The 133,534-nt window shown below is 43.7% G+C and overlaps 1 long non-coding RNA gene across 2 annotated transcripts; it reads left to right on the top strand.

Moving 5' to 3' along the window:
• The first annotated feature begins 29,317 nt into the window (after positions 1–29,317).
• On the top strand, positions 29,318–110,773 carry LOC132519952 (uncharacterized). Of its 2 annotated transcripts, XR_009540391.1 has the most exons (5): positions 29,318–29,688; positions 85,106–85,235; positions 108,709–108,891; positions 110,119–110,285; positions 110,707–110,773. It is a non-coding gene; the product is annotated as an uncharacterized LOC132519952 (long non-coding RNA). The 2 variants fall into 2 exon arrangements; XR_009540392.1 differs by lacking the exon at positions 85,106–85,235.
• The last annotated feature ends 22,761 nt before the right edge of the window (positions 110,774–133,534 follow it).

Raw genomic sequence — 133,534 nt, 5'->3', positions numbered from 1 at the left:
TTCTTGCTGAAGTTTTGCGGGCGCTGAGAGCAGCGGAGCGCTCCGGGGAAGCCTTTTTCCTGCCTGTGTTTGCGTAGCGGGCGTTCCCGAGCCGCCAGCCTTCCGGCCGGGTGGGCGCCTGCTGTTTGCAGAAGCTGTGAGGCGCCAGCTTGGGATTTGTAAACATAGGATAGTGCTTTTTCTTGCTTTCTTTTTAAAGCGAGACTAACTGGGAGTCGCCCATCCTCGAAAAAAGCAGCTGGCAGGAGGAACTTTAGGGATGTACCTTGCAGGGCCGGGCTCTCTCAATACTTCCTTTTAGAAAGCTAGGAAGCCATAGAGCAAAGGGGATGTACGTTCGAAGAAAAAACTAGAGCTCATTTTCTAATGAAGAAAGCAGAAGGGAAAGGGAGCTTCCACTTGTAAGATCGAGGCAGCGGCTCGTTGCGAGGGGAGAAGCAAGGGTTCTGAGGTGTTATTAATACTTTGAACCTCACCTTTCAGCAGGGGCTGGGGGCTGTCTTTCCATCGGAATTGGGGGGGAGGAGGGTAAGTGTGAGAATATGCTAAAGGGCCTGAAGCCCAAACTAGAAAACCTCGGGGTGATCCTTGACTTTATCTAATCCACTGGGAAATCCTGTTCGCTCTATTTTCAAACTGCATCCAGGTTCATTTTTTGCGTCCTGCACTTAATAGGCCTGCAGAGCCCTGAAGTCTTACCTGTGTTAACTCAGGTATTTCCTATCTGGTCTCTTGGCTTTTGCTCCCCGACCTTCACCTTAGTCTGCTCTCCCGACTGCAGCCTGTTGGTTTCAAAATTGAGGATGAAATCTGTTCCTCAGCTTAAAACTTGTAGGTGCTTGGAATCTCAAAATTGAAGCCTAAGGGATTAACATGGCCTGCTGGGCCCTGTGTGGTGCGTTCCATGAGACTCCATCGTACTCTCCTTTGCCTTCAGCTCTGCTCCCCCTTTCTTGCTTTCTGCAGCACCCCAGCTTCCTTGGTACCCCAGGAGTGCCCCAAGCTTGCTCTTGCACCTGCGGGGTCCCCCCCACCTCTGTTCGCTACCTGGAATTACTCTGAAAAGTACTTAAATGCTCTGCTCGCGTCATTTTTTTCAGTGAAAGTCCCCTACCCTGACCACCTTATTTTGAACTGCAACCTTCCAGCCCTTGCAAGCGCATTCCTGATTCTCTGTTCCCTATTCTTGTCGGGAGTGTGTCCCTGGCACAGGGTAGATGGGAAGGTAGCTTTGTGAATTGAAGGACCCTAGAAATGTTGTGTCTTTGTACATAAGGGTGAGATTTCTAAAGCAGAAATGAAAAACAAGTGTTCTCCAGGTGGGAGCTGTAATTAATTATTCTGAGAAACCAGGATTTAATTATTACCCTTATTGGGACTGGGTTAAGAGCAGGTGTGATAACTTAAGTTCATTCCTAGGGCATCTATGTAATGCGAGGACTGACTTGAAAGTAAAACTCAGGCCTCAGCCTCAAGCCCTTATGCATGTAGGTAAAGCCTCATTGGACTTGCTGAAAATGAGACTATAAAGCAAACTTACTTAGAATTAAGTTCCAAACCCCTGGCAGGATACTAGGCTCTATGGCTCTTTTAGCTTACAAGTAAATTAGGTTGGTCTGGGGGCTTGAGAAAAGTTTGGGTGTGGTGGGGATGCTGGCCTTTATAAAACATAAGTCACAGACAGTGTGACTTGTGACTTGGCAGGGAGTTGCGGCAGTTGGAAGGAAGAGGGATGCAGGGTGCTTTTCTCTGGGGTGATCCTGGTCTGGTTGTTTCAGCTGTAAGGGCTCTGATACTTGAGCTGTGGCTAGCTGTGTTTCCAGCTCTCCTCGGTTTCTCCTACTCACCCACGCCTTTAATACAACCACCTAACAATGTGACCTTGGCCTCCAGTGGGGACCCTGAAACGACTGTACTCTGGTGACTCACTGCTGTGTCAGTCCAGCGACTTTTGAGACCCTCACTTCTGAAACTGCCTTCTGGCATGTCGGGAATGTCCCAGAGAAGCCGCCTAGGACCAAACCAAAGCGAATGAGACCACCGGACTCCTTTGGGGGGGTCCCTTCCTGCAGTGACCAGTGACCCCATCTCTCTAGCTGCACTGGTCAGAAACCTTATCCACCCACTCTCACCCGCACGTTCAATCCTTCACCAAATCTGATCTAGCCTGGCTCTCAAGCTGCTCTTTCACCGAGTCTTTCAGCTCTGCCACTGGCACAGCGCCTGCCTTGGGGCTACTGCACCTGTTTCCGGGCCTTCCCTGACACCCCAGTTGAAGGCCAGAGTCCATTCAACTGAATTCTTAAACTGTGTGTAAGCAGCATTTAACATTTGTTGCTGTGCCTGCTGGGTTAATCCAGCTTGCTTACCCCTGCCCCCGCTGTAAACATCATGAGAACGGGGACCATGTTTTTCCAATACTTAGTGAAGGGCCTAGCAGACAAGCTAAAGGAAGCTGCTGATTCTCATCCTGGAGAGAATGAGCCCCAAGAGCATCACATGACTTTGCACTGAATTCCAAAGCACGTAAAATAGTGTCTCTTAAAAACATGCACTTTGGGGCAACTCCTTAAGTCTTTCTCCAGGAAAACTCCTAGGCTGCCTTTGGGGAAACTGGTTGCAGTTACCTGAATTGGGTAACTCGGAGGAAACCCTTAGTCTGGCTCTAGATGTGTATATGAAGAGGCTTTACCTTTGCCCCCTTTGGTTCTGCCAACTGCTTTGTAGTGAAAACGAGGGCTCAGGATGTGCAGCCCTACGGGAATCTGCCTCAGCCCGTGTTGCCTCCTCCATAAATTGGGAGTCTATACAGGGAGTCTATACAGAGCTTTGGGGAGAAACAAAGGAGCAGCTGGACAGCCGTTCTGAACTTCTGCTTGCTCACTTTCAACACGCGTGTTCTCACGTCAGTCTCTGAGGAAAGGGATCTCCTTCCTGTTCGAGTGCGCTGGGCCCCTGCAAAAGGGCTCCATGGCAAGTGCTGCAATGAGGAACAGGGAGCAGGGTGGGCACTGCTCCCTCCAGGAGCTCAGGGTTGGACTGGCCCACCTCTTGGAAGGGGATGTCGGGATGTGCTGTGCACTAGGGTAACCTCCCTATTACTAGCCCTGCTCCTCTAGGAATCTTACTTTTTCCTGGGTCCTTCTCTGTAACGTGTAAACAAGCTCAGGTAAGCCACACTCAGGAAGCATCTCTATAAAGTGTCCCTGGAAGCGATCGCCTCTGTCTCTCCTACCTTAAGCCAGTCTTACTGCCATCACCTTCAATCTGCTTCACAAGCAGACCCTCACTTCCAGATTCCCCGATAATTGAGCCCAGGTTGGATCAAGGGTCCCTCTGTTGCTGAACCAGTTTCATTCGCCTGATGAGTACAGCAAGCCAAATGCTGAGACGCTGAGATTTGTAGCTGAGAAATGGCTTATTCAGGAGGCCCCCAAGTGAGAGAAGACTGGAGAACGAACCTCAAATCTGGCTCCCTGAAGGTGAGGGGCTTGGCATACTTATGGGTGAAGAGTATAGGGTGGTTGGAGACGCAGGGGAAGGTGATTGGAGGCAGGAAAAGAAGTAATCGCTGCTCTGCACGTGTATCTGAGTTGCATGGTTCATGGGACTCGTGTTCAGAAAATGGAAACATTAACATGATCTGAGGGTGTTTTTGGCCCTGTGACGGCAAAAGGTCATCCATCAGATACTCGCGCAGGCCCAGTTGAATGGTCAGTGGTCTCGACTGGTTTGAGCTGGGCCAGAACTAGCTCCAAGTTCCTGAAAAACACTTAGGCAACTCTTCACTATTACTGACCCATGTGTCAGCTGTTATCTATATGGGGCAGTTAAAGGAATCTCTTGATAAGTCTAGGCTCCGTGAAACTTGGAGGGGATGCAATTTGCAAGAACAATTACAGCAAGCTTGATGAGTAAAGGCAAGTTACAACTTATTCAAGCAAGTTACAGTACAGTTTAATGGATCTAGTCCTCAGTTTCACAACCATAGTCCAATTAGCTATGAACCGGGGTTGTGAAGGCGCATGGGGCAAACTTAGCTACATGGTACCCACCTTGTGTCCTGGAAACCTGGGGTGGGGCATGGGGCTGCCCTCCTAGAAGGGAGAACTATTGAGGGCCATGACAGCAAAAGCTCTGCTTTTGTCCTCCACACCTTTGTCAGAGGATAAATAATGCAAAACCCTGACCCGCCTATATAAACCTATGAGTGTTAACCTCTGTAAGTTCTTCCAAGGCAAGAGCAAGAAGTGAATTCTTACCTCCAACCCTGTGTGTGAGCTTGTTACTGGGTCCCTCCTTGGGCTGCTCAATTGAAGACAAGAAACAGTATTTCACAGGCTGGCAGGGCTCTGGGCTTTGCAAACAGGTGAGTGTCTAACACCCCTAACTAGTTCTGTAAGAGTTTGCAATTCCTTGCAAGCTATGAAACCTTGCATACAAAACTTTCCCCTTTGAGGTTATGTCCAGTGGATGTACTTCTGAGAACTTAGTAGCACTGCATAGCTTCGGCCTAGATTTAATAAACATAGCTCAGGGGATATATTCTCCTTACTCAAGTTACTGGCCTATCCTCATTTCTTTAAGCCATCACCTCATAGACAACAACCTCCATTATCTGATCCTTCTAAGATCCAGGAGAGGAGCCCCGCACACCTGGTTTCAGAGACTTGGGCCTAAGTACTTCACTCACTCCTCCCCGCAGGGCAGCAGTCACTCCATTCCCCTGTTCCCCTTTGCTTTTTGCACAAAGAACTCCCATGAGCCATACAACTAACACAGCCCCACTTGCCTTTCCGCTGCTGCCTGAGACTCAGCATGGTGGCTGAAGTGCCCTGAGGACAGGTGACAGAGTCCTGTCCTCACCCCAGCCTCCCTGGTTCCCTTTCTGGAACAACAGACTTCTGCCCTTGCACTCACTTTCTGTGAGTCAGGTACTGGTTTTTTTTGCATGCTCTTGGGTAGGGTTATGACTTGGCCCAAGTTCAAAAGCAAGGGTCACAACCAGGATTCAAACTTGGGTCTGCCTTCTCCAGAGCCCAAGCTGTTCTAAGCACATGAGAAAGGGCTAAACTGGACAGACCAACACTTGTCAGCCTCAGTTGTGTTCTTGAATAGGCAACTTACTCGATCATGTTCCAGGAAATGGTAGAAACCAGTAGCTCTTTCAGGCAAGTTCAAGGATGACGTCAATTATACTTCATTTGAAAAGGTTTGCCCTTTTTGGGCAAATATTCAGAATCAAAGTGCTTCTGCCTCTCAATCCTGATGCCAGATGACCCAACAGTCTCTGGCTGGATGTGTGGTCGGTTGTGATTCTGGGCTCTGGGCACTGTTCTGTCCGGGTGGCACCCAGGAAGCAGGCACTTGGCTGCAGGATCTCTTGGCATCCTGTGTTACTGTGGAGTGTCTGGTCTGAGAGTCATGCTGGTGCCCTTGGTGATGACATGGAGCCTTGGGTCAAGGGGGCTTCGCTTTCTGCAGAAAGCTTCCCAGGTGTGTCCTTGCATTCTAGTCTGGTCAGCACTTGGGTCATTCTCCCTGGCCACTGCAGGCGTGGAAAAATTCTGAGTCTCCATAACTGAGTGCAGGGTGTCTTCAAGTCCCAATTCTGCAGGAGTGGCTCCAACCCCTGCCCCAGATAACTGAGGATCTCGGACTGCCCAAACATTCTAGAAATTCATCCTGGCTTCTGCCAACACCTACTCCAGGCCAGTGCCTCTGACTCCTTGGGGCATCACTGCTGGCCATCTCCAAACCTGCTTCACATATATTGGTTGTTTCTCTAGTCTGCCTCTAAGATGTGAGGAGGCCGAACTCCTCAGCCTGGCTGGCGTGGCCATGAAGTACTTCCGCTTCCAAGGGCAGAGGGAGGGTGGTGTCTGCCGCCCAAGACAGCTCTGCCTCGATGCCCCCAGCTTGAGTCTGGGCTTGGAGAAGGCCCACGTTTCTTGTCCCTGGTTGTGTGGGCTCCAGTCTCTACTGATGGCATTGTTGGGACTGGATAGTAAGGGCCTCTGTATGCAGACAACATGAACTTTGAAGTTTAAGTTGGTAGTTCCAAAGGGAGATTGCAGAGGGTGAGGCTGGTGTCAGAGCCTCAGCTTATTTATCTCCAAAGTTAGTGCATTAGGCAGCACCACTAGTGTACGTCTGGGAGTGGTTGGCATCTGGTTTTAATTTCAAGAGGCTTGCAGTCTCCTCTGGCATGTCCATACCATTTAAGTCCTATGAATCTTTGGGCTGTAGTTGTCGTTTCTCAGGAGGTTGGCGCATCTGTGTCCCTTTGAAATTCCCAAGACTGGAGGATGCTGCGGTGTTGGCCACAGTTGGAGGCTTTAGACATGCTGGGGAGGATGACTGTGGGTCCTTGGGAGGCTTGCTCCTGCAGGATCGAGACTATGTAGGTCAGGCAGCATGACTTCTGCAAGTCAGCCATGCACCCGGTGTCTGCCTGGTGTGCTATGGGTGTTGAAGTGATTCTCAGTTACTGCACCACTAGAAACCAACGGGAAGAGGTCGTTTAATTCCAGGAGTGGTAGAATCAAGAGAAATGGTCCCAGGAACACCACTGTGAACGTCTAAAACTTGGAAATTGTAAGTGCTTAATCCCAGGCAGAGTAAGTGTGGAGTCAGCCATTGAATGGATGTCAGTTTACTTTGTCATGATAGTTCAGGATTGGTTCAGAGGAAGTTTATTTCAACCCTCCCTTGGGTTCCCCACCCCCAACCACTCCACTATCTAGTGTCAAAATATTGAGTATCACCCTTGATCGTGGGTGGAATTAAGAAAACATACTTAAAGGATGTTTCCAAAAAATTTTGGCCTGTGTCAACTCATGGGATCATGTTTGTTAGTTGAAATAGCCATTGCATTAATCATGGGCGTTGAAAAGTTAGACACAAATAGAAAACCTAGTGTGCACTAGGCCCTGGAATACTTTCTATCCCTTTGTAAAACTTGAGCTCCTCATGGGGAAGAAGCATAACCTTGCTCAGATACAGTTGTTGGAAGTACATAACTTGGAAGAATAGCATCTTGGGTGTCATCTCTGTAGCTGGAGGTGCTACAGAGACATGGGGCATGAGGTTCCCCACTTTCCTAAGGTGTTGGAATATCTTCTGAGAGAAGTGACCTTAATTGAAACTTACAGTGTGTGGGGTGTATGATGGGGACAGGAAGTAGATAAAGACGTGTAGGCAATGGAATTTCAGGGTGAGGAAAGGAGTCCAGTGATGGCCGATTTCTGGCTTGGGCAATTGGGTGGTAGGTGATCTAGTCACTTAAAAGCTAGGCCACCAAGCAGATGATCTGACAACATGCTTTGCAGTTGTAAGCTTGGGCTTCCAGGGGCCCTGCCATGTGAGGAGTAGAACAGCTTGCGGGTAGTCTGGTATCTTTTGGTAGTGCTTAAAACTAACTTCTAAAACACACTGCGTGTTAAACATATAGTGACATTCTTAGAGTTGCAGTTGGACCATAATTTTCATGGAGTAGATGACATCATGCAGCTAAATCTCCCATGACTGTTGAAAGATTTAGTTCCTCAGGTCCATGGAAGAGTCCCAGCTATGGATGTGGGGGAGATGTACATATGGGTCCATGGGCATTAACACTAATAGATGAAGAGTTTTCAGGGTAAGAGCATTGTTGGGCGCACTGTGCTGGGCAGTGGTCTTTGGCTGTGTCATGATAACTACCGGCAGCTAGAAGAACCAGTTCTCCTTGAGTGCCCTGAGGTGGGCCCTGGGACATGGTCCTGAGAAAAAATGAGTACCTTCTGTCTTGCATTGTCCCCACTTGATACAAACATCTAAATTTAGAAGGCACAGCTGTCTAACATCTCAACCTGGACAGAAAGAACTGTCTTTAACTCTAGAGGATGTAGAGTCCCAAAATTATTTCCCATAAAGCTACATCTGATTAGGTAGCAAATCAACTAGTTCCTTCTACGGCTGACTCGTTAATGATGATGAGCTAAGTTATGCTCAGTGTAAAGGGAATTGGCTGAGTTAATAGTGCTGGGGGCTTCCCTGGTGGCGCAGTAGTTGGGAGTCCGCCTGCCGATGCAGGGGACACGGGTTCGTGCCCCGGTCCGGGAAGATCCCACATGCTGCGGAGCGGCTGGGCCCACGAGCCATGGCCACTGAGCCTGCGCGTCCGGAGCCTGTGCTCCGCAACGGCAGAGGCCACAACAGTGAGAGGCCCGCGTGCAAAAAAAAAAAAAAAAAAAATAGTGCTGGGATAGCACATAAGACTTTCAGTGTCGATAAGTGAGCTCCAGACTAAGGGGGTGGGTACCTTGGCCATAAAAATACTTTCATTCCCATGGCAAATTAGATCACTAACATGACAGCAAGTAAGACATTTAAATGAAACAGCAATTCTTGATAATCAGCAGCTGTGCACACAACTCAGTTTAGGTAGGTTTGGTTTTGTTTATGTTCAATTCCAGGTTAGCTCAAAAGAATCAGGGTACCCAAGCTTGAATCTGGCCCTGTGGACAGGAATCTAGACTGTTTCAGATGATCCTTTATTGGATGGAACGTACAAACGAGTCTCGGCCTCACGGATGTACTGTGACACAGGATACTTCTAGCTTCTTGCCTGTCTTGCTTTGCCAACTGTCTATCCAACTTCTATAAATGGTAGAATAGTATTTTGAGACTTCGAGCAGATCGTAGATAACGGTGCATTGTAAACTGTAGAATTACTCTCCAGGCGTGTGGCAAAATCCACACTGACTACACATCTATTAAGTTTTTACTATGTTCCAGACGCTGTGCTGTGGGCCCCAGATAAATCAGCTAAATGGCTGATTCTGCTAGGCTGTGTAAGGACTGCTAAGGTCGGTCTGGTGTTGGGGACAAACTGCACTGGCGAGGGTTTTATCCTGCAAATGAGATTGGATTACTCGTGGGGAGATAACAGGAAGGTAGTCTGTAACCAATGGAAGAGTCTGAATTCAGATGAGCAGGGCAGCTCCCTACCTCTTATGACCTGTGAGGATCTCTTAGGGGAAATGGCTTTGGAGCACAGCATCACTTTAGGGGTTACAGTATGCAAATTGAGGCAAACCTTTTGAGGCTTTTTGGCAGGGAAACCTCACCAGACTCCTGCCTGAGTGCCTGTCACGGTCTTCCAGGCCCTGGCTTCTGGCTTTCTCGGTGCTGGATCCGTGACTGCACTGAGTCCTGCAGTATACTTCTCCTCCTGTAAACTCACCCAATCCAGGCCTCCTGTATGTGGGGTGGAGCTTTGGTGCCCAAATCCAACGTTCAATTCCTTGCCCTTGAGGTTTCTAGAAGGCAATGCCCTGCAGGAACTAAGGACACAAAGATGAGCCCCTTTTGTAATGGTGAAGCCCTGTGGGGAGAACTTGTCTCAGACTCTGGGCTGGTATGGCATTAACTTCTCACCAAGGGCCTTGTTTTCATGATCCAGGTGGAGCTGGAGGCCAGCCTGTAAGAACGAGTGTCTGGGGCTTCCCTGGTGGCGCAGTGGTTGGGGGTCCGCCTGCCGATGCAGGGGACACGGGTTCGTGCCCCAGTCCAGGAAGATCCCACATGCCGCGGAGCGGCTGGGCCCGTGAGCCATGGCCGCTGAGCCTGCGCATCCGGAGCCTGTGCTCTGCAACGGGAGAGGACACGGTGGTGAGAGGCCCGCGTACCGCAAAAAAAAAAAAAAAAAAAAAAAAAGAATGAGCTTCCTGGTGTGGCTTTGAGGGGCTGCTGGCGTTCGCTGCTCTGGATGCTCCTTGGCGTAGACGGGGGCTGCGTATGCCGGAGTACGGCTCTGTGTCCGTGCTGGCTGAAGTTTAGCAGCTCTTATGGCTATGACTGGCTTTAACCTGCATGGGTGTGTGGACTCAGAACAGCTGGAGTATCAAACGTGGCCTTGACTAGTGTCCTGAGGTGCTAGGCTCCATCTGGGTTTAAAACAGAAAAGGAGTTTAATCTGACTCACTTGAGGCACACTTGTCTGCAACCTCAGTCTAAGCAGAGCTCAGGATTGGAGCAGATTTTCCTTGTCGGGGTCTAAAGAGGCTTGAAAGCAGGTAGTGACAGGAGGACACAGCACCAGAGCTTGTGACCCAGAAAGGAGCCCAGCTGGCTGTCGTGTACTGAATGAGTCTCCGTGATGCCTTTGGTTGGCCCCCTCTTGCTGGGGCCGTGCTCAGTAGGAAAACTCAGACTTATTAAGATGGTGTGGGATGGAAGGAGTGTGGCATAGTGAGCTCTACAGAGCCCTCCAGATGGTGATCCTAGTGAAATAGACCCCTGAGCTTAGAATTCATCCAGAAAAACCTGCTCAGGGATGCATCGCTGGCTGACTTTCAGAGCCTGCTCTCTGCGAGCCAGAACAGATGAGCAGATCAGGAGCATAGAGGCTCCACCCTTAAGTCTTGGCCTCCCCGGCCCAGGATTTGACTGTCCCCTGTCCTGAGTAGCTGGGGAGCTGACTCAGTTGTCTCAGGACCCCATTGAAGCAAACTATCAATCTCAGAGTAGCAGATGTTTATACCCTACGTGTGCTAAGCTTCTTCAGACCCTGCCTGCCATGCAGGGGTTGCTAGGCTTGGTGATAAGAACCAATAGGCTATGGGGGCCTGGCTGTGGAATTCAAAGAAAACAGAGCCCTGCTGGATCTTTTGTTAGCATACAGATGCCTGAGCTGGGGGATGGAGTCTTGGTCTGGATATATGATTCCCGCTCCAGTTTCAATCCTATTTGGACGAAGACCCTACGAATTCATGCAATAACTCGGATTCAGTGGTTCCTTATCCCATAGGAGATGGAGTAACTGTCATTGGAGAAAGTCATCCATGTGAACAGCCTTAAGTGAGCACGCGTCCCAAAACACACCCCAGAAAACACAAGGACTATAGGGAATGTGGGGCTAGTGGTCCTGTGGGAGTGACTCTCCAAACGCAGTAAATGTGGGGGCACCTTGGATGCTCATCCTTTAGGATACATGTGATTATCCACTTGGAGAATAATCCTGTCGGTTCCCATCTCGCTACATCCTTTGGGGAAAAATTGGCTCACACTGGAGAAAAACCTCATCCACTCACTAAGCATAATGAGTCCTGTCCTTTCATATGTGTCCAAAGCCTCACTGGAGGGCAAAGGGGATCCACGTGGAGGTACCTTCAGCCTTTCAGTTAACGTGAATCCTGCTGCACAAACCTCACTGGGGTTTAACGTTTCGCTCTTGTTTGCTGTAGATAAGTTGGTCTGATTCGGCATGGAGATTTTTTTGCGAGACAGTGATGAAAATCCTATTAAATTTTAATGGTCCGAAATGTCGATCCTCCACAACCCCAGGCATGGCCCATTTAGGTGGGCCACGAATCCTAACATTCAGGTCACAGCATCTATTCTTCAGTGGGTTATATTGAAGACATTGAGTTTAAGATAGAAAATAAAGAGGGGTCCTATGTGAATTGTTCTGAAGTCTTCGTGGCCAGGAATCTGACTTTTGTGGGGACAGCACCCCGTGCTGCTAGCACCTCGATGGGACGGCCTCACCCTGGTCTTTGCTGAAGTTGCTCTTCTGTGCCTTGGTCAGTTCTCTGCTGGCCATCTGTCATGCTATTGCTCTCGTGTTGCTGATGAAGAAACCTCCCTTCTGGGTGGAGATGGCCTGGGAGGGCTATAGAGACAGACACAAGGCTGGCCAACTTTCCTGTTGAATCATGAGATGTCTTGTTAGCTGGTCTGTTGGTGTCCTCTTTCCAAATATGACTTGGTGTTGGCTACTGAATTGCATGAGCAATAAATTACAGGTAGGTGAGATAGTGAGAAATGAGGCTGGCTGTGGGGAGCTGGATGCTACCAGGTTGTGATGGGCTCAGATGAAGTTAAATCCAAGAGAACTATAAGAACAAACGCCTCCTTTTAAAACTCCTCCGTTGTGAGGGTAAAGCTGCAGAGGCTGGCTTTACCTCTTGTGGTCCCGCATCGTGAGACCTCCCCCAGATGAGGTGGGCCCCCCAGTCCCTCCCACTGGCAGTGCCTGAATGTGGACTGTAGTGTGATGGGGGGATCAGAGACCCAATCCTGGGAGAGTTGGGTCAACTGGCTGAGATGGGCAGAAGGGTGCCAACTGCCCCTCCCAGTAAATCCCTTTGCAAGTGGCTCCCTCCCGATCCTGGAGCCTGGAATCTCAGGGTCCAGGTGGGCCCTGGGCCACGTCCTCCCTATGGGAATGACAACCCTGAGCTAAAACCAAGCTACGCTTCACAGGCCCCACCCAGAAAACACGTCTGGAACTGCCAAGCAACAAAATCTGATTTTAAAACCTTGACCACCTTGCAGAAGCAGAGAATGTCCTGACTTTTGAGGCGGGTGGGCACAGGGGCCCTGGAGGTGGTGCTCACAGCTGGGAAAGGACACCACAGGGAGGGAGCTGTGAGCCTGTGCTGGGGTTTGCGTGGTGGGTGGGTGTAGTTGAAGATTCGATAAACGGATACTGAGTTTCCTTGGCTGTTAATGGGATTGCCGTGTTTCCCCTTAAACAGAAGGAAGGGGATGTAGGTGAACATTGTAGGATGCTGCTGACTTCATGGTAACTGGCTGAAATGGGGGAGAAGACCTAGGAATGGCCTCTCCAGCCCTTCATTTTCTCAGGTGCTTACGTTTGGGAACCTTATCCCAGGACAAAATGTCCAAGGTTCAGACTCCTGGAAATAGGACGAGCTGTGTCCTCTGCTGGGCCCTCAGCACCCCCAATGGCACACAGCTCAGCCTCTGAACACGCCAAGCAGGGTGTCCACACCTGCCGCCTGCAAAGTTCTGATGGCTGCACCCTGGGGCCCAGGACAGGCTACAGTCCGAATGGGCTTCCTGGACCACCTAGAAAAAAAGATCGGGGACAAGAAATTCAAGAGTTTTTGGTCAAGTCTGATGCCCTGGCGCATGGCAGTCCAGACTTACGGGGGACTTTGGCCATCTGCTTAGGGTGGTGGTGCTGGGGATGATTATGGCAGGTGGTTTGGGGGGCAGTCGCTCCAGTGGACGTGGAGTTCTTCCCACACGTGTCTTTACAAGTGAGAGGCACCTTGGAGCTTGAGGTCAGAGCAAGACAAAGGACTTCCTAAACTGAAGAATCTCTTTTTAAACCTAGGAATTTTGCCCTGGGTGGATGTTGGGGGCCTCAAAATGGACATTCCTCGTGGTCCAGGATGGGTCAGCCTCTTCCCACGAGATGTGTGAGAAGCATTTCGCTGTGCTGGGAGAGCTTCTGGGGCAGATGCGTGTGGGAGGTTTGGCTTTTCCTACCCACCGTAAAAGGCTACAAACACCAGGAGGCAGAGAATGCCTGCCTTGGGAGAGGGAACTTGGTGACAGGAGTCAAGGCCATAATCTGGAAGTCTGATAACATCACTGAATGCCTCTGCCTCTTAGTTGCCCTTTGCATGGTACTTAATGATATACCTTAGTTTTAGTCTTTCAGAATGATTTCTGCTTTCTTTTGCCAGGTTTGTGTACTAAGCAAATCTGGAGAAGCACTGAGGGTGGTGTCTTGGAGCCGTGATGGGGAGAGAGGCTGGCAGACAGTGTGGACTGCAGCCAGGATCCAGGGGAGTGCTTCTGTAGGGGTCCCAGTGGAAGTGGGACCCTCCCTCCCTGGAGTCGGTGCCCCACAGTGCTCGGATGCCATGATGCTGCACAGGACTGTTCCATGCACATGATGGCTGTTGCAGGACTTGCTGCTACTTGTCACCTGATGTCAAAGTTGTACCTTCTCAGCTATAGTCTCTGCCAGACTTCAAGCTCCCTGAAGGCAGGGACGATGTGCTGATAACAGCGGTGTTTCTGGTGCTCAGCATGAAGTTTCCTTGGAGCCTCCCAGGGGTGTTGAGTGCTTGGATGTTGCCTCTTATGTGATCCGGCTCAGTTGTTCCATAGGTTCTGTTGCTTCAGGATCACACTGGGCCTTATCTGCTGTCTCTCTTGTGAGCTCACTAAGGACAGGAAAGCAGGCTTTCCTTAGCTCCTTCCTTCCCCACCAAAAGTTTGGTGTAGCCTAACCCGAGGTGTTGAGGCAGGACTGAGCCCGTGCTGCTGCATGAGGAGGTGGGGTGTGGTTTCACTAAGTCCCTGGTTGGACAGGACTCACTGGCCCCATGGGGGCTGTCTTGTGACCCCTGGGTGCCAGAAACACCTGCCTCCTGTCTGTAAGGGGCATGTTTCTCAAGGGTCCTGTTCCCTCAGCTTTCACATGTCCAGGTGCTTTTTGTGGCAAATGTTGCCCCTTTAAGTGGAGGTGGAAGGAAGGATGTCTGGGTTACTGAGAATAAGGGGAAGAGTCTTCAAATGTGGACTCAGGCCTGATGCATGGGTGTTACCGAACTGGGATCCTTAGCCCGAAGCCCCGCAAGCCAAACGCTGAGATGCAGAGACTTATAGCAGAGGAAGGGTTTGTCCCTGAGGAAGCCAAGCAAGGAGACAGGATGAATCTCTAATCCACCTCCCCAATGGGGAGGGGCTCAGGGTATTTATGGGACAAAGAAGCAGGTGGCCTGGGGAGCATGGGGAATGGTGACTGGAAATAAGGAAAATGTGAGGTAGTCACTGTCCTGCGCAGGTGCAGCTAAGCTACAGGCTTCTTCGTGGGATGCATGTTTGGAAAATGGCAGTAGGATCTGAGGGAGTTTTTGGTCCTTTGATGTCAAAAGGCCATCCTTCAGACACTCGCACATGCCCATTTGGAGGGTCGATGTTCTTAACCAGTCTGAACTGCTGGGGCTGGAACTAGACAACAGCTGACTCCAAGTTCTTGGAAAACAACTTGTACACTAACATCTTGAATCCTACGTCAGATACTATCTATAGGGGTGGTGAAAGGGTCTTCTAACTTTAGACTACGTGATGCTGGGAGGATATGCACGTTTTGGTAAACAAAGCGAGTTGACCCGTGAGGGCATCTTACAGATGATGAAGCAAGTTACAGTTCAATGGCTCTAGCTGATGGCTACCCTTGGTTTTACAGGGAGATGCCTTCTAAATTGTCACCAGATGGTACTTTCTAGGTGTCTGGGTCCTGGCTGCTTCCTCATGGGCTCCTGGGTTTATGTCCTCATGGTGAGATGTGTGGCTTCAAGGCACGTGAAAGAGCCACACAGCTGGGGAAACTCCTCAGGGCGCTCTGGTACAAGTGGAATAAGGCCACATCGTGTCCTTGTGTCTGCTTCACTTAGAATCTTCGAGGTTTATCCACATTTGTTACATGCGTCAACATTACTCCTTTCTAATGTCTGAAAGAGACCTGGCATACATGTATCATCCTTCGTTTCTATTCATCTGTTAAGGACACTTGGAGTTTCCTTTTGATTCTTTGATTCTTCACTCTGGTCTCTTCCTAGCAGCCCCATCATGGGGCTCTACCTTTGTGATCCCATCTAAGCCTAATACTCTCAGAGCCCCACACCTCCAAATACCATCACACTGAGGGTTAGGAGTTCAACATATGAACTTTAGGGGGGCATCACACTGAGGGTTAGGAGTTCAACATATGAACTTTAGGGGGCATAGAAACATTGTCTATAACAGCTGAGCTTTTAGCTATCTCATCCTGAAGTAGGTGAGCTGTTTTTTTCCCCAAAACATCTTTTGTGATAAAATACCTACAACATAAAATTTGCCACTTGAACTATCTTAAGCGTACAGTATACAAGCATTACAATCAGTATGCAATCGGTGGCAATCATTACTGATGGCTGTACAATATTGTTAGGGTAATTTGAAAACTTGTTCAGCACTCTACAAAAACTCTGCAACTATTAAGCAATGACTCACATTCCCCCCCATCTCCAGCCCTTGGCAACCTCTAATCTATTAATTAACTTGCTTATTCTCTATTTCATGTCATTTGATCACAAAGCATTTGTCCTTTTGTCTGGCTTATTTATTCTAAATAACTTCAAATTTCATCCACGTTGTGCAATGTGTCAGAAATCCAATCCTTCCCTGGGTCTGAATAACAATCCATTGCCTGGATATACCAAGTTTTATTTCTCTTCACTTGTTGATGGATAATGGAGTTTCCACATCTTGGCTCTTGTGAATATTGCAGTCAATACTGGTGTACAGGTAACTGCTGAAATCCATGTTTTCAGTTCTTTTGAGTGTTTAACAGGAATGACTAGGTCAAATGGTAATTCTGTGCTTAGCACTTTGAAGAACTGTCAAACAATGAACTGGTTCTTGAGGCGCTTCTATGTAGAAGACATAAGGTCCTAAGGTCCTTTTGGAATAAGACCCCCCACAGGTGACAAAATCAACTCCTTGTAGTTTCATACTTGAAGCTGAACATCTAGGAAGGTCATATCTGCTACATTAACCTCTGGAAGAGGAAGCCCAGCCATCCATTCAGGGGGTCAAGATTCTTTCTTCAAGGACACTTGTGGATCATTGGTTGTTAAGAGTCAACAGACCTGAAAGCTCAGTCCTTTTCTCAATGAATTCTTGTATGAAGATCTTCCCTGTTAAGTAGTTTCAGATTTTGAAGCCAGTGACTCCTTATCCAATGGCAGAAAATAGAAACCACGTTGCAGCTCTTCCGTAGCATCTTGTTTCTGCCTCACGAGATTTCCTGCTGTACTCTGCAGCGCTTAGGAACATGCCTGACTTCCCTGAGGCAGCCAGTCTTGAGCCTCGAGTGGTTCACCATGATGCTTATCCTTTGATTTTGGGGGTATCTTTCCAGGCCTTGTCCTCGATACCTGGGGGTAGAGGGTCTATCTAGTGATGAGTAAAAATAGAAATATTAGTTTTAATCCCATCTTTCAGAATCAAGACTGGAGAGTTTTTATCATGCTTTTAGAAGTTCTTGGGACTGACTGGCCATTAAAAGTTTACATCCTTACAGGGATCCTGGAAGGGGGCCAGTTCTATGCATTATAGGCATACCTGGAGATACTGCAGGTTCAGTTCCAGACCACCACAAAAAAGCGAAGATCAGTGTCACACGTTTTTTGGTTTCCCAATGTGGATAAAAGTTGTTTAGACCACCCTGTAGTCTATTAAGTGTGTAATAGCATGTACATTAAATTCCTTATTGCTAAAAATTGCTAACCACCACCTGAACCTTCAGTGAGTAATAACCTTATTGCTGGTGGGGAGTCTCACCTTGATGTTGATGGCTGTCGACTTATCAGGGTGGTGATTGCTGAAAGTTGGGGGGTAGCTGTGGCGATATCTTAATAAGACGACAATGAAGCCTGCCATGTTGACTCTCTTTCACGATTTCTCTGTAGCATGAAATGCTGTTTGGCATTTTACCCATAGAACTTTCAAAACTTGAGTCAATCCTCTGAAACTCTGCTGCTGCTGCTTTCATTGACTAAGTTGCTGTAACATTCTAAGTCACTTGTCATTTCAGTAGTCTTCATGGCATCTTCACAGGGTAGATCCTTTCTCTTCTCTAAGAAGCAACTCTTCATTCGTTAAAGTGTTATAGAGCGCAGCAATTTGGTCATATCTTCAGGCTCCACCTCACTCTAGTTCTCCTGCTAGTTCTATCACCTCCATAGTTACTTCCTCTGCTGAAGTCTTGAACCCCTCAGTCATCCATGAGTGTTGGAATCGACTTCTTCCAAATTCCTTTGAATGTTTATTTGACCTCTTCCCATGAATGACAAATGTTCTTCATGGCATCTAGAATGGCGAATCCTTTCCAGAAAGTTCATGTACTTTGCCCAGATTCAGAGGAATCACTCCTCATGGCAGCTATAGCCTTATGAAATGTTTTTAAAATAATGAGACTTGAAAGTCAAAATGACTTCTTGATCCATGGCTGCAGAATGGATGTTGTTAGCAGGCATGAAAACGACATAAATCTCTTACATCTCCATCAGAGCTCTTGGGTGACCAGGTGTATTTTCAATGGGCAATAATATTTTGAAAGGAATCTTTTTCTGAGCAGTAGGTATCAACAGTTAAAATATTCAGGAAACCATGTTAACAAAATATGCTGTCATTCAGGCTTTGTGCCATTTACAGAGCACAGGCAGAGTCCATTTAGCATAATTAAGGGCCTAGGATTTTTTTTTTTTTTTTTTTGCGGTACGGGCCTCTCACTGTTGTGGCCTCTCCCATTGTGGAGCACAGGCTCCAGACGCGCAGGCTCAGTGGCCATGGCTCACGGGCCTAGCCGCTCCGCGGCATGTGGGATCTTCCCGGACCGGGGCACGAACCCGTGTCCCCTGCATCGGCAGGCGGACTCTCAACCACTGCGCCACCAGGGAAGCCCCGGGGCCTAGGATTTTTGAAATCATAAATGAACATTGGCTTCAACTTATTCCCCAGCTGCATGAGTGCCGAACAAGAGTCAGCCTGTCTTAAAGCTTTGAAGGCAGGCGTTGACTTCTCTTCAGCTATGAGATTCTCTAATATGAGGCTGTGTTTTCTGCATTAAAAAAATCTGTTTAGTGTAGCCACCTTCATTAGTGATCTTAGCTAGATCTTTTGGATAACTTGTTGCAGCTTCTCCATCATCAGTTTTTACTTCCTCTTGCACTTCTAAGTTAGGGAAGATGGCTTCTTTCCTTAAACCTCCTGAACCAACCTCTGCCTGTTGGTTCAAACTTATGCAGCTTCCTCACCTCCCTGACTTCATATTGAAGAGAGTTAGGGCCTTGCTCTGGATTAGGCTCTGGCTTAAGGGAATGTTGTGGCTGGTTTGCTCTTCTATCCAGAGCAGTAAAACTTTCTCCATGTCAGCAATAAGGCTGTTGAACTTTCTTTGTGCGTTCGCGTTCACTGGAGAAGCACTTTCAATTTCCTTCAAAAACTTTTCCTTTGCATTCACAACTTGGCTAACTGTTTGGCACGAGAGACCTGGTAGCTTTCGGCCTCTCTCAGCTTTTGACATGCCTTCCTCACTCAGCTTAATCATTCTAGCTTTCGATTTAAGGTGAGACATGCGACTCTTCCTTTCATTTAACCCTACAATGGCCTCTAAGAGTTCATTCATTGGCCTAATTTCAATGCTGTTGTATCTCAGGAAATTGAGAGGCACAAGGAGAGGGGGAGATACGGTGGAGTGGCCAGTTGGTAGAGCCGTCAGAACAGTTATATGGGTGCAGTTCATGGTGTCCCCAAACAATTATAATAACAACATCAAAGATCACTGATCAGAGATCACCGTACCAAATACAATAATGAAGTTCGAAATATTGTGAGAATCACATTGTAACAGACATGCAGTGAACACATGTTTTTGGAAAAATGGTACTGATACTTGCTCGATGCAGAGTTGCCACAAACCTGCAATTTGTTTAAAAACAAAAAAGGGAAATGCAATGAAGTGGAGCACACAGATCAGGTGTACCTGTGAAGCTATCCTGGTGTGTGGTCTCCTGCCTTCCACCACCTACCTGCCCTGGAGTGACTGAGTCTGGGGGTCCTGGATAGTCTTCTGTGGCTGGACCTGTCTTTCCTGGTGAGAGAAGTACCCAGAAAGGGCTGTGGGGGCCATGGAGGCATTTTTGATAACTTGGTACAACCATCTGGGGCACCTGCTGGTAAAGAGAGGTTGGATTCCCAAGCCCTTTCTTTGAAGGTCAGCCTCAAGTACAAGCTGTGTGTTCACCTGATGGGGGCCAGTGTGCCCACCCGAGTGGCCGTGCAGAGTGGAGAGGATGTGCACTGCCCAACGGCTTGCCCTCTCTACCCCAGCACTAAACATGGGGCATCCTTATAACCCCTGGGCTTGTGCCCCTCAGAGCCCAGAGAATCTCCAAGGAGTTACCATCCCTGTTGAGTCTGAGTTCCCTCTCCTAGAATAATTCCTGCTTCTGAAACATAGTCTGTGGGCCTGCAGAGGAGGGGGTGCCGGTCCTTGTGCTGAGGGGCTCTGGCCAGAGGGAGCTATTGGCCAAGAGACTGAGGAGAGGATTGAGCCCCTTGCTCTCACAGAGGGGAGGAGGCTGTCAGAGTGGCCAAACTTGTCACATGTGTCCCCTACTGGTCTCCATTTGGTAGTCAGGTGCTGGCACTGCTGGGGGCTGGGCCATGATGCAGCTTTGGGGAGGTGTAGGTGGGTAGGGCTATAAAGCAATCTGCAGGTTAACCAAGTTCTTCAGGGTCATCTGTGATATGTGGCCTGACTTTCTGAGCGTCCAATAGTGTAAATTGGTTTTTTTAAGTGAAAATGTTTATATAGAGAGACACACTCCATAGACAGAGTGTGGGCCATTTCAGAAGGCGAGAGCGACCCCAATAGTGTAAATTGTGATTGAAGAGTAAACATTTACATGAAGCCCTTTGACTTACCTGTATATAACAAGGGCTTTATATTAAGGATCATGGTTTTTGTCTGTGAAACTTTGAAATGTATCACTTCTGCCAGATGGCAGTGAGTGGATTTGACAAAATCACCACCTTAACTGGCTCGTTAGGCAATTCACTTTTGCTGTTCTTGTCCTGTGGGTATATTGTAGTTTCAAAATGTACACTGAAGCCATCCTTGGAAAATACCTGTCAGCTTTGCCAACTTGGGCAGGGTTATGGGCTTTCAAACTAGACTGTCCTCGTCCATGACTGGGAATGGAAAGTATAAATGCTGCTCTGCCCCCATATTTCTGACCCTTTATTCTTCACACATTACTGCTAAGGAAAGGAATGAACTATATAAATTACTTAATTCCCTCTGGTTATTGCATGACAAAGTGAATTTTTAAAATAAATTTATTTATTTGGTTTATTTTTGGCTGCATTGGGTCTTCGTTGCTGCACGTGGGCTTTCCCTAGTTGCGAGCGGGGGCTATTCTTCGTTGCGATAAGCGGGCTTCTCATTGCAGTGGCTTCTCTTGTTGAGAAGCACAGGCTCTAGGCGTGCGGGCTTCAGTAGTTGTGGCATGGGGCTTCAGTAGTTGCGACTCGTGGGCTCTAGAGCGCAGGCTCAGTAGTTGTGGTACATGGGCTTAGTTGCTCCGCGGCACGTGGGATCTTCCCGGACCAGGGCTCGAACCCGTGTCCCCTGCATTGGCAGGCGGGTTCTTAACCACTGCACCACCAGGGAAGCCCGACAAAGTGAATTTTAAGATCTCTTATTAGGAACATACTTAGACATAAACATACATAGTGAGCATAGCGTAATACGTACGCAGAACCATCTCCTTGACTCCGTGCAATTTGTTCTTGATTAAATGCTCTCCAAGCCTCACCTGAGGCAGTTAAGATAGTCAGGTGTATTAGAGGTGGTCACGGGATGCTGACTGTGACAAGCAGGTGACGCATGTCACTCATAGGTCTGATAAACAGTGAGCATAGAAACTATCTAAGCAGGGACGATAATGTCAGGCCCTGGTCACCAGGACCACTCCACCTGCAGGTTGGATCTGGGAGCGGACTTCTCCCAAGCCCTGCTTAGCTTGACGTGACTGGGTGCCTTCATGTTAAAGAGAACGCATTTCCAGCTTCTCCAGAGATGGGCTTGTCTCATCTTAGCACGTCTTGCTGCCTGTGAACAGCATCTCTGGCTCATCCAGCTGCTTCAAGTTGGACGTGGTTGGGAGCTCCTTAGGGGTCTGTGCTCTGGTGCTCTCTGGCCAGGAGGTCATGTGGTGAGCCTAGCCAGGGCTAGCCCAGCCCTGAGGCTGATGCAGGGCCAGCAGAGAAGATGCAGCTAGAGAAAAGACGTGCCCAGGCCTACCCTAGTGCTGAGTAGGTTTTAGGGGTGTTCCAGGATTTCGGTTGTCTAGGTCAAGGTCTGATATTCGTAGGGAGCATAGCATCTCTCAGGGTGGGCTTGGGAGACCAGAATGTCAAGCTTCCATGGGCTTCTGCTCTCCATGTCTGCTGTTGTGATGCCCTCGGGCCACCAGGTGGTGCCAAAGGGCTCCCCTCAGCCAGGAGCCAGGCAGGAAACTCTGGGGACTCAAGAATGGGTTTTGGGGCTTCCCTGGTGACACAGTGGTTGAGAATCTGCCTGCCAATGCAGGGCACACGGGTTCGAGTCCTGGTCTGGGAGGATCCCACATGCCGTGGAGCAACTGGGCCCGTGAGCCACAACTACTGAGCCTGTGCGCCTGGAGCCTGTGCTCCGCAACAAGAGAGGCCGCGACGGTGAGAGGCCCGCGCACTGCGATGAAGAGTGGCCCCAGCTCGGAGCTTCTGGGAAGATGGCGGAAGAGTAAGACGTGGAGATCACCTTCCTCCCCACAGATACACCAGAAATATACCTACACGTGGAACAACTCCTACAGAACACCTACTGAACGCTGGCAGAGGACCTCAGACCTCCCAAAAGGCAAGAAACCCCTCACGTACCTGGGTAGGGCAAGAATAAACAGAGACAAAAGGATAGGGACGGGACCAGCACCAGTGGGAGGGAGCTGTGAAGGAGGAAAGGTTTCCACACACTAGGAAGCCCCTTCGCGGGCGGAGACTGCGGGTGGCGGAGGGGGAAGCTTCGGAGCGGAAACTCCGGAAGAGAGCACAGCAACAGGGGTGCGGAGGGCAAAGCGGGGAGATTCCCGCACAGAGGATCAGGGCCGACCGGCACTCACCAGCCCGAGAGGCTTGTCTGCTCACCCACCGGGGCAGGTGGGGCTGGGAGCTGAGGCTCGGGCTTCGGTCGGAGCGCAGGGAGAGGACTGGGGTTGGCAACGTGAACACAGCCTGCAGGGGGTTAGTGCGCCACGGCTAGCCGGGAGGGAGTCCGGGGAAAAGTCTGGACCTGCCGAAGAGGCAAGAGACTTTTCTTCCCTCTTTGTTTCCTGGTGCGCGAGGAGAGGGGATTAAGAGCCCTGCTTAAAGGAGCTCCAGAGACGGGCGCGAACCGCGGCTAACAGCGCGGACCCCAGAGATGGGCATGAGACACTAAGGCTGCTGCTGCCGCCACCAAGAAGCCTGTGTGCGAGCACAGGTCACTCTCCACACCCCGCTTCCGGGGAGCCTGTGCAGCCCGCCACTGCCAGGGTCCCGGGATCCAGGGACAACTTCCCCGGGAGAACACACAGCGCGCCTCAGGCTGGTGCAACGTCATGCTGGCCTCTGCAGCCGCAGGCTCGCCCCGCACTCCGTGCCCCTCCCTCTCCCCGGCCTGAGTGAGCCAGAGCCCCCGAATCAGCGGCTCCTTTAACCCCGTCCTGCCTGAGCGAAGAACAGACGCCCTCCGGCGACCTACACGCAGAGGTGGGTGCAAATCCAAAGCTGAGCCCCTGGAGCTCTGCAAACAAAGAAGAGAAAGGGAAATCTCTCCCAGCAGCCTTAGAAGCAGTGGATTAAATCTCCACAATCAACTTGATGTACCCTGCATCTGTGGAATACCTGAATAGACAACGAATCATCCCAAATTGAGGAGGTGGACTTTGAGAGCAAGGTTTATGACTTTTCCCCTTTTCCTCTTTTTGTGAGTGTATGTGTCAGTGTGAGATTTTATCTGTATAGCTTTGCTTCCACCATTTGTCCTAGGGTTCTATACGTCCTTTTTTTAAAAAAATTTTTTTCTTAATAATTATTTTTTATTTTAATAACTTTATTATATTTTATCTTTATTTTACTTTATCTTCTTTCTTTCTTTTTTTCTTCCTTCCCTCCTTCCCTCCTTCCTTCCTCCCTCCCTCCCTTCTTCCTTCCTTCCTTCCTTCCTTCCTTCTTTCCTTCCTTCCTTCCTTCCTTCCTTCCTTCCTTCCTTCCTTTCTTTCTTTCTTTCTTTCTTTCTTTCTTTCTTTCTTTCTTTCTTTCTTTCTTTCTTTCTTTCTTTCTTTCTTTCTACTAATTCTTTCTTTCTACTTTTTCTCCCTTTTATTCTGAGCCGTGTGGATGAAAGGCTCTTGGTGCTGCAGCCAGGAGTCAGTGCTGTGCCTCTGAGGTGGGAGAGCCAACTTCAGGACACTGGTCCACAAGAGACCTCCCAGCTCCACATAATATCAAATGGCGAAAATCTCCCAGAGATCTCCATCTCAACACCAGCACCCAGCTTCACTCAACGACCAGCAAGCTACAGTGCTGGACATCCTATGCCAAACAACTAGCAACACAGGAACACAACCCCACCCATTAGCAGAGAGGCTGCCTAAAATCATAATACAGCCCCACACACCCCAAAACACACCACCAGATGTGGACCTGCCCACCAGAAAGACAAGAGCCAGCCTCATCCACCAGAACACAGGCACTAGTCCCCTCCACCAGGAAGCCTACACAACCCACTGAACCAACCTTAGCCACTGGGGACAGACACCAAAAAGAACGGGAACTATGAACCTGCAGCCTGCAAAAAAGAGACCCCAAACACAGTACGACAAGCAAAATGAGAAGACAGAAAAACACACAGCAGATGAAGAGCAAGATAAAAACCCACCAGACCTAACAAATGAAGAGGAAATAGGCAGTCTACCTGAAAAAGAATTCAGAATATTGATAGTAACGATGATCCAAAATCTTAGAAATAGAATGGACAAAATGCAAGAAATATTTAACAAGGACCTAGAAGAACTAAAGTTGAAACAAACAACGATGAACAACACAATAAATGGAATTAAAAATACTCTAGATGGGATCAATAGCAGAATAACTGAGGCAGAAAAACGGATAAGTGACCTGGAAGATAAAATAGTGGAAATAACTACTGCAGAGCGGAATAAAGAAAAAAGAATGAAAGAAGTGAGGACAGTCTCAGAGACCTCTGGGACAACATTAAACAAACCAACATTTGAATTATAGGGGTTCCAGAAGAAGAAAAGAAAAAGAAAGGGACTGAGAAAATATTTGAAGAGATTATAGTTGAAAACTTCCCTAATATGGGAGAGGAAATAGTTAATCAAGTCCAGGAAGCACAGAGAATCCCATACAGGATAAATCCAAGGAGAAATACACCAAGACACATATTAATCAAACTGTCAAAAATTAAATACAAAGAAAACATATTAAAAGCAGCAAGGGAAAAACAACAAATAACACACAGGGGAATCCCCGTAAGGTTAACAGCTGATCTTTTAGCAGAAACTCTGCAAGCCAGAAGGGACTGGCAGGACATGTTTAAAGTGATGAAGGAGAAAAACCTGCAACCAAGATTACTCTACCCAGCAAGGATCTCATTCAGATTTGATGGAGAAATTAAAACCTTTACAGACAAGCAAAAGCTGAGAGAGTTCAGCACCACCAAACCATCTTTACAACAACTGCTAAAGGAACTTCTCTAGGCAAGAAACACAAGAGAAGGAAAAGACCTATAATAACAAACCCAAAACAATTAAGAAAATGGGAATAGGAACATACATATCGAGGAGTACCTTAAATGTACATGGACTAAATGCTCCCACCAAAAGACACAGATTAGCTGAATGGATACAAAAACAAGACCCATATATTTGCTGTCTACAAGAGACCCACTTCACCTAGAGACACATACAGGCTGAAAGTAAGGAAATGGAAAAAGATATTTCATGCAAATGGAAACCAAAAGAAAGCTGGAGTAGCAATTCTCATATCAGACAAAATAGACTTTAAAATAAAGAATATTAGAAGAGACAAAGAAGGACACTACAAAATGATCAAGGGATCGATTGAAGAAGAAGATATAACAATTGTAAATATTTATGCACCCAACATAAGATCACCTCAATACATAAGGCAAATACTAACAGCCATAAAAGGGGAAATCAACAGTAGCACAATCATAGTAGGGGACTTTAACACCCCACTTTCACCAATGGATAGATCATCCAAAATGAAAATAAATAAGGAAACACAAACTTTAAATGATACATTAAACAAGATGGACTTAATTGATATTTATAGGACATTCCATCCAAAAACAACAGAATACACATTTTTCTCAAGCGCTCATGGAACATTCTCCAGGATAGATCATATCTTGGGTCACAAATCAAGCCTTGGTAAATTTAAGAAAATTGAAATTGTATCAAGTATCTTTTCTGACCACAATGCTATGAGACTAGATATCGATTACAGGAAAAGATCTGTAAAAAATACAAACACATGGAGGCTAAACAATACACTACTTAATAATGAAGTGATCACTGAAGAAATCAAAGGAAATAAAAAAATACCTAGAAACAAATGACAATGGAGACACGACGACCCAAAATCTATGGGATGCAGCAAAAGCAGTTCTAAGAGGGAAGTTTATAGCAATACAATCCTACCTTAAGAAACAGGAAACATCTCAAATAAACAACCTAACCTTGCACCTAAAGCAATTAGAGAAAGAAGAACAAAACAACCCCAAAGTTAGCAGAAGGAAAGAAATCATAAAAATCAGATCAGAAATAAATGAAAAAGCAATGAAGGAAATGATAGCAAAGATCAATAAAACTAAAAGCGGGTTCTTTGAGAAGATAAACAAGATTGTTAAACCATTAGCCAGACTCATCAAGAAAAAAAGGGAGAAGACTCAAATCAATCGAATTAGAAATGAAAAAGGAGAAGTAACAACTGACACTGCAGAAATACAAAAGATCATGAGAGATTACTACAAGCAACTCTATGTCAATAAAATGGACAACCTGGAAGAAATGGACAAATTCTTAGAAATGTACAACCTGCCAAGACTGAATCAGGAAGAAATAGAAAATATGAACAGACCAATCACAAGAACTGAAATTGAAACTGTGATTAAAAGTCTTCCAACAAACAAAAGTCCAGGACCAGATGGCTTCACAGGAGAGTTCTATCACACATTTAGAGAAGGGCTAACACCTATCCTTCTCAAACTCTTCCAAAATATAGCAGAGGGAGGAAGACTCCCAAACTCATTCTACGAGGCCACCATCACCTTGATACCAAAACCAGACAAGGATGTCACAAAGAAGGAAAACTACAGGCCAATGTCACTGATGAACATAGATGCAAAAATCCTCAACAAAATACTAGCAAACAGAATCCAACAGCACATTAAGAGGATCATATACCATGATCAAGTGGGGTTTATTCCAGGAATGCAAGGATTCTTTAATATATGCAAATCAATCAATGTGATACACCATATTAACAAATTGAAGGAGAAAGACCATATGATCATCTCAATAGATGCAGAGAAAGCTTTCGACAAAATTCAACACCGATTTATGATAAAAACTCTGCAGAAAGTAGGCCTAGAGGGAACTTTCCTCAACATAATAAAGGCCACAAATGACAAACCCACAGCCAACATCATCCTCAATGGTGAAAAACTGAAAGCATTTCCACTAAGATCAGGAAAAAGACAAGGTTGCCCACGTTCACCACTGTTATTCAACATAGTTTTGGAAGTTTTAGCCACAGCAATCAGAGAAGAAAAGAAAATAAAAGGAATCCAAATTGGAAAAGAAGAAGTAAAGCTGTCACTGTTTGCAGATGACATGATACTATACATAGAGAATCCTAAAGATACTACCAGAAAACTACTAGAGCTAATCAATGAATTTGGTAAAGTAGCAGGATACAAAATTAATGCACAGAAATCTCTGGCATTCCTATACACGAATGATGAAAAATCTGAAAGTGAAATCAAGAAAACACTCCCATTTACCATTACAACAAAAAGAATAAAATATCTAGGAATAAACCTACCTAAGGAGATAAAAGACCTGTATGCAGAAAATAAGACACTGATGAAAGAAATTAAAGATGATACAAAGAGATGGAGAGATATAGCATATTCTTGGATTGGAAGAATCAACATTGTGAAAATGACTCTACTACCCAAAGCAATCTACAGATTCAATGCAATCCCTATCAAACTACCACTGGTATTTTTCACAGAACTAGAACAAAAAGTTTCACAATTTGTATGGAAACATGAAAGACCCCGAATAGCCAAAGCAATCTTGAGAACGAAAAATGGAGCTGGAGGCATCAGGCTCCCTGACTTCAGATTATACTACAAAGCTACAGTAATCAAGACAGTATGGTACTGGCACAAAAACAGACAGATAGATCAATGGAACAGGATAGAAAGCCCAGAGATAAACCCACGCACATATGATCACCTTATCTTTGATAAAGGAGGCAAGAATATACAATGGAGAAAAGACAGCCTCTTCCATAAGTGTTGCTGGGAAAACTGGACAGGTACATGTAAAAGTATGAGATTAGATCACTCCCTAACACCATACACAAAAATAAAGTCAAAATGGATTAAAGACCTAAATGTAAGGACAGACACTATAAAACTCTTAGAGGAAAACATAGGCAGAACACTCTATGACATAAATCACAGCAAGATCCTTTTTGACCCACCTCCTAGAGAAATGAAATAAAAACAAAAATGAACAAATGGGACCTAATGAAACTTCAAACCTTTTTCACAGCAAAGGAAACCATAAACAAGACCAAAAGACAACCCTCAGAATGGGAGAAAATATTTGCAAATGAAGCAACTGTCAAAGGATTAATCTCCAAAATTTATAAGCAGCTCATGCAGCTCAATAACCAAAAAACAAACAACCCAATCCAGAAATGGGCAGAAGACCTAAATAAACATTTGTCCAAAGAAGATATACAGACTGCCAACAAACACATGAAAGAATGCTCAACATCATTAATCATTAGAGAAATGCAAATCAAAACTACAATGAGATATCATCTCACACCGGTCAGAATGGCCATCATCAAAAAATCTAGAAACAATAAATGCTGGAGAGGGTGTGGAGAAAAGTGAACCCTCTTGCACTGTTGGTGGGAATGTAAATTGATACAGCCACTGTGGAGAACAGTATGGAGGTTCCTTAAGAAACTACAAATAGAACTACCATATGACCCAGCAATCCCACTACTAGACATATACCCTGAGAAAACCATAATTCAAAAAGAGTCATGTACCAAAATGTTCATTGCAGCTCTGTTTACAATAGCCTGGAGATGGAAACAACCTAAGTGTCCATCATCATATGAATGGATAAAGAAGATGTGGCACATATATACAGCCATAAAAAGAAATGAAATTGAGCTATTTGTAATGAGGTGTATAGACCTAGATTCTGTCATACAGAGTGAAGTAAGTCAGAAAGAGAAAGACAAATACCATATGCTAACACATATATATGGAATTTAAGAAAAAAAAATGTCATGAAGAACCTGGGGTAAGACAGGAATAAAGACCCAGACCTACTAGAGAATGGACTTGAGGATATGGGGAGGGGGAAGGGTAAGCTGTGATAAAGCAAGAGAGAGGCATGGACATATATACACTACCAAACATAAGGTAGATAGCTAGTGGGAAGCAGCCGCATAGCACAGGGAGATCAGCTCGGTGCTTTGTGATCGCCTGGAGGGGTGGGATAGGGAGGGTGAGAGGGAGGGAGACGCAGAGGGAAGAGATATGGGAACACATGTATATGTATAACTGATTCACTTTGTTAGAAAGCAGAAACTAACACACCATTGTAAAGCAATTATACTCCAATAAAGATGTAAAAAAAAAAAAGAGTGGCCCCAGCTCTCCGCAACTAGAGAAAGCCCTCGCACAGAAACAAAGACCCAGCACAGCCAAAAATAAATAAATAAGTAAATTAATTAAAAAAAAAAGAATGGGTTTTGAGGACATCAATGGGGAGTCTTTCCTCTGCCTAACCATCTTTGCTCTTGCCCCATTTTCCTTCGAGGAATCTTGATCCTGTGTGACTTGCCTCCCCCTATACCAAGCTCACCTACCTTTTGAAGCGTAATTGATTCCACTCCTGCCAGACAGCCTGGGATCTGGCTCGCCCAGGGTCCTGCACTGAGCAGGTAAGCTCATTTCTTCAGAATCCTGTAGATTGTGAACACCTTGTGATGTTACTCATGTGGCCTCAGGTATAAATTTTCATCTGTAATGAGAAATTCTTATCTAAAATACTAATATAAAGCCTGAAACTTCCCTTTGAACCATGATTTTAAAATTGAACTTGACGAAGGCACCAGAAATTGTTAAAGGATATAAGAAGCAGTTAGGCTTTTTCTACAAATTCAGAAAGCCTAACATGACAAATCACAGTAATCTGAGGTAGCAGTTACCGTGTTTTACTTTGAGTCTAAATCTTTGATTTTTGAGTATTCAGGGTACAGGGGTAAACCATAAAATTCTAACTTCATGACTCAAAGATAGATATCCAGCAACTATTTGTAGTGATTCTAGCAAAGTCTAAAGCATTTATTGAAACATACTTTACATATATCGCACATTGGTAACATACCCAGTGGTCCATAACTACATTTCAATCTCTAGGCTTTCAGGAAAATCTAAATCTATCCAGACTTCCTCTACTGTTGAGAGAAATTTCTTAAGCTTATGGTTTAACTTGCCAGTAAACTGCTTCCTCTAGAAAGAGGATTTCTGTTGACACTAGAACCAGGAGTGAGAGCCCAGCCCCAGGCTCCCAGGTCGAGATTCCATAGGCCAGGCCTGGCTAAATATCAGAAGGACAAAGATCCTTCAGGACTATTCCAGGAATCTGGCAAACAACTTCGATGTCTGTGTTTCATTAACAGCCTAAGGGCACTCGAAGTATATTACCAGCAGAGGTAAGGACAGAATAAGTTGTCTTGACCTCCTAAAGGGACATACAAGGGCAAGCAGAAAAAAGACTTCAAACAGGATCTTTACAAAATGTTAAACTCTTCCTGTGGTCAATGCTCCTTAGCTCTAAAAATGTTAGCTTTCACGCTTGGCTTAGCTGCTGCTCTGATCTGCAAACAGAATTTTTTCTTTTGAACATTAATTGTCTTTTTTTCTTGCACTGATTAGGAGATTGTCTGAGATATCAACTTTGAGAGGGGAGCCTCCCGGATCAGACTCAGGGAGGAACAGGAAAGGCTTGGGGACAGGCAAACACACACCTCTGCTCAGTGCCAGGGAGGGTGAGGCTGCATTCTCCATCAGTGCAATCTCCACCCTTGTTCAGTGGCAACCTTCACTGAGAGCCAGACTTCTTCCAGAGAAGCAGAGATGTGAATCTGGAAACACTACTGTGGAGAGTGTAGCTGAAGCACTGCAGCATTTTGGGATCAGGTGGAGGCAAGGGAAGTTTGAAAAGCTAGAGACCTGCTGGGTCTAAAGGGATGAAAATGCTGGGAAGCCCAAGATTAAAGTGCTAGGAGATTGGCTTCCTGGTGAGAGCTCTCCCCCTGGCTTGCAGATGACTCTCGTGTTTCATAAGGTAGACCGCAAAGGACCTCTAGTCTCCTCCCTCTTAGAAGGACACTAATCCCATCATGGGGGCCCCACCTATATGACCTCATCTAAACCTAATTACCTCCCAAGGCCCCACCTCCTAATGCCTTCACACTGGAATTAGTGCTTCAATATGTGAATTGGGGTGGGAGGGGGGGCACAAACCTGCATTCCTAACAGAGTGTCACTGAATTTGCGGCTCAATCTGACTGTAATCTCACAAAATTCAGACTTTTTAGTTTGCCTTTCTCAGAGAGCAGATGCTGAGACAAGGATACGGGTGGTAGGTGATCCCAGGAAGCATAAGTGAAAGTGAGGAAAGCGGGACTGGGGAAAGAGAATGTCAAAGGTTGTGTTAAAGTGGGTTTACTACTATGGGCATCTGGGGTTCAGTCCCACTGGGGAGCCTCTGATATATGGTACTGTGTAATGCTCATCTGGTAACACCCCTATGTGATGGGGTGGTTTCTCTCCTTCATTAGCTGGGGAGTGAGCACCCTCAAGAACATTAACTCCCTTGTAGTTTCCACTTTGTGGCAGAGTGAGCTCCCGTAGTACCAAAGAAAGTAGTCAGGCAAACACATGCGGGCATTGAGGTGGGGAAGCCATGGATGTGCTGGAGAGGTCTCCCGAAACTGCTGGTGAACTTGGGTGGACTGGGGGAAAGCATCACATTCCTGATTCTTCCTACATTTTGGACCATGTTGAGTAGACTGCTGCTGATGCTTTACAGTGGTTGTACTGTTATCCTCTGGGAAGTATATGCCAAGAGAATTAGGACTGCCAGAGATTTACTGGGGGATAACACCTGTGAAAAAGGGGAAGAGACAGGATTATGCAGAGGGAGCTGTCAGACCATAATGTGTCCCTGACATTTTCTGCCAGTCCCACAGGGAGCTCTGGAGCAGAGGACCAGTTTGAGGAATCCCACACTGGATGGAAATGGCTAGGCTCCCTCCATCGTTGGCTTGGAGCCACTCTAAGAATGTGGGCTAACAGCTGGAGGCTATTGGGTAGCCATGCTCCTCACAGATGGACAGCAAGCTCTTTCGAGAAGAGAGCTGTGTGGTATACCTCTATGTCTACCTGTGATGGGCAGCTATGAGCACCCAGATCTTCAGTCACTGCTGCAGGTTGTCTATAAGGACCATCATTATAAGATGTAATATTTATCTCCTTCTACTCTCAATCCTAGATGCCAACACTTCCATTGGTTTAAGTTGCTTATTTTGGTGAGTGCCCAAGACCTTCACTTCTAAGAGGTCTGAACCCCTGGTGACCTTATCATTCCATGTTTGCTGTAATTGCTTATTTATGCTTAACATTGGGTGTGGAAGAACCAAGCAACATTCCAATGAATAATTTTTCCCTTTCCTCTCATGTAGCAGAAAATCTTGATAGTCTACTGGCAAAAGAGCACTGTTTGTGTCCCTTGGTATAAGCATCTAGATCTAGAACCTCTAGACCTGCTGAACTTAACTTGTAGGGATGGAAAGCACAAATTTCCCAATTGGGTCACTGGGTGTTAAGACAAGGGAGAAACTTAATTCCACTCCTTGGTTCCCAGACCTATATTCTAGCTCTTGGAGACACAGCATCATTTAATGGCCACTAGTTTGCTAGCAAAGTACACCAACACCATTGTGATGAGCATGATGCTTTCAAGTTGCAGTTCCTGTCTTGAACTGTTAGCAAACTCAGGTGGACTATGAAAGCAGGAATCACTAGTATGATTCCTTACACCCATTGGACCACGTTGAATCTACTGCTACTGATATTTCATGGTGGTTGTGCAGTTGAGTTTCCTGGGAAGGATACTCTGAGATGCTGACTTAGGAATGCAAGGGTTTGGAGTATATAGTGTTGATCAGAGGGGCAAAGGAAGGTCTAGGCAGAAGTCAGACTGGGATGGAAGATGGACCAAGAACGAGTTGGAGAGTGCCATGGCAGGCATCTTCTGTTAGTCATCCCACACCAGACTGATATGGCTGGGACTTCTACTCCTGGCTCACTTGGCCCCTGGATGTGGGCTGCCCTTGGGGGACTGACAGCTAGCTGGAAGCTCTTGCTGGCTGTGCTCCCTACCAAGCAGCACATCCTTCCCTAAATGGAGATCTGTGCAGTGGGTTTCTTACAGAACACCCCATCTCTGCAGTTCATCGTCAGACTGATTCTTTACCTGGACATGTAAGAGGGCATTTCAATGACATGCTGGTCTGGCAGCTTCTTGTTAATATATGATAAAATCAAGGTTTCTGTAATCATGTGTCTCTGTAAGATGGATCGCTTGTTCCAGGTGACTTAATATGGGCTTTTCTGCAGTAAGTTAGGTATTCTGGAAGCCCCTAATGGTGCTAACACAGGCACTGTGCACGGAAGTGCCAGGGCATGGAAGGTAAATTCAAATCCAGAATAATTATCACAGAAGGATGGATGCTTCTCTCAGGAGGGGAGAGGTCAGATGAAATCACCTTGCCAGCAAGAGGCTGGGTGGCACCATATGGATGTTTAACATCTGTTTCTGTTGCTGACAGGCCAGCTTTAAAACAATGGCAGTAGCTAGAATGGCTTTGAGAGGGAGCCATGATATTGGACCCATGAAATGGGTAGACTTTTTTGCAAGCAACTAGGGGGCTGAGCACAGAAACCGGCTGACTTCTGGACAAGTCATCCTGTCCACTTACTGAGCACATCTTCTGTGATGAATGATCTGGTAGGCACTGCCATTTATTGATTGACTGATTGATTGATTGATTGAGGTACACGGGCCTCTCACTGTTGTGACCTCTCCCGTTGCAGAGCACAGGCTCCGGACGCGCAGGCTCAGCGGCCATGGCTCACGGGCCCAGCCGCTCCGCGGTATGTGGTATCTTCCCGGACCGCAGCACGAACCCGTGTCCCCTGCATTGGCAGGCAGACTCTCAACCACTGCGCCACCAGGGAAGCCCGGCACTGCCTTTTGATTTAAAAAAGAAACAAACAAACAACTTAGGCCTTGTGCCTATTCCCGTAGGTCCTTCTACATGCCTCTTCCCCAGACCTCCTTGTCTCTAATCTTCTAATATTGCTGCTTCCAGGACACTGAGCAGCCAGCCAACCCATTTGCTAATGCATGGAATTCTGAACACCCATCTTAGACCCCCTCGTTTCATAAGAAATGATCAAGTGTACTGATTGAACTCATGCCCACTGGGAGAATTCTCCCTCAATGTTCCTTAGGGTATCCTCTAAGGAGTCATGAGATTGCAGCCATCCATTAACAATTCATTGTTACATACTGAATGAATCTGTCTATGAACCAGGGCTTTACTTTTCTCTCCTTGTCACAGGGATTTCTTCATGGGGCCGCAGGTGTGAGCTGAGAGGTATAAGTGCAACAGAGATAGGGGATGATGGGGGTGTGGAGTCATTTGTTCTTGTAACTTAAATGTGACATTAGATTTGCTTTCCACAAATACACTATTACCTGTGTAACACTGGTGCCCATCGGGCCTTATGCTTTTAAGTCTTACAGCGTCCAGCTCATCATGGGAAGTTCTAAACCCATACTTGATGTTTCATGGCTAGGAATTCAGTCTCTATTAAGTCTCAGTATTATACTAGGAGCCAATTTCCAAGTTAAGTTTTCTATGGGCAAATGTATGAACTTATTCTGCAATCTTAGGAGTCTGCTGTTACCTCTCACATTCTGGCCATAGGTGTGTTCCAGAGTACTTGATACTTCTGATTTCCAGGTCTAACAGTATAACACCAGTGATAAGGTGGACCAGAAAGACCTTTTGTGGAAAGTCAATATAATCAAGATTCCTGTTGAGTTCTGCAGGAACTTGCATCTATTCCTACCATGGGTGTGGCTAACACTGAGATCTGTCAGTTTGTATTTTGAATGGCCAGACCACAGGTACTCAAAACTGGCAGGCTTTGGAGCCCACTGAAAAATGGTTAGGGGCAGTATTCCCAAGTGTGACATATGCTGTATTTACAATCCAAAGAGGCCTACCAATTTTGAAGTTACCCTTCCTTCATGGTAGGAGATAAAAGGTGCAGTAAATTGTCCTTTAATTTGGAAGTAGGAAGTGATGTCCTGCATGCCCTGGACACTTAAAAGCATCAGTGTTGTGGCAGGCCCTGAATCTTTGTAGGTTTACCTACCACATTCTGGCACATAGGTCTTCAGTTCTAACAAAGCAATGTCAGTAATAAACTAGACCAGCAGGATCTTCTGTGGAACGCTAATATAGGTTCCAGTCTTTTTCATTGATGGTCTTCTTGCACATGTCATTTTGGTGTGCTCGTGAGAAGAGGTGAGCTCAGCGTCTTCCTACTCGCCCATCTTGGCCGCTCTCGCCAACATAATCTGGAATGTCAATATAATCAAGATTTCTGTAGATTTTATTGTATAGAGTAGGAATGTTGACATAACTCTAGGATGAGGCTATGAATGTATACTGCTGACTTTCCCATGAGAAAGCAAATTGATACTCTCTTCATTGGGGATTGAATAATGTATTCACTAGATCAGGAGATGCATGCTAAATGCCAGAAGTAGTGCTTTTTACTAATAAAGATCATACCTCCATGACAGCTGTGATAGTTCACTGCCATCTGTCTTGGGACTCCGAATGTCATATTGAAACAAGGAATCACAAAGACCTCTGATCAAATGCAGGGTGACTTCTGTTTTTACCGGCCAAGGGAGTAAGCACACAAAAGAAGTCCTCTGGTTGGTCATCTTGAACCAGTGGTCAAAGTTCTTCTGTGTTGGGAAGCCTTTCTTGTCTCATTACTGAAGTTCTCCAAAGCACCGCTCTGTTCCATATTCCAGAACCTTTCTGATTGTCTTCCAAACATGAGTCCTGGAGGACCAGTTCCAGTTCTTTTGAGGCAGCACACTAATTGTCACGGACGTGTTCTTAATCTAGAAATCCAGGTTTCTTTAGGAGAACTGGGGTTCCAGCCCAAGACGCGGGATGGATAGAAATGCAAAACAGTGACCTGCTCACTGGGCCTTAACAATTGCCCCAGGTATGGGAGATCATAGTAAAAGGGATGCCCTAGGGACCACCATAGGGTGGGGTTGTCAGCAAGAGCTGCCTGACTCCTGTGGCATCTTTAGGTGGTAATCAGCCCTACATCCAACCCCCTCTCAAGTTGTGAGAAAATTGACTTCAGAGAAGCAGATCCTTCTGCCAGTGGGTACTCTAGGTGCAAACTGCCTTACTGTCAAGCCAGTGTGGGGTTGGGTGGAGCAGGGCCTGGGCAGGAAAAGGTCCTAAGGCCTAGGTTCAGTGAGCTGCCCACTATGTATCAAGGTGTAATCACCTACTTTTCCAAGCCAAGAAGCTGTGCCTGACTCGAGGTCTTTACTCCTTGCTTAAATTTTTCTTTCTTTTTCTTTAACCATAAATGAAGTAGTTGCCAATGAAACCATTGACTATAGCTCTATTCACACATTTGTCCTCAGACTGTAGCAGATAGAATAAAGGTCACGTTCACAAAGATCTATCCTCTGTCTGGGGAGGTTTAGAATACAAGACACATTTTCTTTACATCAAAAGAACATCAGCCTTCACACTTTTTAGAGACCTGATGTGGTGGCGAGGTTATTTGAAGAGTGACAATCAGTTTGCCATGAGGAGGTACCTGGAGTTGACTCGATCCCTGGGTGTCTTGAATGGTTCCAGGCTGTGCTCTTCTGGATCTGCCTCTGGTTAGATTCTTGTGTTTTAATTCTCACTGACTATTTCTAATCCATGTGGAAACATGGAAGCCTGGATGGTATCAGTATATGGTCCACAAGTCAGATGTGGTGGCGCCATCTTCATAAGCTGCTGGGTATCTCTTCAGTTTACCTGAGCATTAGTGTTGCCTGCCCTTTGGGTGAAGAGGGCTATGACGCCAGTAGAAAGACTCCTTTAGAGGAAAGGAGGGAAGGAAGGATTCTTTCATGGAACGTTTGTGGACTTATCTCTTCAGGAAGAGAGGGAATTTCTCTGCCTGCTTCATCTTTAACCATGAAGTACAGGTCCTGGCTGGGATGGATGAGGAAAAGGGCTTGTGTTTGGGACAGCTGGTCATCAGCAATTCCTATACTTGGAGACATGGTATTACCTTTGAGTTGAACAAATGTCCTGGAATTTCCTAAACCAAGCCCAGGGGCCAGCGTGAGGTGGGTGTGTCTGGGCAAAGGATTGTAACCCTGAGTGCTGGCAGATCTGGGGTGCTGGGAGCTGGGCTTGAAAAGTCTGCTCAATGGAGTTGAAACTTCAGACTCTCTGCAGATCTGGGGGTGGAGGGGAGGAGATACCTTGGCTGGCCTCTATTTTGACAGCAGGCCAGGCTATGCGTAAACAGATGTATCATTGGATAAAATGGCCCATGACCAAAATGAATGTTGGCAAATACGTGATAATAATTGTTCTAATGAAGTTTGAGTATTAAGTACAGCCCAGTGGGCTTTTTGGGGGGGTCTTAGAATGGCTTAAAGGGAGTGACAACCATTTTTGTTCTGTTCTCTAAATTTTAGTTGTAGAGAATTGAAGATTAGAGGTTGTCACCTCTTGGGTGTCTTTGGCTATGGCTTCAAACTTAGAGAATCCTCGTGTTCAGTGTCTTTTTCCTTGAAAAGGCTAGGCCTCCTGTTTATGGGATGGCATCCAGGTAGCTCATCTCCAAGGAATGAGAATCTAGATAAGGAGTCTACACTGGGAAACACGTGGCTCTGTAAACCTTGCCTGAGTGATTGTGGTCATGAAGCACAAGGACAAGGCCTGTCACTCCTATAGGCAGTTAGCCTGTTACTGACAACCAGGGGCTACTTCTGAGCCTGTGTGACACTTGCAGGGAGCTAGGACACTTCAGGTGTCTTTGGTTTTCCTTATACTTTCATGATCTGTCCCTTGATACAGGAAAATGTTGTACAAATTTCTCCATTAAAAACTGGCACCATAACATCTTGCCACATTTGACGTTCTTCAGAGACTAAAATTCTCAATTTGGTTCCTGCTCAGTGACTGAGCTGCATCTAGAATCCAGCCCCTCTGAGCTGCAGAGCAATTAATATGGTAGCAGTGCCCCTGGAGATGACACCCCATTACCAGGCAGCTGGGTACTGAAATCTGTTTGAAGTGTCTCTAAATGAAGCCTATGGGCTTCTGGAATTTTCTTGCTGGGGCAAGCATTGAAGCAGCTGTGAAGATAGTACCTGAGTTTCCCCATCTTCCTCTGTGCCTAAGTGGCCTAAAGATGACTTCATTCCATGTCAACGTCTTACCTTCCTAGACCATCACCTTGAATAATACAGTCTGTTATTTGTCAACTAAAAATTCTACTCCTTCCCTTTGGTTCAAGAAGCTTTTCAAATCATCTGTGAGGTTGCCTGCTATCATGAGGCTTAAAGACAATCATGTAGCCTCCAATAAGTTTTTAAGGGATAATGACATGCATAAATGTAAATAGCCTAGGGTGGAGCCTTTGAATGCTTGGAACTTGGATAGCTGGGACCATTTTGTAGCCAGAGGTACATCTCATTCCAAACTGAATTCAAACATACATCCTTTACATAAAGCACTGCAACAGAGTCACGTGTCAGACTGTGTTTTCAGGATGGGATTTGCATTGTGAAAGCTGACATACGCCTTGGCAAATGTGAGGGAGATGGCTGGACTCAGCCTCTGTGCTCACATCAAGCAGACCTTTGACGGCTGACCCTTTGTCTGATGAAATGACATCATTTCCTTCACTTGGGTGGATTCACACTGCCAGAAAACTTCTGGGTTGCTATTTGGTTCCTAATTGACTTGTGTTCAGTGCAGACTTGAGGTGGAGGAAGGCATCCCTGTCCATGACTGAGATGAAGTACATCCCTTGGGCAGGTATCTGGACTGCCCTATGGAAGTGAAACATTCCTCACCCCAGTCCTATTGCTGAAAACCTTGTTTCCTGCCCACGTTGAAGAGCCTGAGAGGATCTCTCTGGGTTATAGGAAGAAGGCCTATTTGTGCATCTGTTAGGTGCCTATGTTAATGAGTTATCCTCTAGTATTGATGTGTTTATCATTATGTAATGCCCTTCTTTGTCTTTTGTTATATACTTTAAAAGTCTATTTTGTCTGAGTATTGCTACCTCTGCTTTCTTGTCATTTCCATTTGCAGGAAATTTTTTCCATCCCCTCACTTTCAATCTGTCTTTAGCTCTGAAGTGAGTCTCCTGTAAGCAGCATGTAGACGGGTCTTGTTTTTTATCCAAGCGTCCACCCTCTGCCTTTTGATTGGAGCGTTTAGTCCATCGACATTTAAAGTGATTATTGATAGGTCTATACTTATTGCCATTCATACACAAAATATAATGGAGTGGCACATGCCATAATGACTGGAGTTTGTACAAGGAGCACTTGTGAGGTCTTGGATCACAGGATTTTGAACTTTTCCCCTGGGATTTCTGAGCAAGGAGGTGCTTCAGAACTCCATGGCTGCTCTCTCCTTTAAGTGCTCTAGGAAGTAACTTGGTGAAGGACCATAGCAAATTTATGGCTTTATCCACTTCCAGTTGGTAATGCACATACACTGGAGCTTTTATCATTCTAAAGAGCTTACTAGAGAACAAGAGAAGGATACTTCAGTCCTATAAGCTTTAGTGGTGGTTGCCAGCTGCCTTATTGTCTTCCTCAAAGGACCAAAGAAAGTTCTGGACCATCCTCTCTCCATCACCAGTATGATCCAGTAAATGATGGCTCTCTGCCTCCCTCCTTCATTTCTCCTCTACCTACCAGAGTTGGAGAAGGAGAATGTCATGTCTACAGAGAACTTTCTCCCCAATTCCCCAAGCCTTCCTGGGTCCTCAGGAAAAACTACTTATCAACTTAGGCTAACAATGAAGATCAAAGAACTGTCAAGTTTTGGAACATGCTTTAGACTTAGTGGACAGATTAAAAGAGCACCAATCCTGCAATATGAAAAGAGGCACACAGTGAGATTGCACGTCTGCTAAGGAGGCTATGGGTGGCCCTCAATTTGGTTTGTATATTATAAGCCAAGCAGAACCTTTAGTTCCAAATAACGGTATCATCACTGTGCAATAGTAAACCCAGGGGGCTGATGATGGTTTACTCGTTAAGCAGCAAAAGTTTCATTTCCTATGTGACCTAAAAATTTAAATATTAAAAAATGGACATGTGAAAAGTCAAGTGTCTGGGTTTGGCTTCCCTAGAAAAGACTCCTTGATGATGACTCCCATGCGTTAGGTTTATAGGGACTGCACTTGGGAACAGCACTGGAAAGGAAGTAAAGACAGCAAGATAGGGCAGAAGGAGAAGTTCAACTGTGTATCCTCAACAGAAGTTTCAACCAGCCCCATGAGGAGTTCTGGAGCAAGAATGGCCCTCCAGAGTTGCCCTGAACTGAGCAACATGGCTGGACCTCTGGATACCTCAGAGCAGCCAGGGAATGTGACTTCCCTCAGGGAAGGGGCAGAGTCTTGGTTGAGGCAGTTCTCATTGGAGTAAGGGCCATTCCCAGAGGGGGATGAGCATCTTGGCACTTCCAGTGCAGGAATTATCAGTGGTGCAGCACTGCAGACATCTCAGGAAGGATGTGTATCGTGTGCCCATCTGGAAATAAGCAGATCTTGGCAGATCTTTTTGTCCTGGGGTTATCCTCATCTAGTGAAATTTCCTTTTACACCCTGTTAGGTCTGTGAGTCTCACTTCCAGGGCCACGGGTCCTTCAAGGAAAGTTCAGGGGATGAACTGCCGTGTTGGAAGCAAATCTGGATGAATCCCTTCTGATTGGCATAAGAAGCAGCCAAAATCAATAGAGGTGGTTGTACTGAAACAGTGATATCAAGGGCCTTTGCGTGGTTTTGGGTCCTTTATCCCATTTCTAGAGACAGCCCCCAATCTTCTTGCTAGACTCCAAGTCTTTATCTGGGGACTCTCTGTAGCTCTGTGCGACACCTCACCCATTGCCACACACAAATTGATTATATCAGATGAACAGGGTGGATCAACTAAATCCCAGGAACACACCACCGCTCACCGGGAATGTCACTTCCTCCCTGGGGACTATCCGATACTAGCTAGTGACCAACTTTTGGTGAAAAGTTTACTCTGCCTACAACATCTCTTCCAGAAGAATCACCCAGAACTCCTGTCTTAACCATAAGTAGTTTGAAAAGAAACATAGTTTGTTTCTTGGATACTTAACTACCTTCACTTAATGAGGAAAGTCTGGGTAATTTGGGAGACTGCTAACATAGCTGGAAAGTCGGATCATGCCCTCACCCAAAACCATCAGTGCTGAAGACCTGTCCATGCCCTTAACAGAGCTTAGTGACCTTCAGTTGTGAATCTAGATATGAGAATGTACCTGCTTCTGATTAAGTGGTCTCTCTGTATAGACAGATGACTACAACTTGGTTCTCATTGTCCTTGTTAATGTCAGGGGTTTCTGTGCTTGGTGTCAAGAAGTATCTTAACAAGCCTCCTGGAGATGGCCCAGAGGTATACATCCATTCTGTACTCTGGGTAGAAGCAGTAGGCCAGAGTGGCTGATGGGAGAGGGTAGAGTGGTGACTGGGCTTTATCAGTAGATGGTACTGGAAAAGCAGGTGATGGATCTGCTGGCATCCAGGCTATTTTACTAGGATGCATCTTCTCAGTGATAAAACTTGGAGATGTCTTGGGATTGCTAGGAGGACTTTGCCAGGGTGAAGGGTGCCTTTAGATAATGTTATGGTTCCTTTTACATTTCTTGCTCAGATATTTGACTGAAAGTCATCTCTGCATATGGCTCTGTTCTAGGTGTTTGTGGTACTCAAGGTAGAAGAAAGTTTTTCCTTGTTCTCCATGAGGGGGTTCTTGAAATCAGACCATAGGGTCTATTCAGGTTTTTCCTTAGAGCACCCTCCTGCAGAGCTCAGAGGTTGTGTCTCCTCAGGATGGACTTTCTTCTTCCACACTAGCCTGTGCTGCATCGTGCACGTCTTCTCCTGCTCTCCATTGGCTCCAAACTGAACATTGTTGGATGCTCTCATAAGTCTGTTCCCTGAAGCTTCATGGCCAAGACTATTCTAGGGAACCTCAGAAGACTGGGTGGTGGGCTGATTCAGTATTCAGCAGTTGAAATCCAGGAGTATGATACATGATAAAAGAACTGGGTGACCATCAAGGGATCTAGAACACATCTCTAGAGACACATCTGGAACTAGCATCAAGGGTAGATTGCCCTGGGCTGAGGGGTCTAAGCAAAGACCGATATATGGTTCATCATATACTGGGGCCCAGCCTGCCCCCAGATGGCCTGAGTGTGAAAAGTTGAGCAGATCCTTCATAGACAGACATGATAGCATTCATGGTGATGGGGTCCCAGTGTCCAGAACCATGGAACATAGAGCTGGGTGGCTCTTTATGGAAAAAAGGGGAAGATGCCTTTATCCTTGAAAGATTGAGTGTTTCACAGTCCCTCCCATGAATTGCTGTAAGGTTGCTGTCTCTACCCTCCATCTTCTGAGGATCTCTGTTACCCTGATATTTCATAATACACCTATTTATCTTCCCCTTTCATGTTGAACCCAAAAATAAAGTCACATGGGCAGACAAAGAACGATGGCTCACTTCACCCTGGGCCTCTTGTTGTTCTAGAGGGAACGTCACCTAGTCAGGTTGAACTTTGACCTCCAATCATCTTTACTTGAAGTACGTACTTTTCTTAACTTTATGGTAAGGGACTTGGCTGTTTTCAGCTTTGAGATCATGTTCTTTAAGCTTCAGAAGAGTTAGAAGTATCTGAACCTTATTAGACATGGAAGGGATATTTTAGCTTGATTCTATGTATGTGGCTCATCTGTGCCAAGGGTCTGGTGACCTCTATGTTGATCAATGAAGTTCCATTAGGGTCACCTCCAGCTGTTGAATGCAGCTCTCTGCAGCATTAAGACGACATCAATTGTGTAGGCCCCAGGGGCTTCTCCCACCAAAGTGTCAGGACCCAGTGTTTTCTTAACATTATCCTGTACAAAGAAATAGAACTATCTTAGTTGTCAATTGCCATTGAAGTTAAGATATCTGTATTTCATGGATGCCTTGGTCTATTGAAGCTTATTCTGAGTTCACACTTGTGGGGCTCTTGTCTGTGTTGGTCTGCTGTTTTGTGGAAAGAATGCAGAAAGTGAAGACAAAGCTTTGCAAAGGGCACCTGGGCAGGACCACACCTTCTTGTGGAGGATGATGGAGAATGAGGACTGTTAAGCTCTGATCTTTTACAAAATAATCACAAGCATTTCTAAGCATGTGGGGATCTTCCCTGAATGTATAGCACTTGCAGGGAATAACACCCTTCTGTTTCTTTTTCTTATTCCTTTACTGGTCTTTGGCACAGGTGATTTGAGCATCATTCTCTTCATATCAAGGACTTGCATTATGGTGGAGTGTTGTAGTGTAAAGACGTTATATTTGAAATTTGCTCAATGGCTGACCTGGAACCAGAATTTAGAAACTCCAAGCAGGTGAGCATGGCTGGCCCCATCACCCCCAACAAAATAATTGGGACCCATCCTTTGTCAGCGCTTTCCAATATTAAATGTGTTTTCTGAGTGAAGTCTGTGTTCTCTAGTATTTTCTTGCTTGAGTAAACAATAGAGCAGCCATAAAACTCATCTGGGTCTTGCCTTGAATGCTTCCTCTACTATTGAGAGCTTTGTAGAAACTTCCTTGACTCTCATTTCTTGGTAGGCAAGAAGGGTCTTTGAGTAAAGCATTTCATCCAGCAGGAGCTGAATACCAGGAAACTGAGGCTGTTTCTCCTTCAACTGGCAAGTTGATCCAACTGCATTCCAGTGGCTACCTACCCCAGGAGTTCAATTCTTTTGGGAAAAGCATGTCACGGAGGTCTAGGCAGTAGTTAAGGTCAACTGCTGTGAATGAAGAATGGTAAATGAGTGTGGGGGTGTGTCCCTGAAATCCCACTGTGCATCTGAGGGGAAGGAAGGGTCATGACCTGAGAACAAGGTGTGGAGGCATGTTGAGTGCCAGTTGGGGATTTCAGAGCAAGCGGAGAGGGGACAGGAACGTCTGTCTAGAGGTTTGGAAGACTCTCAAACATGGGCCCTCCCAGGCCTCAGAGCTCAGGGTGCAGCAAGCTGGGAGTATCTGGACTTAGATCATCAGTTGCCAGTTCTGTCATACAGGTTTGGTGACTTCTCAGTGTGATTCAGGGAGTGTTGACTTCAAGGATGAAAAATAAATGCTACTCTGCAGGGGTTTCAAAATGGATTCTGAAAGAACTTGGACTCTTGAACCTACAGTGGGTCTTCCCTCTGAAGTGGCTTTGCCAATGGTGACAAGGGCCCTGACCCCAAATATTGCTTCAGAGTTGGAGATGGTTGCAGAATGAAGCCATTGTCAGGACTTCATGTAGAAACAATGACATATAAACAATGACATTCAGAAAAGCTCCATTGTGAGGGCTGTAGTCTTTAACAAGAATTCATCAAAGCCTGATCCTCAGGGTTCTTTGGCTGAGTTACTGTCATTTTGCAGAGTTTAATTTCTAGACGTAGACTTCTTCAAAGCTTTAGTCCATCTTTGTGCGGTTGGCAATTGGTGCAAATTGCCTTACCATACTTGTTATATTGACAAGTCCTCATTGGTGTAGTGATGCACAACCAGAATTAAGGATCAGTGTCATCTTGTTTTTTTTGTTGTTGTTTTTTTTTTTGTGGTACACAGGCCTCTCACTGTTGTGGCCTCTCCCGTTTCGGAGCACAGGCTCCGGACGCGCAGGCTCAGTGGCCGTGGCTTACGGGCCCAGCCGCTCCACAGCATGTGGGATCTTCCCGGACCGGGGCACGAACCTGTGTCCCCTGCATCGGCAGGCGGACTCTCAACCACTGTGCCACCAGGGAAGCCCCCAGTGTCATCTTTTGACTTTTCTTTGGCAAACCAATCTCAGTTCCCAAAATCCAGAAGTTAAGTAATTGGGTTGTCAAGGAGTTTTTCAACTTTTTATTACATAGACAGCCCCCAAGTTAGGGGTGTAGGGCAAGAATTATTGAGGACATTCACAACCTGTTAATTAACTCACTAATTACAGACATGAGTTCTAAGCCCTTAATGACCTCTTTTCTCATTCAAGATTTCTGCACTTCTACTGAGATTGCATGAGATATTAGTCTCAAGACATTAAGCAGTAACACTTACTTTTTCTAACTCTCCTGAATTGAATCTGCAGTTGGACTAGGTCATTCTACCTCCCACTAACCTTTCACTGGTTTTATTTGCCCCATCTAAAAGTATGAGGACATGTCAGGTGAAATTAACACCCAGTGCTAGTTCTTGCTGTGCTTTGTTTTGACAAATGCCTGGATTCTCCTGGCCAAGCCTATTTCAGGTCCTGTTCATTGACCAGGTCAGTGCCATTGACTGACCAATAGTCACTCTCTATATAGAGTTTTCTCTCAGGATTCATATGCTAGACCCCAAGGCTGGACTTGAGGTTTGAGCAACTCTGTCTCCGTCAAGGTCAAGTGAGCCGAGAGGTGGGTTACCACCTGCAGAGTTACAGATCATGGACATCTGAGGATTTGCAGGGGACCATGTGCCTGGGGAGGAGATTTTGTTCTGAAGGCGGTAAGGTCAGCACTGAGACTGGAGAAACAATATCCCCATGTAGGGGAGCAAAATTTGCCACCATAAAACATCTCTTTGGCATGAGGATTAATTTAGGCTGATTACTTTTTTTTTTGTTTGTTTGTTTTGTTTTTTTGCGGTACGCGGGCCTCTCACTGTTGTGGCCTCTCCCGTTGCGGAGCAGAGGCTCCGGACGTGCAGGCTCAGCGGCCATGGCTCACGGGCCCAGCCGCTCCGCGGCATGTGGGATCTTCCCGGACTGGGGCACGAACCCGCGTCCCCTGCATCGGCAGGCGGACTCTCAACCACTGCGCTACCAGGGAAGCCCTAGGCTGATTACTTTTAAGAAACAGAAGGTTCAGGAAGTTTTTCTGGTTACCTCCCCCTTAGCTTCCTTAAAGAATTAGATAAAGGGCCTGTTCCTGGAAGAACACCATCACCAGAGTTACCTACAAAGAATATGGGCTAGGTGTGGTGGGAGAACCTGGCAGGGTCTAGAGATCAAAGTCAACCCTGTGCCCCATTGTTTCTTCAGGGCCCAGCAAACATTTGTTTTTATCAGACACTTGCTTTTCTATCTTCATGTGAATTGCCTTCCTCCCATTTCAAGTCCCAAGCTACTACCTCCATCCTCTTGTCTTTAGCTGAAGATGTTATTTAAAGTGAAGGCTTCAGCATTTTGGTGAGTTTCTCAGTTTTCCTGGGTCTTGTCCACGTATACATGTTATTAAACTTGATTTTTTCTTATTAACTTTATGTCACTTAATCTTTAGACCCATCAGAAAAACTTACAAGTGTAGAAGATTTCTTCCTCCCCACAACCACTAATTGGAGGACAAGTGAGAGCCTAGAATGGTAACTGATATTCCATAGAAGCAGGCAGAAGAACGAGAACTAAATACACGTCCAGAGTCATTAGAGTGGGTTGATCTTACTACAGTTGTACAGTTTTTGTACATACATCTGACAACAACATAAAAAGCAGAATGCTGTGAATAAGAGTTCATTTGGGGCCTTAAGAATTACAGTTTGGGGGTACAGATTTGGATAAAACCAAAAGAATGTTCCAGGGAAAAGAGTCAGAGGCTTATAAAGACAAAAGTGGTGAGTTGTTAAAGTTGCCTGCAGAGAGCTGGGATTGACTTTGCAAGTCAGGAAATATTTGTCCTTAAGGAATCATGAGTTATTTTATGGTAAAGGTCTGAAAAGCATCTTGCTTTTCTGGCTGATACTCTGTATGACTTCATTAGGACAATAAGTGGTCAAGAGGTCACATTCTATACAAGCTGAGATGTGCATAAGTCACACTTCCTTAATGGCCTCCCTGCTCCATTTTGGAGAGCTCTCTTAGTGATACCAACTCCATTTGGGTTTTCCTTTTCACAGTTCCTCCTTTTGATCAAGATATTTCTGTGGAAAGCACTGATCAACCATTTGGTTATTTGGCATAGGCATCAACTTCCTTGGCACCAGGAAGGCTCATTTCCAGAGTCATGTCCCATGACTGGGGAAAGAGGTGGTTGTGTGAGTGGTATGTAATGAGGAGCCATCTGGGATGTGAGTCTTAGATGGCCTTCAAAATATGAGATTCCTCCTAATGAAGATCCATGAACTCCTAGGAGTGGTTAATCTCCAGACATCAAGCTATCATAATTCCTGTGGAAGGGATCATAGTACAGCAGCAAGAGACACAAAGCTGTAACAACTTAAAGAATACACACAGTAATTAATATTGCAAGAATCAATAGTAATGTCATAAGCAAAGATTTTGGCCTATTTTCACCTGAGCCAAACGAACTTTTTAGTATTTCTCCAAGTCTAGGTATTTGATCATTCATTGCATTTATTTGCTTTTTCATATGACTTAAGTGGGTAATGCTAGATGATTCATCTGGTATAAAAACACAACGTTCAGTTTGTATTATAGCACAAGTACTATCTTGAAAGGCTGTAAGGCTGTAATGTCAAGAGCCACCTCGTTTTGTAAGACTGCCTTATTAAAGATACTTCAGAATTTAAAAGATTTAGAACTTGTTGGCTATCATTTAGGGCTTCTTGGGTAAATCTGGTTAAAGCTTCTAGATGACTAATGACATCCTCAAGTCCCAGTGAGGATCCCACTAGTGAAAGACTGGCCTAGCCCATCTTTTAAGTTATGTTCAATAGAGGCCATGTTGAAGGTTATGCAGATATGCCCTTGATCTCAAGGAAATTGTAAGGTACAACCTTCTATCCACCTGGGAGGGAGCCAAGGCCAGAGGTTAGTTCTACACATCCATTGGATTCCATTTGGGGCCTCCCAATAAATACTGAGTCATCTATCCCAATCAGTTCCAAATCAATCACTAGCTTTTAAAGTGATGTGGTATAAGAATCATGTAATCATCGAAGATGTTGGGTGGTCTTAGGTAAGTTCATCTTTATATGGTTGAGCTGTTCCCAACATAGTGGGGCTTTGGAACTTGGTTGTCCATAGCCCAGTGTCAACCATATAAATCCATCCCATAATTGGGGAATGGTGCCCTCCAGAAGACAAGAGGTGACATTCTTCAGTTTTAGTCTAGTTCTTAGATTGGGACTTGGTAGCATTAAGAGAAAGCAAATACTGGAGTACAGAGTCATTTAAAGTTTGGTTAATTGACCATTTGTATGAGCTCCAGTTAGTGAATCTGTGGTTGCTAGGTACTACTGGCCTTTCTTCTAAAATGAAATTTCCTAAAGCAAGCTAGTTGAATACTTGTTGTAGTGATATCTACCCGGGTTACCCAGAAGTGCTGGCTAATGGTAGTTACCCACAAATCCAATTTCACTTTTAAAACTAGCGTACTATTGTGCCCATAGGAGAAAAACGTTTGAATCAAAAGCATTGATAGGTGGAAAAAGGCAAAAAATTACACAAGTCTGGTCCCAAATCTTGGAAAAGCTGTTGACAGACAGTGCCTGCTTCCATTATCCTGGCCTTTGTCTGGTTAACTTTAGTTTCAGCCTTCTAGGTGGTTGTGAAATCCAGGCAGGAGGTGATGCCTTATTTAAATGAGAAACATGAATCTGTGAGTCAATGACCTTAAGTTTAGTGGCACAAGGGTTAGTTCACAATACCTGGTAAGTTTACCACCAAGGAGGTTGGAGGGCATCTTTGCAAAGGTGTCATTTCCAAGGCATAGTTGCCAGGTTAGAGGTCATGATGTTATAGGTCTTCATCTCCCAGAAGTGTACTATGGAAAGTTGCTCTACAAGCTTTGTATTAATTTCAGGGCTTTAGTTAATCCTTGGCAGTAGGTGAGATCTCCTTTAATCATAGTAGCTTCATATATTCCTTCCTTCATCTATTCACATGGATCCTGCTAGTAACAATTTCAAAGCAAAACAGTCTATTTTCTTCTGAGGGAGTAGATCTTAGATTAAGCAAAACCAAAGGTAGTACTTTGGGCAAAGGCAGCCTAAATGAGTCAACTAATTTTGCCAGCTGAGGTTTAATTATTTCATCGATGTGTTCTACCAATCCAGAGTACTGGGGAAGGTAAGCTCAGTGAAAGCGTCGCATAATTGGCCAAATGTTACAGACTAAAATTTGTCCTGTAAAGTGGGAGCCTGTCTCTACATAGTTCAGAGGGAATTCCCCAAGTTGGGATCATTTTTTCTAATGGCACTTTACTAACTGCCATGGCTGTAACTCTGCAACATGGAAATGCTTCCACACAGCGAGAGAACATACTAAAATCACTACCGAATATATTTAAACCCTTGAGAGGGAGACAACTGAAGTCCACTTGCCATATCTCCAAGGGTCCCCAGGGGAGAGAAAAATGTCCCATAGATGTATGAATAGACTCTTCTAGGTTATATTTAGAATAAATTTGACATCTCTGATACTCAGGAAGCCATCTTTGGGGATAGCTTCCAGTCGTATTGTTTTTCCTCAAGATACCTGTTATCAGTGTTCCAATGAGTTAGTTTCTGTGTGTGATTCAAGATTTGTTCTTCTAGGCCATCAGTGAGAACAGATTGGCCATTAGGACTGAATCCATAGCCTCCTGTTAGAATCAAACCTGCAACTTTCTTCTACCCATTTTTCTTTGTCATGTTGGGTAGCCAACTGTTGAGCCACCATATATTTATCTTTTATGACTCCAAAAGGCTTCAGAGGCAATGGAGTTAGGGCTAATTCTACCAGGAATCTGGAGGGCGGCAGACTTAGCAGCAGTAGCCAAGGGATCTCCTTTGCTTTCCTCTATGTTTGCCAGAGAATGCCCAGAAGTTTTTGAAATAGGCAAAGATTTAGGCCTCAGGATGGAATCCATAAGGTTTTTTTTTTTGTTGTTTTTTTAAGGTTTCTGATGACTTATTTTTTATTTTTTTTTTAACATCTTTATTGGAGTATAATTGCTTTACAATGGTGTGTTAGTTTCTGCTTTATAACAAAGTGAATCAGTTATACATATACATATGTTCCCATATCTCTTTAAAACATGTTTTAAATCTTCTGCCCAGAAGAGGTCAAGAAACCTTTGTTTCCAGAGCACACCAAAATCATGAACTACACCAAAGGCATATATACTATCCGTATGTATGTTAGTTTTTTTGTCTTTGGCTAAAAAGCAAACTCAAGCTAGAGCAAAAAGCTCTGCTTCCTGGACAGAAGTGGCCTCCAATAAGGGTTTAGCTTCTATAGTTTCAGTTAAAGATACTGTAGCATATCCAGCTGTATGTCCAGCTCTTTTCTTTAGATATGACCCATCAGTAAACCAGATTGTTTCTGTATTATCCAGGGGTGTCTTCTGTAAATCTATGAGGAGTTAGCAACTGACTGGTCAATGTCAAGCAGTTATAAAGAGTTCCCTTGTATGGAAGAGGGAGAAAAGTAGCAGGACTCAAGGTATTGCAGTGAGCAGTAGTTACATTTGGAGAGGACAGCAAAAGGATTTTGTAAGAAGTTGGTCTGCTGGTAGACTCTGAGTGTGAGATTAAGTAGGCCATTGGCTGAATGGAGAATGCATACTGTCAGTGGGGAGCCCATGACAATTTTCTCAACAGCCTGTGATATGTTTGCTGTGGCAGCAGTTGCTTGCATACAGGGAGGCAGCTCTTTGGCCGCTGGATCTGTCTGTTGACTGTAATATCCAACAGGTCTCTGTCCATGTCATTGGGCTAAGACTCCCAGTGTTTCCTTCTTTCACGTACAAAGAAGAAAGGCGATTTATAATTGGGATGCCCTAAAGCAGGGGGGTCATGGAGGCTATCCTTGATCCTTTCAAATGCAGTTTCAGATTCCTCGGTCCAGTCTAAAGGCTCTGCTTGTTCAGCCTTAAAGACGCTGTATAAAGACTGAGTCATAATAAAGAAATTTGGAATCTAAATTCTACAGTATCCTGCTAATCCTAAAAGTCCTTTTAATTATATCTTGGTTTCAGGGAGAGAAAGACAGGATACCTCCAATGCAGTTAGGGTCTAATAGTAGCACCCTGTTTGAATATCACATGTCTAAATACTTCACCTGCATTTTAAAAAACTGAAGCTTTTGATATTTTCTGTCCTTTATGTGCTAATTCTTTTTTTTTTAACATCTTTATTGGAATATAATTGCTTTACAATGTTGTGTTAGTTTCTGCTGTATAACAAAGTGAATCAGCTATATACACATATATCCCCTCCCTTCCTCCTGCGTCTCCATCCCACCCCTCTGGTGGTCACAGAACACCGAGCTGATCTCCCTGTGGGATGCAGCTGCTTCCCACTAGCTATCTATTTTACATTTGGTAGTGTATATATGTCCATGCCACTCTCTCACTTCGTCCCAGCTTACCCTTCCCCTTGCCCGTGTCCTCAGTCCATTCCCTACATCTGTGTCTTTATTCCTGTCCTGCTGCTAGGTTCTTCAGAAACTTTTTTTTTTTAATTTTTAGAGTCCATATACATGTGTTAGCATACGGTATTTGTTTTTCTTTCTGACTCACTTCACTCTGTATGACAGACTCTAGGTCCATCCACCTCACTACAAATAACTCAATTTCATTTCTTTTTATGTCTGAGTAATATTCCATTGAATATATGTGCCACATCTTCTTTATCCATTCACCTGTCACAGGACACTTAGGTTGCTTCCATGTCCTGGCTATTGTAAATAGAACTGTAATGAACTTTGTGGTACCTGACTCTTTTTGAAGTATGTTTTTTTCAGGGTATATGCCCAGTAGTGGAATTGCTGGGTCGTATGGTAGTTCCATTTTTAGTTTTTTAAGGAAGCTCAATATTGTTCTCCATAGTGACTGCATCAGTTTACATTCCCACCAACAGTGCAAGAAGGTTCCCTGTTCTCCACACCCTCTCCAGCATTTATTGTTTATAGATTTTTCAATAATGGCCATTCTGACTGGTGTGAGGTGGTACCTCATTGTAGTTTTGACTTGCATTTCTCTAATTATTAGTGATGTTGAGCATCCTTTCATGTGTTTGTTGGCAATCTTTATATCTTCTTTGGAGAAACGTCTATTTAGGTCTTCTGCCCATTTTTGTATTGGGTTTTTTGTTTTTTTTGATATTGAGCTGCATGAAATGCTTGTATATTTTGGAGATTAATCCTTTGTGAGTTGCTTCATTTGCAAATATTTTCTCCCATTCTGAGGGTTGTCTTTTTGTCTTGATTGTGGTTTCCTTTGCTGTGCAAAAGCTTTGAAGTTTCCTTAGGTCCCATTTGTATATTTTTGTTTTTATTTCCATTTCTCTAGGAGGTGGGTCAAAAAGGATCTTGCTGTGATTTATGCCAAAGGCTCTTTTTTCTATGTTTTCCTCTAAGAGTTTTTATAGTGTTTGCCCTTACATTAAGGTCCTTAATCCATTTTGACTTTATTTTTGTGTATGGTGTTAGGAAGTGTTCTAATTTCATTCTTTTACATGTAGCTGTCCAGTTTTCCCAGCACCACTTATGGAAGAGGCTGTCTTTTCTCCATTGTATATTCTTGCCTCCTTTATCAAAGATAAGGTGATCATATGTGTGTGGGTTTATCTCTGGACTTTCTATCCTGTTCCATTGATCTATATTTCTGTTTTTGTGCCAGTACCATACTGTCTTGATTACTGTAGCTTTGCAGTATAGTCTGAAGTCTGGGAGCCTGATTCCTCCAGCTGTGTTTTCCTTTCACAAGATAGATTTGGCTATTCGAGATCTTTTGTGTTTCCATACAAATTGTGAACTTTTTTGTTCTACCTCTGTGAAAAATGCCATTGGTAGTTTGATAGGGATTGCATTGAATCTGTAGATTGCTTTGGGTAGTATAGTCATTTTCACAATGTTGATTCTTCCATCCAAGAACATGGTATATCTCTCCATCTGTTTGTATCATTTTTAATTTCTTTCATCAGTTTCTTATAGTTTTCTGCATACAGGTCTTTTGTCTTCTTAGGAAGGTTTATTCCTACGTATTTTATTCTTTCTGTTGCAGTGGTAAATGGGAGTGTTTCCTTAATTTTACTTTCAGATTTTTCATCATTAATGTATAGGAATGCAAGAGATTTCTGTGCATTAATTTTGTATCCTGCTACTTTACCAAATTCATTGATTAGCTCTAGTAGTTTTCTGGTAGCATCTTTAGAATTCTCTATGTATAGTATCATGTCATCTGCGAACAGTGACAGCTTTACTTCTTTTCCAATTTGGATTCCTTTTGTTTTTTTTATTCTGATTGCTGTGGCTAAAACTTCCAAAACTATGTTGAATAATAGTGGTGAGAGTGGGCATCCTTGACTTGTTCCTGATTTTAGAGAAAATGGTTTCAGTTTTTCACCATTGAGAATGATGTTGGCTGTGGGTTTGTCATATATGGTCTTTATTATGTTGAGGTAATTTCCCTCTATGCCTACTTTCTGGAGAGTTTTTATCATAAATCGGTGTTCAATTTTGTCGAAAGCTTTTTTTGCATCTATTGAGATGATCATATGATTTTTATCCTTCAGTTTGTTAATAAGGTGTATCACATTGATTTGCATATATTGAAGAATCCTTGCATTCCTCGGGTAAACCCCACTTGATCATGGTGTATGATCCATTTAATGTGCTGTTGGATTCCGTTTGCTAGTATTTTGTTGAGGATTTTTGCATCTATGTTCATCAGTGATATTGGTCTGTAGTTTTCTTTTTCTGTGACACCTTTGTCTGGTTTTGGTATTAGGGTGATGGTGGCCTCATAGAATGAGTTTGGGAGTGTTCCTCCCTCTGCTATATTTTGGAAGAGTTTGAGAAGGATAGGTGTTAGCTCTTCTCTAAATGTTTGATAGAATTCACCTGTGAAGACATCTGGTCCTGGGCTTTTGTTGGAAGATTTTTAATCACAGTTTCAATTTCAGTGCTTGTGATTTGTCTGTTTGAATCAGGAAGAAATAGAAAACAGCCTTGGAAGGTTGTACTTTTCTAAGAATTTGTCCATATCTTCCAGGTTGTCCATTTTATTGGCATATAGTTGTTTGTAGTAATTTCTCATGAGTCTTTGTATTTCTGCACTGTCAGTTGTTACTTCTCCTTTTTCATCTCTAATTCTGTTGACCTGAGTGTTCTCCCATTTTTTCTTGATGAGTCTGGCTAATGGTTTATCAATTTTGTTTATCTTCTCAAAGAAGCCGCTTTTAGTTTTACTGATCTTTGTGATCATTTCCTTCATTTCTTTTTCATTTATTTCTGATCTGATCTTTATGATTTCTTTCCTTCTGCTAACCTGGGTTTTTTTTTTGTTTTTCTGTCTTTAATTGCTTTAGGTATAAGGTTAGGTTGTTTATTTTAGATGTTTCTTGTTTCTTGAGGTAGGATTGCATTGCTGTTAGAACTGCTTTTGCTGCATCCCATGGGTTTTGGGTCATTGTGTTTTCATTGTCATTTGTTTCTAGGTATTTTTTGATTTTGATTTCTTCAGTGTTTTCTTGGTTATTTAGTAGCATATTGTTTAGCCTCCATATGTTTGTAGTTTTTACAGTTTTTTTTCCTGTAATTGATATCTAGTGTCATGGTGTTGTGTTTGGAAAAGATACTTGATATGATTTCAATTTTCTTAAATTTACCAAAGCTTGATTTGTGAACCAAGATATGATCTATCCTGGAGAATGTTCCATGAGCACTTGAGAAGAAAGTGTATTCTGTTGTTTTTGGATGGAATGTCCTATACATATCAATTAAGTCCATCTTATTTAATGTGTCATTTAATGCTTGTGTTTCCTTATTTTCATTTTGGATGATCTGTCCATTGGTGAAAGTGGGGTGTTAAAGTCCCCTACTATGATTGTGTTACTGTAGATTTCCCCTTTTATGGCTGTTACCATTTGCCTTATGTATTGAGGTGCTCCTATGTTGAGTGCATAAATATTTACAATTGTTATATCTTCTTGGATTTATCCCTTGATCATTATGTAGTGTCCTTCTGTGTCTCTTGTAATAGTCTTTATTTTAAAGTCTATTTTGTCTGTTATGAGAATTGCTACTCCAGCTTTCTTTTGATTTCCATTTGCATGGAATATCTTTTTCCATCCTCTCACTTTCAGTCTGTATATGTCCCTAGGTCTGAAGTGGGTCTCTTATAGACAGCATATATATAGGTCTTGTTTTTGTATCCATTCAGCCAGTTTATGTCTTTTGGTTGGAGCATTTAATCCATTTACATTTAAGGTAATTATTGATATGTATTTCCTATTACCATTTTAATTGTTTTGGGTTTGCCTTTGTAGGTCTTTTCCTTCTCTTGTGTTTCCTGCCTAGAGAGGTTCCTTTAGCATTTGTTGTAAAGCTGGTTTGGTGGTGCTGAATTCTCTTAACTTTTGCTTGTCTGTAAAGGTTTTAATTTCTCCATCGAGTCTGAATGAGATCCTTGCTGGTAGAGTAATCTTGGTTTTAGGTTTCCCCCTTTCATCCCTTTAAATATGTCCTGCCCCTCCCTTCTGGCTTGCAAAGTTTCTGCTGAAAGATCAGCTGTTAACCTTATGGGGATTCCCCTGTATATTTTTTGTTGCTTTTCCCTTGCTGCTTTTAATATTTTTTCTTTGTATTTAATTTTTGATAGTTTGATTAATATATGTCTTGGCATGCTTCTCCTTGGATTTATCCTTTATGGAACTCTCTGTGCTTCCTGGACTTGATTGGCTATTTCTTTTTTCATGTTAGGGAAGTTTTCAACTATAATTTCTTCAAATATTTTCTCAGACCCTTTTTTTTTTCTCTTCTTCTTCTGGGACCCCTATAATTCAAATGTTGGTGCATTTAATGTTGTCCCAGAGGTCTCTGAGACTGTCCTTCATTCTTTTCATTCTTTTTTCTTTATTCTGCTCTAAGGTAGTTATTTCCACTATTTTCTCTTCCAGGTCACTTATCCGTTCTTCTGCCTCAGTTATTCTGCTCTTGATTCCTTGTAGAGAATTTTTAATTTCATTTATTATGTTGTTCATTGTTGTTTGCTCTTTAGTTTTTCTAGGTCCTTGTTAAATGTTTCTTGTATTTTCTCCATTCTATTTCCAAGATTTTGGATCATCTTTACTATCATTACTCTGAATTTTTTTTCAGGTAGACTGCCTATTTCCTCTTCTTTTGTTTGATCTTGTGGGTTTTTACCTTGCTCCTTCATCTGCTGTATATTTCTCTCTTCTCATTTTGCTTAACTTACTGTGTTTGGGATCTCATTTTCACAGGCTTCAGGTTTGTAGTCCCCGTTGTTTTTGGTGTCTGCCCCCATTGGGTAAGGTTGGTTCAGTGGGTTCTGGAGGGTACTGGTGTCTGTGTTCTGGTGGGTGGGGCTGGATCTTGTCTTTCTGGTGGGCAGGGCCACGTCCAGTGGTGTGTTTTGGGGTGTCTGTGAACTGAGTATGATTTTAGGCAGCCTCTCTGCTAGTGGGTGGGGTTGTGTTCCTGTCTTGCTAGTTGTTTGGCATGGGGCTTCTAGCACTGGAGCTTGCTGGCTGTTGGGTGGAGCTGGGTCTTAGTGTTGAGACGGAGATCTCTTGGAGAGCTCTCACTGATTGGTATTGCATGGGCCTGGGAGGTCTCTGGTGGTCCAGTGTCCTGAACTCAGCTCTCCCACCTCAGAGGCTCAGGCCTGACACCAGGCCGGAGTGCCAAGACCCTGTCAGCCACATGGCTCAGAAGAAAAGGGAGAAAAAAAGAAAGAAATAAAAATAAAAATAAAAAAACAGATAAATATAAAGAAAAGAAAAAAAGAATTAAAATAAAAAATAAAAAAATAATTAAAATAAAAAAATTAAAAAGTAGTAAAAAAATAAAAGAGCTCCCAAACCAATTAACAAATCCACCAATGATAACAAATGCCAAAAACTATACTAATATAAACAAAAATTAGAAACAAATCAGCCACAGACAGCAAGCCCCAAGTCTACAGTTGGTGCCAAAGTCCACCGCCTCAATTTTTGGTTCATTCGCTGTCTATTCAGGTATTCCACAGATTCAGGGTACATTAAGTTCATTGCGTGGATTTAATCTGCTGCTCCTGGGGCTGCACAGAGAAACTTCCCTTTCTCTTCTTTGTTCACACAGCTCCTGGGGTTCAGCTTTGGTTTTGGCCCGACCTCTGCATGTAGGTTGCCCTCAGGCTTCTGTTCCCACCCAGACAGAATGGGTTTAAAGCAGTAGTTGATTTGGGAGCTCAGGCTCACTCATGCTGTGGGGAGGGAGGGTTATGGTAGTTATAACTGGAATGCAGGGCAAGCCTGTGGCAGCAGAGGCTGGCGTAACGTTGCAAGAGCCTGAGGTGTGCTGTGTGTTTTCCTGGGGAAGTTGTCCCTGGATCACGGGACCCTGGCAGTGGCAGGCTGCACAGGCTCCCAGGGTGGGTATGGGTAGTGACCTGTGTTTGCACACAGGATTCTTGGGGGCTGCAGCAGCAGCATTAGGGTTTCATGTCCATCTCTGGTGTCTGAGCTGATAGCCATGGCTCATGCCCATCTCTGGAGCTCATTTAGGCGGTGTTCTGCCCTCTGTGGGTAGACAGGGAAGGAATCCCCTCTCCTTTTGCACCCTGAAACAATGGTCTCTTGCCCATTAGGTAGGTCCAAAGCTTTTTCTGGACTCCCTTCCAGCTAGCTGTTGTGTACTAGCCCCCTTCAGGCTGTGTTCATGCAGCCAACCCCAGTCCTCTCCCTGGGATCTGACCTCCGAAGCCCAAGCCTCAGCTCCCAGCCCCCACCCATCCCAGCGGGTGAGCAGACAAGCCTCTCGGGCTTGTGAGTGCTGGTCGGCACTGATCCCCTGTGCGGGAATCTCTCCGCTTTGCCCTCTGCACCCCTGTTGCTGTGCTCTCCTCCGTGGCTCTGAAGCTTCCTCCCCACCAACCCCCATCTCTGCCAGTGAAGGGGCTTTCTAGTGTGTGGAAGCTTTTCCTCCTTCACAGCTCCCTCCCAGAGGTGTAAGTCCGTTCCCTATTCTTTTGTCTCTGTTTTTTCTTTTTTCTTTTGCCTTACCCAGGTACGTGGGGATTTTCTTGCCTTTTGGGACATCTGAGGTCTTCTGCCAGCGTTCAGTAGGTGTTCTGTAGGAGTTGTTCAACATGTAGGTGTAATTTTGATGTATTTGTGGGGAGGAAGGTGATCTCCATGTCTTATTCCTCCCCTGTCTTGAAGTTCCCCCCCCCATGCTAATTCTTCTATCAGATGAAGGCTGTCTTAAAGTGTCCTGGTTTCTTGCAATAATGGCATACATCCTTAGGAGTACCAAAAAAGCCTTCAAATTTTGGTTTGGTGGACAATTATTTCAGCTGAAAGTTTGAGTTGAGCCCCTTGGATCTGAGAATCTATGGCTCTGGTAGCTTTCTCTTTAGATTTTTGGGCAAGAGCCTGAGAAAGCTGTGCAACTAGAGTAGCACATTCACAAGGTGTCAGAATAATCCATGTTAAGGAATGTTGTTTAAGGTACTTAAAGTATCTTTTAACCCTGCTGTAAAGGTAGAGTTAAATAGACTGACATTAAGGACCTGACAGATGAAACCGCCAGAGTTTTGAATTTTTCAAAATGGCCGTAACCAGACACTTTCATCAGGCTCATGCATTGTTGAATAACACACCAGTCAACAGACTTAGGAAATAGTTGAGAATTTGTGGAGATCTTTAGCCAACTTTTAAACATCTGCTTGTGCCCTTGTGCCCACTCTAAAAAAATCATCAGTAGGATCTTTCCAGTCAATAGCTTCCATCCCTACTTTAGACATAAGCTCTCCCACAAGCAGATGTATTAGTTGATATAAATCCGAGTAGGCAGGCTGATATGTTTCAGTGAGGAGATCAGATTGTCTTGGACAGTCAATGGAATCCTCTTAATATTGGGAAGTCCTTAGCTATGCAAGTAGTTCTGCCTTAGTCCGAGGGGTATATGATTGTTTTGGTGCCGTCCTCACTGGACCTGGCTTTAAATGGGGCAGTCATTACTGGAGGGCAATGTGGCTAGCCTTCTGTGTGGGATCAATTTCGGTGTTATCAAAGGAAGTTCAGGAAGAGGGATAACAAGGAGAGCCTTGTGGTGGAGACTCAGAGGAACAGGCAGGAGCAGAGGGAGGCAGGGAGGGAGGGCTCCCAGAAGCCTTAGAGGATTTTTCTAATTTGCAAATCCTTTGAGATAATTGAGTTAGTTTCTCTGAGGGAAGCAATTCACTATTTTGTTTGGAGGCCTCAAAATTCCTACTGAAATATACCTTGCATTCTTCTTGTGGTGTCCTGTAGCATTTTTTCCAAATGAGCGTGCAAATAAACTCTCTTAGGAATCCCAAATGAGCAGCAAGTGGGCCAACAGTTTCGAGTTGTCATGGGTGATCTTAGTCCAAAGCAACAAATCGAGAAGAGGAGGGCCTGTAAGTTGTAAACATAAGATGAGCCAGAGTCCTGGGCGACAGCTGCCCATAAGCTGTGCCCTTAGAAACCAAACTCCCTGTAACTGAGTACTCTCCAAGATGAAGGATTCCCTTTCCAGATAAACTCAGCAACAGAGGTCACCCAAATAAAGGCTTAGAACCTTAACCAAAATGGGAGGCTTGGACCAAGATGACCTATGCCCATGACCCAAAGCCACCAGGGAAATGATGGGGCACAAGGGACTGTTGTAGGCACCTCACTTGTGTCTGGGGAAGCCCTTGGAGGTAGAGGTGAGTCACTTAGACTTGGTGGTGTCAGAAGTGGGAGCCAAACAGTCAGAATCGAGGCACTCATCAAATGTGCTTTGATAAGCAGGACAAAGTCTTCAAAGAACAAAGACTTTTTGGAGCCTTAGGAACTACAGGAGACACAAATACACAAACTAGTACTTGAGGAGGAACCACAACTCCATGAGACAGTGCTGGATGACAAGATACTCTCTTGGACAGCTTCTGAGCCACTTAGCAAATGATACCCAAACCTCAGGGCTCTACAACAGACTGTTCGTTCTCATCCTCACAGGTCTGGGGGTCGGTGGGAGCAGCTCTGTGCGTGTGCGCTCCTCTGAGACCCAAGTATGTTTAATGGTCAAGTTCCACTGAGGATTTCCAAACAGGGAGGTGCTTTGTTGGGTTTGCCCTGTTATTTCTTCATCTGCTCTATGGGAGTGAGCAGTCCAACTACACGAAGCAGTCAGACTTTGAGCAAGGAGGAACTTGATGGTCCCATACAAGAGAGGAGCCACATCCAAAAGAACTATGTAGTTATGAACCTTTTCTAGAAATAACCCTCGATCTTGCTCACTGTGATGCTGTTTTTGCAATTTGCCTGGACAGGAAAACATTCCCTCTTTTCCACTTCCGGTTGCATCAGGACCAGGTCAGGTACTCTATTTAGAGTGAACTGAAATCCAATCTCTTCTTGTGTATTAACCCAGGGACAGATGCCTGGCAACTTAAAGCAAGTGCCAATGTGTTTAAGTGGTTCCCTCTTACTGAAGGGATCATTAAGGAAGGGCCTTGCCAGTGACACAGTTTCCACACCCCGTCATCTACCACAAGTTGCTCCTACTTTGGGAGAGTAACTATGCCTCCCCTCCTGCAGGAATGGTCAGCTGAGCCGTTCCAGCCTGCTCGAGTTCATGTTTATTCCTTTCAGTTTCTCTGACATTCCTTTCTGTGAAGGAATAAACTAGAGATTGATTGAAGGGACCATCAATTCAAGGGCCAAGTTATCCCAGGCTGTGAGTCTGAAAAGAAGCCATTATAGGGAAAATGTGGGTTCTGTCCGGTTTTGTACCACAACTGGTCTAGTCAAGGATGGGAAAGTGGGATAAGAGAAGGGATTGTCACCTCAGTTATCTGTTTTTGGTTATCTGGAAGTGGTAATCCATTTCTGAAGGATAGTGTCATTGTGTAAAGAATTTTTGTTTGAAAGTCTTTTTCAGCATTTTGGATATGTGGTTCTAGTGCCCTCTTGTATCTATGATCTCTGAGAAATAGGTTGTTAATCTTATAGAGGCTCCCTTGTAGGAGAAGCACTGCTCTTCTCTTGCTCTTTTCAAGGTTCTGTCTTTAAACATTTGGACTATGATGAGTCTACCTGTAGATCGAGTTTATCCAGTTTTGGAGGCGATTGAACTTCTTGGCTGTGTCAAATGTTTGGTCACCTTGGGAAGTTTACAGCCATTTCTTCAAATATTCTTCTCTCCTTCTTGGACTACCATTATGTATATGCTGGAATACTCGATGCTTATATTCATAGGTGTCTGAGGCTCTGTTAATTTCTTATTTTCCCAGACTATAACCTCGATCAACCTATCTTCAAGTTTGCTGATTCATTCTTCTACCAGCTCATGCCTGCTATTGAGTCCCTCAAGTGAATTTGTTATACTTTTCAACACCAGAATTTATGTAGTTCGTTAAAAATCATTTCTATTGACTTTCTCTAATTGATATGACATTTGTTCTCATGTTCCTTTACACATGATTTCTTTTACCTCTTTGAAGGTATTTAAAATAACTCACTTAAGTTTTTTTTATGGTAAGTACAAACCTGGATTTCCTCAGGACAGTGTCTACTGACTAAATTTTCCCCTGTGTATGAGAATATTTATTTGTATGCCTCAATTTTGTTAAATTGGATATTTTGAATGATGGACAGGTCTGGAGATCAGATTCCTTTACCCCCAGGGTTTGTTTTCCTGGCTTTTCTGACTAATTATCTTAATTCTGCATGTTCAGCCATTTAACTGTTATCTTAATCACCTAACGATTAGACAGCTGTTTCCTTAAATGCTTTGGACCAACAAGTCTTCCAGTCGTGGATGGAGTGCTGTGTATGTGGGGCACAATTTAATTATCTGGCACTTGTAACTCTGCCTCAGCCTTTACTCTCCACTGTGAGAGCCTCAAGGTCAGCAAGAAGTAAGAGATTAGGGCTTTCTTGGATCTTTTTTTGGTCTGTGCACAGCTGTGCACCTATATGTGGCTTTCTGAAGTCCCAGAAATAATGCTGGAGCTTTTTTCAAAGCTCATATGAACATCTCCTTCCTTTCTTTCCAAGTTTTTTTTTTTTTCTTTTTTTCCCCCATCATCCTCTTGTCTCTTAACACAGATGTAGCATTACCAGATGGGTCAAAAAAAATTTTTTTTTTATAAGAACATTGGGAATAGTACTGTTTTCAGTGATCCACCTCTAAGTAAGGTCAACTAAAGCCAGTCCCAGAATAGGGCTTTTACTGGGTAGTGCTAGACAGGTCAAATTGTCCTAATTTCAGGGGCAAGGGATTCTTATGAAGATCCAGGCTTAATTTGCCCCTACAAAGGCTGATAGGCTGACATGTTTTGCAGCTACAATGGTTGTGAGGCTGTTGGTTTTCAAGTCTACTGTGGAATTGGGGAGAAGACTGGAAAGAGACAAGTTAGAATGCCAAAAAGCTCACTGTTCTTAGTAATTATTAGGTACATTTTTTTCTGAAATAAACACTTTGGATTGTTGCAAGCATCTGGTTAACTTCCAGAGTACTGGAAAAATTAACTGACAGTTTTGTCATTTTGCTCACTGCTTTTATGTAGGAAGACCTTTAGAGATCCTTCCTCTATCATTCTGGAAGTGCTTATTCCACTCTGCTCACATTATTGGGGAAAATTCTTACAAAACTATTTTGCTTTGACTTCTGATCGCAGGTCTCTGTGTGTAGGGGGTGTGTGATGCACATCTTGAGACCATACTGGATAGAGCCTTGTGGATGTTTTGCTCTTGTCTACTTGACATCCCTATTCCTTTGTCTCAATAAGGGGTTCTTTTCCATCCTAGAGTACTTGGGATGGTCAAGGAGATGTTTCTCATTATACAGTTGCCACCTGGATGAGGTTAGCTCTTCAACTTACCCCAGACAGTTATCACTGGAACTAGATTACATGGGGAATATTGACTGTTGCCTCGGGGCACTATCTTCTCCTCAGGGTTCTGAAACACTTGGCTCTCTGCTCTGGGGAGGCTGTGATGTCTCAAGGGGTAGCATTGTACATTCACATGGAGGAAGCAAAGGACTGAATGCAGAAAGTTTGTAACTAGGTATCCTCTGCAATTCTTTAAATGGATGCTTTTGGCAGAAATAGGGTTGTTCCAGACAGGCTGGGGACAGTGCCTCAGATAGTCGACATCAACACCTTCTCTGAGAAGGCGGGGGACCAATCCAAGATTTACGGAGCAGACGGCTCTGAAACTATTCCTGCCACCATAGTACCATGTGCTGGGCTTAAATGAGGCACAATTATGAGCCAGAAATGCTTCCATTGAGAATGTAACCAGTGGACATAGTACTTGCTCTTGGTCCTCAGTGATAAGATCGCTGTGCTTCTGAGGTGCTCTGTGCCCTGGCTAACCCACAGAGGGAGGCAGATCAGAGCTTGGACTGTCGGCATCACAAGGGGTTGAGGTTGCTCTTCAGCACCATGAGATGAGATGTCTGAGGTTGAAAGTGGCTCCTCATTTTGATTCTGAATTCCGTTCTTCCTCAGAAATCAGAGCTGCAAAATCAGTCTTACTCAGTTGGGAGCTGTCTCAATGATGACTTTTTGCAGTCCTATCAATGCAGCTCCCATCAGGGCTGCTTGAAATGGGGATTGTGCAGTATGCCTGACGCTGAGCATCCCTCCGAGACTTTGAAATCCCAAGGGCTGAAAAACAGATTGAATCAGGAGCTCGCAGCGGGATGCAGGCGGCAGGCATGTTGCTGTCCTCCAGGCTGTGCCCAAAACAAGTGGGCACAAAGAATGTGGCATGGATCATGCCTAGCCCCTGCCGCTCATTCATCCCAGAAGAATGACAAACCTCCTAGGCTCTCCTTTCAGAGAAAGAGGGATGGGTTCAGTACCTATGGAATAAGGCTATGATGATTCCATAGCTGAAGTCCCAACATCCGTCTTCTTATGATGGTGGCTTTTCCTCTCCTACAAATAGATTCTTCAGATTAAGTACTGCCTCCATTTCTACTTCCCAGTAGTACCTGACAAAAAATGTCTCAGAACTCTGATAATGGGATAATATTTTACTTTCACTGGATTCTAAGGATTGTTTTACTTAAGTCTCATGTGTTTTAAATCTGCTATGAGATGCATGTGCATTGTTTAATGATCTCTAATTAGATCTGCCTTAGATGATGAGATTTTGTAAGTCATATGTTGGAAGAAGTCTACAACTCATTTTTTTTTCATTGGGATAAAATGGCTGCTCATGTATTAGGTTTCTAGACCTGCATGATTAGTTTAATGTCAACTGGTGGTACACACCTCACTTTCTTAGTTCATGGGGAGAAATATAATCTGAGAATTTAACATTTTTCCATTCATTATTTGAACAATATCCTTCTCTCTGGGTTCTAGAACAGTATTTATTTGATTTGAGCATTTTGTGCTTTTTTTGGTGGGAAGAGTGTAATTCTTCTAACATTCTTCCAACTCTTTCAGCTCTCATCCTCTGTAGTGAGACCTGGTTTCTTGTGTGCTTTCTTCCCACTGAAAACAGGGTTGAATCAGTGAGAAATGAACACCGCGTTCTTAAAACCCTCTTCTGCTTGCAGTCCTTGGCAGAATCTAATCCGGGAGTGTGGTTGAACCTGATTCTCTCCTGACTCTCTAATGGTAATGTTTCAAAAGTGATTTTAATTGGACTTTTGCCTACAGGGATGTATGCATATGGGTGAGGGAGGGGCAGGTTGGGACCCTCCTCATCCAAGCCCCTACTGGGTAAGCCTAGGTCCTCCTTTCATTCTTATCTTCCTGACAATCCTGATCCTTTGATCTCGAAGTTCCTCCTCATCCCAGAGTACTTGAGATCATCCAGGTGAGGTTTTTGACCTTCTTGCTTCTATGGAAGAGTGTTTTTGTATCTCTTACCCCAAGCAAGACCCAATGGAAGTTGATTACATGCACAATATTTATTTTGGCCTGGGTCATCAGGGTCACCTCCCACACCTCTGGCTCTCAGACTCAGGGTGTTTGGTTTTCTTCCCTTTGGTGTGGTGAAGGGCTGAAGTCAGGAACACATTGATGTGAGTCTGAGTTTTCTCCCAATGGGTCAGGCTGTTCTCCAGACTCTCAGCTGATCTCAGGTGGAGCTGCAACCCAGGTTGCGTGGAGAACTTGTCACGTCTTGTCCTCTTTATGGAACCCGGGCTCTGACATTCCTTAGTGTGGTCAGTGGCTGGAGGGAAAACTGAGTGGAAATCAAGATAGGAATTCACCTTATAATCCTGCTGTAATGTTAGAGTTAAATAAACTGACAGTGTTAAATAAACTGGCAGCATTATCTGTCAGGTCCTTGATGGCAGAAATTTGAAAATTTTTTCAAAATCGCCATAATGATCATAGACACTTTCATCAGGCTGTTGATGCATTTTTGAATAACATGCTAGTCTTTGTGACTAAGAAATAGAATGGGAATTTGTGGAGATTATTAGCCAACGTTTGAACATCTGCTTGTCCCCTTGTGCCTACTCTAGAAATATCACCAGTAAGATCTTTCCAATCAACATCTTCCATCCATTCTTTAATATATCTGCTTGTGTGTGAGGTTCTATCTAAATCTGAATAGCCAGGCTGATATGTTTCAGGGAGGAGGCCAAATTGTCTGGCAAACTCAATGGAACCCTCTTCAACATTGGGAAGTCCTTAGCATGTAATTCTGCCTTAGTCCAGGGGGTGTATGTGATTGTTTTGGGGCCATCCTCACTGGACCTGGCTTTAAAAGGGGCTGTCATTACAGGAGGGCAATATGACTAGCCTTCTGTAGGGGGGTCAATCTCAGTGTTATAAAAAGTTCAGAGACAGATGGACAGCAAGGAGGAGAGCCTTGTGATGGACACTGAGAGGAAAAGGAAGGAGCAGAGGAAGCCAAGGAGAGAGAGCTCTCAGAAGCCTCAGAGGATTTTTCCAATTTGGAAATCCTTTGAGATCACTGCGAGTTGGTTTCTCTGAGGGAAGCAATAGTGGATTCACTATTATGTTTGGAGACCTGAAAATACCAGTTGAAATATGATTTGCATTCTTTTTGTCCTGTTCTAAACCTTTTCTCCAATTGAGCATGCAAATAAACTCATTTAAAAGTCGCAAATAAACTCATTTAAAAGTCTCAAATGAGCCGAAAGTGGGCAAACAGTTTCAAGTTGTCATAGGTGATTTAAATCCAAAGCAACAAATTTACAAGAGGAGGGCCTGTAGGTTTTAAACCTAAGATGAGTGAGTTCTGTACAGCAGCTGCCCTTTGGCAGTGCCCTTAGAAACCAAACTCCCCATAAGGGAGTACTTACCACAATGAAGGATTCCCTTTCCAGATAAAGCCTCCAACAGAGTAAAGAAAGGCATTTAGTACCTCTGCCAAAATGGGAGTCTGGGACCATGAGTAAGTCATGACCCAAATCACAAGGAAATGACAGAGTCCAAGGGGCTATGATAGGGGAATTATTCCCATTTTGGGCTGCGCTGGAGGTAGAAGTGAGTCACTTTGGTTCCTGCTTCTAACAATCAGATTCAAGTCTGCAAAAAACAAAGAGCTTTATTTGGATCCCTGGGAACTATAATTTGGGCAACAAAAATACCATATGTTCTCACTTATATCTGAAATCTTGAAAAAACAGATGGGTGTTTTGCTAAAGGCGAGGTATGGTATAGGCAAAATGGCTGAAGAAAGACAAAAGGTACAAACTTCCAGTTATAAAATAAGATGTGAGGATGTAATGTACAGCATGGCAACTATACTTCATACTTTATTACATATTTGAAAGTTACGAAGAGTAAACTGTAAAGTTATCACAAGAAAAAAATTCTGTAACTATATATAGTGACTGGTGTTAACTAGACTTACTGTGATCATTTCACAATACGTACGAATATTGAATCATTATGCTGTATATCTGAAACTAATATTGCATGTTAATTATACCAAATACTTGGGAGGAAAGGAGGGAAAATCTTGATAACAGGGTGGGGCCCTTCAAGGGTAGGGTGACCCGTAATACACACAGGAATCTTCTAGGAACAATAGGGAAAGACATTTACCAGAAGGAGGGTTTTCTCTTGAAGCCAGATATGGTCAACTCCACCTTTCTCAATCATTTGGCTGACACTGGAGGGTGGCCTAGTTACTGTGTCCCAGGGTGTTCTTTGTTCTACTCTGGAACGTGTCTTACTCTCTTGTCTTGACCAAAGGTAAAAACTAAGTTCACAACCAAATGTTGTGTGGTATTAACAAAATTAACAGAATCAGTTGCACTGCACTATTTACTATGGAAATTTTATTACCTTATGCTGAGGGTTTTGCTATCTCCTCCTGCCTCTCATGGGAAGTTGCAGCTGGTCATAATCTTCTGGTAGAATCTCAAAACTTGAGGGTACATCTACAGACACTTCTTAGCCTACCACTGCTCCAGGTTGTGTATGTTGGTGGGGAGGGAAGAGTTATCTCATCTGCCTTTGTATTCCAGGACCGTGCTCATGACTTCAACCCTGGCTGTAGAGTCCCTGAGGAGGGTCAAGTTAGACAGCTCACTTGTTTTCAAGTGTAATCCTTTGTTTCTACAAAGTGATGCATTTTTCAGCAAGTTTCTTTCTTTCTTTCTCTCATAGAAAGAAAACCAGCAAAAATGCCTGGTAGAACCTATCACTTATCCAACAGTAGATCCTCAGAGTAGCATTTTCAAGTGAAAGGCTCCTACTTTATTGAGGAAAAACCTTACCAGCCTGGATGTCATCTTGGGAAATCCACCAGTCCTCTAAGTAACTAAAACAACAGGGAACTATTTACATGAAAAACAAAGCTTGATAGTCAGTGTTATATGACCAATAATCCTCGTTTATTCCCAGAATCAATACTTTAAATGAATGTATAAAATGAAGAACTAAAATGGTCATGTTTTTCAGAAGAATCTATTTCTGTATAAAACTTGTCTGTTTAGCTGCCAATTCCATCCTGGATACATAGGTGAAAGAATGCTGTAGGCTCCCACCTGGTTTCTAGAGAATATGAAGTTTGGTAGTAAAGTCCAGAGGGCTTTTGTGCCAGGCTATCTTGTCCAGGAGTTGTTTGTACTGGGTGCCCACCTGACTTCCTTTAAACCCATCCTTCCAGGGAGAAACTAGTACTTGAGGATGAACCACAACTCCATGCAGCAGTGCTGAATGACTCAAAAGCTGTCTGTGAGAGAATCTTGTCAGCCAGCACCCAAACCTCAGGGGTCTACAACGGGAACTGTTTGTTCTCGTCCTCACAGGTCTGGGGGTCGGTGGGAGCAGCTCTGTGCGTGTGTGCTCCTCTGAGACCCAAGTATGTTTAATGGTCAAGTTCCACTGAGGATTTCCAAACAGGGAGGTGCTTTGTTGGGTTTGCCCTGTTATTTCTTCAGCCTGCTCTGTGGGAGTGAGCAGTCCAACTACACGAAGCAGTCAGACTTTGAGCAAGGAGGAACTTGATGGTCCCATACAAGAGAGGAGCCACATCCAAAAGAACTTTTCAATTATAAATCTTTTCTACAAATGACGCTCAGTCTTGCTCACTGTAATCCTGTTTTTGCAATTTGCCTGGTCAGAAACACATCCCTTCTTTTTTTCACTTCGATTGCATCAGGACCAAGTGCAGGCACTCTAAATATCCAAACTCTAAAATCCAATCTCTTCTTGTGTATTGACTCAGATGTCTGACTACTTAGAGCAAGTGCCAAAGTGCTTAAGTGTCTCCCTCTTACTTGAAAGGATCATAAGGGAGGGGCGTGCAAATGAAACAGTTTTCCACACCACGTTGTCTACCACAACTAGCACCTCTCTTGAGAGGACAATAACTGTGCCTCCTCTCCTGCAGGAATGGTCAGCAGAGACAGTCCAGCCTACTTGAGTTCATGTTCATTCCTCTCAGTTTCTCTGGCATTCCTTTCTGTGAAAGAATAAACTAGAGATTGACTGAGGGGATCATCAATTTGAGAGCCGAGTTATCCCATGCTGTGAGTCTGAAAAGAAGCCATTATTGGGAAAACGTGGGCTCTAGAATTACCGTGTTTTGTAACACAACTGGTCTAGTCAAGGATGGGAAAGTGGGACAAGAGAGGGGATTGTCACCTCAGCTTTTGTTCATCTGGAAGTGTATTAATTTATGTTTGAAGGATAGTGTCATTGGGTAAGGAATTCATGAAAGTCACTTTCCTTCAACATTTTCAATGAGCTTCTAATGCCTTCTGGTCTCCATGGTGTCTGAGAAATCAGCCATTAATCTTATTGAGGCTCCTTTGTATGTGATGAGCTGCTTTCCTCTTGATGCTTTCAATGCTCTTTCAGCAGTTGGACTGTGATGTGTCTAGTTTTGAGTTTATCCTACTTTGGAGTTCATTGAGCTTCCTGGATGTGTCAAGGTTTGATCAGTTTGGGAGGTTTACAGCCATTTCTTCCAATATTTTTTCTGCTCTTTTCTCTCTGTCCTCTCCTTCTTGGACTGCCATTATGTACATGTTGGTATGCTTAATGCTGATATTCACGGATGTCTGAGGCTCTGTTCACTTCTTTCTGTTCAGACTAATCTCAATCAACTCATCTCCAAGTTAGTAGATATGGGCTGGTGTAAGAATGCATCTGCAATTGAGCTTTTCAAGTGAACTTGTTTTTGCATCTTTCAACTCCAAAATTTCCATATGATTCTTTAAAAACTTCTATTGATATTTTCTACTTGATGAGACATTGTTCTCATACTTCAGTTTTACACATGATTTCCTTTACCTTTTGAATGTATTTAAAATAGCGGATTTAAGTTTCTTTTACAGTAAGTAGAACATCTAGGTTTCCTCAGGGACAGTGTCTACTGATTGGAATTTTTCCCGGGTGTATGGGCCTGTTTGTTTTGTTTTTTGGCATGCCTCAATTTGTTTTTAAATTGGATATTTAAAATGGGCAACTATGGACATTACTGGCAACTCTGGAGATTAGATTCCTCTAATCCAAGCTTTGTTGTTGCTGATTGTTTAGTGACTTTTCTGAGTAATTCTGCAAGGTCATAATTCAGTGGCTTAATTGGTAAGCCACTGAACTCTCTGCTCAGTTACCTTAATCACCTAACAATTAAAACAGCTATTTCCTTAAACGTTTTGGACCAATAAGTCTTCCAGTTGTGGATGAAGTGCTGTGTATGTGAACCACACCTTTAATTATCTGGCAGTTGTAACTCTACCTTAACCTTTACTCTCCACGTGAGAGTCTCAAGATTGGCAAGAAGTAAGAGATTAGGGCTTTCTTAGGTCTTTCCTGGGTATGTGCACAGCCATGTACCTGTGTGTGGCCTTCTGAAGTCCCAGAAATATGCTGGAGCTTTCCAAAGTACCCTATGAATATCTCCTTCCAGTCTTTCAAGTTTGTGATTAGCCTCTGAAAACACTCATGGCTGAATCAGGGAAGAGAAAAACATGTTCTTAAGCCCCTTCTCTTGCTTGCAATCCTTGGCAGAACCTAACCTGGGTGTGTAGTTCGGGACAGCGACAACCCAAGGGATTATTAAAATGCTGTTTCCCTCAAATCCAGACTCAAGTCTTTCCTCTCTTGATGCTCAGAAATGTGTGAGACTTTCGGGCCTGACTGATGGGTCCTCTGGGGTAATTGCCTCCCAGCCCTTATCTGTACAATGTAGTTGAGCTCATTGAGCTTGGTCCTCTGGACTCTCCTGACCCAGAGCACGAGTGCAACCCCTGTGTGTGGCTCTCGGAATTGCATACCTTGGTGCACTGAGGATGACCTTCTTATGGGCATGGCACATGGGGCTCTGATTCCTGGGCTGAGTGCTAAATCTGACCTGATATTCCCAACTCAGTGTCCAGTCTTGGTATCTTTCCTGATGGGGCTCAAATGCTGCTTTTATGGCCACAAGACTTGCCAATCTCATCCAATGTATAAGAAGTTTATACAGAACTAGGCTTTGCCAAAGTATGGGGCCTTGAACATCTTTCACTGTGCACTTCATCTTAAGTCCAGTCAAATGCCCTTCTCTTGCATATAGTGAAGAGAAATATTGAGTTTCCGCCTGACTTGCATGGAGGATGCTGAGTTGTATATTCGGGGTTCTATTTGCAGACGGTCCTGCAGTGTGGGCTCTATGCAGGGAAATGATGGGTCAGCAGCAGGTGGTCAGCACCACCAAGAGCACCCCAGCTCCCTCAACAGTAGCCCTCAGAGAACCCAGCTCCAGAGCATAAGCTGCTACCCAGGGAAGAATTGCATGGTAAGCAGATGCTATCAAAGAAGATTCCTGAGTCCTGCTTTATCTGGTGAAAGAGGCAGCAACGCCAGGTGAGAGGCGTAAATCTGTCCCATCATCATCTAAGAACATTCTCCTCTGAGGGTTTTTCTAGCTTGGACATTAATCATTTCCAGACAGTCCTTTGGAGGCCCCAGTGGTCAGCAGTCTCTTAAAATGCTTAAAAGCAAGCATCTCCCTTCAGAAGAGTTGAGATATTACAGCTCCAATACCATGCTACATATAAGTCACGACAGTCCTGTGGATCTGAAGAACGCCCTCATTCACTAAGCCACGGCAACACATGCTAGAACCTCCCGAAGGGTGGGTGGATGCTTGGAGCCACGTGACGGGAGCATCCTTTGGAATCCTGAAAGTCACTGCCCAGCCCAGTGAGCAGCTCTGCAGTGAGAGGCACTTCAAGTTTCACTTTAGTATTTTCATCAAGGTGCTACACTTGTGCAGGATCATTGCTTAACCTGGACCTTGCAAACTACTCGGCAGCCTAGTTCCAGAGACTGAAATGTGACGTCCACTTGTCACAGGCTGCCTGCACTGTCATCCTGCCCCCAACCCACCTCTGACCTTTGTTCTTTCTGGTCTGGGGAAGCAACTGCATGTGGACGTTCCTGGAGCCAGACTCTTCTGTGTTTGGACAAGGAACAGCTGTCTTGTCGGTTTTAGCAGGGTGGTCCCTGACCCCCATCCTTATGTGACCCCTGGATTGCGGAACAGATCATGGACTCTCCTAGGCACAGCTCACCTTGTGAGGAGCAGAGGTCATTCTTGGAGGTGACAGACTAAAATCAGCTCTGGCATTTTCTGAGAGTGGTCACTAGGGGGTGCTGCATTTGGGGAATTCACCCAGAGGACTTGAAGGTCTGAATACAGGAAGCACAGAGTGGAAACTTCTGCCTTTCTTTGATGCCTTTGGTACCAACTGAAATGTGTCCCAAAAAGTCTGGAACAGTACTGGTCTTGGTTAACACTAGCACCTTCTCTGGGCAGGGAGGCTTCAGTGTTCCAAGGAGCAGGTTTCAGAGTCGATCCTATCACCCGTGTTTGCCCCACAGCCTGACAGCCTAGGATTCTAAGTGTTAGCTGGTGGTACCTTCCATGATGGGCAAACAGCTGCCGGTCTTGCTTTCCGGGGCTTCCACTTTTTGTTGTTGTTGTTTTTTGTTGTTGTTTTTTCGCGGTATGCGGGCCTGTCATTGTTGTGGCCTCTCCCGTTGTGGAGCACAGGCTCCGGACGCGCAGGCTCAGCGGCCATGGCTCACAGGCCCAGCCGCTCCGCGGCCTGTGGGATCTTCCCGGACCAGGGCATGAACCCGTGTCCTCTGCATGGGCAGGTGGACTCTCAACCACTGTGCCACCAGGGAAGCCCCGGGGCTTCCACTTTTTGGTTGTGATTTCAAGGTGTCTTTGGGGAGGTAGTCAGGGAGCCTGGACCACGGCTGCCCTAGGAGAGGACAGTGAAGACTCAGGGCTGTTTGTCAGGGCACAGTAAGAAACTTATCACCACTTCTGGAAGCTCTGATGACTCATAGTTCCTGTGAAGCAGGTACCTTGCGGTTCACCCTGAAAGGCAAGGCCTCTCATAGCATCTCGTTCTCTTTGGCGGGGAAGTAGAGAAATAGACCAGAAGTATTAGACAATCCACTTAGTTTTAGGAAAGAGAGCCCTTTAGAGAAATTTGTCTTTTTCTATTCTTGTGAATAATTTGGTACATGAGTGGTGTGTTTCTAGATGAACTGGTAGTAGAATCCTACAAGGAAGTTATCTGGGCCCACATACTACTTTTGGGGAGGGTTTCAATTGTGTATTTAGTCCCTTTCATAGAAGCACTGAATATTCAATATTTATTGTATATAAGTTTTAATAATTTAAATTTCAAATGCATAGGTATAAATGCCTTGAAAGACTCGAACACTCTTCATACCTTCATTTGTAGGTTGAGATGCTAGGAAGGTATGTTGCTATGAGGCTTTCAAATATTTGAAATAAACTTTAGTGAGCTAGTATGGATTCCTTTGAATGTAGAACCTGAAATAGCAATTTTGGGCAGGCACTGTATTAACTTCCTATTGCTTGTGTAACTAAATGACCACTGGGTTAGGGGCCTGAGTGAAGACAAATTTTATCTTAGAATTCTGGAGATCAAGAGTTTGACATGGGCCTCTCTTGGGTAAAATCAAGGTGTTGGCAGGTTTGCATCTTTTTTGGTGGTGGCAGGGGACAGTTTGTTTCCCTGCCTTATCCACCTTCTAGAGGCCCCCAGAAGTTGCTGGCTTGTGGCCTCTTCTTTCATCTTCAGATTCTTGACCCTCTTTCAACTTCAGAGTTGGCAGTGAATATTGAAATCTGCCTCTCACTCACCTTATTTCACTCTTGTGAATACATTGGGCCCATGTTGCATAATCCAGGATAATTTCCTTGGTTTAAGGTCGGCTGATTAGCAAACTTAATTTCCTCTTCTGATTAACTCCCCCTTGCCATGTAACGTAATGTGTTTCCAGGTTCCCAGGATTAGGATGTTAACAATGTTGGGGCGTGCTGTTATCAACTTTATGGTAGTTTATTTGGAAGTGATCCCCAGGAATCCCAGAGGAAGGGGAAACCTGAGACCAGCTGAAGGGAGTAGGCTCTGAAGGGGTTGTTATTAGGTTGGTCACCTATACAGGTGACTGGTACTCAACCCCACTTGGGAGGGACCTGTGAGGTGCCATGTGGAATGCATCTCATAATTGTGCCTCCTGGGGTCAAGAGTCTGGCCATTTACCCACTATCTGCTGTGTTCTTTGCAGTTACTCCCTCCCCCGAGCCATCTGTTCCCCTGCACTTCTGAGATGTGATTCTGTATGAAAACAAGGGGACAGAGAGGGTCAGGGTGTGGCACTGGGCAGCCCAGTCCTTTCAGTGGATGCCAACCTCCTGGATTTCCCTTTTAGAAGAGAGGGACTAGTTCAGGGCTGCTTACAGCAAGATGCTCCCTGTTCTATCTTCCTGCGATGGAGACTTTTCCCTCTTCTGGGAAATCTTTTTTATACCTCCTTAGATCCCAGTTAGCCTTGTTCCCATCTCAACCTCCCACAATGTCTGCCTGTATTTAATATCTTAGGATGCCCCAAATTAACAAAATTTCATTGTATTCAAGGGTGGCCCATTCTCTTCCACAAACAGATGAGAGTATACTAAGGATGTGCAACTAAATCTACCTCATTGCAGATCTCCCTTACAAGTCATAAATCATTCTAAGATACATATTGTAAAAATTCGAGAACTGATTTCCTTGTTGGCATGTGATGGAGATCAGCAGGTTTAGGTTTTCACATTCATGTAAATACTATCATACGTCAACTCTTGCATTTCATTGCTATATACCTCTACCATTTGGGGGGAATGTGATCTAAAATCTTTATTTCGTTAATATTTAGTTTTCTTAAGTATTTTCAGTTTTGAGATTCTAAGAAATGTCTACATCTCATTCGAATTGGAACAATTGATGCTTTTTTAATGAGAAGAATTTCTTCTCTCCTGAGAGTCTACCTTCCTCAGCTCCCATTAATTCTTGTGAACCTAGTCTGGTCACGTTGCCTTCCCCCACTCCCCCACTTAAAACTCCTAAGATTGCATGAGAAGGAAAAAGGGGATGTGTTGAACTCCTTCTCCTGCTGGCAGTCCCTGGCAGGCCTAGGCCTGGATGGACCAGACCCTGTGTTTCTTCTAGAGGAAGCTTCGGCCAAGTGCGCTGGGCTCTGGCTTCTCCCTCAGCTGTGTGGTGTTTGCCCAGCAGGGGCTGGGATGATGGGGGTCAAAGCCTAGGTCCTTCATTGACCCATGTCTTCCAGAAACTCCTAGTCTTTGGTGCCTATACGAGAGTCATCTCCAAGCCAGAGTATTTAGGTGGTTCAGATGGTCCAGGTGGGGTTTCTTACTACCTGTCTGTTCTGGGGGAGCGAGCACTCCATTTTGCCCCCAGGGATGCTGATGACCAGGGCAGGATTTACTGTGAGCCTGGGTCACTCAGGTGACCTCCCTCTACCACATGTGTGAGTCCAGATCTCGGTCTTACTCTGTGCCATGGGCTCTCTGCAGGGTGGTGAAGGGCTGAGGCTCAGGGGTCGGCAATGTCCACACTGTGTGCAAGGCTGAGCCCCTGGTAGATCATATCTCTGGAAAGATAGCATTTCCCCCTCTGCCCTTAGGTTACCAGGCAGTTGTGACACACCTGTGTCCTCTTAATGGAACCAGCCCTGACATTTCTTATAAGGGTGAATTGACTGAAGATGAATTGAAGGATTTATCCAATTATGGAAAATGCTTGCCTGACCCTTTCCTGTGAGGCAGGAACAATGCAGCCTCATGGCCCCCACACAAGTCATGTGGCAGGTGCCTGCCTTCCCCAGGGCCCACAGAACACTGCTCATTTTTCTTGATGGGGCAATTTCCCCTTGTACTGCCTTCTCAAGAATGGGTGTTTTCCATCAGAAATTGTTCCATCATTAAGCCCAGTCCTGTGGTTCTTCTTGATTAATGTTTTAGAAGAGAAAATAGTTTTCAGGTTTTTGTGATTCTGAGTGGTCCAGTGTGAATCAAGATTGACTAGATGAGGAATCCAACACTGGATATTTTCCTTTTCAGCTCTCACAACAGCTAATTATTAATGTGCTATAGTTCTTCTAAATGGAGTCAGGATCGAAATCTGCATTCCCATTATTCAGATTATATTTTATACTGATAGAGGTGATGACTTTGTAAACATGACACAGAGAACTTGTCTGTTACCTCCTGCTACTCCTGATACATCTTCTATAACTCAGCCAGATGAGCTGCCTGAGCATAGCAGGCACCATGGGTGAATTACATGTCCAGCACGGATGGGACTGTGAACGTATGTACTATCCTCTACTGTGCACCCTGGCGGCCCCTAAGAGAGGGGAGTTTGAGTGATTGCAGTGAAACTATACTGTCTTCCACACTTTTGCCTTTCCTTTTCCTCCTGCTTCTGGGAGGTTTCTTAAACTGAATCTTCGGCCACATTTATTGTATCATTTATCCCATATTTTTACAGAGTATTTTGATGATAATAACTCTATATCTCAATTTCTTGATCTTACCTTAATCTCTTCTTCAGGGAGGAGTATAATTTGTCTCTTTAAATCTCATGCTCTTTCTACTGCAAAAAATAGATGAGACTGTGGTGTTTAAGGATCTAAAATTAGATCTACCTCATATGTCAGATCTCTTACCTGTTACAAGTTGCTGTAGATAAATATTTTCAAAGAAATCGACAACTCTTTCCTCATTGGAATGTGGTGGAGGTTAGGGGGGTTTAGATTTCCACACTAGTTTATTATGTCAATTATTGCATTTAATTGCTACATACCTGTATATATTGTTTAGGGGCAAGTATGATCTAAAATCTTAACATTTAGTGCTTGTTAAAGTATCCTTTTCTCCATTCTTTGAGCTCCTAGAACTGCCTACATGTCACACAAATTTCAGTGATTGATGTGCTTTTTGTGTGCGTGTGTGAAAACTTATTCTCTCCTCCAAAGTTTCCCTTCCTTTAGCTTCCACGAGTTTTAAGGAGCCAAGCAATTCACCTGTCTAGCCATTTAAAACTCTTATTAGAATGAATGAGGAAGAAGGATTTGTTTGAAACCCTTCTGCTTGCAGTTGCTGACAGGCTAACCCAGGATCGAGCAGACCCTGTATTGACCTCAAATGGAAGCTGCTGCCAAGGCGTGTTTGGCTTTGACATTGTCTTCAGCTGTGCCAGAAGCTGATGCCCCCTGCCCCATCATCCTACCCATGTTCCACATGATCCTATCATCCTCTGATCACTGTATGCTGACCATTCCTGTACCTTAGGCATCCATATGGGGGTCATTCCCAAGCCAGAGTATCTGGAATGGTCCTGGTGAGGTTTCACACCACCTAACTTCAATTCCTTATACCCTCATCGAAGTTCCACTGAATGTTGGTGTACTTATTGTGTGCCCGGATCACTCTGGTCTTCTCCTCTACACTCCAACATCTGTAGTTCTCAAAGACATGTGTTCAGCCTTCTGTGCCTTGAGCTCCTTGTAGGTGTGAGGAAGACTGAAGCTCAGGACCCAGGATGTCTGGGCTATGTGCAGGGCTGAGCCTCTTATAGTTCCCTTCTGTGACAGACAAGGAAAGCACTTTCCCCTCTGCCCTGATCTTATGTTGAGATCCTAAGATCTTCAAATGTGGTTGCCTGGAGGTCTTGACAGAGGTGTGCCTTTATGGAACCAGCCCTGAGTTTCCTCATTGGGGTGAGTTGGTTGAAGGTGAATTGAGGGATTTGTCCAACTACGAGAACTCCTGGCTTGATGCTCTCCTGTGAACCCAAATCAAGGTTTCTAGCCTCATGGCATCCAGACCAATCAACTGGTAGGTGCTCATGACAGATGTCACTCTTCATTATCTTTCCTGACTGGGTGCTTTTCCGTTGTTGTGCCTCCTGTCAAAGTTGATGGGTTCCATGTTAAAAATGGTTCCATCTGAAAGGCTTAATCCCACAATCCTTCCAGATTAAGGGTTTTCCAGGAAGAGAGAATAAGCTAGATTTTAGTGATTGCCCATCCTGTGAGTGGTCCAGCATGCTTTAGGAGTGAATAGATCAGGAATTCAACAGTGGATCTTCCAGGTCTCTTTTCAGTCCTCACAAATGCCAATTATTTTGATGTCCTGAGTTCTCCATTAAATCTGGATCAAAACCTGCCTTCCAGTTAACATGGATCTTATATTGAAGGAAATAAATTTTCTAAATATATAGTGTAGAAAAGAAGTGTTGTCTTACCTACTACCATTTCTTCACATGTTTTCATTCACCCAGACAGTTGGATGAGCTGTCCAAGCACAGCAGGGTCCATAGGTATTCGAACCACACGTTCAGGGCCATGGAGGGGACCCTGAATCCAAATGCCTGAAAGTCTTATACTTCCCTCTATAGTGCACTGGGAGGGGCCCCTGAGATGTAGGATGTCTGAGTGATTGAAATGAATAAATTCTGGCCCTTTGTCTTCTACATTCTAGACTTTGTAGTTTCTTGATGCCTCTGGAAAAGTTTCATCTGATCTACAGCCATGTTGATTGTCTTTATCCCATATACTTTTGCACCAGTACTATATTTCATGCTAAATATTTCCATGTTTTATGACTTCCTATTCACACTTTATTTGACTAATCAGCTTCTATATCTTTGAAGAAATGAACTTGTTGTTAAGTCTCTTGATATTTGTTTAATTCTCTTCATTGACAATAATAGGTTCAGATTTCTTAAAGACAGCATCTTTTAGGTGACTTTTTTTGTCCTGTGAATTCTTGTGGTGACTCTCCTGCCTGAACATATATATTGGCTAAGAGGCTTGAGATATACTTGTCAGAGGTCCACCTGGGTTGAATGTCAAACTGTATGGTATCTGGATGTCCTCAGAAGATGTGATGTCTTAGGAGCTGCTCCTTCAATTTTCCCCACAGGATACAGAGACCTAAATGCCAGAAGCTTGGCCCCGGATGCCCTCTGTAGTTTTTCTGAGTGCCTCTGGCATTTCCAGTAGTAACATGAATGTCCCAGGCAGGTGGGGGACAGTGCTCATCATAGGCAACATTATGCCTTCTCCTCTGGGAAGCCAGGTCCTGTCTCTGAGACAGGGAACAGTTCTGAAGCTGTCATAGTTTCATGGTGTCAAACTGCTGGGAATATCTGACTCTTTGCCCCAAACTGATCAGATAGTTTCTGCTTGGGAGACACAGCTGTTGGTCATGCTTTCTGAGCGTTAGCTCATTTCTGGCTTATTCCTGGTGATGTTTTCTGTGGTGATTGAATCAGAGCTCATGGGGGATACTATACCTAATAAGAGGAAAATAATGCTAAAGCTTTTCCCCAGTTTTGCTGCTGTCAATGTACAGGGTGAAGGGTTTTGTTTGTCCTGGCAGCTCTGCTGACCGACAAGTGCCTGTGAAGCCGGGACCTCACTGGGCAGCTTGTGAAGGCTGAGGAGTTCCGTATCTTATTCTAGTAGTAAAGCAGGTGAGAATTCAACCACTGGACTTAGTGAGTCTACTTGGTCCTCAGGGATGAACCCATTGTGAGTCTGGGATGCTCTGTGTCATGACTACCCTGAAAGATCAATTCAGCCTTGACAATTTTGTAAGGGGGAATGAAGTTGCTCATCATTATTGTTGGAACAGACTTCTGAGTGTGTAATTGCATTCTGTGTGTATTCCAAACTTTTCCTCCTTCCTTAGCAGAGTTCTGTGTCTGTCTTCAATGGTTGGGTTGTTGTGATGAATGGAGTCCACATTGGCTCAAAATAAGATGCTCCAGTTTTGTTTGTCATATTGACTTTGCTGGCAGCTCACCATTGCCCATCCAAGGATGGGAGCACATTCAGACTACTTTTATTCTGGCTCTTTTATCTTCATCATCACTTGTCTATTGTTCCTTGGTCCTCCTGCTTGTGACTGGTCACCTTGATATTGTATCACATTGAGAATAGAAAGTTAGTCTTGTATAGGTAGAAGAAAATCTTAAAGTCATAACTAACTGGAAGGTTGTAACCACACCCATCTTGTTCTCTGAAATTTATCAGAAGGAAGAGTTCCTGTGTCTCTGTCCAAAGCGGAGATGGGTATGAAAGACCATGGGTCTTTCAGGAAGATGTGGGAGCAGAGAGTTCATTCACAGTCACCTACCCCAAACATTATCACTAACCCACAGCCCCAGGAGGGTTTCTGAAATGCTCATATTCCTGTGACTGTTAAGTACCTGACTAAAAGGGGGTCTGTAAGTTATTTTGGGGAAAACCTAGGCTTAGAGGACATCCAACAGATTGTGTGTCACCCAAAGATGGAAAATGTTAGACAGGAATTTTCAGGATTGTTCTTCTCAAATGGTCTCATCTCAATCAGGGAGGAATTCATTGTGGGAAAATCCCTGCTGGCTTCTGAGAGAACTGAGCTTTTCTTCATTGCATCCTCTAGTCACCAAGCATCTGGAGACTGCTTGGTAGACATGGGTCTGTTCTGAGCAGTAAGATGATGCCATTCGGTTTTGTTTAATACCATGGCCCATAGGTAGGGTGATAATTTAAGCTCTGTGCATTTGCTGCATGTGCCACTGGCTGTTGAGCACCAGTTAATTAAGTAGACAACCCAGAAGGGTGTTATATTCTGCTCTAGACTTTCTTAATGTATAACCTCTCCTGAGACTTAAGAGCTTTCTTTTTCTCTACCAACTTAGATTGTTGGACAGGTCATCGGGACCTCAACCACCTATACAATGGCAAGTTAGCACGACTGATAAATCATCTTTTTCTTTGTCATTTTAATGTAGCTCCTCTTAACTGTTTTCTCCCTACCTGCTCTTTGTTGTTGGAGGTTCCTTGGAGACATCACCATTGTCTCATTAGGGTCCTCCATGAAACAGCATATGAAGATATTTACACTTTTAGATTCTGGTTGGTAGTTTGTTCTTGTAATTCTTCCTTGGCCAGAGATAGTTCATGATGACATTCCTTCTCTCACCGTTTTGCAAAAATATAATGTAGATGAGGAGAGGATAAATTCTTTTTGTAGAAGAGCGTGTTTGTGAAGAGACCAATTTCGTCCTCTCCATAAGAGCAACAATCCTCCACTGAAGTAGAAATGAGGGATGTGTGCCTCCACCTTAAATCTAATGACAGATCTGTGGTGTCTTGTTTCCCAGTTGGATTTCTGCTTTGGCCCCCTTTAGTTAATATGCCCTGTGATGCCTGATCCAGGAGAAGACTGTGGAGGCATCTGGACTGATGAAAGGTCAACAGAGAGGAGCCTGTATTCCCAAACTTCCCTTACAGGGGCCTATGTATCCCTGGGGTCACTTGATATAAAGCTGATTTATTCAACTTGGTTACATAAGTAAGTTCTGCCTACTCTGGGGTTCTCGTATGTAAACAATAGTGACATCTGACTTTCAGAATCTTGTTCCTTGATTCTACTGAGACTAGTCACCTTTATTTTGAAACACTCAGGATGGAAAGTTAATTCTCCCTTGGCTTAGGAAAGCAAGATGATAGCAGCTGGTCCTGGATAATCTCATGGGTCCACAGGTGGGTTCCCAGTACTTAATTGTGTATTACCTGATATGGGTCATCAGGTAGAGGTGACCCTCTATTTTGAGAAATTACACATGTGGTTAGTTTCCATTGCAAATATTTTCAGAGAATTACACTCCAATGTGATTTCAAAGTTTTCTTATCCTCTCCTTCTCATCATAGATGGTTGAAGACTGCACGTTGACCTGAGCACTTGTACAGCAAGACATTAGAACTAGGGATACATCATATGTTTTACTGTCCACTTTGACATTGCTGTTCCCTCACACCTGGTTACACCTTACCTGTGCTGTTATTGGTATGACCTTGGCATTGTTACTGCCATCTCATGAGGATCTCCCCCACAAATAGGATATGGGAATTTTTATGTGTGTAGTCTAAATTGATGCCCATGAATTGCTGTATGTTCCTGAGATTATTCTTTGGAGGACCATTTATGATTGTGGACCACCACTTCCACCACCCAATTTGAATGAAGCTAATGTAGAGTAGGAGAGAGGAAGTTATCTCTTTGCAGAGAGCAGAGTTTGGGGGGAGACCTATTTCCCTCTTCTACTTTCGTTTCTGCTTCAGTGGGTGATTGTTGTGAGAAAGAGACATACTCCTTAACTGAAATCGCAGCACACTAGCCTAGAGTGACACCTTTTAAAAAAAAAAAAAATGACATGTCTGCAAGAAAGAATGAGCGGGCTGTGTTGGCTTATTCCCCAGTGGCTTTCTGTGTGGGCCACCTTTTCTCTAAGCTTCCCTGTGATGCCTGATCCAGATTCAGATCTAAAGAGAGGGTCATGGTCAGGGAGGAGTATTACTATACCTTGGTTTGTCCTGTTCTATTTCCTGTGATTCTCGACTTTTAGTCACAGTGCCTCCTTTTCACTAAAATAGCATCTCACTGCTGTGCTGTGCTAAAAAAAAAAAAAAAAAAAAAAAATGAAGTCTAGAGGATGTGTCATATGGGAATCCAATCTCTGCTAGAAATGCCCACCAATTCCAAAAGAATGCCATGCTCCTGGGTTTTCCTTTAGAGAGGAAGGGTACAGATCAGCCCTACTGCTGCAAGGCTATTCTGATTCCATAGCTGAGGTTTGACATCCATTTTCTTGTGATGGTGTCTTTTTCCCTCTCCTGAAAAGATAGTCCTTATAGACCTCTAATCCCCTTAGCCTCAATCCTATTTCTACCTCTGTAATCTGCCAGAGTCAAGTTAGGATTCCAATAACTGGGGATTAATCTGCTTTCTTTCCAAATATTTTTTCCCATTCAGGAATAGGACACTGATGTATTACCTAAAATTCAATCTGACTTAGCTATTGTAGATTTCTCCCACAATAGTTTTATTGAGAAATTCATTACATTTGTTTCTTATATCAGAGTGAAATGGATGCTGAGGTTTTGGGTTTCCATTCCTGTGTGAATGCCTTAACATGTCAATTACTGAATTTCTAATAGTTCACACTTTACTATATTCTTGTCGTTTAGAGGAGAATATGATCTAAAATTACCTTTTAAGTTTTGGAAATGGTTCCTCTTCCTTGAGCTTCTAAGAACTATCTACTTCTCTCAAACATGATCCACTTATGTTTTTTAGAGACAAGAACCTAAATTCCATTAAATTCTCAATGTCTATTACACAGGAAGTATTTATTATGGGCCTGAGTCATCTAGATCTTCTCCCCCAGAAACCCACACTCATGGTTCTTAGGTCACAGGTGTTCAGCCGTCTGTGCCATGGGCTCCCTTTTGAAGGGTGGTGGTGAAGGGCTGGGCTTCAGGGCCCAGGATGCCCATGTTGTGTGTAGGGCTGGCCCACTGGTAGATCCCACCTCTGACAAAGCATCTTCCCTTTTACCCTGATGGTCTTAAGTTGAGCTGCTATTGATTGCCTGGAGGTATTATCATATGTGTGTCCTCTTAATGGAATGAGCCTTGGTTTTTCCTTGTTGGTATGAAGGCATAAATGAGAAATGAGAGGGTAAAGCAGGAATATTCTCTACAGATGTTCTTCTTGTGATACGTAGACAGTTCTGTAGGCTCCTAGCCTCCAGGAAGAACTCAGGGTAGATACTACTCGCCACTTCTCATCTTTCCTGATTGGGCAGTGTCCCACTGAGCTGATTTTTTTCTAGAAGTGAATGGGCTGCATCATGAAGTTACTCTACCCAAAAGCCTTATCCTGGGCTTCTCTTTGAGTAATGGCTTTCCTTAGGTGAGAGACTGAGATGTTTCAGGTTTCCTGATCCTCTCAGGGTGAGCCATGTCTTGGGAGTGATTAGGTCAGGAACTCAACACTGCATATTTTATTTTTTAGTTCTTAAAATAGTCTAGCCATTGATCCTGAAGTATACCTTTCCTTCTATATTTGATAAATTGGCCCTGATTTCTCCTTTATATTGTCTGAATATATAAGATACTAACATTCTCAATTAGCTTGGAGATGCTTATCCACATACATATTTCCTACAGCATAATTTACATGGGTCTCCTCACTTGCACCTTGCTCCTCCTCATGAAGTCTTCTGTCATAACCTCAGAATGTACAGATGAGCTGCCAAGAATAGCAAGGTCCATAGGTGCTTGTCACCTGCCTAGTGTCCTGGAGGGGACACTGGGCAGAAATGCCAGAGGGTCCTGAACCACCCTCTAAGGGCCTCTTTGGAGAACAGGGGGATGAGTGAAAATGGAAACATTCTGTCTCTAGAGAGAATTACCTCTGTTTCTTCAGTCATTCAGGGCAGTGACAACCTAAAATGTTACAGAAGTGCTGCTCTCCACACATTCCGTTCAAGGCTTCCCTCTCTTGAGGGAAGAGCTTCAGACCTGTCTCAGGAAACCTTGGTGGAGAAAGGCATTTCAAAAGTCCATTTTCCTTGTTACTGCTTTGGGTAAAGAATCATTTACCATTGCCAGCATCTCAGTGGATATGTTCTTACATGCTCAACAATGTTCTTTAGAGGGTAAAAATCTCAGGGGGTTATTTTATAGGAGGCTATTTTATCCTCCTATGTTATAGGAGGATATAGCCTTAGAGTCTTTTTGGCATGGTCCTAGCCATCTTTCTATGCCATTGTCTGAAGATTGAAAGTATGTTTCATGTAGTCTTTTCCCTTATTTTGGCATTAACTTTTCTCTTATTCTTGGTATTCTAAAATTTCACAGCAACACAAATTTGAAGTATTTTTTTTCCCTTGGTGTTGAATACTCATGCCCTTTATTTTTCAGAGTATTCTTGAAATATTTCTTTTAATTTTCTCTGTTTCTTTCTTAAGATCTGAATTTTCTTCATCTAATTGTTGACCTCCATTATGAAGATTTTATTCCTTTAATGGTCTCACCTCTCTCGTCCAATGTCCTCCTTACTGACCAGGCAATATGTGTGATCCCTTATAGCAATGGTGGAGCAAAAGTAGAGGAGTGTGTCTTGAACATTTCTGCTGGTGGGTTTTCTAAGAGATGTCCATTTGACTAAGACATCCCAGCAAAGATCTACTCTCCCATAAACTACATTCGAAGGGAGAAGACGGTTGTAGAGGTAGAAGATTGTCCTTAATAGCAGATCAGGGACCTGTCATTGAATGTATCTATCTGTTCCTACAGAAAACTCATTCTCATAGGACCCAGGATGGATCGTCGTCAGCCACTGGCCACAGGGTGGAGTGGATAGTGGCTCTGAGTTAGCCTGAGAATAGCCACATCAGGAGAGAAGGCTCTAGGTGTGCCGAGAAAGGTAGGGAGATTTGCCTTGCTTGTTTCCTGTAAATCTTAAATTTTAGACGTAATGTCTCCTTTAAAGTAAAATATCTCACTGCTGTATTGTGTTAAACAAAAATTCTATAGGATGTCACAGTACCCCAGCCTCTGCTGACATCTCCACCTATTCCAGAAGAATGACAATGTTCCTAGGTTTTCCACTAAGCAGGAAAAGTACAGACTAGTCCTAGTACAGTAAGTCTATTCCAATTCCATTGCTTATATCTGACATTCATCTTTTTGTGATGGTGTCTTTTTCCTCTCCTGAGAAGAGACTCCTTGTAGATTCCTCTTCTTATTCAGAATTGTCCCCATCTTGCCTCTCAGTTGTCTGCCAGAATCAAATACCTTAGAATTCTGATTACTGGTGATTCATTTGCTCTCATTCTACTTCTTTGGGTAATTTTGTTTTCTTTCCAAATATATTTCATTTCCCTCCAAGAATGTAACACTGTTATCTAAAATTTAGTCTGACTTGAATGTAATGTTTTCCAAAAATTGATACTGTAGATTTCTTCCATAGATTTCCTTTCTACATTGCAGTGGATTGATTGCTGAAATTTAAGGTTTCCATTCATGTGTGAATATTTTAATGTCAGTTACTACTTTTCTAATTGTATAAAATTCATTTCATTCTTTTTTGTTTTTTAGGGAACAAAAGAATTTTTAAAGTTTTTTATGAAGTATAGTTGATTTACAATGTTGTGTTAATTTCTGCTGTACAGCAAAGTGATTCAGTTATACATATGTATATACATTCTTTTTTTTAAACATCTTTATTGGAGTATAATTGCTTTAATATTGTGTGTTAGTTTCTGCTTTATAAGAAAGTGAATCAGCTCTACGTATACATATATCCCCATATCTCCTCCCTCTTGCGTCTCCCTCCCACCCTCCTTATCCCAGCTCTCTAGGTGGTAACAAAGCAGGGAGCTGGTCTCCCTGTGCTATGTGGCTCCTTCCCATTAGCTATCTGTTTTACATTCAGTAGTGTATATATGTCCATACCACTCTCTCACTTTGTCCCAGCTTACCCTTCCCCCTCCCTGTGTCCTCAAGTGCATTCTCTACGTCTGCGTCTTTATTCCTGTCCTGCCCCTAGGTTCTTCAGAACCATTTTTTTTTAAGATTCTATAGATATGTTAGCATACGGTATTTGTTTTTCTCTTTCTGACTTACTTCACTCTGTATGACAGACTCTATGTCCATCCACCTCACTACAAATATCTCAATTTTGTTTCCTTTTATGGCTGAGTAATATTCCACTGTATCTATGTGCCACATCTTCTTTATCCATTCATCTGTCGACGGACACTTAGGTTGCTTCCATGTCCTGGCTATTGTAGATAGAGCTGCAATGAACATTGTGGTACATGACTCTTTTTGAATTATGGTTTTCTCAGGGTATATGCCCAGTAGTGGTTTGCTAGGTCGTATGGTAGTTCTATTTTTAGTTTTTTAAGGAACCTCCATACTGTTCTCCATAGTGGCTGTATCAATTTACATTCCCACCAACAGTGCAAGAGGGTTCCCTTTTCTCCACACCCTCTCCAGCATTTTTGTTCGTAGAGTTTTTCATGATGGCCATTCTGACTGGTGTGAGATGATATCTTATTGTAGTTTTGATTTGCATTTCTCTAATGATTAGTGATGTTGAGCATCCTTTCATGTGTTGGTTGGCAGTCTGTATATCTTCTTTGGAGAAATGTCTATTTAGGTCTTCTGCCCATGTTTGGATCAGGTTGTTTGTTTTTTTGATATTGAGCTGCATGAACTGCTTGTAAATTTTGGACATTAATCCTATGTCAGTTGCTTCATTTGCAAATATTTTCTCCCATTCTGAAGGTTGCCTTTTTGTCTTGTTTATGGTTTCCTTCGCTGTGCAAAAGCTTTTAAGTTTCATTAGGTCCCATTTGTTTATTTTTGTTTTCATTTCCATTTCTCTAGGAGGTGGGTCAAAAAGGATCTTGCTGTGATTTATGTCATAGACTGTTCTGCCTATATTTTCCTCTAAGGGTTTTATAGTGTCTGACCTTACATTTAGGTCTTTAATCCATTTTGACTTTATTTTTGTGTATGGTATTAGGGAATGTTCTAATTTCATTCTTTTACATGTAGCTGTCCAGTTTTCCCAGCACCATGGACTTGACCAGTTAGGAAAACTCCTTCCCTGATGCTTTCATCTGATGCAGGGACAGTGTCTGTGGCTTGCTGGCCTTAAGACACATCATTTGGCAGGTACCTTCCTACATCAGGGCACACTTTGACTTTGCTGATGTGATTCCTTTGGGAGTGCAATAGTTAATTCAGCTGGGTCACTTCTAAGTTTCTGTCTGCCTCAATTTTCTGTCCTGTGGACTGAGTCACAACATTCTTACATCACATATCCTGTGCCTTTTTTTTTTTCCCTTGGGTAGCAGAAAATGTGATTTTCACCACTGTCACTGGCTAACTAAAGATCTTCTTAGCAGGGAAAATGACCATAATTAGATTATCTTGTATGGCATGGTTGATGGAATTTTGTGAATGTAACTGGGGTCTAAAATCAGTAGTATTGTATTTGCTGTCAAAAGGGAGATTATACTTAGTGGGCCTGACCGAATTAAGTTCTTTAAAGAGATCCTAAGTCTTCCCTGAGGGAAGAGGTTCCAGTATGAGCAGACTGTCCCCGTTGTGGCTTTGATCAATGTGACAGTCACAAGGAAATGATTCTACCAATAACTGAGGGATCTGGAAGTGGACTCTTGCCTAATCAAGCTTCCATATGGGAATGCAGTCCAGCTATGACCTTTGCTTGACTCTTGTGAGACCCTGAGGAAATCCCAGTTAAGCTGTGCCCAGATGTCTGAGCTCCAGAAACAGTGATATAATGAATGAGTGTTGGTTTTAGCCACTAAGTAGGTGGTACTTTGCTATAGAGCAACAGAACCTAGCACCCTTCCCTAAAACCTTGCTCTGTCTAACCTACCCCAGGAGCCCAGAGCTGTTGATGTGCGGAGTGAGCTGGGTGACACTGCCCTCGTGTTTGTGATTATAACTGCACAGGGAGCCCTTCACTGGGACTCAACCCCTCATATAATGACAAGTTAGTGCTAGTGATTTTTCCTTCTCATGTGGATATAGCTTCTCCTCCTCATCTGCCTTCACTCTTTAATGTTGAATGTATTTTGGCAACATCAACATTGTTTCATTAGGGTCCTCCATGAATTATATGGAGAATTTTGTTGCTTTTAGTTCCTGGTTGGTTGGTTGGTTGGTCTTAGAATTCCTTTGTCAAAGAGCTTATGATGACCACTCTACCTCCTATCTTTTTTTTTTTTAACATCTTTATTGGAGTATAATTGCTTTACAATGGTGTGTTAGTTTCTGCTTTATAACAAAGTGAATCAGCTATACGTAAACATATATCCCCATATCCCCTCCCTCTTGCATCTCCCTCCCACCCTCCCTATCCCACCCCTCTAGGTGGTCACAAAGCACCAAGCTGATCTCCCTGTGCTATGCGGCTGCTTCCCACTAGCTATCTATTTCACATTTGGTAGTGTATGTATGTCCATGCCACTCTCTCACTTCATCCCACCTCCTATCTTGCATGAATATAGGTAGATGAAGAGAAAGGTAAATCTCTCTCTGGTCTCCTTACAAATACCATCTTCTGCAATTCCTGCTCTAGATGAGTGTAATAACCACACAGTGAAAAACGGGGCTATATCCTTCCCCGTACATCTGATGGCCACTATGTGGGTTTTTTGTTCCCTGGGTGGACTTCTGCTCAGGCGTCCTTTTAAACTAACCTGCCCTGTACTGCCTGATCCAGATGAAGGATATGTAGGTAGTTGATGTGAGGAGGGGTTTGCAGAGAGGATCCTGTGTTCCCATGACTTGTCTTGAAGGGGCCCATGAGTTCCCAGAGTCAACCTGAATAAATCTAATTTTCCTGCTGTCTCTCAGGCAGCTGAGTCCATAACTACATTCTGTTTACTCTGATGTAATATAATGACTTCTGGCCTTTAAGACCTTGGTCCTTATTTCTACTGGTTGAGACAGAAGACTGATCAACTTTATATTTTGAAACACTATAGAGGGTTAATTTCCCCTTGGCTTAGATAAACAAGATGACATCAACTCATGCTGGATAATCTCACGGGCTCACATGTGGAATTCCAGAACTTAGACCCTGTTCTTTTTTGGGGATATGTCATCAGTTAGAGGAGATCCACTATTTTGAAAAATTACTCATGATGTGGTTAATTTCCATTACAACTATTTCAGAACATTAATCTCCAATGGGACTTGAGTTTTTTCCATTTCTTCCCATCATCTAGAATAAGGAGGACGTCATGCTGACTTCAACCATTCATAAAGCAAGAGTTTAGCACCAATGCTAAACCATACATTTTCCCTTCCATTTTGATGTGGCTGTTCTATTATAGGTATGACCTTGACATTGTTCCCTCTGTCCCACAAGGATCCCCATAAATAAAATATGGAGAATTTTATGTGTGTAGTCTAGGTTGTTTACCATGAAGAGCTGAATTCTTTCTAGGATTCTTTCCTGAATAAGATACCTTATGATGATCACCGCCCACTCCCACCACGTCCATATTTGAGGGAAAGTAATGTTGAGTTGGAGAGTAAATTGTATCTTTAGAAGACAGTATCGAAGAGAAGTACTTCCTATTTTATGTTTCCAGAGCAATCTTCCACCAAACTGGAAGATAAAGATATATTCCTTACCCCCAAATCCTAGCAGACTAGCTTAGAGTGAAACTTTTTATTTTTTATTTATTTTTTAAAATTGTCTTCACATAGTACATATTTTTTTTTATAAATTTATTTATTTTATTTTTGGCTGCATTGGGTCTTTGATGCTGGGCGCAGGCTTTCTCTAGTTGCAGCGAGCTGGGGCTACTCTTCATTGCAGTGAGCAGGCTCCTCACTGCGGTGGCTTCTCCTGCTGTGGAGCGCGGGCTTTAGGTGTGCGGGCCTCAGTAGTTGTGACATGCAGGCTCAGTAGTTGTGGCTCGTGGGGTCTAGAGCGCAGGCTCAGTAGTTGTGGTGCATGGGCTTAGTTGTTCCACAGCATGTGGGATCTTCCTGGACGAGGGATTGAACCCGTGTCCCCTGCATTGGCAGGCGGATTCTTAACCACTGCACCACCAAGGAAGTCCCAGAATGAAACTTTTTAAAAAGGTATGTTTCAGTGGAAAGATGACAGTGGAGTGGTGGTTTATCCTCAGCGGGTTTGTGTTGAGCCTCTTTTTTCTAAACTTCCCTATGCTACCTAATTGAGAAGACAGCTGTACATCAAGCTGTCCTAGATAGAGGGTCACAGTAAAGCAGGACTACTTCTATAACTTAGAGGGTCATCATGTACATTCCTCATGAGTCACCTTGTATGAAGTTTAAGTTCCTGTTGTCCTCAGTTAGCTGGGGTCATTTAAAGAGTGTCTGGGCATGGGATTGAGCAAACTTCTCTGATCTTCAAGATTCTTTTAAAAGAATGTTGTATTTTCTCCTCCTTCTGGTGTCCTCCTTACTGACTAGGCTAGAAGTGACTCTGTCTAAGAATGGCAGAAGCATAGGAATGTGCTGTGACCATTCTCGCTGATGGGTTTTCTAAGAGATGTCCATTTGACTAAGACATCCCAGCAAAGATCTGTTCTCCCATTCATAACCCTGAGCTACATTTGAAGGGAGAAGAGGATGCCAGAGGTTGAAGATGATGTCCTTAACACCCAGATCAGGGACCTATCATTGTGTGTATGGTCCCCACAGAGCACTTTTTCTCATGTGACCCAGGATATATTGTCTTTCAGCCACTGGTCACACACGTGGAATAAATGGTGTCTCAAAGGTGGTCTAAGAAGAGCCACATTCAGGAGAAAGAGCTCCCAGCTTGCCAGGAAAGGTGGGAGAGATTTTTGTTTGTGTATCTCCAAAATATAATGTCTCCTTGCATCTAAAATATCATCTCACTGCTGTGTTGTGCTCAAAGAAGGGGTGTAGAGGATGTCACCAGTCTCTGCCACGCTTACCACTCAAGAAGAATGTCAAACCTCAGACCACATGAAGCAAGGCTATTCTGATTCCATAGCTCATGTCTCTGACATTCATACTCTTATTATGGTGTCTTTTTCCCTCTCCTGAGAAGAGGTTCTTTATAGACCTCTAATCTCATTTATGTCTTGTCCCATCATTGCCTCTCAGTGATGTCTGCCAGAATCAAATACCTCAGAATTCTGATTACTGGAGATTCATTTACTTTCATTGGATCCTGTAAGTGGTTTTGTTTGTCTTTATAAATATTCTTTTCCATCCATGACATAACACTGTGTTCTTGTTTTATCTAAAATTCAATCTGGCTTGGATATAATGAATTTTCTAAGAAACATTCCATGACAAACATCTACAATATCTCTTTCCTGTATCACAATGAAGTGGATACTGAGATTTTAGGTTTCCATTCCTGTATGAATATTTTAATATATCAATTACTGCATTTCTAATGGTACACAATTTGTTATATTCCTATCACTTAGGGTACAGTACTATCTAACTGTTCTATTACCCTTAAGTTTGGTAAATGACCCTTTTCAGAACTTGAGTTTCTAAGAAATGTCTACTTCTCTTTTAAATATGATCCATCTGGGTTTTTTTTTTAATTGTATAAATTTTATTGGTAGAATTTCTTTTTTTTTATTTTTTTTTGGTGGAGGGAAGTACTTAAACTCCAACTCTGGGAATTATATTTAGTACCATGAATTCTAATCAAGCCTGGCCTGAGAAACGCTACCTTTTCTTTTGAAACTCCAGGATTGAATCGGAAACAGGGGTGAGGTGTGTTTGAAACTCTTGTCCTGCCGCCTTCTCTACAGTGTCTAACCCAGTGTCACAGTGGTTTAGACACTGTGCTGATGGACCAAGGTGAAGGCTGCTAAGGCTTTGACATTCCCACAGGTGTCTATGAAGGTTTTGTTTGACCCTCATCCTGCCAATCCTTCCATGTCACAGCCTAGGACATCTTCAACTTTTCTGCCTGATTCTCTTCTTCTGTATGTCTCAGAAATAGGGTTCTTCCCTTCCAGAGTACTTGAGATTGACCAGGCAAGGGTCTCACTTTCTGGATGCTGAAAAAGAGAGTTTAGTTTTAATTTCTTCCTGGACAAGTCCATGCTAATTACATTGGCAGTGTGTACTGGAAGCCTGGGCTTATCCAGTCTTGCCCCCAAGGCTGACGTACCTGGACTGTTAGTAACAAGATGATAAACGTTGGAAGGAGGACCCCACGGCAGTGTGATGAAGACTGATGCTCTAAGTTCAGCATCTTAAAGTGGTGGAACCGTCAGACGATAGACTCTTTCATCTGTGCATTTCTTTCCCATTGGTTGTAGTGACTCTGACAGAGAATGTAGGTTCATAAGTTTTCAAATCGCATGTCAAGACCATGGAGGAAATCCTGAACCCAAAAGCCTGAAAATATGTACTTCCACCCTGCATGTGGAGGCCCCTGTGAAGGGAGAGGTTTTTTTTTTCTTCATTTCAGTCCACATAGGTTTTACTTGGTGGTGTTTCTTTGAGATAACCAGAGGGTCTTAGGATGACTCTCCAAAGGGAAGGTAGAGAAGGTGCAAAGCTGGTTTTCAGAAACAACTTGCTAGAGAAGTTGAGAATGGGACCAGCATATTCATCAACCCACTTGCTTGTCAGGGAAGAGAGCTATTTGGAGAAATTGACTTTTTTCTTTTACCTGGTGTAATTTTCACGTGATTGGTATATTTCTGTCTGATCTCATGGAGAATACAGGAAGTGAGTTATCTGGGCCCAGAGAATACTTCGTGGGAAGGTTTTAAATGTATACTTGATTTTTTTCATGGGAGATCTGGATATTCCATATTTACTTTTTCTTGGATAAGCTTTAATAATCGAAGTCTTCAAAGGCATTTCTGCTTCTACATTAGGAGTTTAAATTAAATGAACATTGTTCATAATCTTTTCAGTACCAAAGGAAGGATAAATTGCTATTTTTATAGCTATTGTCGGTTGATCAGTGCTGCCAAGGAAAGAATAGTTATAAGTCCTATTATTTGAAATATAAAGTAAATCCCAGTGAGTTAGCACTGCATTTCCTTGAATACAAAAACTGAAGTAAGAATTTCGAACAGTACTATATTAATTCCTAATTGCTCCTGTAACAAATGACCAAGTTTTGGCTTAAATCAAAACCAGTTCTATTTAACAGTTTTGGAGATCAGAAGTCTGAAATTGATGTTACCTGGATAAAATCGGGTGTTTGTAGGGTTGCCTTTTTTGGTTGTGTGCAGGGACCGTGGTGATATTTCTTCTGTCTTCTTAGGAGCTTCCACGGTATAGAAGTTGAGGAATGGTGTGCTGTTCAGATACTTGCTGAAAGTTGTTCCTGCAATTCTCCCTTGTCCATAGCTATCTTGCCCGCCCCCAAACTAACTTGCATGAAAATGTCATAGTTTAGAAGAAGGAAACTGGCTTTTGGGGAGAAGTAGGACTGGTGAGGACACCTGTTCTCTTCTTCCCTCAAACACTCCTCTCCCCCATTGAGGAGTGTGTGGGGCTTACACCCCTCCCCCTAAATCTTAGAGTATCTTTTGAATGAAACCTTTAAAAATTGGGCATGACTGGAAGATGGGACGGCCATTGTGTGCTTTGTTGACAGTTGGATTTGTACTTGGGAGGTAACCTGACCTGTGCTGCCTGATCCAAGAGCAGACCTTACAGGTCACTGTCCTGAGGAGGGGCCATAGAGAAGGAGCTTGTATTCTTCCTATAGCTTATCTGACAGGCCCACCTGAGTTCCTCGTGACTCAGTCTGAACAAAGATGATTTCCATGTCTCATTTCAGTTAGCTGTTGTCACTTAGCCATGTACTGGACCTTGGATGTAAGTGGAAGTGATGACTGACCTTCAGGTCATGCTCTTTAATGGATGTGGAATCACCTTGTCCTCCATTATCCTTGTTATTGACTGAGGCTAAGATTGAACCCTTCTAGGGCTGGCAGAGCTAAAGCAGAAGAGTGTCCCTTGCGCATTCTTGCTGGAGCATTTTCTAAAAGGTGTCCATTGGGCTAGTCCATCCCAGCAAAGAGCTGCTTCCTATACATGACCCTGAGCCACGTTTGACGGGAGAAGATGGTCCTAGAGGTGGAGTTAGGGTGTTATCACCTCCAATTCAGGGGAACATACTATAGTCTGTGCTCGTGCCTCCACAGCACCCACTCATTACCCTGTACCCCAAGATGTTGGTTTTCAGACATCATTTGCAAGCTGGAATTGAATGCATCACAGTGTTAGGAAGAGAAACAGCCCCATCTAGGAGGGGCTTCCTGCTGCCCAGGCAGTGAGTGGAGGTTCATTGCCTTGTTTTCTTGCTGGAATTAAATGGCATTGCAACCATGTGTGCTATTTGGAAAGGAAAGATTGGAATCTGTCCTCTAAACTTCCACCTTCTCCTTCACCTCCCATTATTTTTTTTTCTTTTTTCTTTTAACACCTTTATTGGGGTATAATTGCTTTACAATGGTGTGTTAGTTTCTGCTTTATAACAAAGTGAATCAGTTATACATATACATATGTTCCCATATCTCTTCCCTCTTTACCACCTCTTATTGACAGAATCTAACCCAGGGTGTGTGCTCTGATGCTCTAAAGAGTCTTTTGCAAACTATGTTGTTTTGACTTCTGTATACAGGTCTTTTGGGGTGGGTGGGGTAATGCCCACCATCTGAGCCCTTGATAGACACAAACTTGGTCTTTAACTTTATCTGCCTGATATTCTTGTTCCTACATTTCTAAAAAGGGTCCTAACTTTTTGCATATTTGGAGTGGTCCTGGTTAGTTGTCTTATTATACATCTGCCCTAGAGGAGATGACTGCTCCAATTTATATGTATTCAGTTCTCAGTGAATGTCGATTACATGGGCAGTGTTTATCATGGGCCCAGGTCAACTAGATCTTCTCCCCTAGACACCCACACCCATGGCTCTTAAGTGGCAGGAGTTCAGCTATCTGTGGCATGGGGTTCCTTGGGCGGGGGAGGGGGTGAAGGACTGAGGTTCAGTCCCAGAATGCCCATGCTGTGTGCAGGACTGGCCTACTGATAGACCTTACCTCTGAGAAAGCACTTTCTATCCACCCTGATGGTCTTAGGTTGAGCTCCTAAAATAATTTCCTGGAGGTATTGTTACAGGTGTGTATTCTTAATGGAACCAGCCCTGATTATCTTGTTGGGGTGTGAGGGTAAAGGAGGAATAAGAGTATAAAGCAGGAAAATTCTGTGGTTACAAAAGTGTTGCTCCCTACAAATTCTGTTCAAGGCTTCCCTCTCCTCTTGATGCTCAGACACCTGCAGAACTTTAGATCTGACTCAGGAATCTTTGGCGGGGAAAGGCATTTCAAATGTCCATTTTCCATCTTCTTGCTTTGAGTAAACTATTATTCACCATTGCTGGCTACTCCATGGATATATTTTTTAAATGCTCAACATTATTTAGATGTTCAAAATCTCAAGTGGTTACAATTTTAGGAGGTTATGGCCTTAGTCTTCCTTGTGGGGCCCTAGCCCTCTTTCTCCATATACCATTCTGAGTGAAGATAGGAAGATTGTTTCATGTGGCCTCTTTTTCGCATCTTAGGATTAACTGTTCTCTTCCTGGTGTTCTGAAATTTTACAGCAGTTCAAATTTGAAGTATTTTTTTCCCTTGGTGTTGAATACTCATGCCTGTCATTTTTCACACCTCGTTCTCAGACTCTCTTGACACAAGTGTGTCCTTTTAATGGAAGCAGCCCTGAATTTCCCTCTAGGGGTGAGTTGATTGAAGGTGAATTGAAGGACTTGAACAGTTTGCCTGATGCTTTCTTCTGATGCAGAGACAGAGACTGTAGCTTGCTGGCCTCCAGACAAGTCATGTTGCAGGTTCTTGCCTTCATCAGGGGCCACAGAACCTTACTTCTCTTCCATGACTGGTTATTTTCTCCTTGGTCCAATTTCTCTAAATAGGTGATTTTTCATCTGAAATTGTTCCCTCTGTAAACCCAGTCCCATGGTTCTTCTGGATTAATGCATTTAGAAGAGGAACAAAGGGGCTAATTCCAGGGTTTTTGATCCTTTGTATGATCCACAATGTTCCAGGATTGACTACATGAGGAATTCAACCCTGGATGTTCCAGGTTTCTTTAGTTTTTAGAAAAGCCAATTTGTCTAATTTAGTACCACACTCAGTCCTGACTTCTCCATAGAATCTAGATCTAAATGTATGCCCCCATTAAGAAGGATGACATTTTATAATGATAGAATATATTTTGTAAACATATAAAGAACAACTGTCCATTACTTCCAGCTGTTCCTAAGGAAGTTTGCTGTAACTCAGTTAGATGAGCTGTCTGAGCACAACAGGAGCTCTAGGTGCACTAACAACAATTTATGGCCATGGATGGGATCCTGAACACAAATGCATGAATGTCCTGTCCCATTCTTTACCCGATACTCTAGCGGCCCCTGGAGTGAGGACGTTTGAGTGAGTGACATGAAAACATTTTGTGCCCTTGTCTTCCATACTTTAGCGTTCGTCTTTTCCTGATGCCTTTTCAGAGTTCCTTCATTTGATCATCAATCACATTCATTCTACTCTTGATCTCATGTATTTTTACACAGTACTATATTTATGCTGAATATTTCTATCTGTATTATGTGCATGAATTCTTTGGGAAATATCCACCCTTGTGTCTTTGACGATGTTCATTCTGTGTTAATTTCTTGATCTATTAATCTCTTGATAGAGTATAGTGTTCTTTAGAATATGGTGCCATTTAAGTACTTTCTTGGATCTTTGAGTTCCTATGGTGACTCTTCTTCCTGAACATATATATTCACCAGGATGCTAGATTTAAAATATTTCAATTTTCTGACTATGGTGACGTCCACCTGGATTGAATACATTTTGTTCTCTACCTGGAAGTCCTCCAAAGCTGTGGTGTCTCAGCTCTCAAAGCTGTTCCTTGAAATTTTCCCAGAGGAAATAAAGACATAAGTGCTAGAAGGTTGACACCCGATGCCCACTAACCTTTTTTCTTGAAAGCCTTTGGCACCAAGAGTAGTAAGAATGTTCCAGAGAGATGGGAGACAGTGCTCATCATGGACAAGACTGGACCTTCTTTTGTGTGCAGCTAAGGCTTGTCTGGGAGACATGGGCAGAATTCTGAAACCATCAGTCCCACACTGTTGGAAATAACTGTCCTTTGTCACAAAAATAAGACAGACATTTTTGGGTGGGAGAAGCAGCTGTTGGTCATACCTTCTGAACATTAGCCTATTTGGTTTATTCTTGCTGATGCTTTCCTTGGGAAAATATCTGAGGTCCTCAGTTCCAGTTGTTAATGAGTCCTTGGGAACAGATTTCTGAATTTGTAATGGCCTCTTGGTGTGTATTCCAAAATTTTACTCATGACATAGAGAGCAGAGTTATAAGCCTGTTTTGAGTCTTCTACAATGTTGGGCTTTGTGACATGGTCTGGGCATGGTCTGGTCCAATCAATGCATTTCACCTTGACTCCTAGTACTATGCATCCGTTTTCTGTTGTCTACTGACCTTTGCTGGCAGCTCATCATTAATTGATTCAGGTGGGGCTGTTCAGACTACCTTCACTTCAGCTACTCATCTTTGTCATCATTTGTCTCTTGTTCCTACTGCTGGTGACTGGTCACTTTCATGTGTGCCACTTTCAGGATGGAAAGTGAGTCCTCCATTATGTAGGATGAAGAAAGCCTTAGAAACAAAATGAACTGGAAGGTTGTAACCACCCACACTTGCTGTAAAAAATCTTGGTCAGTAGAAGATAAGAGCTCCTGTGTCTGTCCAAAACTGAGATGACCATGACAGGCTGTTGGTCCTTCAGCAGGAAGATGAGGGAGAAGGAAGTTCATTTTCAATTTCTATCTTTCATCTCTAACCCACATCTCTACGAGCATCTCCTGAAACTATCTTGCTTGTGTGTCTGATTCTCTTTGGCTGAACAAAGATAGTCTTAACTATAGTGGCAAAACTTAAAGATGGCAAATATCAGATAGGAGCCTGTGAGCGTCTTCCACAAAACACACAGCCCTCACCTTTATAGTTGAAGAAGCATTTTATGTGGAGGTTTTTCCCTATTAACTGCTGAGAGAACTGGTCTGGTCCTTCCTGGGTTCTCCAGCCACTGAGCATCTGGGGATTCATGGTCTCAGTAGCCATGGGTCTGTTTGGAGCAGTGAGATAATAGCTGCTTGGCTGAATAGTCCTGTGGGGCCATAGGTGGGACCTAGGATGTAAACTTCTGCTGCCTGGTCATTGGCACAAGTCATTGGCTGTGGTCACCAAGTGGTTAGTGAATCACCCGAAGTGTGGTTATTTCCCACTACAGCCCTTTTCAGAGCTTTTTAAATCTCTCATGTGACTTAAAACTTCGACAATGTAAGATGCCAGTGAGATAAAGAGGACCTCATTGAGATCTCTACAACTCCTTCAAAACAGTTAACACCAGTGATAATGTACATTTTGTCGTTTTGATGTAGCTACTTTTCCTTATCTTACATAATAAATAGGAGGTATCTTGGTGACTTTACTCCTGTCCTATGGGGGTCCCTCACTTCTAGGTGTGAATTTAGGTTTGATAATGTCCATAAGGTGTTTTTTTGCGTTTAGATCTGGTGGTGGCCGTGAAGATATGTTTCTTAGCATTCTTCTGGTCAGAGATGGCTTTTCAACAGCACTGCTCTCTAACTAGTGCCAATAAAATGTAGATGAGCAGAGAGTGAATTGTCTCCTTGTGAAAAAACAGTTTTTATGAAGAGACAAAATTCCTCTTTCATGAAGCACAGCAATTCTCCTGTGAAGTAGAAATGAAGGTATGTCCCTTCCTTCTAAATCTGGGGACAGGTTTATGGTGTCTTTTATAAATTGGATTTCTGCTTTGACCACCTTTAGTAATTAATCTACCCTGTGTTGCCCAAACTAGGGGAAGACTGTGGAGGTAGCTGACCTGAGGAGGAGACCTCAGAGGAGCCTTTATCCCCATAAGTTGTCTTGCTGGATCACATTAGCTCCTCTGGGGTCAACTAGGATAAAGATAGTTCCCTGATCCCAGCTAAAGAATCACAGCAGGGAAATCAAGTTCTGGTCATGTGGTATGAGTTATATCTGACCTTCAAGATCCTGCCTGTAAAAGCTAGTGGTTTCCTTTGCCTCTTTCAATGTCCTCAGGACTGAGGCCATGAGTGGCTACTTTAAGAATGACAGAGAAAAATGGGAGAGGCGTGCTCGGAGCATTTTTGCTGTTGTATTTTCTAAGAGGTATCCAGTGGGCTAGACATTCTCGCTAAGAGATATTTTGGCATTATGGTCCTGATCTGCATCTGAGGGGATAAGTGTGTCCTGGAGAGTTGAAAAGGAAGTCTGAGATGTCCAAATCAGGTACCTATCATCAGTAGGTATATCTGTTGGTTCCTGCAGAGTGCACATTCCGATGTGCCCCAAGTTCTATAGGTCAACACAGATGGAATGGGAAGACCAGAGTTCAATTAATAACAGCCAGGCCTGAGAGAGGATGGTAGCATGGCCCAGACAGTAGGGGAGATTAAAATTAGTCATCTTCTTTCCTGCGATTCCAAGTTCTTGTCATGTCTTCCTTATTTTCCTCAAACTCTCCATCATTTTGCCCCCCTCTTCGCATCACTCTGTCCTCATCATTCATTTCAACAAAACAAAAGAGTGTTCGTTTTAGAAATAAGAAGTGGAATCTTAATGTCTTAGTTCAATTCCTTGAGTTCAGAAGCTGACACCTGCACTTGGGCCAGATGTCTTATTTGGAAGTGATCCCAGGTTGCACACAAGTTAGTGAGGTGAATGTGGGACTGGATGGGGAGAAGTACCAGTAACAAACATAGCATTGAGCTGTCACTTCTCCCTGTGTCTCACTCCTAATGGGACCCCGTGAAGAACCATGTAGAATGTATCACAGGATGTCCTCGCTGGAAGGACTGGAATCCAAGGATTCACCACCAATTCCATCCACCCCACCGTATGAGGTAATTTCCTTCCTGCACATCTACCAAGGACCTTGTGCCTGCACTGAGCTCTCTTGGAAAACTTTGGGGAAAGCTTTAGGACAGAACCTGACCCATCACAGCAAGGTCATCTGGTGAAATGTAGGCAACAGGCGTGGTGCTGTCCTCCACAGATGTGCTGAAAACAAGGTCTGGATGATGTATCATGGAGCACCCTGTCCTCTGACACAAACCCCAACCACCCTTTCCAGAAGAATGACAGACCTCCTGGGTTCTCCTTTCAGTAGAAAAGGGACATGTTAGTCTACTCTAGCAAGGCTATTAATACACCACAGCTGAAGTCTCCATCATCCATCTTCTTGTGAGGGCATCTATTTTCCTCTCCTGAGATGAGATTCTTTCTAGACCTCGAATCCCATTCCCTTGTTATCTCTGTCTCTCAACAATGTCAGCCAGGATCAAGTACCTTAGACCACTGATAAATGAGATTTGTTTTCTTACCCTGATTCCTAAGGGTGCTTTTGCTTTCTTTTCAGACATTATTTTCCATCCAGGAATATAAAATCATGTTGGTATATTATCTAAAATTTGATATGAGTTTGCAAAGAAAAAATATTGTGAAAGAAATCTACAATATCTCATTCCTGTATTGCAGCAGAATGGATATTGAGGTGTTATACTGAAATATTCTCACAGGGATGGAATCTATCAGTGACTCATTTCTAATGGTATACACTTTACTACATAGACATCCTCTTCTAGGAATACACTTTGCCATATTCCTATTCGTTTAGGATTAGTTTATTATAAAAAATCGTATTACCTTCAGTCTTTGTAAGGGAGTTTCATCCACAATCCTTGAGCTTCTCAAAACTGTGCCTCACTTGAATATGAGCAAATGATGCTCGTCTGTGGAGAGGAGTTTGTTTATTCCACACTATGACATTTGCATCTTCTTCTGCAGCCCCATGGATTCTGGTGAAGGCTGGACTGGGAGGTGCTGCCTTCCCATTGAACCTCCTAGGACTGAATCAGGAGGACGTGTGAGATGGGTTTGAAACCCTTTTGCAGCTGCACTGCCTGCAGGGCCTACTTTTGTTAATCAGCGCTGTCACTAGTCCAACCCTTTCCTCAGGTTAAAGACTTCCACAGCTGCCTGAGGAATCTCATTTTGGAGTGTGATTCTCGTCCTGTCAGCCCTGCTGGACGCATCCTGGGTCGTACTCTAACATTTGTGTGACTGACGTTCTTGTTCTTTATGTATCAGAAGGATTCTGTGCATTCCTGAGTATTTGTGGAGCTCTGGGTGAAGTCATTAACCTTTTGGATGTCCTGTAAGGGAGTTCAGCTCCAATTTACTCCCAGGCATGTTCACTGGTTGTTGATTACATGGCAGCATTTGTGACAGGCCTGGGCCACTTAGGTCTTTCCCCATAGCTCATACCCCTCAGCTGGCTCTTCAATCTTGTGAACTTGACCCCATGGCAGTGCACTGTCTTAATCAGTATAGGTTCCATATGTTAATGTGGTGGGGCCTTCATCTGCCATCTTCCTTGATCTGTGTTTCCATTTTGCATTGGTTTTGGTTTCTGTGTCTGAAAATGTATTTGAGGGGAAGAGCTCAATCATGAACATGGATCAGATCCCCATCTTGTTGAAGGATTGTCCACCTGGGTTAATGGAAATCTATTTGTAAGCTGATGGAATGCTGTTAGACCTTGAGGTGTCAGACATGCTTTCTGGAAAGTGCACATAGGAAGTAAAGGCTTGAATACAGGAAGGTTGCACCCAGATGCCCCTGGGCACCACCAGAACATTGTCCCAGCCAAAATGAGGATATTGATTATGATGGTCAGCAGCAACACTTTCTGCTCTGGGTAGCTGGGCTCTGTCTGAAGACATGGAACAGAATTCTGAAACTCTTTCAGTCACCATAGTGTTACCCTCTTTGGACTTCAGTGTATCCTCTGAGATAGAAATGAGTCCACCATATTTTCTGGGCAGGGATATATGTTATGTTTGTGCCTTCCCAGACATATCCCTTTACTGGTTGTGCGTGGTGACATTTTTTTCTGGGGAATATGTTTCCGAGGTCCTGAAGGATGGATGCTATGAGAGAAAATAACTTTCAGAATGTGTGTCAGATTTGCTGTTTGTGGATGCATGGTGGCAGGGGTTCCACTTCTCTGGGCTACTTGCTGACCATTGGCAGATGTGAAGGGAAGACCTCACAGGCCAGCTCTGAGAACTACTCCCACCACATCTTAGATTCTCTGGCAGTAAAATCCTAGGAGCCCTGAGTGGAGCTCAGGGTCCACTTAGTCTCCAGTAGTGAAGCCAGTGTGAACCCAGTGCGCTCTGTGTTCAGACTACACCTGGAAATGGAGTGTAATCCTTTTAGCCCGGGCTGAGTTCCTCTGGGAAATAGTGATTCCCATCACGAAAATGTCCTCAAATGTTTCAAAAATGTTTGAAATTGGGTCCTCATGTCTCTTCTGAGTGTTCTTCCTGAGAACTTTTTTCTTTTTTTTACATCCTTTGCTTTACTGGATCCTCCTACCAGCCCCAAGAATTTAAAACATTACACCAATGACAAAAAAAATCTTAATAGTGTTTCAGTCTTTTTCATTGTGGGCTGCTATAATAATGTCCCATCGAGTTACAACTTGTATCAGTGCTGTCAGCTGAATCTGTGTGTTTTTTCCCCTTTATTTTCCTGGCCTTTCCTTTACCAGCTCAAAATTAAATGTCCAAGGATGGATGTTAAAAGTCTCGATTTGCTCAGGTTATTTCATCATCGTCACTACTGGTCTCTGGTTTTGATTTCTATGGCTGGTGACTGGTCATTATGATATTTAGACCAGTGCACTGTAAGAATGGAAATTGAATTTTTCCTTAGCATAGCCTGAATGACGTCTGTGAGTCAAAATTCACTGTGAGGTATGACCACACCGATCTTTCTGAAATCTCTGGCAGTAGAAGACAGAAGCCCTGTTCCTCTGTGCAGAGCTGGCAGTGGTATGGGGGCTGCAGGTGTGTTCAAAGGAAGGTAAGAGAGCAGGGGGCTCATTTCCAGCCCCTCAAGTCATCATGAGCCCACATCCCTAGGAGTGGTCTCCTGAAATGCTTGTGCTGAGGATCTCTTAGCTGACACAGAGAAGTCTGTTCCTTATCATAGGAAACACCAGAAAAAAATGGAAAAGTTACTTTATCATTTAAAGATGAAAAATCTCAGGGAATCCCCTGGCGGTCTGGTGGTTAGGACTCAGCACTTTCACTGCCGGGGCCCAGGTTTGATCCCTGGTCAGGGAACGAAGATCTGGCAAGCTGCACAGCCAAAAAAAAAAACCAAAATTCTAAAATAATAATAATTAAAAATCTCTAATTGATTAGTTTTGAGACATCTCTCCAAAATACACAATCCTGATCATCACAACGAAGGAGGAATTCAGCATGGGGGAGCCTTTTCCTGTTAGCTGTTGGGATGATAGCACTGTTCTTACTGTTTTTCCAACACTGAGAATCTGGGGACCACGTGGCCAGAAGGAGTAGGTCTGTTGGAGCAGTAAGATGATATCATGTGTGCTGGACAAACCCCTGGGTCCAACCATTAGCGCTCCGGGTTTTAACCCTTTACATTTACTGGGATGGGCCATCAGATAGAGGTCTCCCTCTAGTATTGAATGTGACATCCTGTCACTATTTCCCAAACAACCAACTCTAAGCCGTATCTTTCAGGAGGTAAGTTTTCTCTCTCCCACTCATTGGATGGTTGCAGGAAGACCATCTCCACCTGAATTACTCATACAAGGAGCAGCTTGCACCAGTGCTCAGCCATATTATCCTTGTCTTCATCTAGCAGCCCTTCCTCATACCTGCCTACTCTTTATTTGTACATCCTTCCTGCCGTTGATTATGGAAGGGACCTTGATAATGTTACGCCTGTCTTTTTTTTTTTTTTTTTTTTTTTTGTGTTACGCGGGCCTCTCACTGTTGTGGCCTCTCCCGTTGCGGAGCACAGGCTCCGGACGCGCAGGCTCAGCGGCCATGGCTCACGGGCCCAGCCGCTCCGCGGCATGTGGGATCTTCCCGGACTGGGGCACGAACCCATGTCCCCTGCATCGGCAGGCGGACCCCAACCACTGCGCCACCAGGGAAGCCCGGCTCCCATTATTTTTAATGAGGCCATCCTGTCCTCCCATTGGACACTCAGTGGTTGAGTCAGAAGGTAGACGAGACTTTTCTTGTATGGGAATCTCGGCAGAGCCTAGCCCAGGGGCATGGCCTGACTTGACCCTGTGCTGATGCTCTAAAGGGAGTCTTCCCAAAGCACTGTTGCTTTGACTTCTGTCCAGAGGTCTGTGTATGGAAGAAGGGATGAGGTGGGAATTTTTTTTCTTAAACTGAAATAATTTCTTGAGCTCTGTTTTGTTTAGACTCAGAAGTACACATTAAAGGTTTTGGAAATTTCGTTCTGTTGATCAGTCCTTTGTCAGAATTTGCATAGCTGGATCACAAGCCATACTGAAGATGGGTGGCACCTCCTATCAGGTGGGACAATGCAAAGAGATATTATCTAGGATGCTGGGATCATCTTCCCTGAGAGGGTAGGGTTGCGCAAGTTGATCTGTCTCATAAGATGGAGATCCATCAGGGTCCTGTGAGCCCCAGATGTGTCCGCTGGTCATCCTGAGGTAGAGAATCCCATGATGAATTCCAAATAGAGGCGTCAGCCCATCCAGGTGCCAGAAGTGTGGACATATCAGGGTCATAAGCATCAAAAATTCTAGGACTCACAGGGCAAATATTTGCAGTTGTGTAAGGAAACCTCTTCTTTCTGCTCTGAAACTGTCTGGTTGGTGCGTTCGATGATCATCGCTCAATTTTGTGCTACTCTTTTCTCCATTTGATGCAGCCATGCTTGAATTAGCAGCCTATCAGGGTTGAGAGTTGGTAGCCAGTCTGGGTGAAGACATCCTTCAATTCTCTGTCAGTAAAGCCACAGTGAGCCCATTGGGGCTGCATGGTCTTTACAGCTGGGAAGACTTCTTGGGGTATACAGTAGTTCAATCAGCGGGTTCACTTCTAAGTTTCTCTGTCTGCCTCAATTTCCTTTGTCATGTGGGCTCTGAAGTCACTACCTTCCTACACTTCACATCTTGCCTCAATTGGTGTCCCTTGGAGAGCAGAAAGTGTGGTTTTCACTGCTGTCAGTGGCTTAAGTAAAATGGTACTAGCAGGGAACTTGCTGTTGTGGGCAGAATTCTCAGATGGCCCCAGGCTCTCTGCCCCCTGGTGTTAGGACCATAATTAGATTACCTTGCATGGCAAGCATGATGGAGTTTTCACATGTAATTGGGGTCCCAAATCAGTTGACTTTAAGCTGTCAAAAGGGCGATTATTCTGGGTGGTCCTGATTCAGTTAGAAGTCCTTTTTAAAAAATTAATTTGTATTGGGGTATAGTTGCTTTACAATGTTATGTTAGTTTCTGCTGTACAGCAAAGTGAATCAGTTATGCATGTGCCCCCTCTGTTTTTAGATTTCCTTCCCATTTAGGTCACCACAGAGCACTGAGTAGCGTTCTCTGTGCTATACAGTAGGTTCTCATTAGTTGTCTATTTTATACATAGTAGTGTATATATGTCAATCCCAATTTCCCAATTCATCCCACAGTTAGAAGTCCTTTAAAGAGATCTTAGGTCTTCCTGAGGGTGGAGACTCCAGTATCTACCAAGACTCTTCTCCTTTCTGGCAGCCTCTTTGGTATATGGATTCCTTTTTCCATTAGCAGTGATGAATTTGAGAATGTGGGTTCATTAAGTGTTTGAATACTAGTCAAGACCGTGGAGGAAACCCTGAGTCTAAAAGTCTGAAAGTCTGTACCTCCTCCACCCTATACTGTGGGTGCCCCTGAGGTGGGGTGTTTGAGTGATTGAAATGAAAACCTTCTGTTCCTTTGCCTTACCACTCTCTAATTTTTCCACCAGTAATTACAGAGTGGACACATAAGAAGGTATGAAAACAGTGTTCTTAATAATCTGGAGTATAGGCATTCTTCTCTTCCGATGCTCAAGGGGTAATGTCCTCATTTCAGACTCAGAGTTCCTCCCAGATTGACTCACAGTCAAGTCCCTCCTGGAGCCTGGCACACTGGGGCCTCCCCCACCCCAGAGGATTCGTGTAGCCAGATCTACATTTCTCCCACACATGCTACATTCAGGGCATAAGGTGAGGTCCCAGAGAGGGGCACTTCCAGCTGCAATTCTGGTTCCTATGGTGATTCATCTGCTTAAGGTGAGCACTGAGACTGAACGGACAATAGCCCTCTGGTAATGTCTGTAGTTCGTAACTGTCTAGTTGGGCTGAGGGCTTTATTGTCCAGGCCATGAAAACTGTAAAATTGGATCCAATATACTAAGAGTTTCCTAACAGAATCAGATACATCTTTGTATAAATCAGATACAGCTTCAGTAATAGGGGCCAAAATACACTGTTTTGGCAACTGCTGGTAACACAGGCTCAATTTCACGGGGCCAGGTGAATGCTTGCCACTGAGAGGTGGATGGAGCATCCTGTGTGGTCCTGATACAATCACTGCCTGGCCTCCACGGAGCATCTCTGTCCTGAGAGGTGTCTTCAAGTTTCACCTTCTTTGCTTCAGGTTGTTCCAACATGCAGGGTCATTCCACAGCCTAGAGCCAGGAGAGTTCTCAGTCCAGTGGCAGAGACTGAGCCCCTGTAAACTGAAGTCCACTTACTACAGTCAGGGTCATCCTGTCCCACATCCCACCCTCTGGCCTTCCCTTCCGTTAGGACTTGGAAGTGGCTGCCTATGGAGACCTGAAACCCAACCTTTTTTTTTTTATCATTAGACAAGGAACAGCTGCCTTGCCAGTGGTAACAGGTCTGGTGCACAACCCCCAACCCCCATGTGACCCCTGCTCACTGGGCATCCAAGACTAAGGGAGCACTAAGAAGTGTGTTTCCTATTTCTAGCCTGTAGACTCCAGACAGGAGGAGACACTGTTCCCTGATGCCTGGGAGCTGATGTGTCATCAGCGTCAGTTAGACCACCTACAAAGGTACTGGGGCTCTGTCTCTGCTGTCTAATTCCCTCCAGACTGTTGAGCAGAATAGACTCCCCCGAGTCACAGCACCCCCTCGTGAGCAGCAGGTGTTCCTCGATGTGCCAGACTTAAATCTGTTCTCGTCGTTTCTCGGAACAGTCACTGGTAAGTGCTGCATCTCGGAAATATGCCCAAAGGAAACAAAGGCTTGAATGCAAGGAGCTCACAGCGGAAGCCTTGCCTTTCTTTCTCAATGCCTTCGGTACCAACTGAAACACGTCCCAGAAAGTCTAAGGACAGTGCTGATCACTCAACACCAGCACCTTCTCCCGGGGGCAGGGAGGCTCATGTTCTCCAAGCCAGTGGGCAGGATTCTGAGTCAATCCCATCACCTCGGTGTTGAGATCCTGAGCCTGCCAGGCCAGTGGACCAGATTGTGAGCCAGCTCTGCCTTGTGTGATGAGCAAACAGCAGGTGGTCTTGCTTTCCAAGAGCTCAGCACCTTCAGGTGTGTGTTTGGTGATGTTTCTTTGGCCAGGTGATCCAGAGGGCCTTTAGGGTGGCTGTCCTAGGGGAGGATAGAGATGGTGCAGAGCCATGTGTCAGAAAGAACTTGCAGGAAAACTTGAGGATGACCAACGTCTTAGTCCCCTTGGTCATCAGGGAAAAGCGCCCTTTTGAAAACTCTTCAGGCTTTTCCTCTTCAAAAGAATAATTTGCATATGATTAGTATATTTCTTCAACCTATGGCAGAATCCAAGAAGGCAGTTAAGTAGACCCAGAGAACACTTTGTGTGAAGGTTTCTAATATTTAGTGCCTTTCCTAGAAAACCTGGATAATATCTATTTTTTCATGGGTAAACTTTAGTAATTTAAGTCTTTGAATTTAAACTTCAAGTGCTGTAGAAGCATAAAGGCCTTCAATGAACAATGTTAATACCCTTTCCATACTGTAGGTTGGGCTGCTAAGAAGGTGTGTTGCACTTTCTATGACTGTATTCTTCTTGATCAGTGCTGCCAGGGAAACAATATTTATGAATCCTATTTTTTGAAATGTAAAACAAACCTCAGGGAGTTAGTATGGATTCCACTGAATGTAGAATCTGAAATAAGATACGTGGATAGGTACTGTATTTTCTATTGCTTCTGTAACAACCAAGTTTCCACTGAAATCAAAATCTATTTTATCTTTCAGTCTTGGAGATCAGAGTCTGAAATGGGTGTGACTCAGATAAAATCAGGTTTGCTGGGGTTGTGCTCCTTTCTGGTTTTCTAGAAGATGTTTTGTTTCCTTTTCCACCTTCTAAGGCTTTCCTGCTTTTCATACCTTGGACCCCATCTTTGAAGAAAAAGAAGTCCTGACTCTGAAGATCAAAGTTCACCTTGCATCTTGAAACAGATCTCAGTTCTACTCCCAAATCCTGCTTCTACTTTATCCTCTTCATCACCCTTGTGATTACATGGTGCCCAGGATAATCTCCTTAATTTGAGGTCAGCAGCCTTAATTCCATCTGTGCCTTAATTCTCCCTTGTCATATAACATGTTCAAGAGTCTGAGGATTTGGGGGTGAACTTCTTCAGCAGTCTACTTCACTGTCTGTTTTGTTTGGTACTTGAAGTGATCCCAGGAAGCCCAGGGAAGGGAGGAGTGAGCCGGAGATGGGGGACGGTAGGAGCAGCCACTGGATTGGGTACTATTGAGCTGGTCACCATAGAAGTGACTGGGCTCAATCCAGGGGACTTTCTGAGGAACCATTATAATACCTCTCAATACCATTATATACCTCTCATTATAATACCGTTGTAATACTCACCTGAGGGACAAGCATCCAGTCATTTACACACCCTCTGTCTGCCGCCTTGTTTGTGGTTACCTCCTATTTATCCCCTGTGCAGCCGAGATCTGACTGTATGAAAACGACGGCCTGAGAAGGCAAGGTGTTGGGAGAGGCAGCCCATCTCTCCAGGAGCCCCTGGGTTTCCCTTTGAGCAGGAAGGACAGGTGCGTTGGCTACAGAAGCCAGGCTTTCCTTCACCATCCTCCTAGGAGAGGGGAAAAGCCTCCACCACAGGCAGAGTTTTACAGAGTCCCCAGATCCCATCCAGACTTACCCCTACCTCTCTCTTCTGCAAAGCCTGCCTATATACCTTTGGTTGCCGAAAATTAGCAATAATTTACCTCGTTGTATTCAAAGGATGATTTCCATTTTAAAAACTCATTCTCTTCTAACCCCTCAAAATAATAGATGAGAATGGATTGTTTCAGGATGTAAAATTAGATGTACCTCATGTGACACATTTTCTGTACTACGACCTGGGTCCCTCAGGTTCTCTCCCAAGGCGCACACCTTGATCTCAGGTCTCTGACACTTCACGCTGCCATGAGATCATCTTCCAATGGGTTCATACCTTAATGTGGTCGCACCTTCAGGTGACAGCCTTCCTTAATCTGTGGGATCCTTTTTCCACAGGTTTTGATTACTCTGTCCAAAAATATATTTGGGGGGAACAGATCGTCCCAGAACATGTATCAGATCTCCATCCTATTGAAGGGTGGTCCACCCAAGTTGGATGTAAATCTATTCGCTAAGCTGATGGTTGCTTTTAGACCACAAGGTATAGGGTATTCCTGCTGGAAAGTGCACGTGGACATGCAGATTGAATACAGGAAGGTTGCAGCTAGACGTCCCTTAACCTTCTTGCTTTTGACACCACCAGCAACATGATTGACCCAGACAAGCTGAGGGGAGAGTGCTCCTGGTGGTCAGTAGCTGCACTTTCTGCTCTGCCTAGCTGGGACCCAGTCTGGAAACGTGGAGCAGAATTCTGTACCTGTTCCAGCCACCACAATGACACCTTGCTTGAGCTTCAACGTATCTTTTGAGGTAAAAACGTGAGTCTAGTGTATTTTCTAGCTTGAGATGTGTGCTATGCTTGTCTTCCCAGACTTAACGCTTGTCTGGTTATGCCTGGTGATATGTTTCTGGGGAATATGTTTCTGAGATCCTGGAGGATGGATGCCATGGGAGAAAATAACTTTCAGAATGTATGTCAGATAGACTTGGGTTGCTGGTGCATGGTGAGAAGGGTTCCATTTCTCTGGGCCTGCCCTGCTGACCCATAAGCTACTGGGAAGCAGAGAGCCCACAGGCCAACTCTGAGCAGAAGCAGTTCCGCCCCTCCTTGGCTTCTCTGACAGTAGTTTGAGGAGCCCCCAGGGGAGCTGACAGTCTACTTGCTCTTCAGTGATGAGCCCAGGGTACTCTGTGTCCAGACCAGACAGGTTTTTTTTTTTTTTTTTCCTAGCCTGGAGTCTCTTCTGGGAGAGTGTGATTTGCGTCAGGAAAATAAATGTCTGGATGTGAAATTGTGTCCTCGTGTCTAATCTGACTTTCTCTTCCTTCCTGGGAGTTTAGACTTAATAGAATAGTGTCTCATCTGGCTATACTCCTATCCGTGCTGTCAGCTGGTTCCGAGTGATATTTTTGTCATTTATTTTGCTGACCTTAACTTCTTACATCTCAAAATTAAATGTTCAAGGATGGAGGCTGTGAAGTCTACGTTTACTCAGGCTATTTCATTTTCATTATTACTGGTCCCTGCATTATATTGTTAGTAACTGGTCACCATGATATTTAAACCAGTGCACCATCAGAATGAAAACTGAATTCTTCCTTAGCATAGGCTGAAAGATGTCTTCAAATAAAATTGCCCCCTATATTGCTTCCTGAGATCTCTGGCAGTAGAGGACAGGAGCCCTGTTCCTCTGTGCAAAGCTGGCAATAGCATGCAATCAGCAGCTGTCTTTAGCAAGAAAATAAGAGAGCAGGGGCTCATTTCCAGTCCCTCCAGTCATCATGAACCCACATGCCTAGGAGTGGTCTCCTGAAATGTTTATTCTCTCTTTCCTGATACAAACGAGTCTGTCAATTACCATGAGAGACGACACCCAGAACATTTTTTTAAATGACTGTATCTCTTATTGATGAAAAATTACTCATAAGAGCAGTTCTGAGGCATCTCTCTAAATCATACAATCCTTTTATAAAATATATTTTAACCCAAAATATATACATTATTATTTCAGCATATAATCAATATTTTAAATAATGAGATATCTGAAGAGAGATAGTTTTACTTCTTTCTTTCCAATCTGGAGGCCTTTTTCTTCTTTTTTTTTGCCTTATTGCACTGGCTAGAGACCCCAGAATGGACTTCCTTGCTTTTTTTCCTGATCTTAAGAGGAAAGTATTTATACTGCTAAGTATATGTTAGCTGTGTATTTTTCACCGATGCCCTTTATTAGGTTGGAGAAGTTCCCTTCCCTTCCAAGTTTGCTGACAGTTTTAAAAATCAAGACTGGATGTTGAATTTTGTTGAATGCTTTTTCTGCATCTACTGAAATGATCGTGTAGTTTTTCTTTAGTACTATGATGAACTACACTGAGTTTTGAATCACAACACACAATTCTGATCATCACCATCGGGGAGGAGTTCAGTGTGGGGGGCCTCTTCCTGTTCGATGATGCCAGCACTGTCATTACTGTTTTCTCCAAACGCTGAGTGTCTGGGGACCATGTTCCCAGGAGGCATGCTTCTGTTGGAACAGTAATATGGTATCCTGGACCATCTGTTTTACATCAGGATTTTAATATTTACGTCAGGATTTTTAACATTTCCTGGGATGTACTATCAAATGGAGGTCTCCTCTAGTGTTGAATATGACACATCATGTCTCTGGATGTTTCCCAAACCACCAACTCAAAGCAGTATCTTTCAGGAGGTAAGAGTTTCCTCTCTTCCACTCATCAGGTAGTTGTAGAAAGACCCATCTCCACCTCAAGTACTCATACAGGGAGCAGTTTGCACCAGTGCTCAACCATATTATCCGTATCTTGATTTAGCTGTCCTTCCTCACCTCTGCCTGCTCTTTATTTTTAGATCCTTCTTGTTCTTTATTATGGAAGGCACCTTAGGGATGTTCCTCCTGTCTCAGTAGGGACCCCTACTGAATAGGATCTGGGGAATTTTATGCCTTTAAATCTTGGTGGTATGCTGAAAGTTGTGTGTTTCTAGAATTCTCCCTTGGCCATAGATATTTTCGATACCCCCTCTCCCACTGCACCACCTAACTTTCATGAAAATATCATAGTTTAGGAAGAGAGAATTGGCTTTTATGGAGAGGAAGTGTTGGTGAAGAGACCTGCTTTCTTCGTCCGATAAGCACTACTCTCTTCTACTGATGAGGGCTTGGGGGGTTATACCCCTTCCCCAAAATCTTAGACTATCAATGAATTATTTTAAAATTGGGCATGTCTGGAAGATGGGATGATTGGTGTGTCATTTGTTGCCAGTTTCACTTGTGCTTTGGATGACTTTTTTCCGAATCTCTGTGCTGCCTGATCCAGGAGAAGCTCTCAGAGGTAGCTGCCCTGAGGAAGGGGCCAGAGAGAAGGAACTTGTATGCCTGTAACTTACACAGGCACACGTATTCCTCATGAGTCAACTTGAATAAAGGTGATATACCTGTTTTATTTCTATTAGCTGTTATCTTATAATTATGTACTGGCCATTGAATGTAAGCAAAAGAGATGACTGACCTTCAGGATCATGCCCTTGTGGAGGAAGTGACCTCCCCTCATCCTCCATTATCCTTGTTATTGGACAAGGCTAAGATTGAACCCCTCTAGGGATGGAAGAGCTAAAGCTGAAGTGTGTCCCTTGAGCATTCTTGCTGGTACATTTTCTAAGAGGTGTCCACTGGTCTAGTCCATCCCAGCAAAGAGCTACTTCCTATACATGAACCTGAGCTACATTTGATGGGAGAAGATGGTCCTGGCAGTAGGTAGGGTGCTTGTAATCTGCAAAGCAAAGAAACATACCATATTATGTATATTTTGTTTCCTTCAAAACACCCACCCTTTATCATGTACCCCAAAATGTATGTTTCTCAGATACCAGTTTCTCAGATACTCAGTTGCCAGCTGAGTTGAAGGCATCACAGTGTTAGGAAGAGAAACAGTCACATCCAAAGGAGAGATTTCATCTTGCTTATACAGGGAATGGAGGTTGCGTTGTCTTGCTTGTTTGCTGCGAAAAATTGTGTTTGAACCATTTCCAAGTTTTCCTTTCAAAATAGCATAATCTGTCCTCTGACATTCCACCTTCTCCAGCTGTTGTTATTTCAAATGAAGCCATTCTGTCTTCCCATTTGATACTCCCATGGTTGCCTCCAAAGGGAGACTGAGATGTTTTTTCCACCACTTTCCTTATTTGCAAATCTTGGCAGAGCCTATCCCAGAACATGGCCTCATTAGATCCTGCACTGATGTTCAGAGGGGAATCCTTACAAAGATATGTTGTTTTGACTTCTGTCCAGAAGTCTGTGGGTGGCTAAGAAGGTAGGCAGTAATGCCCACCACCTGAGCCCTTGCTGGGTAAGACCTTGGTCTTTTACCTTTGTCTACCCAATATTCTTATTTCTACATCTGAAGGGGGAACTTCCTTCCCTGCACACCTGGGATGTCCAGGTGAGTTGTCATACTCTACAGCTTCCCTGGAAGAGATGAGTGATCCAACTTATGCACAGACAATTCTGTCTGTGACGATGCTGTCTTAGCTTCAAGATCCTTCCCTTTGAAAAGAGATGGTCTCTCCTCACACTTCCAGCATCTTTTTGACTCAGCCAGGTGTGACCTCTCTAGGCATGTCAGTGCAAAAGCAGAGGAGTGTGCCTCACTGCTCTGCTTTGTTGAAACAAGGTTTAGAAATTGTCATGGGTCATCGCACACGCTGGAGAAATGCCTACCCATTTCAGAAAAAAAAAAAAAAGCCAATATGCCTGGGTTTTCCTCTCAGTAGGAAAAGTATAGATCAGTCGTACTTCAGTGAGACTTAACCGATTCCATAGCTGAAGTCTCTGACATACGTCTACTGATGGTGTCTTATTATCCTAAGAAAGATTCCTTATATCTCTCATTCCTTGTTCCCGTCTATGCTTCTCAGTAATTCCTGACAGAATCAAATATCTTAGTATTCCAATTACTGGAGATTAATTTGCTTTTGTTGGATTCTATCGGTGGTTTTGCTTTGTCTTTCCAAATACTATTTTTGATCCAGGAATATAATACTGTGTTATTATAGATAGAATGTTAATCTTCAAAGTGAGCCCACGAAGCCCAGTGACAGGGTGGATGAATCAGAAATGGGGTGCAGGAAATGGACACCAAAGGAGGCATCAGCTGGACACCTACTGTGGACTGGGGCTTAATCCCCTAGGGAACACTCTGAAGATCCCTGTAGAATACATCTGAGAATTGTCGCTCCTGGGGACAAGAGTCTAGTCATTTAATCACCAACACTGCCAAGCTCTTTGTGTTCAGCTTACTAGCCTGTGTTTTCTCCTGTGCACCTGAGATGTGGCTCTGTATGAATCAAAGTGGATGGAGAAAGTGAAGATGTGGCAGGAGGCCAACCAATCTTTCCAAAGAATGTCTGACTTCCTGGATTTCCCTTTTAGCAGAAGAGGGACTGGTACAGTACCCACTGAAACAAGCAGCTCCCTATCTGTCTTTCTGTAATGAAGACTTCACCTGCCCTGGGAAGAAACCCTTCACACACACACCCTATACCCCATTCAGGCTTATCTCCACCTCTTTCATCTGCAGGGTTTGCTTCTTGTATGACATACTTTAGATTGCCAGAAATAAACAATGAGCTCTCATTGTGTTCAAAGAACGATTTGTCTTTTTTTTTTTTTTTTTTTTTGGGGTACGCGGGCCTCTCACTGCTGTGGCCTCTCCCGTTGCGGAGCACAGTCTCCGGACGCACAGGCTCAGCGGCCATGGCTCACGGGCTCACCCCTCCGCGGCATGTGGGATCTTCCCGGACCGGGGCACGAACCCGCGTCCCCTGCATCGGCAGGCGGACTCTCAACCACTGCGCCACCAGGGAAGCCCTGATTTGTCTTTTTAAAACTCATTCTTTTGACTACAAAACAGATGAAAATGTATTGTTTAAGGATGAAAAATTAGATCTACCTATATGTCAGATCTCCCTTAAATGTCATAAATTGCTCCCAGATAAATATTTTAGAGGAAAGCACTTCCCATCTGCCGTGATCATCTCATGTTGAGCTCCAAACCTGGCTACCTGAATGTCTTGTTACAGGTGTCTTCTTAATGGAACCAGCTCTGACTTTCTCTGTTGGGGTGAGTTGACAGTGAAAGACTTGACCCATTAGGAAACCCCTTACCTGATGATTTCCTGTGATGCAGGAACAAGGTCTGTAGGTTCCTGGTCTCCAGACAAGTCATAGAGTAGGTGCCTTCCTTTGTCAGGGGCCATAGACACTCCTCATTTTTCATGATGGGGTATTTTCCCCTCATACTGCCTTCTGTAAAACTGGGTGGTTCCATCGGAAATTGTTCTATCCGTAAGCCCAGTTCTTCTGCAGTGGATTTAGAAGTGACGTTGAGCTATTTTTTAGGGTTTCTTGATCCTCTGTGAGATCCTCCATGCTCCAAGATTGACTACATCAGGTATTGAACCCTGCATATTCCAGGTCTCCTTATTTTTAGAAAAGCCAGTGTTCATGTGGTTTACTTTGATACTCACTCCCAGCTTCTCAATAGAAACAAGATAAAAATCTTACACTCTGGGGCCCCTGAAGAGAGATGTTCAAGTGACATGAAAAGTTCTGTCCCTTTGTCTTTCACACTATAGCCTTTGCCTTTCCTGATGCCTTGCTAAGAGTTCCTTCAACTGGTCCTCCGCCATGTTCATTCAATTATAATTCCATGTGTCTTTACACAGTACTGTATTTATGCTGAATATTTCCATCTACCTTTTGTTTATATTCTTGCTTTGTTGGGCTAATATCCATCTCAGTGTCTTTGAGGACACTGACTTTATACCTGAATTTCTTGATCTATTAATCTCTTTATGGAGTATAGGTTCAACTTTCTAAGAAATGATGCCCTTAAGGTGACTTTCTTGGACCTGTAAATTCTTGTAGTGACTCTTCTGCCTGAGCAAATACATAAGAGGAGAGGCTCAATTTAAAATGCTAGTTTTTTTGATTGAGGTTATGTTCACCTATGTTGAATACATTTTGTACTGTACCTGGTTGTCCTCCGACCCTGGAATGTCTCAGGTGCTGCTCCTTGAAAGTTTCCCAGAAGAAGCAAAGACATAAATGCTAGAAACTTGGACACCCAAGCTTTTTTACTGAAAGCCTTTGGTACCAATAGTAATAAAAATGTCCCAGACAGGAAGGGAACAGTGTTTATCAAGGACAACACTGTACCTTCTTTTGTGTGCAGCTAAGGTTCATCTGGGAGACATGGGCAGAAACCATCACAATCCCAAGTGTCACACAGCTGGGAATAACTGACCTTTAACCCAAAACTGTGAGCCAGAGACAGGCATTTTCTGGGTGGGAGAAGCAGCTGTTGGCTATATGATCTGGGCATTAGTCACATTCTGGTTTATTTTTGATGATGATTTTCTGGGGAAAATGACTCAGAGGTCCTGAGAAATGGCTATAATAAAATGAACAATGCTAGGCCTCTTTTTCACGAAGAACATGCTGTCTGTCAGCAGAGGGAGAAGGATTTGCCTCTCCTGGCCGCTCTGCTCAACAACAAGCCTGTGAGAAGCAAGGACATCATTAGTCCGAGGTACAAAGAATCATGAATCTTTGTTCCTCTAGCAGTAAATCTGGTGAGAATTCAGCCAGTGGACTCAGTACACTTGGTTTTCAGGGACAAACCCACTGAGTCTGGAGCACCCTGTGTTCTGACACCCACTACCGAAGGTACCAGACCAATTCAGCCTAGACAGTTGTGCCGAGGTGGAATTCCAGTTGCTAATGATTTCATGGGAATAGATTTCTGAGCTTGTTATTACCTCCTGGTATGTATTTGGAATTCTTGCTCATGCCTGAGAGAGCAGAGTTATCATCCTGTTTGAGTCTTCAATAGTGGGCTGTCTTAGCATGTTATGGCTTCATTCAATGGACTCCCCATTGGCTCCCAGTAAAGTGCTTCAGTTTTCTTTTTTATACTGACCATTGCTGGCAGCTTATCATTATTTGAGACAGATGGGGCACGTTCATACTACTTCCACTCCAGCTATTCACCTTTGTCATAACTTGCCTCTTGTTCCTTGATCCTACTGCTGGTGACTGATCACTTTGTGTCACTTTCAGGATGGAAAGTTAGTTTTCCTTATGTAGGGTGAAGAAAGCCTTAGCCAAAATGAACTAGAAGATTGTAACCTCTCACACTTGCTCTCAAAAACCGTGATCAGTGGAAGATAAGAGCTCCTACGTCTTTGTCCAAAGCTGAGATGACCATGAAAGACTGTGGATCCTTCAGCAGGAAGATGAGGGGGCAGGAAACACATCCCCAGTTCCTATCTTTCTTCACTAACCCACATCCCTGGGAGGGTCTCCTGAAAACTCATTCGTGGGTATCTGGTTCTCTTTTCTGAACAAAGGTGGTCTGTCAATTATAGTGGCAAATACCCAGGTTTAGAAAAACTTAACCGATTGTATGACAATTAAAGATGGCAAACATCAGACAGGAGCCTGTGTGGGAAGTTCTTCCCAGAACACACAGCTCCCATCTTCACAGTAGGAGAAGCATTTTATGTGGAACTTATTCCATGTTAACTCTTGAGAGAATTGTGCTTGTCCTTCCTGTGTTCTCCAGCCACTGAGCATCTGGGGATTCACGTGCTCCATAGCTGTGAGTCTGTCTGGAGCAGTGAGATGATAGCTGCGTTCCTGGATAATTCCGCGGGGCCATAGGTGGGACCTAAGAGGTAAACTCTCCATTTCCTGGTGTGAGTCATTGACTGTGGTCACCAAGTGGTTAGGTGAATCACCCGTGGTTATTTTCCACTCAGCTCTTTTCAAAGCTGTAACCTCAATGTATCTTAAAAGATTTCTCCAACTCTCACTGCCATCCTAGATTGTTGAAGGAGGCTCACTTTGGCTTCCCAACCACTCCTTCAGAGAGAAGTAGCACTAGTGATAATGTACATTTGAACTTGTCATTTTGATGTAGCTGATTATGCCATTTTTTAAAGTATCTGACTTTACTCCTGTCTCACTAGGGTACTCCACTAATAGGATAAGAAGAATTATGAATATGGGATATGAAGAATTTATGTCTGATAATTGCCGTGAGGAATTGGTTGGTGTTTGGGGCTGATGTTGATTTCCCTGCTGTTTCTCATTAGTTGGAGTCACGTATTTAAGTTCTGGTCATGTGGTATGCATTATATCTGACCTTCAAGATCCTGTCTCCCCTGCCCCTTTCAGTGTCCTCAAAGCTGAGGTTATGCGTGACCACCTTAGGAATGGCTGAGGAAAAGTGAGAGGGGTGTTCCTGAAGCATCATTGCCGTTGTATTTTCTAAGAAGTAGCCAGTGTGCTGGGAAATCCATCAAAGAGCTACTTTTTCATTTATGGTACTGATCTGCATTGGAGGGTTGGAGGGGAGAGGGTCGTGGAAGTCAGGAAGTCTGAAACCTTCAGGTCAGGAACCTGTCCGAGGGTGTCTGTTGATCCCTCCAGAGCACCCATTCCTATGTGCCCAGTTTTATAGGCTTAAGACACCAGTCATGCAGATGGAATGGAAAGTGGTTTAGACTTAGTGATAATAACCAGGTCTGGGAAAGAAAGTTCCAGATTGTCCCAGACAAGTAAGGGAGATTCAAATCAGTCTTATTCTCCTTACTCTGATTCCCAAGTTTTTGTCATGTCTGTTTTCATCATTTTCCTTAAACTTTCCTAATATTTCTTGGGCCCCCTTTTTAGGCCCTTCTAGCTGCTTCATTCATGATGATGAAAGAATAGTTAAGAGCTCTCATTTTTTAAATAGAAAGTGAAACCTGAATGTCTTAGTATGAATCTTGGAGTCCTGAATCTGAGATCTGGACTTGAGCCAGTTACTTTATTTGGAAGTGATCCCAGGTAACACATGGGGTTTGAAGGTGTGAATGTGAGACCGGATGGGGATAATGGCCAGTAACAGGCACAGCACTGAGCTGTCACCTCCCCCGCTGGGTGTCGCATTCCCAAGGGAACCCTGTGAAGAACTGTGAAGAACCATGTAGAATATATCACAGGATGTCCTCCCTGGAAGGACAGGAATCCAAGGATTCATCCACCAACTCCATCCACCCCATTGGTTGAGGTAATTTCCTTCCTGCACATCTAACAAGGACCTTGTGCCTGTGCTGAGCTCTCTTGGAAGACTTTGGGGAAATCTTTAGGACAGAACTGACCCATCACAACAAGGTCTCCTGGTGAAATGTGGGCAACGGGCGTGGTGCTGTCCTCCACAGATGTGCTGAAAACAGGATCTAGAGGATGTGTCATGGAGCACCCTGTTCTCTGACACAGACCCCACCCAATTTCAAGAAATGCCAACCTCCTGAGGTTTTCTTTAGTAGAAAAGGGACACATAAGTCTACTCAAGCAAGGCTATTCTTATGCCATAGCTGAGGTCTCTGACATCCAATCCCTAATCCCATTCTCTTGTCATCTCTGTCTCTCAGTAATGTCATCCAGAATCAAGTATCCTGGAATGCTAATAAATTAGATTTTCTTACCCTGATCTCTATGAGAAATATTGCTTTGCCTTTTTTTTGTGTGTGTGTACACAGGCCTCGCACTGTTATGGCCTCTCCTGCTGCGGAGCACAGGCTCCGGACGTGCAGGCTCAGCAGCCATGGCTCACAGGCCCAGCCACTCTGCGGCGTGTGGGATCTTCCCGGACCGGGGCACGAACCCGTGTCCCCTGCATTGGCAGGCAGACTCTCAACCACTGCGCCACCAGGGAAGCCCTGCTTTGTCTTTTTAACATCACTTTCCATGCAATAAGCTAAGGCCATGTTGGCATATTAGCTAAAATTTCATATAAGTTTGCTAAGAAAAATATTGTGGAAGAAATCTACAACATCTCATTCCTGTATTGCAGTGGAATGGATAGTGAGGTGTCAGGTTCCATTCCTATGAGTGACAGATATATTAAAATATTCACATTTCTAATGGTGTGTGGACATCCTCTTCCCCTTCCAAAGGTACAATTCATTATATTCCTATTTATTTAATATTAGTTTATGACTAAAAAGGACACTACCTTTAAGTTTTTGTGAGTGAATCTTGGACACCCTCCTCAAGCTTCTAAGAAATGTCAGTCCCTTGAATATGAGCAAATATTGCTCATCTATGGAGGGAAGAGTTTACTCCACACTGTGACATTGCACCTCCTCCTGCAGCCCCAAGCATTCTAGTGAAGCCTGTGCTTCTTTCCATTTAACCTCCTAGGATTGAATCAGAAGGACGTGTGAGATGGGTTTGAAACCTTTCTGCTGCTGCACTGCCTGCAGTGTCTCACCTGAGGGCAGACTTGGACTAGTGACTGTGCTGACTGACCACAGTAAAGGCTTCCATAACTATTTTGCTTTGACTGCTCACCCAGGTTTTATTTTGGGGTGTCGTTGTCATCCTGCCATCCCTACTGGACACAGTCTAGGCCATCCTTTAACACTTGTCTGCCTGAACCTCTTGTTTCTTATGGGTCAGAGTGATCTTCTTCATCCATGAGTATTAGTGAAGCTCTGGGTGAAGCCATTGACCTTTTGCATGTCCTGAAAGGAAGTTCAGCTTTAATTTATTCCTGGACACGTCCCCTGGATGCTGATTACATGGCAGTATTTATGTTGGGCCTGGGCCACTCAGGTCTTTCCCCAAGACTCATATCCTTGAGCTCTCATCGTTGGCTCTTCAATCATTGACCCTTGATCCCATGGCAGTACACTGTCTTCATTGGTGTGGGTTCCATGTCTTAATGTAGTGGTACCTACACATGACAGCCTTCCTTGATCTCTGGTTTCCATTTTCCATTATTTTTCATTATTGTGTCTGAAAATATATTTGGGGGGAAGAGATCAACTTGAACATGTATCAGATCTCAGTCCTGTTGAAGGATGGTCCACCTTGGTTGAATGAGCTTCTGATTTCCACTACAACTATTCTCAGAGCATTACTTCCCTATGAAACTTCAGAGTTTCTTTTTGTATCACCTTATTAAGGGGGCCAACTTTATGACCTCAAACACTCGTATAAGACGTTAGCACAAATGATATTATACATTTACCTTTCCAATTCGATGTAGCTGCTCTCAAGTCTGGTTACATACTACTACGTGCTTTCTATTGACATGATCCTTGCATTGCTCCCTCTGTTCCGTGAGGGTACCTGTAAATAGGATACATAGGATTTTATGTGTAGCCTAGGTTGTGACCATGAGCTGCATGTTCCTAGGAGTCTTCCCTGCAAGAGAGAGCTTATGAGGATCACTGCCCACCTCCACCTCCAAATTTGAATGAAAATAATGTAGATACAGGGAATAAATTATTTATTTGTAGAAGACATTATTAGTGAAGAGATCCATTTTCTTTTAATTATGCAAAGCACTTCCCCACCAAACTATAAATAAGAAGTATATTCCTTACCTGAATTTCTAGCTGACTAGCTTAGAGTGAAATCTATAAAGAACAGAGATGTCAGCAAGGAGGGATAACAGGGGTGTGGTGATCATTCTCCAGTGGATTTCTTTTTGGTTTCACTTTTTCTAAGCTTCCCTATGTGGCATGATTTAGAAGAAAACAGCTGTACTTCGAGCTGAACTAAAGAGGGGGACTATTCCTATAACTTCCAGGGTCCTGATGTTCCTCATGAATGAACTTGCATGAAGTTGGTGTCCCTGTTGTCTTTAGTCAGCTTGGGTCTGGTAGATAAGGTCTGGTCCTGTCGCGTGAGTGAAGGGATGACGTCCCATCTTCATGACTGTTCCCTCTAAAAGGAGATAGTCTCTCCTCCCTCTTCCAATGTCCTCCTTACTGACTAGGTTGGGTGTGACGCCCTCTGTGAATGTCAGTGCAAACAGAGTAGTGCCCACTGAGGGTCTTGCTGATGGATTTTCCAGGTGATGTGACTGAACTAAGATCCCAGAATGGTCTACTCTGCCGCTCGTGACCATGAGCTACATTTGAAGGGAGAAGATGGTCCCAGAGGTGGTAGATTATCTCCTAAACACCCAGATTATGGACCTGTCATTGGGTGTGTCTGTCTGTCCCTACAGAGCACCCATTCTCATGTGACCCAGGCTGTATTGTCTTTGGTCACTGAGTCACCTTCCATTCCACTGTGTGGCCAGAGTTAGCCTGAGAAGAGCCGCATTCAGGAGAAGGCTCTAGGCTTTGCAAAGACAGGTATGGAGTTTGAATTCTCTCCTGTGATTCTCAACTTTTATTCACAAGGTCTCCTTTTGACTAAAATATCTCACTGCTGTGCTGTGTTAAAAACAAGCGTCCCATAAGATATATCACAGAGCATCCCAGCATCTGTAGACATGCCCAGAGAAAAATTTGTGGGAGGTTTCAAATGTGTACTGTCTATCATAAAAACCCTGGATATTCAAAATCTACTTTTTCTTGGGTAGGTTTTAATAATTTAAGTCTTCCATGGCATTTATGCTCTACATTTGAAGTTTAAATGAACACTGTTTATAATATACTCTCAATACTATACGTTGGGATACTAAGGAAATGTTGGTATACTTATGATTTTTTTGTCAGTGCTGCCTGGGAAAGAATAGTTAATCTTAAAATTTGAAGTATGAAGCAAACCCCAGTAAGTTAGTATGCATTACCCTCAATAAAGAATGTGAAGTAAGAATTTTGGATAGATACTATATTAATTTCCAGTTGTTGCTATTAAAAAAAAACCCACCAAGTTTCCACTTACATCAAAACCAATATTATCTTTCAGTTTTGTGGAGGATAAGTCAGAAATGGGCATAACTGGATAAAATCAGGTGTTTGCAGGCTTGTGTTCCTTTCTTGTTTTCTAGAAGATGAGCTGTTTCCCTGCCTTAACCTCTTTCTAGAGGCCTTCGGTGTTCCTTGTCTTGGGCCCCTCTATTAGATCTTCAGAGTCAGGATTTTCTTTATCTTCATTATCTCTTGCCACATAACAAAACAATGTCACAGTTTCTGAGGACTGGAATATGAAAATCTTTGGGAGTCCTTTAAACTCTTACATCTGGAACTTTATTTGGAAGTGATCCCAGGGAAGGGAGTAGTGAATCAGAAATAGGATGGAACAGTCACTGGTGTGTGTCGTATTCAGCTGGTCGCCTGTAGTGGTGACTGGGGCCGAATGCCACAGGGGGCCCTCCGAGGATCCACGCAGCGCGAATCTGAGAATTGTCCCCCCTATGCATCAACTCTACCCGCCAAGTTCTTTGTGGTCACCTTAGCAGCCTGAGATGTCAATTTTCCTGTGCAACTGAGATGTGGCTCCGTGTGAAAACAAGTGGACAGAGGTTGAGGGTGTGGCACACACTAGCCCAATCTTTCCAGAAGAATGCCCAACCTCCTGGATGTCCCTTTTAGCAGAAGAGCAGATTCAGTGCGTACTGAAACAAGAAGCCCCCCATCCGTCTTTCTGTGGAGAAGCCTTTTTCCCTCTCATGGCAAGAGATCTTTCACATGCCCTCTAGATCCCATCCAGTCTTACCCCGCCTGCGCCCCCTACAGGGCATTCCTGAATTACATAGCTGAAAGTGCCAAATTTAATAATTAACTTTTATTATGTTCACAGGATGGTGTCTTGTTTTGTTGATTTTTTAAATTTTATTGGAGTATAGTTGATTTGCAATGTTGTGTTAGTTTCAGGTGTACAGCAAAGTGATTCAATTATACATACATATATGCATTCTCTTTTGGATTCTTTTCTCATATAGGTTATCACAGAATATTGAGTAGAGTTCCCTGTGCTATACAGTAGGTCCTTGTTGGTTATCTGTCTTATATATAGTCGTCTGTATATGTTAATCCCAAGCTCCTGATTTATCCCTTCTCACCACGTTCCCCCTTTGGTAACCTTAAGTTGTTTTCGATATCTAAAGATTATCATACGAAGTGAGGTAAGTCAGAGAAAGACAAATATATGATATCACTCATATGTGGAATCTAATTCTTAAAAACGATACAAATGAATTTATTCACAAAAGAGACTTACAGATATCGAAAGGATGAAAAATTACATCCTCCTTATATGTCAGATCTCCCTTACATATCATGAACTGGTCTAAAATATTATAGAGCATATTATACTTCCCCCTCTGCCCTGATCACCTCTTGTTGAGCTCTGACCCTGGTTGCCTGGCTGTCTTGACACAGGTGTGTCCCCTTCACAGAACCAGCCCTGACTTTCTTTGTTGGCGTGAGTTGGTTGAAGGTGAATTGAAGGACTTAAACCACTAGAAAAACTCCTGCCTGATGCTTTCTTGTGATGCAGAGACAAGGTCTATATCTTTCTGCTCTCTAGGCAAATCCTGTGGCGGGTGCCTGCCCTTGTCAGGGGACCCTCCTCACCTTCAGTGACAGGGTGTTTTCCCCTTGTACCGCCTTCTCAAAAAATGGTTTCCATCTGTAAACCCATTCCTGTGGTTCTTCAGCACTGATGGTTTTAGGAGAGACAGGGAGCTATTTCTCAAGGTTTTATGATCTTCTCTGCAATTCTCCATGCTACATCAGGAATCGAACCCTGAATGTTCCAGGTCGTCTGTTTAGTTCTCAGAAATGCCTATGTTTAAGTGTGGTTTGGTTCCACACTCAGTCCTGACTTCTCAGTAGAATCTGGATCTAAATCTGCATTCTCATTAATAAGAAAGGCATCTTATGCTGATGGAAATAGTTCTTCTGTATATTATATATTTAGAAAATAATCTGTTACCTCTTTCTACTCCTAATGAGGTCTGGTGTAATTCAGAGTCAGATCAGCTTTCTGAGCCCAACATGGGCCACAGTGAATTAGCCACGATCCGTGGCCATGGATGGGACCCTGAACCCAAATGCATGAATGTCTTCTATTACCCTCTCCCTTGCACTGTGGGGACCCTGAGGAAGGGAATGTTTGAGTGAGAGAGATGAAAACATTCTGTCCCTTCATCTTCTATGCTTTAGCCTTTGTCTTTTCCTGATGCTTTTTGAGAGTTCTTCCTCTGATCTTCAGCCATGTTCATTCTATTACTGATCCCACGTAGCTTTACACAATACGGTATTCATGCTGAATATTTCCTTTTATATTTTATGTCTGAATTCTTTGGGCTAATATCCACCCCTGTGTCTTTGAGAATATTGAATATCTTAACTTCTTGATCTATTAATCTCTTTATAGAGTATAGGTTGTTTTCTTTAGAATCTGGTGCCCTTTATGTAGTTTCTTGGAACTTTGTGTTCTTGTGGTGACTCTGCTTCCTCTGGGGAAATTTCAAGGAGCAGAACGTGAGGGCTCCCGGCTTTGGAGGACATCCAGGTTCAGTACAAAAGTTCTTCAACCCAGGTGGACATCGTCTCAATCAGTTAGAAAATCGAAATAGTTTAAATCTAGCATGTTGGTGAGTATATATGCTCAGGAAGAGAAGACCTGAATGCTAGAAGGTAAGAGCTGGGTGCTCTTTTTTTTTTCTTATGAAAGTCTTTGGCACCAATAGTAACGAGAATGTCCCAGACTGATGAGACATCACATGCTTATCGTGGACAACATTGTACCTTCTGTTGTGGGCAGCTAAGACTCATCCAGGAGATATGGGCAGGATGCTGAAACCATCACAGTCCCACGGTCTCATGTGGCTGAAAATACTTATATTGGTCTGCAAACCATGAGCCAGAGACACTTTCTGGGTGGGAGAAACAGCTGTTGGCCATACCTTCTGGGTCTTAGCCCCTTTCTGGTTTATTCTTGGTGATGATTTTCTGGGGAGAATGGCCCAGAGGTCCCGAGGGAATGGCTGTTACAAGAGGAAAATGAACAGTGCGAGGACTATTGTTTAAAAAGAACATGCCGTCCATCAGGAGGTAGGGTGATGGGTTTGCCTCTCCTGGCAGCTCTGTACTTCAGAAGGCCAGTGAGGTTCCTGCTTCACACAGGCTTGTTTGGTCAGCAAAGAATCACGCATAGCCATGTGTCCAATCGGACCCTTCAGTAGTGTTTGGATGGGACAGTACCAAGGACACCCCTTGTTCCAGCCTATGACCCCTCCCTCCAACCTCTTTTCCAGCCACAAACTTGAAAACCATCCTCTCTGCTATCCCCTGCCTTTAGGACCAGCCAACACCAATTTTTGAGCTTAGTTCCTTATTGCCAATCACCTATGACTCCCAGATTCATCAGAATTATTCCACGGAAGTGGAGGCTGGGGTCCACCTCCTGGTCCTACATCTGCGAACCTGCTGGACCTGCTCCTCTCTGGGCTTCTATTTCGACTGCGATGATGAGGCACTAGAGGCATTGGGCCACTTCTTCCAGGAGGTGGCCAAGAAGTGCGAAGGTACCAAGAGTCCCTTCAAGATGCAAAACCAACTCTTAAAGTAGCAAAATCCAGGTTTAGAAAAACTTAACAGATTGTAATACTTAAACATGGCAAATATCAGACACACAGGAGCCTGTGTGGGCCGTCTCCCCAAAACACACAGTCCTCTTCTTCTCAGCAGAAAAAGCGCTTAGTATGGGAGCTGCTCCCTGTTAATTCCTGAGAGAAGTGGGCTGGTCCTTCCTGTGTTTCTCCAGCCACTGAGCATCTGGGGATTCATGTGCTCTGTAGATGTGGGTCTGTCTGGAGCAGTGAGGTGATAGCTGCGTTCCTGGTTAAACCCAAGGGGCCATAGGTAGGACCTAGGACGTAAACTCTATTTCCTGGCACGAGTCATTGGCTGTGGTCACCAAGTGGTTAGGTGAGTCACCGAAGGTGTGATTATTTCCCACTCAGCTCTTTACAAAGCAGTAACTTCTCATGTGACTTAAAAAGTTTCTCTTTATTTCCTACTGCCATCTTAGATGAAGGAAGCTCTCTTTGGGATCTCAAGCACTGTTGCAAAGTATTCTTAGAATCCTTTCTTGGTCAGAGATGGTTTATGAGGGCCACTGCCTCTCCCCCAGCACGTATGTAATAAAGATGAGCAGAGGGTAAACTGTCTTTTTGCTAAAAGCAGTTTTGATGAGGTGACTTGATTCTTCTTTTTTAAAAGCATGGCAGTCCCACACTGAAGTGGAAACGAGGGTATGTCCCTCCTGCTTAATCTGATGACTCGTGTATGGTGTCCTTTCCCAGTTGGATTTCTGCTTTGGCTGCCCTTAGGTAATTAATCTGCCCTGTACTATCTGGTCCAGGGGAAGATTGTACAGGCCAGAGGAGGGGATCTCAGAGAGGAGCATATATCCCTATAACTTGTCTTGCCCAATGAGGTTAGTGCCTCATGGGTCAAGGAAGATAAAGCTGATTTCCCTACTCTTTCATTGGCTGAGGTTAGGTAGTTAATTCTGGCCGTGGAGTATGAGCTGTTTTTGACCTTCAGGACACGGCCCTATAAAGGGAGTGGTCTCCCCTCCCTCTTTCAACGTTCTCCTTCAGTTGAGGCCAAAAGGAACCACCTCTAGGAATGGGAGAGAAAGAAGAGGAGTGTGCCTCCTCTCGTCGATGCATTTTCTAAGAGGTGTCCAGTGGGCTGGAGTTTGTTGATGCATTCTCTAAGACGTTTATGGTGGGCTGGGACATTCCAGCAAAGGGCTGCTTGTACTTCCATGTGCTCCAGCTCTTTTTGAGGAGGAAAGATGGTCCTAGAAGTCAAAGAAGATGTTTAAATTTTTCTTTGATATTGGAGCATAGTTGATTTACAATGTTGTGTTAGTTTCAGGTGCACAGAAAAGTGATTCAGTTATATATATGTATCCTTTTCCAGATTCTTTTCCCTTATAGATTATTACAAGATATTGAGTATGGTTCCCTGTGCTATACAGTAGGTCCTTGTTGGTTATCTATTTTGCATATAGTCGTGTGTATATGTTAATCCCAAATTCCCAATTCATCCCCCCCCCCACCTTTCCCCTTTGGTAACCATAATTTTTCTTCTATGTCTGTGAGTCTATTTCTGTTTCATAAATAAGTTCATTTGTATCATTTGTTAGATTCCATACATAAACGATATCATATGATATTAAGACAGTTGTTTTAAAACCTTTGATAGATCTGCCCTCATATCTTTTTTCCAGGGTAGTTTCTGTTGGCTTAATTTTCCCCCCTTTGGGCCATATTGCCTTTTTTTCTTGGCGTGCTTTATGATTTGTTGTTGTTGTTGTTAAACTGAGCATTTCAATCTAATAATGTAAGTTTGTATTCTCTGTATTCTGATTCTCCCCCTTCCACAGGGTTAGCTGTTTTTGTTATTCTTGTGTATTCATTTTTTTTTTATCATTATAGACTGTCTCTGTGCCAAGGATCCGCTTAAGGTTTAAATTAAGGTATTTTCTGAGCCTGTGACTTTCCCTAGGCATGCATGGTCACTTTCTAATTTTTCCTCAAATATGTAATTGCTTCTGAATGTGCTAGTCTTTAATGTCTGGTTCCCAAAACAGAAAAAGGAAAAATGAAGGTTCTCCGCATGCAATGCTACCAATTGCCACAAGAGGGCGAAGATGTAATCCAAAGTCTATACTGCGTCCAACATTGAGTGGTTTCTGGTTAGAGCCATAAGGAGGGAAGCTGTGGGATTACCCACTAATTAGTGAATAGCCTTGGATACCATTCCTGCTTTAAGTCAAGCCATCTTGTCCTATGATAGCTAATATCTAAACCATTATATTTTATATAACATTAATTCATGCAAACATAATTAAGGAAAGTTTGTTAGAAATAGGTTGAGTTGATGTAATTATTTGTATATGTTAGCATTTATGATAAAAAATAGAGCCACTGTCCGTATCATAGGAATACTATAGGAACTAAAATTTACATGAGTATAGGAGGAACTAGAAGAATGAATGTCTGGAAGGCTGTGGCTGGAGGATCGGGGGAAAATTCACTAATGGCTTTAGCCAGAAGTGGTGGTAAGGGTGAAGAAGTTGGAACTCAGAATTTTTGAGGTGCTGCCACATCTGGCTGCCATAATGACAGATAGAAGTTTACAAAGAGATCTTAGAAGCTGGAGCTCATGGAGAAGTTTGCAAAACCACGGGATCTAGTACCACACCTCTTGTATTCCGTATCTTTTCATTGGCAAACTTCAACTCCAAACCATACTGGCATGTGTATTCATTGTCTCTTGCTGTGTAGCAAATTACCATAGTATAAGCAGCTTAAAACAACACAGTATCTCAAAATTTCTGTGAATTAGGAATATGAGTCCTCTGCTTTGGAATTGCACAAAGTTGCAGTCGAGGGGTTGGCAGGGGCTGCAATCTCATCTCAAGTTACAGCTGGAGAAGGATCCATTTCTAAGTTCATGTGCGTGTGGGTGAAGTTCAGTTCCTTGTGGCCTGTTGGACTGAGGGCCTCAGTTTCTTGCTCACTGTTGGCCAGAAATTCCCTAGTTGATTGTCCTTTGGGCTTCTCTGTAGAGTAGTTCACAACCTAGCTACTTGCTTCATGAAAGCCTTTTTTTTTTTTTTTTTTTTTGCGGCACGCGGGCCTCTCACTGTTGTGGCCTCTCCCGTTGAGGAGCACAGGCTCCAGACGCGCAGGCTCAGTGGCCATGGCTCACGGGCCCAGCCGCTCCGCAGCACGCGGGATCCTCCCAGACCAGGGCACGAACCTGTGTCCCCTGCATCGGCAGGCGGACTCTCAACCACTGCGCCACCAGGGAAGCCCATGAAAGCCTTTTTGATGGGAGAGGTTGTTCTAGCAAGAAGGTTGTTACCATCTTAAGTACAACTTCTCACCTTTGCTGTGTTCTGTTAGAAGCAAGTCACAGGCCCCACTCACATTCACAGGGATTGCAGTTCACAAAGGTGTGAATATCAGAAGGAAGAGATGCTTGGGGGTTATCTTGGAGTCTGTCTGCCATATAAGGAGGTTTGGGAAAAGGTCATTCTGAGAATGTCTTTGCTGTACACATGGGTTCTACTCTGCAAGGCAGAGCTGACAACTAACATCCAGCACTCAAGGTCCTGCATGATATCTCATGGAATGTCAGGCAATCAAGGTTTCTGCAGGATTACATTGTGATTGAGATCAGGAGTGTTAACGGAAATCTCGGCAAGATGGTATGTTTGCTTTTTAGCTTTTCTACTGGTGAGGATTGGAATAAAATCACATTTACCATATTAATACTCAGATTAAGCTGCCATTAAGCCTACAACTAGATTAGATTTATGGTAATCCACCACCATGCACCATAATCTATACTATTGTTTTTCAAGGGACATGTAGGTGAATTGAAAAGGATATATGATGGGGACTGTAACCTCTGAAGCATTTAAGCAGTTGATGGGGCATTAATCTTCGCACATACTCTTGGGATGCAATATTGCTTCTGAATTATCATCTTGGCCTGGGGGATGGAGGAAGTGTCAAAGGCTTCCACTTGGCCTTTACTGCAAGGATGGCTCTTATTCTACTAGTTAGGTAAACAAAGGGTTATACAACTTAATTAAGAATAGCCATCTTAATTATCCATTTGGGACTGTATAAATAACTACATGGTGGCTTTGCTTTGCATTCCAATTGAAATCACCATGAGAACGAATACTACCATGACTCATTTTTTGTGCTGGGCTCCAGAAACCTATTCTAACCTGAGAACCTTAATGGTACTTAGGATCCCTGGGTATCATTGCCAATTCAGAGCCTTTACCCAACAGTCCTCGAAGGTCTGCATACTCCCTTTCTTTAGTGTTGATTTATTCTGGAAAAAAGCCTATCAAAGGAAGATGCTGCCACTCAATATTTGAACCAAAATGCTGAATTTATTGCTTGCTAAACAAGGGAGAGCTATACTTCGGAGTGTCCCCATAAATAAGCAGAGAGAGAACCTTACACAGCGGTTGAAAAAAGTTTAGTGATTGACAGACTTTCAGAAGGAGGTTCATGGACTGACTTTCAGGGGACTGTTTTTCAGTTGGCTGGCTTGTAGGTGTGTAGTTTCTGATGCAAAACTGTCATGGATCTATTGGGCTAGATTTAAAAATTGTTCTGGTAGTTACTGTTGCTATGACCAATAAATAATAAATCCTTTCCTAGGAAGATAGGAAATATTTTGTTAGGTCTGTTTGGGGAAGCATTTGGAGACTTTATTGGATATATTTTCTGTGGCTTTGCAGAGCCCTGTTTTCTAAAGGACTGACCCTCTTTAGCTAGAGATTGGATCTGGGATCATAACTATCCATGCAATGGCTGCCATTAGGCTAGAGACAAATGACAATGAAAACACAATGATCCAAAACCTATGGGATGCAGCAAAATCAGTTCTAAGAGGAAAGGTTATAGCAATACAATCCTACCTCAAGAAACAAGAGAAATCTCAAACAATCTAACCCCACACCTAAAGGAACTAGAGAAAGAAGAACTAACAAAATCCAAAGTTAGTAGACGGAAAGAAATCATAAAGATCAGTGCAGAAATAAATGAAATAGAAACAAAGAAAACAATAGCAAAGATCAATAAAACTAAAAGCTGGTTATTTGAGAAGATAAACAAAATTGATAAACCTTTAGCCGGACTCGTCAAGAAAAAGAGGGAGAGGACTCAAATCAATAAAATTAGAAATGAAAAAGAAGTTACAATGGACGCCTTAGAAATACAAAGCATCATAAGAGACTACTACAAGAAACTCTATGCCAATAAAATGGACAACCTGGAAGAAATGGACAAATTCTTAGAAAGGTAAAAAATTCCAAGATGGAACCAGGAAGAAATAGAAAATATGAACTGACCAACACAAGTAATGAAATTGAAACTGTGATCAAAAATCTTCCAACAAACAAAAGTCCAGGACCAGATGGCTTCACAGGTGAATTCTATCAAACATTTAGAGAAGAGCTAACACCCATCCTTCTCAAACTCTTCCAAAAAATTGCAGAGGAAGGAACACTCCCAAACTCATTCTATGTGGCCACCATCACCCTGATACCAAAACCAGACAAAGATACTACAAAAAAAAATTACAGACCAATATCACTGATGAATATAGATGCAAAAATCCTCAGAAAAATACTAGCAAACAGAATCCAACAACACATTAAAAGAATCATACACCATGACCAAGTGAGATTTATACCAGGGATGCAAGGATTCTTCAATATATGCAAATCAATCAATGTGATACACCATATGAACAAATTGAAGAATAAAAACCATATGATCATCTCAATAGATGCAGAAAAATCTTTTGACAAAATTCAACACCCATTTATGATTAAAAACTCTCCAGAACGTGGGCATAGAGGGAACCTACCTCAACATAATAAAAGCCATATACGACAAACCCACAGCCAACATTGTTCTCAATGGTGAAACACTGAAACCATTTCCTCTAAGATCAGGAACAAGACAAGGATGTCCAATCTCACCACTATTATTCAACATAGTTTTGGAAGTCCTAGCCATGGCAGTCAGAGAAGAAAAAAATAAGAAGAATCCAAATTGGAAAAGAAGAAGTAAAACTGTCACTGTTTGCAGATAACATGATACTATACATAGAGAATCCTAAAGATGCCACCAGAAAACTTAATCAATGAATTTGGTAAAGTTGCAGGATACAAAATTAATGCACAGAAATCTCTTGCATTCCTTTGCACTAACAATGAAATATCAGAAAGAGAAATTAAGGAAACAATCCCATTCACCATTGCAACAAAAAGAATAAAATACCTAGGAATAAACCTACCTAAGGAGATAAAAGACCTCTACTTAGCAAACTATAAGACACTGATGAAAGAAATCAAAGATGACACAGACAGATGGAGAGATATACCATGTTCTTAGATTGGAAGAATCAATATTTTGAAAATGACTCTACTACCCAAAGCAATCTACTGATTCAATGCAATCCCTATCAAATTACCAATGGCATTTTTCACAGAATTAGAACAAAAAAGTTCACAATTTGTATGGAAACACAAAAGATCCCGAATAGCCAAAGCAATCTTGAGAAAGAAAAATGGAGCTGGAGGAATCAGACTCCCGGACTTCAGACTATACTACAAAGCTACAGTAATCAAGACAATATGGTACTGGCACAAAACCAGAAATATAGATCAATGGAACAGGGTAGA

Source organism: Lagenorhynchus albirostris, chromosome 4, assembly GCF_949774975.1.
Source record: "Lagenorhynchus albirostris chromosome 4, mLagAlb1.1, whole genome shotgun sequence".
Lineage (NCBI taxonomy): Eukaryota > Metazoa > Chordata > Mammalia > Artiodactyla > Delphinidae > Lagenorhynchus > Lagenorhynchus albirostris.
Note: the sequence above shows the minus strand (reverse complement) of the source record. Positions and strands in the feature narration are given on the sequence as shown.